At 33.8% G+C, this 121,389-nt stretch overlaps 8 protein-coding genes and 1 long non-coding RNA gene across 12 annotated transcripts; 6 read left to right on the top strand and 3 right to left on the bottom strand.

The window, feature by feature from the left end:
- Positions 1–8,844: 8,844 nt before the first annotated feature.
- LOC114758224 (uncharacterized) lies at positions 8,845–12,024 on the top strand. The gene is made up of 3 exons (XM_028947250.1): positions 8,845–8,919; positions 10,837–10,931; positions 11,040–12,024. Exons 1-3 carry the CDS (start codon positions 8,845–8,847, stop codon positions 12,022–12,024), a joined length of 1,155 nt encoding a protein of 384 aa, XP_028803083.1.
- Positions 12,025–12,333: 309 nt separating this feature from the next.
- LOC114758223 (uncharacterized) lies at positions 12,334–12,960 on the top strand. The gene has a single exon (XM_028947249.1). The coding sequence runs from the start codon at positions 12,334–12,336 to the stop codon at positions 12,958–12,960; it is 627 nt and encodes a 208-aa protein (XP_028803082.1).
- A 12,742-nt stretch (positions 12,961–25,702) lies between these two features.
- On the top strand, positions 25,703–31,209 carry LOC114758220 (uncharacterized). The gene is made up of 10 exons (XM_028947247.1): positions 25,703–25,814; positions 26,757–27,031; positions 27,266–27,299; positions 27,945–28,555; positions 28,640–28,688; positions 28,763–28,888; positions 29,742–29,846; positions 29,952–30,043; positions 30,133–30,286; positions 30,729–31,209. Exons 2-10 carry the CDS (start codon positions 26,862–26,864, stop codon positions 30,972–30,974), a joined length of 1,587 nt encoding a protein of 528 aa, XP_028803080.1. The 5' UTR covers positions 25,703–25,814; positions 26,757–26,861; the 3' UTR covers positions 30,975–31,209.
- Positions 31,210–32,157: 948 nt separating this feature from the next.
- On the top strand, positions 32,158–58,105 carry LOC114758233 (uncharacterized). Its single transcript, XR_003741757.1, has 3 exons — positions 32,158–32,736; positions 40,209–40,214; positions 58,094–58,105. It is a non-coding gene; the product is annotated as an uncharacterized LOC114758233 (long non-coding RNA).
- LOC114758232 (protein WHAT'S THIS FACTOR 9, mitochondrial) lies at positions 32,809–34,677 on the bottom strand. Of its 2 annotated transcripts, none has more exons than XM_028947269.1 (2): positions 34,297–34,677; positions 32,809–34,095 (listed from the first exon to the last, which is right to left on the bottom strand). In XM_028947269.1, exon 2 carries the CDS (start codon positions 34,040–34,042, stop codon positions 32,873–32,875), a length of 1,170 nt encoding a protein of 389 aa, XP_028803102.1. In that variant the 5' UTR covers positions 34,043–34,095; positions 34,297–34,677; the 3' UTR covers positions 32,809–32,872. The 2 variants fall into 2 exon arrangements, with proteins under 2 accessions (XP_028803102.1, XP_028803103.1); XM_028947270.1 differs by having other exon boundaries at positions 34,357–34,677.
- LOC114758231 (peptide chain release factor PrfB1, chloroplastic) lies at positions 37,386–45,817 on the bottom strand. 3 transcript variants are annotated; one of them, XM_028947267.1, is made up of 8 exons: positions 45,609–45,817; positions 44,328–44,527; positions 44,042–44,104; positions 43,221–43,411; positions 39,716–39,919; positions 38,988–39,203; positions 38,436–38,622; positions 37,386–37,961 (listed from the first exon to the last, which is right to left on the bottom strand). In XM_028947267.1, exons 2-8 carry the CDS (start codon positions 44,491–44,493, stop codon positions 37,660–37,662), a joined length of 1,329 nt encoding a protein of 442 aa, XP_028803100.1. In that variant the 5' UTR covers positions 44,494–44,527; positions 45,609–45,817; the 3' UTR covers positions 37,386–37,659. The 3 variants fall into 3 exon arrangements, with proteins under 3 accessions (XP_028803100.1, XP_028803099.1, XP_028803101.1); XM_028947266.1 differs by having other exon boundaries at positions 43,191–43,411; positions 45,609–45,816; XM_028947268.1 differs by lacking the exon at positions 39,716–39,919 and having other exon boundaries at positions 43,191–43,411.
- Positions 58,106–66,485: 8,380 nt separating the features above from the next.
- On the top strand, positions 66,486–70,698 carry LOC114758219 (GDSL esterase/lipase At2g04570). Its single transcript, XM_028947246.1, has 3 exons — positions 66,486–66,916; positions 68,147–68,636; positions 70,205–70,698. The coding sequence occupies exons 1-3, from the start codon at positions 66,512–66,514 to the stop codon at positions 70,402–70,404; spliced, it is 1,095 nt and encodes a 364-aa protein (XP_028803079.1). The 5' UTR covers positions 66,486–66,511; the 3' UTR covers positions 70,405–70,698.
- Positions 70,699–97,666: 26,968 nt separating this feature from the next.
- LOC114758217 (protein disulfide isomerase-like 2-3) lies at positions 97,667–104,828 on the bottom strand. Its single transcript, XM_028947243.1, has 9 exons — positions 104,609–104,828; positions 103,226–103,384; positions 102,471–102,584; positions 101,149–101,306; positions 100,878–100,977; positions 99,453–99,629; positions 99,222–99,367; positions 98,225–98,371; positions 97,667–98,139 (listed from the first exon to the last, which is right to left on the bottom strand). The coding sequence occupies exons 1-9, from the start codon at positions 104,753–104,755 to the stop codon at positions 97,962–97,964; spliced, it is 1,326 nt and encodes a 441-aa protein (XP_028803076.1). The 5' UTR covers positions 104,756–104,828; the 3' UTR covers positions 97,667–97,961.
- Positions 104,829–108,962: 4,134 nt separating this feature from the next.
- LOC114758222 (polygalacturonase-like) lies at positions 108,963–110,502 on the top strand. Its single transcript, XM_028947248.1, has 4 exons — positions 108,963–109,088; positions 109,246–109,560; positions 109,655–110,173; positions 110,284–110,502. The coding sequence occupies exons 1-4, from the start codon at positions 108,963–108,965 to the stop codon at positions 110,500–110,502; spliced, it is 1,179 nt and encodes a 392-aa protein (XP_028803081.1).
- Positions 110,503–121,389: the final 10,887 nt, after the last annotated feature.

The following is a 121,389-nucleotide window of genomic DNA, read 5'->3' as shown; positions in this document are numbered from 1 at the left end:
ACTTCTAGGAAACCATAGTGTCAAGGACAAATAGCTTATTCTTTTATAATTTAAGGCCGACTATCTCTTTTATAAATAATATTTGTCGTTCAATTTCTTTTTCAAAATTCTATATTCACATATTTTTATTTGTTTCCCATCAATGCAGGATATGCAAATTAGTTATATAGGAGATTCATGTGCCTTTCTATATTTGTGAGTTGAGTTGGAAAATTTATAATCTATCGTGTGTTTTTGGCTCAAATTTATTAAGGGACTTAGTAACTGTTACCCCCCCCCCCCCCCCAAAAAAAATTTAAACCTCTTCATAATTTTTCATCTACTAGTCCTCTCTTACGTACGTACGTAATTACATATGCCAACTGACAGAAGCAATGAATTCTACCAGAAGAAAATACAACCGTTAAAACAAATGACGCACCTGTTATGTCTCTTTTTTGTTTCAGAAAAAGGAAAAATTACTCCAGGATCCCCAAAAGGAGTTATGTAATTTTTGTTTTTGGTAAAAGACAAAATGGTTTATCATAAAAAGATGAGTTAGAGTACAAAGTAAGAAATAAGACAAAAATGCTAACTACATAAAGAAAAGAACAAATTCTTATGGCAAGTCCTCGAAACGGGGAAATTTTGCTTCATGTAAAAGATATCATGCTGTAATGTTATCGAAGGAGAGGAGCCAATTTGCTTGGAGACACGTACAGTCTTATTGACCATGATGAGTTTTAGAGCACTAGAGTTTGAGGAGATATTAAGTCGGTATATCTGTCAGAATCAGTTTCAGTGCTTATCATAATAATGAGTGTTATGATACTCATTGAATCTTAATTATTTAAATTTAATACGAAATGACCAAAATTTAACATTTAACATTTAATATTTTTGTTTTTAAAAATAATTTTTTTTAACAAATATATAATCCAAAATAGATGTAATATCTTAACTCTAAGTTTTTAAAAAAATAATTTTTATTTAAAAATCACTAGTTAACAATTTTAAATCTAAAGTATTAAAAATATATCTCAATAGCAATGAGTATCATGGTGCTCATTGAAACATTCGTTATTTCACCCTTTTTATTTTTTAGTTGCCCAGAGTATCTTCCCACCCGAACGGTGAGAGACTAATCTTTCGGAGTATTGTCAGGCGTCGTAGCGGGAATCCCCTCTCAACAGTGTTTGTTGCTCAAAATTAAGGAAATGATATTTCACCCTATTTAGTATGCATTCGGAAGTGCTACGCTTCAGGCGAATCATGGATTAAGCCCATGAATTGAAAACTTACATTTTTATTCTTGGGTTACTATTCATTTGGTAATTTTCAAATTTTTTTTGTCTAATTTTAAAAATTTATAACTAATTATTAAAAAAAAAAGCGTGTTGAGATGATTCAAGTCTCGCTTTAAAGCTCTTTTAATTCTCTACAGAAAAAAAAAAACTCATTGGGTCATTTACTTGCTCATTTAATATAAAAAAAATGTGAAGATGTACTATTTATTTAGTCAAATAGTACTTTGTAATTTTTCTGCTTTAATTTTGAGCAATCATAACTTCTAATGCAAATATTCATTTTAAGTGATTTATCGCTTGTTTTAAAGCTTATGATGTGTACTAGTTACTCATAAAATTTCAAGGGCAGAATTATTCATTTGCATCATTTTAACTTTTTCTCAAGTTCATGGCTTTATGTTGAAATGTTTATCCCCTTATTTGAAATTAACAACTCATAATTATTTCATTGCATACATACAACAATTCCAATATTTCATAAATCATTCTTATCCATCATCATACTTAATCTTAAATGTCATTTTCATTGTTCATCATTATATAACATTAATAGGCATGTTATTGAATACATCAACATAAGGAGTTACATAACATAACATAATACATTTATCAAATTCTTCTCTTCTTTCTTTTGATTCTCATCTTGCGTTCTTCTTCCATAAGCATAATATCTATTATGGTTATTTAAAGAAAGATGAGATTCGGGAGAATATTAGTAGCAAGCAATTATCACCCAAACATACATAGCATGGCTTAACATTTATAACATACTTGCAAACTTAACATTCTCACAACATAATGACATATTTGGAAACTGTAATGCATTAATCATAAACACATAAGCCTATGACATGTTTTAAATATTAACACATACACAATGGATGAGTTTATAAAGTCACATAAACATAACAAACATGTTATACATGTAAGTAAATACCAAGTATATAAGAATAGGGCAAAGTTTACTACCTTTAACTTGTCACATTCTTTCTCTTGCTCTTTTTGCAACATACCTTTAAGGTTGTTTAAAATTACATGAATGAGGTGTCAACCTCTTACTAGCCCCATGTAGACTCAAAGACTTCATTGTCCCCTTGAAGTTGGAGGAAATTACACTTGCCATGTGTCTCACTCTTTAGTTTCCAATGTGTCTTGGCTTAATTTGGAAGACAAGTCATATATCTCTTTATTCCTTTTTAATTTTACTCATTGATAATTATTAAAATTTCAATACTACCCCCTCATGAAAATGGCACCAAAAATGGAGAGAAAATAAGAAAATTTCGTCCAAAAATAAACCCTAGATTATTTCTCCAGTAATCTTGCAATATTGCACTGTATCCGGTATTTTTTCGGATCCTAATTTTCTGGTAGCACTGATGAGTTCCCACTCACTATAAATGGCTTCATATGATGTTATGATGACAAAAATTAGATGGAAACTACCTTTAGGGTTTTTTGTTCCTTAAAGGAAACATCAAATTACTCTATTCTATTATAACTTTAATCAAATATTTCCTAATGTTTTCTAGTCGAAAAATTCACCCATCTGCTTCATTAATCCACTTTTATCATGGGAAAATTTTCTAATTCTTCTTAGACCAAGACTTCACCTGTGAATATCTCTTATGAAGATTTTCCAGATACCCCTATTTCCTTCACATTTGGCTTTAAATATTTTTAAAGTCAATCTCTTTATTTTTAAGGGTTGGGAACAATTTTATAATCTTCTATAATCTTCATCTACCTGATTATTTGAGGCCTCCATATAATTGAAATAATTGACTTTGACTAATTTTTTTCTAATTAGAAAAAATCCCCATAATTAATTGTTTTTCTAAAAATCCCTTAGATTTACTCTTGGGGTATTTTTGTCATTTTTGACCTCAAATAGGTCTTTATACCTCATTTCCTGTGTTTTAAAAATTTACTAGGATTTCAGGTATATTTTCTATCAGTATCCTTTCATGTTCGAAACTTTTCAAAATTACGGTTTGATCCTTATTAGGGTTTAACCTCAATAATCATCTCATTGAAGTCTCTACCTAACTTCTAGCCGATAATCATCCTCATTTATCATACTTGGCCTCTGAGGTTTCACTACTTCCTCTACCTTACTCTATCCCTTGGTCATAGAAGACTTTCACTTTGTAATTTTGTCCTTGAGAATTTTTTTATCTGTTCAGAGAATTTTTGAAACTCCTGCAAAAAAAAGTCTGGTAGCTTATTTATTTTAAGCTATTTTTTGTACTTCTAAACTTAAAATTTGAGATATTATACTTATCACTATAATGAGTACTAAAACTAGTCCCCGTATCCATCTTAGTGCTACATGAACACGGGAAAGAATGGACAAAGGAGGATTGACGGTTTTTCTTATCCAGATGAATTGGTGCATTGGAGATCCTTTGAAACAGGTGATGCCATGACAATGTGAAATTCTGTCTCTTCGTTTAAAAAGGATTACAGCCCAGTCTTTGTCGAGTGACAAGCGGTTGACAAACTGGAAATTGGCACAGCTACTCTTTGACAAGATTGTAACTTGCTTGAGAATGCGAGATTTGCCCCACAACCGTAGGAGGAGGCCAATCTTTCCATCATGTAGTGCCAAGTTCCGCTTGAGTTTGATTGTGTTAAGCAAGATGATAATACCGTGAACTAAATCATCATGCCCATCTTTATGAAGCTGAGTAAGAGTGAGCTTGAACCCAAAAATAAAGTGATTAAATTTAAAATTATACATCCTTATAGAGAAGTAGCCAGACCATAGCGTCTTCACAGAAGGACAAGATGCATAAATGTTCAAGGGATTCCTCTAGAGAGCAACCAAAAAGACAGGGACCAAAAACGTTGCGAATTTGAGATAGTGCCGTCTCAAGATGTCTGGAGATGAAAGAGCTTTGTTTAATACTATCTCCAGTTTTTAATATAAGAACTAGTTGATTAGTTTGAGTAAACTAAAAAAAATTGTTAAGTCAGTTATTTATAATAAATATGAGTTGAATTTCCTAAAATATCCTTGTTAATCATATGATTAGCTAGAACTACCATTTGATGGAATCTTTAATATATGCAACTATTACAAAGACTTTTTTTTTAAAAAAAAGATAAATATAAGAAATAAAACGGAGTAGGGTCTTATATCTACAATTAAATTAAAAATCAAACTAGTTTTTTATATCAAAGACCAAAAACTATAAATATATTGAGGAAGTTGATACATGAAAGAACATGTATGTTAGCAGCAATTAAAACCAACTTAACAATTTGGCCTTCTAAGCAGTTGTTCTCATTTCAATTGATTGCAGAACCTACTGATAAATCATCGACTCTCTCTTCTAGGGGTCAACCCATGCTCCTGGATGCTACTTCTGTCCCTTAATATAAGAGCTAGTAAATTAATTTAAATAGATTAAAAAAATAGTTAAGTTAGTTATTTATAATAAATAAGTGTTATTTTTTTTAAAATATCATTGTTAATCTTTCTAATCTAGAAGATGTCATGAATTTGTCACCCAGCCATGAGCCCACGTGCAAAAATTTGTGATAAGGATAATCCACAAGGAATCTATTTTATGTCATGAGTCTACTTTAAGTTTGCCTTTATTAAAAGTGTGTTTGTCTTGTTGTAACAATTAAAGACATCTTTGCTTTTATGTCAAACGTGTCTAGAATCTTTGCTTTTGTATCTTTTTTGGGTATACTGACTCCTCATCCATGGTTTTAGCTTGCAAAAGGGTCAGAGCCTCTCATCAAAAGGAGGGGGTTCGCTTTGTTGCGGCTCCAGTTGTAGCAATAGAGGAGGCATCTCCACAGTATAATGAAGCTGAAAGAATCCTATCTATTGGGCCAGGAAAAAAAAAAGGCCTGCTTGTCATACTCTGTACCAATAGGGACAGTCTCAATGAATCAATCGTTTGGTGTCCTGCCCTCGGATCATGAGTAAGCCCAATCTCTTTCCTAAAAATTATATACCATACCATAGTACCCTCATTATTACAAGGACTACTTTAGAAAAAAATAATATGAGAGACAAAATAAATCGGGGTCTTATATTTAGGGCCAAAATAAGAATAGGAGGTAGTATTTGCCGAATCTCCAAAAAGAAAAAGAAAAAAGGAATAGCAATAAATTGAGACAAGGACAATTTCGTTTGTTGAGGAACATTAGGGAAAAATAAGAGCGGATTTGGCTGTATTAATCTCTTGTGCTGACAAAAAAACAATTGGTGTTTAAGGCCTCTCTGACTGCATCAAAATTCTGAGTTGACCTTTCAAATTAAAGAAGGAAAAAAAAAAAAAGAGCAATGGGCATATGATATTAAAAATGACGGTGGTCTTGCTGAATGTTCTCAACATATGCTCTAAATTCCAAAAAGATCTAACCATGCAGACTAATTCATTTTGCACCAAATCCCATCCCAGTATTTCTAATATCAATATGAAAACCATCAGGTCCTTTAGGCAGCCTAAACACGGCCTCTTTTACCCCAGTAGAAGAGATTGGAGTCATGAGGAGAGAGAGATCCTTATTTAAAACAAGCAAATTAAGATGAGTCGTGGCACGAACTGGATCAGCTTGTTGATACATGGAATTGAAATAACAAAAAGCTACCTTCATTAACTCTTGACCATCATTAGTCCATGTGTCATCATATTTTTCGAGGCATCTAACAAACAGTTTTTGTTGTTCTACTACTACCTCCGGTCCTAATTATAAGAGTTAATTGACTAATTTAAAGATATTAAAGATAGAAGTTAAGTTAGTTTTTTAATAATAAATAGGTGTTGTCTTTTCTAAAATATCCTTGCTAATCAAGTGTATTGGCTAGAACTACTATTATTAGAAGGACTATTTCGGGAAAAAAATGCATAAATATAATAGACAAAGTAGATTAAGGTTTTATATTTAATATCAAAATAAAAAGTCAAATAAGATTTTATATTAAAGATCGGAGGTAGTACTAGCCATAGAATTTTTTTTTTTTTAAGCCTTTAAGTAGATGGCCATGTAATTAGAAGAATTGGATTATGATCCCCAAGGCCATATCCAACCGAGCCTAAGCCTTGTCCATTCCTCTTCTATTATTAGACCAAGTAAATTCAGGATCATGCTGAGATAAGTTCAATAAAAGGAAGATATGTAATTACTAGGAAGTTTGATAACAAGCGACTGATAAGTTTAATGACAATAAAATTTATATTACTCTTTATTATTAAAATTTTTTAGTAATTATATTATTTTTTTGGAACTTCCCTGATTTTTTTTCCCCGAAAAAGAGTAGTGGTCGTGACACCAATCCCACTCAATAGGCATTTTTTTTTTATTTTTTTATTTTTTTTACAACGGGCAGTTTTTGAAATTGCATATACTGCGTGTACGTAACAATCATAATCCTATTCCTTTGGTTCGTAATATTAAGTCTGACTAACTAATTTGAATATATTTAAAATATTAGTTAAATTAGTTAATATGATTCTTTTTTAAAATACCCTAAGCATATTCTCTGATTCTCTCCCTTCCTCTTCTCCTTAATTATCATTAATGAAATATCATAAGGTTAAAAGAAAATTAATAAATATGTAAAATAGGTCTTACATATAGGACTAAAACAACTCTCTAATTAAGTCATGCATTAATAATTGGAAGAGTACCTCCAATTATATTTAGGACTGGAAGAAGTATAAGGATATGGCAAAACCAACTTAGACATTATGGTTAATTTAATACCTCAAGTTTGCCTTATTTCTATTACTTGCTCTACAAATGAGAAGAGACAAGATCTATAGTACTTTTTTTTGAGGGTTTTAATACTTTAAAATATTTTGTGATGTAATTTTATTTTTAATATAGTATTAAAAATGAATCAATCTCACTTCTAAATTAACAACTTACAAACAGGTTGCTTCCCCCTGGTTTTTCTATTTTTTGGCATAAAAGCTTTCTCCATTAAATCCATACCATTTCATGCTTCAAATATTCTGTTCGCAGGAAAGCAAGTGAGAAAAGAAGGCCAGAGGAATCAAAACAACCCTGCAAACATAAATGAAATTTCTCAATAGATAAATGGGGACGACTATTAAGTCAAGAAAACAAAGCATTACGACTTTTTTTTGTTTTTTTTGTTTTTTTCAAAGTCGAAAAAATACTGAATGTGACTCCGAGGTTTCTGTAACATTAAGGTTGATAATAATGTAACCAAATCGAAGACAGTAGTGAAGCATTAACAAACACTCACCATTCCCATTGGGGAAAAAAAAAAAAAAAGAAACACTCACAGGGGAAAAAAAAAACCAAAAGAAAAACACCATATTTAATAGGGGAGATCGATTTTAAAACAAAGAAGAAAGGCTAATTAAAATATATAGGGCATGTTTGTTTACCTATTCTGAAAACAGTCTGTTTTTTTTTTAATTAAAAAAACATGTTTCGAAACTTATTTTTAATAAATTGTTTTTTTTAAAAAAAACAATGATTTGTTTTTAGAAACTGAAAACACAAAACAATTTTGAGATGTTTTCTGCTTTTGTTTTCTATTTTAAGAAATCTGAAATTCACCCCCCCAACTTTTCCGCTCGCTCGACGCCTCTTGGAGGGTTGAAGTGCTCGCTGATGATGTTTTACCCTCGCGCTTGCTGTTCCTGTAAGATATTTTAATTATATATTTTCTATTATATTATATTATTTTGTTTTAATTAAAATATCTAGAGTATGGCCCGTTAGTCAGTTAGGCCCAGTCCAGGTAGGATGCTAGACTCAGTGCCTTTTAGTCATTCTTGACCTTGATGGTGGGTTAAGTTTTTGACGGTTAACTGAGTGAGTATCTGTGAAAACCTAATACATGACTCTTAAGGTTCCCTGACTGGTGGCGGCTCTTTCTCATTCCATCACTGTGTCCACCTCCCAGTCAGAAGAGATCCTGATATTTTTTCTACTAACAACATCTGAATAATTTCAGTTATTCTAATCCAGATCAAGGCCAGAAGCATTGTGGATTGTTTCTTCAGACTATCTAGCATGGCAAGAGGTATTTATAAGTCTTCCGCTGCTATTCTGATAATTGCAGAATTCTATATGACTATTTGGATAAATATATGTGTTCATATGAATTGTTCTAACATGTGGTATCAAGCTAGGTTTTAGATCTTCCTATGCCTGCTATTTTCTATATATATGTGATGCTTTATGGTATTTTAATTTTATACTTGAAAATTAATTTGAGAAAAGCCAAGCTTCATATACGTTTTATTGATTTTGATAGTTGATTCGATTAATTTTCAATCCAAATATCTCTAATTGAAGTGCCTTTTGAAATCGGACTCAAATTTGATTTCGCAATTCACGTGTTGCGGACAATATGCGACTAATTGTTTTAAAGTAATGAATTATTTGGTTTCATTCAGTTTCATATTTGAATTTCGATTTTTCTCTTCTGTAAAATTGCTTGTGAATTTAAGATTTTGTTCCTCAAATAGCAAAATCATTGTTTTACATTGTCTGCCACGTTTTTCTATTTGTTTCTACCATTAAAACTGCCGGGAAAAAAAATGGCGTCAGAATGGCCGTAAAAAGTTGCCTGGAAATTAGAAGCTCCGGCTACTTGGCTGCTAGTTGCGAAGGGGAGTTGGGTCAGGTAGGTTAACCCGGATCCTTGGGAAGCACCCAAAATAGTGTGGTTTTGTGCCCATGAAGGAGCCTCTCCTGCCCCATTTAAACGGCATTCTCTTCAGTCCGCAGTAAAACACATCGTTTCAGTAATTCCTGAAGGTGGGCTGAGCGCAAATGGGATTGTCATTTTGGGCTTTATATTTGCATTTTGTTTTCCTACTTTCTTTTTTTAAGAAAAGTTTCTAGATTTTTAGGTTGCAATCTGGGCTTCACAGTTTTGGGTTTGGAATTTTTCAAACTGGCCTCATTAATTTAAGCTTTTAAACTTTTGTTTTCTGGTTTTAATTTTTTCCAGAATGGGCCTTCTTGATTTTGGGCCACCCAAGTTTTCGTTAAAAAAAAAAACTCGTTGATATTCTGTGTCAATTTTTGGGACATTCTGATTTAATTTCTGAACCAAATTTGGGCTGTGGAAATTACTTCCAATTTCTTAAAAAAAAATTGTTTTAATTTCTGGAAAATTGGGACATGGGTCTCAGCCAATTTAATTTGTTTCCGGTTCCAATTTTTCCACGCTTTTGGTTAATATCCAAAAATATATGGGAAAATGACATTCAAGTCCCATGGAGAACAAAATACATCAAATAGGTCCCCTGAAATCTGATAATTTTTTTGAAGTCCCAAAGGGACTTAGATGCAATTTTCAGAATCCACTAATTACTATTTTGCCCTGCCCCTGCCATCAGAAAAAAAAGACGGGAGAATGAACTTTTGTGAGGATTTCCCGCGCAATAAGCTTGAGGGAGAAGACATTGGGAAAGAGAGAATGAGCCATTGATGATGAAATATCTTCTCCATTACCATTATTGAACTCCAAAGTGCTTCCATGTGAATCTTCACAAATCTTCAGGTGTGAAACTTTCTTTTCTCTCCTCTCCTACCTTTCTTGACAGATTCTGGATTTGTTTGGGAAGGGGAAATCAAAAAATCGTTTTTGCCTTTGGTATTTCAAAGCTTTTGTTTTTGGTTTAGGATTTAGAAGTTAATGAATGGAAAAGCTGTGTTTTTGGTTGGTGTGTGTTGTGATTTAAGTTGGGTGTGTAGAATGATAATGGGTGCTCTGTTTTTGGGTGGTTTTCCTCTGTTCTGACGTTAGTTTAGTGGCAAAGGAAGAAAAAGATGAAGGTTAGTGAGGGTAGAAACCCTTAGCACGAAATGGGACTGTGTTGTCAATCAGGCCGCGATTGTTGTCAATGTGTGCCACTACACTTGTCAATGTAGCTCCTTAAGTTGTCAATGACAGTTGCGTGCTTCTTGATGCAGGTTTAAGTTACTGATGGTATTTCAAAGCTTTTGTTTTTGGTTTATGATTCAGAAGTTAATGAATGGAAAAGCTGTGTTTTTGGTTGGTGTGTGTTGTGATTTAAGTTGGGTGTGTAGAATGATAATGGGTGCTCTGTTTTTGGGTGGTTTTCCTCTGTTCTGACGTTAGTTTAGTGGCAAAGGAAGAACAAGATGAAGGTTAGTGAGGGTAGAAACCCTTAGCACGAAATGGGACTGTGTTGTCAATCAAGCCGCGATTGTTGTCAATGTGTGCCGCTACACTTGTCAATGTAGCTCCTTAAGTTGTCAATGACAGTTGCGTGCTTCTTGATGCAGGTTTAAGTTACTGATGGCGAGTACATCTGGAAAATATCTATTTTGCTTTGTTCACATAGGGGGAAAGTTTATAAATGCTGGAGAAGATAATATGAGATATGTGGGAGGTAGTGTAAGAACAACCAATGTAAAGGAGGGCACAAGTTATAAAGAATGGAAGGAAATTATATCATCAATTGCTGGAAAAGAAAGCAACTCATTTCTTCTAAAATTCTCAGTTGTGTTTGATAAAAAAACTTTTGTGGAGTTGGTAGATGATGATGGGGTGGAACATTTGATAAAGTTCAATGAAGAAAGTGGTTATGTGTATGTCGAAGAAAATGAAAATGAGGACCACATAGAAGCAACAAGGGATAATACAATGGAGGAGCAAGATGTGTAAGTATAGTTGAACAAAATTGTTATTGTGATTTCTTAGTATGTCAGTTGTTACTGTATTGCTACCAACTTGTTAATGCATGCACCCTGACTTGTCATTTTCTGCAGGATTGATCAATCATTTGGAGGTGTCAATGAATTGTCTATGTCTCCACCTACCTTATTTGATGTGATTGGAGAGCCACAATCAATTCCTGGTACTGTTGAAATGATCCCAACACCTACACCACAAATAAATTCGACAAAATGGAAGGATTTGATTATTGGAGAAGGACAAATATTTCCAAATGCCACTACTCTCCGAAAAACATTATACAAGTACAGCTTATGCCAGAAGTTTTCGTACCTTTTCATTAAGAATAATCAGCAAAAGATCATTGTGAAGTGCAAGGTTGATGGTTGTCCATGGTATATGGGTGCATATTCAATGGGAGCACATCAAGATACTGAGTTTTTAACTATCAGAACGTACAAAAGTGAACACATTCATCATGCACAGGACAACTTAATTGTACCTCACTCAGGAAGGTCAAATTTAGCTGCTTCAATTGTGATTGATGACTTGAGGTGCAATGTTGACAAGAGTCCTAATGAAATTAGAAAGGACTTGTATAAAGAATATGGAGTGCAATTGAACTATACTCAAGCATATAGGGTTAGGAAGAGAGCACTAATGGAATTACTTGGTCGAGTAGAAGATTCTTATAAGGTAATCCCTTGGATGTGTGAGAGACTAATGAAAATTGATCCTAACACAGTTGCAAGATGGGAAGGCTCAGATAGCAATCGATTTGAGAGGCTATTCATTGCATATGGATGCTCAATTAAAGGCTTTGTGGAAGGTTGCAGACCAATTATTTATATAAATGGATGTCATTTGAGTGGTCCTTACAAAGGAACTTTATTATCAGCTTGTGCATTTGATGCAGACAATGAGTTGTTTCCTTTAGCATATGGTATTGTTAGCGGAGAAACAAATGATGAGTGGACTTGGTATCTACAGAATCTGAAAGAGATAACCAGATTAGCACAAGTGACAATTGTCTCAGATCAGAGTAATGCTATTATCGGTGCTGTCAGGACAGTATTATAGTGCAGACATGCTTTTTGCTATCGACATGTGAAAGAAAATTATAGTGCGCAGTATGTGAAAATCAATAGAGGTGTGAGACGGACCTCAGAAAATAACAAGGAGAATGCACTTAATTTACTTGATGGAATTGCATATGCAAGGCATGATAATGAGTTTAATGTTGCAATGGGAAATTTAAGATTGTTTTGTCCTCAATTGGCACAATGGGTTGAATCTCATGGGGATGTGGATAGATGAGCGCAAAGTAAATTTCCTTTTAAGAGATGGGATAACATCACCAATAATCTTGCTGAGTCTTTTAATGCATGGATGTTGAAAGAAAGGAAGCACGCCTTGCCGGTTTTGATACAAGAGCATCAAGAGAAGTTGGCCAAGAAGATGGTTGCTAGCAAAATGGGGATGAAAAGCTGGAAAAATGGTGTAGGACCCAATATTGAATCAAAGTTGTCGGAACAAATAGCAAGAGGTGCGTATATGGAGGCAACATATTATGGTGATGACCATATTTCGGTGCAGACAATACGTGAGGGACGCATCATCTATGTTGCTGTTGATCTGATTTCTCACAGATGCACATGTTTGGCATGGCAAATGAGTGGAATACCTTGTCCACATGCTTGTGCGGCAATCAAACTAGTTCACCGTAGTGTGTATGATTATGTAGATGATTGTTACAAATTGTCCACACAGGAGAAAATATATGCAAATAGCATGAGGCCAATTGCAACACATGATTGCCCACAGCCTGATACACCTACTGTGAGTCATATGCTAACCCAAACATTCTTGCATCCACCGATAACCAAAAGGCCTCCAGGAAGGCCAAGGATTAATAGGATAGAATCTCAGTTCCAAAATAAGAAGGTTTATCATCGTGGAAGATGCAAAGAGCCTAGACACACTGCCAAGACATGCAAGAACCCAAATCCCAGCTGAGAACATATTGAAGTCAGCTATTTTTTGTATATGGATGTGAAGGGAATATTTTGTAAATGGGTGTGAAGGAAATTTTTTATAAATGGATACACACCACTGGTTAGTTTCATTATTACATGCAACCCCTATGTTTTTTTTGGGATGGGTTGTGAAATAGGTGTAGTTTCATGTATATGAAGGTGTAAATGAAAGTTGGCTATGAATTGGCATATTACATTGTACTGTCATTTTAGTTGTCATTACCTGCACCCTGAGTTGTCACTAGACCTGTAATGACTTGTCAATCATTGCACTACGACTTGTCAATGAATTTGCTGATGTAAGTTGTCAACAACATGAATTCAAGTAACATAACCTTTTTTACCATGAAATGATATTTACAATCACTCTGTCATATTATATTTTGGTTGTATGGTCATATATAATCATTATTAATGAAGTGTCAAAAACTTACCTCTCCCTTGTCCCCTGTTAGTGGTGGCTTTGTGACTTGTCAATGACAACACTATGACATGTCAATGGAGCACTGTGGCTTGTCAATGACAACACTGTCCCTTGTCAATGGTTTATCCGGTGACTTGTCAATGGAGCTCTGTGACTTGTCAATACAGCACTGTGACTTGTTAATGGCAACACTGTCCCTTGTCAATGGTTTATATGACTTGTCAATGGAGCTCTATGACTTGTCAATACAGCACTGTGACTTGTTAATGGCAACACTGTCCCTTGTCAATGGTCGCTGTCAGGAGAGCACTGTGACTTGTTAATGGCAACACTGTCTCTTGTCAATGGTTGCACTATGACTTGTCAATGGGGCATTGTGACTTGTCAATGGAGCACTGTGACTTGTTTGTGAGAACACTGTCCCTTGTCAATGGTCGCTGTCAAGAGAGCATTGTGACTTGTCAATGGAGTACCTTGACTTGTTAATGGTTGCACTATGACTTGTCAATAGGGCACCATGACTTGTCAATGGGGCACTGTGACTTGTCAATGGAGCATTGTGACTTGTTTGTGAGAACATTGTCCCTTGTCAATGGTCGCTGTCAAAGAGCATTGTGACTTGTCAATGGAGTACTGTGACTTGTTAATGGTTGCACTGTGACTTGTCAATAGGCCACCATGACTTGTCAATGGGGCACTGTGACTTGTCAATGGAGCACTGTGACTTGTTTGTGAGAGCACTGTCCCTTGTCAATGGTCGCTGTCAAGAGAGCATTGTGACTTGTCAATGGAGTACCGTGACTTGTCAATGGGGCACTGTGACTTGTCAATGGGACACTATGACTTGTCAATGGAGCACTGTGACTTATTATGAAATTCTCATATCATTTGTCATTAACTCCTGTTATATTAGTTGTTATTTTGGATAACTAACGTTGTTAATTTAAACGCAAGGTAACCAACCATAATATCTCTGCACATATAAAATAGAAATATAATTAAAAATGTAATAAAACCCTAACAAATTAGTATTACAATATGTGATGACAAAGGTAATAATATTATAAACATAACCTGATCAGTTTGTTAACAAAATGACCTGTTTGCTAATCATCTTAACAACACATATCATGGGCTAAGAGAACAAAAAATTCATAGACTACTCTATCTCCTCTTCTTGGTCTTGTTGTAGTCCGATAGCATCGACATCACTTCACTCCCATGTTCATTATTTGGATGGGTTACCAACCACCACAAACAGCCAACCTTCAACTCTTGTAGTTCATCATTAGAGTATCGTGGCATTGTATATCCTGCATCATCCCGAACGGTGCCATCCCACTTTTGTAGCCAAGAGATAACATGAATTCCACATGAATCACTACCAAGTAAATTGAATATGTTAGCACCTTGCAATTGTTATTGTGAACAAAAACAACATAACACAATCGAACAGAACATCTACACTTACGTATCATTCTGCACATAGACTTTAGCCCATTTCACTTCGTTGTCAATTTTGTCCTCATTGACAAACAATTCTAGCTTAACAGCACGTAGCATCGAATGGAAATAGTTCATCTGGAAAAAAAACACACACACGCACATAATGAACATCCAGTGACAAGGGACAGAACATCCAGTGACAACTAACAGAGCATGTAGTGACAAGGGACAGAGCATCCAGTGACAACTACCAGAGCATGCAATGACAACTACCACAGCATCTAGTGACAACTAATAGAGCATCCCGTGACAACTAGCACAGCATCCAATGACAACTACCACAGCATGTAGTGACAAGGGACAGAGCATCCAGTGACAACTAGCATAGCATCCAGTGACAACTAACAGAGTATCTGGTGACAACTAACAGGGCATCCAGTGGCAACTAATATATCATCCAGTGACAAGTAACAGATCATTCAGTGACAACTAACAACTAATATATCATCCAGTGACAAGTAACAAATCATCCAGTGACAACGAGCACAACATCCAGTGACAACTACCAGAGCATGCAATGACAACTAGCACAGCATCCAGTGACAACTACCACAGCATGTAGTGACAAGGGACAGAGCATCCAGTGACAACTAGCATGGCATCCAGTGACAAGTAACAGATCATCCGGTGACAACTAGTACAGCATCAGTGACAACTACCAGAGCATGCAATGACAACTATGCAGACTGCTACTAACAATTATAATAGTCATTGACAAGTATAAAAGCTGTAAATAACTACTCACAGTTTGTGTTGCCATGAACTGTTTGGGGTCGAAATGCCTTTTATTTGTCCTCTTTTTCTTCTTCTTTGCGTCATGTTGTTGCTCACCCCCCTTCTTCTTTGCTTCTTCTTCCTCGGCTTGTAATCTCATGAATGTGATGCTATCAACCAACGAGTCAAGGGCGTGGAAGGTCATGGTCTTTGTCTCAAAAACATAACAAAACCAATGATCTTCAAATAGAGTAGGACCAAAAATGAAATCGCAATCCCCGATATTGTATCCAATATATTCAGGTAATATTTCTCTTTCATGGTCCTCCCATTTCCACCTTAAAGGATTCACCACCATTTTCTGTATGAAATCTGCAGAAAATATATGGCGGTTAACTCGCCCATCTTTTTCCTTTTGATCTCCAACGAATGTCTTCGCCACCATAGTCATAAACTGAAATTGCAAATACAAACAAATTACAACTCCTTAGCATGCAATAACTCATTCTGATATTAACTATGTACGTGTGACTCACCCTGTCATTTATCCATCTTCTACGTTGGAGACATTGCAACTCACCACGGGTTAGGAAGTATCCATACATCGATACAAAGTATCTAACACAAATGAAACAATTATGAAGTTAGTAAATTCAGTAAATTTTGTAACATAATACAAAATTGGTCACCAAAACATAATACTTACTGCTCTTGCTCCTCTTGATTACACCTTGCTGTACACATGTCAAATAAAGCTTGCCTGTCATCAATTGTCTCTTTTTCCCAGCCTTGCTTTTAAATTCCAGAAATGGAGACCTAAGAGCTTTCCCCTTACTTATCACCCTTGTAGATTTCCTCACATGTTCGCTCCCTTCCCCTTGGGTGGCCTCATCCACTTTTTTGTCCTCTTCATCTTCTTCTTCTTCTCTTTTATTTTCTTCTTCATCTTCTTTGTCCTCATTTCCCTTCTTTTTCCTCTTCATCCTCTTCTTTTTCCTTGTCATGTGATTCTTGTCCACCCATCTCCTTTTCTGATTGAGCTTCTTGCTCTTCTTCTTCATTTCTATCATCTTGTGATTCAGATTTTTCTTCTTCATTTCTGTGATCTTCTTCCTCATCCTCTGAATCACTTCCTTTCTCAACTTTTTCCTCTTCTGCTTCAGATTCTTCTTCCTCATCTTTGTCCTCTTCACTTACATTGCCACTACCCTCCCTTAGTCTTGACTGAAGGGCCATCATTTCCTCCCCCAGCATAGACACTAATCGAGTATATGTCTTTTTGATCTCCTATACAAATAAAATTCAGAACAGTAAGCAACAGTAGAAAAAAAAACAAAAAAACAAAAAATTAATCATTAAGCCTACAAGTCCACATACCGGGTGAGTTAAATTTTCAGGATCAAATTTGGTGGATTGCTTTGCCGGATGCAAGAGTCCTCAATTGCTTTCCTTCTCCTCCTTAACTCTTTGCTGCACTTTCTTTTCATCCCAATATGCAACAGCATGCTTTACATGTGCAACTTTTGTTTCTCCCAGTGGAAAATTTTGTAGACAATATAACTGCATGTGACATGAATGATAAGTTAACAGCAGCCATTGACAACATTCAGACCATCAAATGACAACAGAAATATACAAATTATTATAGAACTTACCATTAGGAAGTATAGACAACTTGGCACATTCTTCTTCTTCTCAGTCAACTTGCTTTTTTCTAATTGTTTCTTGTACACTCCTATCCCCTTATATAGTTCATGCAACACATAAGAGGACCAATCAAACTTATCCAATCTATTCTTTGTTGATAGTATTACCTTCAACAAATAATCACCGACACAGATACTTGCATTAGGACATAACAATGTTCCCAATGCATACATGACAAACAACACCTCAAAATTTTCATCTTGGTTCTCCTCAGTCAACAATGATGCTATCTTCTTGTATGGAATATTGCCATACACAATCCTCCACTGCTTGAACACTTCATCTTCATTATTCACAACTACTTTAATCTCTTCTCCGTCAAATGGTAGCCCTAGAAATTCATGCACATCTTTTGCCCTCATTTCCCTTCTCTTCCCTCTTATGGAAATGTTTTTTGATGCAAGATCAAATGCAGACATAAACTCTCCACACAATTCTCTTTGAATTGTGTGGCAACAGACTTCAACCAACTTGTCAAACCCTATTTTTTTCAGCCTATTCATTAGTTCCTTCCTTTCTTTGATGTGCTTGCAAACTTGCATGAATTGTTTTGGTGCACATCTTGTATAGAAAGGAACAATATACTTCTTGGACTTGGTGGGAGGTCTTTATGCCTTAGCCCTTTCATAATATTCCTCTCTTTGTTGTTCTGATAATTTATCCCACGCCTTTCTTACTTGTGCATTCCCTGCTTCAAGTGATTTGTACTTCTTTGAGCTTTTCTTATAGAATTCCTCCGTAAACAAGGCATAACCGGAGAAATTACTGCTTCTTTGTGCATCCTTCCCCATCTTCTTATCCTGCAAAACAAGACCAGTGCATTGAACTTCAATTCTTCTTAAATTCCTAGTAAACTTTTGCAGAGATGCGGAGCTTCATAGATATCAAAAAGAAAATTGATTCAAAAGCAGTACGATAAATATACAAACTAATCCATTCAGACCACATCATTCATTTACTATGACATTTATGATCAATATATAGACTTTCTGGCAATTCTGCTCAAATCCTGAACCCCAACTCTTTCAGACCACAACAAACTTCTCAAACTAGTTCCAGAAAGATATACCAAAAGAGGGGTTTTTCCAGGTTTCTCAGTATGTCAACAAATGAAAGGCTTAATTAGTGATAAAAAGATTCAATTTTTCACAATAAATGAAAGGCTGCATCATGCATAATTCAGACGCAATCATCAATATGATAATAGAAATCCCAAAAGGGAAAGTAGTAACAATTACAGACCAAACAATCTTGACAAATACTTTGAACTCCAAACAAGGCACATCAATTATTCAGCCTCAAATTTGATTCTTCCATATTATCATATTCTAGTTATTTACCATTTACGCATTTCATAGCTCATCTCATCATGTATCATTCTTCTTACAAGCCTTCTTGGAAGTGCTTTTAGAAGGCTAATGCCTCATCATGTATCATTCTTCTAAACATGCTCCAATACGCATACCATCTTATGGTCAAGGGAAAAAAAAACATTGGCCAAGCATAATCAAAAGCATCCCGCCGTATTTGATGCAAATATTCAGCAATGATCAAACGCAACAACAAACAAGCTCTGCTTTTCTCATTCATATGCTTTTACCTTCTTCAGTGTCGACAATGCCTCTGTCTGCGAAAACAAATTGTGAGAATAGGAGCTCTGCTTCAGACGCCGATCAACGGAGCCACCAGGATGACTCCTCTTCGCTTGAAACGCAAATGACCGCAGCCACAACGACGACCTTCACTTCGCTTCTGATGCTGATCAACGAAGCCACCACGACGAGCTCGACTTCGCTTCAAATGCAGATGAACAGAGCCACAACGACGACCTCCACTTCGCTTCAAACGCTGATCAACAGAGCCACTAGGACGAGCTCCACTTCGCTTCAAACACCAGGACGACCTCCACTTTGCTTTAAACACCAATGAACGAAGACGCCAGCACTTCTCTCCACTTCGCTTCTAACACCAGGACTTTGCTCCGCTTCACTTCCCTTCGCTCCACCAAAACAGAGCAACCGCGACAGGCTTTCAAGGACTTTGGTCACGATTTTCGGTGGGTTGTGAGTAGATTTGAAGCAGCACGGTGGGTTGTGGCCGGATTCTCAGCATGAAGGATTTCAGACAGGATGAAGGCACTAGACGTTTTCTTCGGTCAAACAACAAACAGGGTTTCAAGTTTTTAGTCTCAGTAATTTTGAATGGGAAATCATGAGTAAGGGCAAATAAGTCATTTGAAGATTCTCAAAATTGCATCTGAGTCCCTTTGGCACTTCAAAAAAAATTATCAGATTTCAGGGAACCTATTTGATGTATTTTGTTCTCCATGGGACCTCAATGTCATTTTCCCAAAATATATCTAGGCCTTTTACATATGTCAAAACTCTGAAAAATAAATTGTGGGCCTTTATGGTATTAGTGCTGTTTGGAATGGTTTGTGTGATTTTTTAGAAATTATTTGAACTAAATAAATGTTGTGAGTTCTCTGATTTATTATTTGGGGCTCTTTTTGGGTCTGAACATTTTTTGCTTGTTTCTGAAACTTTGATTTTTGGGCTCTATTTTGTGTTTTGTTATATGAGCCAATTTTGTTTTATTTCCAGAAACAGTTTTTGGCTAAATAAAGTATTATTTAAATTGGTTTTTATTTATTTAGCCATAAGGTTTATCTATAATCTATTTCATGCACCATTTAAATTGTTTAAATAAAAGAGAAATCAATTTAGCTATTTTAACATACTGTGAAATTTTGCAAAATTCCTTTTGTCCACTATTTAATTGTTTAAACATTTGTTTTAGGCAATCATATATTTGTTTGAGTTTTGCAAAATTATATTTGATTTGAAATATGCTGAATTTGATTTATTAAACAATTTTTGGGTGCATAAAATAGTGGGAGAATTTAATTTTAGTTATTTAGTTGCTTATGTTGCTTGAATTAATTGGTCAAGTTCTCCATTATGTTGTGCATATATGAGATTTAAATGCACATAGTTAATAATTGTGATTAGCATGCAAAGTTGATAAAGAGTAGCCACAGCATCCTTTTACATAGCGCATGGATAGATAATCACATACAGTTTTTAAAATATCAACTATAATCAATGAGTAATTATAATTTGATCACATAAATGGTTTAGTTGATTAAATTATTTAGTTGGAATGCTCATTGATATTGTGTGTGTATATGGAATTTAATTGTACATATATGACATTAGTGATTAGCATATATATTTGTTCAAGGAGTAGCCACAGCATCCACATGTTGTATGCATATTTAATCACATGTGGATTTAAAATATCAATTTTGGTTAAATGCACAATCAATACACACAATGATTTGATGTCTTTGTGATGCAAATGTAGAGTTGAGGAGTAGCCACAACATCCTTACATGTACATGTATTTGTCTTAATAGACAAATCATCACATAAAGATTTAAAGACATCACTTGTAATTAAATATGTAGTTATGGTTAATCTTTGCCCACAGGTAGATAATTATAATTACATATTTAATTAGGGTGGGATAGAAACGGCCTTATGATTCCTAAGTAGCCCATAGGTATTAGAAATCTAAATGCGTTCTAGTTTCACCAATTAGATAACATAAATTTGTGCTATGCTGAAGTCTTTACCCACAGGTAGACTTCAGTGATACAAAATTTATGATTATATGATTTATGTTGGTAAATGTACGCTTAAACGTAATGGTTAAATGCCTCGTAAAGTGTTGTTGTAAGCATGATTAAAAGTTAATTCTTTATTTTGTAGCATTATTGTTATCTTTTGAGTTAGGGACAATTATTGAGCCTAGAAGAAGATAAATGTGACTTCTTCAACTAAATTGAACTTGACATCAAGAAAGTTCTAGTGCTTATTAATACTAGCATGCAAAATGATATAGTATTATGAGACTAAATTGTCTTAATACAATGATCTCAATTAAGAGCTGGTTATGGGTACATAATGAATGGAACAAAAGTCAAGAAATGGGCTGAAGGATGAATTTGAGAAATTCTCATAAAGAGTCATTGCATTGTATGTGGACTATAAAGTGATTCTCCATAAAGTGTATTGGCACAAATAATCTCCATTACTGTTGGTGAAAAAGATTCTTAATTTATTATCCCATTAGTATGAGCTATATATGTTTTCATAAATACATGCAAGATTAAGTATTTATTGAAAATGTATATATTAAATGATTGGCTCAAATTTGAATAAGAATGAGATTTTGAATAAGGGTTATTTAGTCACCAACTTCAAGACCATAAAGTGATATGCATATATAAGAATTATATGTTAACAAGGAAAGGTCTGATTGGAGATAATGATGGATAAATTATTGCCATTGGTGCATTTAAAATCTCATTTTGTTTGTACTAATCATGAGAAGAATTTCTTCAAGTTGTGTGGTACATAATAGTTTCAAAGATTTTCATGAAAGGGTCAAAAGGTTTATGAAGAATGAGATTTAATGATCTCTTAAACCTTATTGATTCCAATCTATATATAGTTTACATTAAGAAATACGTAAACCATCGCACCACTTTAAGAAAGCTTGAAGAGTTATGATTAGTAAGAGATTACATGTACTATTATTTATTTTAAGTTTGTGTTCTAGTAAATGGAATTACATATTTTTCCTATAAGTGGCCTCTCACAATGTCTGATCACTATTTGCCTTATAATTGTGTAATGTACAAGGAAAAATTGGGTGGTTAATCTGACAAATAGATTAATGCAGTGAGATCAATAAGGGAGATAGATGGTGAGTACATCAGTGATGGACAGTAACCTAGTCTATATATTAAGTTTCTTCATATAAGAAATCACTAGGTGATGTTGTTGAGAGAAAAATATAATATTACTAGACATATTGAGCAGTAAGGTTTACAATTTGTTTTTCCTCTTCAGGTACACACTCAAGACAATTATGTATATACTAAATGAGATTCCAACCTAATTTGTATTTAAATTCTTTTGAAAATCTAAAGAGTTGGAAGCTTAACTTATTATATATACTTGTAGAAAAATTGTCTTATGAAAGAAAAAGTGTAGAAGGAAAATATTTCTTGAGACTTATATTGCATATTTTGATGAAAATGCATAAAAGTCTCAAGCATCCAAATGTTTTATCCATCATATTTTAGTGTAGTATTTGGAGGAATGCCAAATTCATTATTATTGCCATGATTAGTGGGAGTGATCAAACTAATCAAGAATGATCACATATAAAGAACAACCTCTAATTACGGTAGAACATTGGTTTGGCATGACACTCATCTTGTTAAGGTGAATGTAAAACCATCATGAAGTTCTTAGATTCACAATTGATCATGTTTGAAATTAAGAGTATCAACATTAGGAATTCCGTCAATTATACAAGGAGTATTTGAAAATATATAAGGGATATCTCAAAATTGATGGGTGATACTCTTTTTCTGCAACTTCAATCTCATTAACAGATTGAGTTAAGATCAATAGTGATTGAAATTTGGTAATTCGCTGTAACTACATGATGTACATAAAAGTATTCAGCTAGAACATAAATATAAATATGGAGTATGACCTTAATTTCATATTTCAAGAAATGAAATAAATTCCAAAAAAGGCATTGCTTCATAATAGATATGTGAGATTTCAAGGCAAACAATAACGTTTAAATATTTGTATAGTTACTAGTATGCAACATTAAGTAATACAAAAGAATATTGTTTGCCAAAGATTCTCTATGGAGAAAAGGAACTTATTATAGTGAGATATTACCTCCTATATTAATGAATAGTTTCCACTATATCTTCATGGTGCCAATGTCTATATTGATTTGGAATATTGTTAGAATCTTTCCAATTTTTGATACAAGGAGAGATACATGAATTAGTAAAAGAGGTCAAATAGTTTATACAAGGAGAATTTAGTCCATGAGCAAGTCTCAAAATAGTGATGACTAATATATCATGGTATACTCACATGCATGATCAAGTTGAGAATATCATGGTTTTGTTTGCATCACTTGATTAGTGGGAGTTGGGTCATCTATAATTTGCATATAGATGATCCATATATTGTTCATATTTATGACTCAAGGTGTTACAAATGAGAGGATGGTCATTGTTCAAGAGTTGTGATATTATTGGTTAAGGTGCTGTATTCTTTTAGAATACATAAATGTATTATTCTCAAGGCATTTGAGATTATAATAAGTAACATATAATCACAAGTACTTGAACATTTATGAATAGATGACATTTGTCATGTGTAACATACCTGATACGAGGATATGATCAGATTGTCCATATGTCTCTAATATGATCATCATGCAAAGGAGATGATGAGCATTTCTTCTAAGTCAATTGCTAGGATATTGCCTTGTTTGAATGTGCACAAAATGGGCAATGTCATTACAATGAATATTAGTAGGAGTTACAAGCAAATTAATACTTGAATGATAATTGAAAAGCTGCAATGGTGAAGTACATTATTACTAAATGTACATTAGGTATCATGCTTCACATATATGAGTCAATTTCCTTGAATGATTGAGATCGTTCAATTTAGTTGGATGAGTTAGCAACAAATTGTTAACATTGTGATGCATATCCATGCTTAATGAACAAGTTGCATCATGAAGGAGTGCAAGATTGCTAAACAATCATTGATTGTTTCCTTTCATCATGAAGTGTCTCTTGTAATCATTCATAGAGGCAAGTTGTAAGACTGTTGATTAATGAATTTCATCATAGGATTTTAAATTATTGAATTAATTTCAAATTCATCAAAGGTGTTTATTATATGACCATGGATTTAATTGGTCATAAAACACATAAAGCGTAAATCCTTTGAGTAAAAAGCATGCTATTAAAAATGTCAAAAGATCAATATCTTATCAGAGATGGATCATATGTAGTGATCTAGATGAGGTGTTATCAAGTGATGAAATTCAAATTTTGGTTTGTTGTCTCAAGTTTGGTACCTGAATTATGTGAGATTAACAAACATTCAAGTTGGAACCAAATAAACATTTAAGGTTTATTCATAAAGTTATAACCCATTAAGTAAGGATGCTATTTGTAATACATGGAAGAAAATACTCGATTAAAGGGACTTATCGCCATGATTCTAATAGTATTGCCTTGATTAACCTTGACATGTCAACTGACATATTATGAACGGGCCAAGTGGGAGAATGTAAGATATTTTAATTATATATTTTATATTATATTATATTATTTTGTTTTAATTAAAATATCCAGAGTATGGCCCGTTAGTCAGTTAGGCCCAGTCCAGGTAGGATGCTAGATTCAGTGCCTTTTAGTCATTCTTGACCTTGATGGTGGGTTAAGTTTTTGACGGTTAACTGAGTGAGCATCTGTGAAAACCTAATACATGATTCTTGAGGTTCCCTGACTGGTGGTGGCTCTTTCTCATTCCATCACTGTGCCCACCTCCCAGTCAGAAGAGATCTTGATATCTTTTCTACTAACAACATCTGAATAATTTCAGTTATTCTAATCTAGATCAAGGCCAGAAGCATTGTGGATTGTTTCTTCAGACTATCTAGCATGGCGAGAGGTATTTATAAGTCTTCCGCTGCTATTCTGATGATTGTAGAATTCTATATGACTATTTGGATAAATATATGTGTTCATATGAATTGTTCTAACAGTTCCATCATCCTCCGGTCTTAGTTCTCAATACTTGCCTTCTTCTTTGCTCAGTGTTTACCGTCTTCTCCACCTGGTGCTTGTTCTTTCCTTTAAATTTGCATTAAGTTTTAATTCTTTTAAATTTATAAAGTATTATATTTTTATTCTCTCAATCTTAACTGTATTAAAAAAAAAATATTGACTTAACAAATTTAAAGGGAACTTTATAGTTAAATGCTAACAAAGTGTGCTTATAACCATTTTATTATTTTAAAACTAAAATAAACCTGTAGATTATTAGGTTTTTTTTTTACTTCAAATAATAAAAATAATTTTAAGTACGTTTTATGGCATTTAATTATAGATTCACTATTTAAATTTGCTCCGTTAGCATTTTCTGTTTATGGGAAATGAAGAGGTTAAACTCAAGGTACTAAAAATATACTATATAAATTTAAGAGATTATATTGGAATATGATAACGTATATTTTTATATTTTTTTAGTTCTAAATATAAAATATATTTTATAGTATAAACTAAATTATAAAATAGGTTTTATATTTAAGAAAGAATATAGTTAATTGAATCCATAAAGAAGGTAAGGTGAATTATTATTTAAAAAAAAAAAAAAAGTTTAACCGGCACCCAATAGTGTAGTTTTGAGTGTGGATCCGCCTAGAAGACGAGCAACAGTTTTGGGCGTGAGCGGGACGAGTCTCACTTTTGATTCCCTGCTCTTTGGATCCTTACCCGACTCTCAGCAAGACTGAAGATTTATGTGAAGCAGGAGGGATTCCAAGCGAAAGACGCATCCCTCAGCCTCTACTTTGATGTATGATCTTTTTTAGTCTTTTAATTCTTTGTTTCTCGGGAGTACGAAAGAGAGAAAACTTGAAGAAACTTTCTGTAATATCACAAGTTAATAGACAATGCTCCAATTTAGTCTACTTCTGTAAAGGGATTCTGCCTTTTGATACATTTAATCAAACGTTTAAAAGAGGGAGTTCCTTCTCTTGGCCTGTATGTCTTTCTTCTCTGAAATAAAAGTCTCATTCATCTGAAAAACCTCCTTAAATCCATAGCGTGCGAGAGTCAGGAATTTGCAAGGTGATGCCGTTAGGTTGTCCTTTATGTGTGAGTAATGGAAAGTTGATCACTTTAGTAATTTATCCAGTGATGATTCTTGACAGCTTGAGCCGATTGCAGTGAAGTTGAATATTTGACTTTGTGATCCCTCAAACTCAAACTGGGACACTCCGTCTGGCTTTTCTGTATGTTCATAGCATTGGAACAGTAAGCTGTAATCAGCTTAAAAGTTTCTGCAAATGTTTGGCGAATTTGAACCAAAACTACCATGTTCAAGTTATTCTATATAGAGCATGACTATAGTCTTAGAGCTCGAAGTTACATTTACATAAATGTATATATACATCTATTGTCAGTGACGTTCTGAACTCTACTTCACCATTGTACAAAGAAGATAAACCTTTTTTTTTTTGGGATAAATCGTAGAAGAATTTGATTCTAATAGTTAAATCTTATTAGTTTCCTTTCAGAAAAGCATATTATTCTAATTTTATAATTTTTATTTTTATGTTTTAATATTTAATTTATTAATTGTTTATAAGAATTTAGCAAATATTTAAAATTATATATATTTTCAAAGAAAAAAACATTAATATTTAGGAAGTGTCCCCTCTTGGTACCTAGTAGATGTTTTCATGGTAGCAACTGGCATGAGACTCAGACATTTTTATACTCTGGTTTGCAACAGGTAAAATGTCCCAATCTCCTCACTGGTATTGATGAACCTGAGATAGCCAGTGTTGCCATCAATAGGTTGCCCCAGCATACAAGACACTCTGATTTTCCTGCTTCTATGAAGATTGAAGATCCTGAGAGTTTTCTAAGTTCAGCTGAAAGTGGCAGAAAAGACACTCCCCAGTCAAATTTATTTACTCTGAAGGTAAAAAGGGAGATCCCTGATGACAATGATGATGATTTAGATCATATTGTGTTGAAAGAACGTCAAAGGATGCTGCTAGCAAGGTACTTAATGTCCATTAATAATATACCCGTCATCTTTAAGTTTCTTTAAGTTAGTGTTCATACCCCTGCAAAAAGTTGTTCAATTTTGGTTTCTAATATTTTGAAGCAAAGCAGCTAAGTTTATTGCTATGATATATCCGCATTTTATCATAACAAATCAAAGCAAACCAGATAATTAACAAACATAAAGAGCCTGCTCTTGTGTTGAAAATGAATTTTCCCCCTACATTGCAGGAAGAATGCAGCAAGGCCAGACCGTCTTCTTGAGGTAGACTATTGTCCTTTGCTTTTGATCAGTTGGATCAGTTCTTTATTAGAAAAGTTAGTTATTACAGGTTCTTCTGATTTAACATCACTTCTTGATGATTAGAATTATGTTATTTGGATGTTGCAAACCATGTGGAACCCAGGTTCAAGTGTCAAGCCTCTTGAGACTTGTCAGTTAAATAAATCATTTTCCAAAGGTCTCTTTTCCTTTTGCTTTTTGGTGTCTTTTCTTTTGAGCATTCGGTTTTGCTTTCTTTGTCAAATTTATTTAGTAGTGTATACTTGCTCTATAATAGTCAAGCCGATATTGAACATCAGAGGGATTTGGTAGCAAACTAGATGTATGGTCTTCGAAGTATGTGGCTTGAAATTGGAGAAATTTGAATTTTATTTAGGCTGTAAAAGGAACAACCAGCAATTTAAGCAATTCAGTTTTAGTGTTTTAAAATATTCATATTCTTTTACATTACATGTCTTCTTTCTCCTTTGAAATTGGAACTGATATATGGGTGCTTAGCTTTCCTTGTGAAGGCTAAGTCTTGTTAATTGCTAAGCATGTATATTTGTCACATGATGTTGTGACGAAAGATGAAACCAAATATATATTTTCATGGCTTGATAAAAATTGCTGCTTAATATGCAACAGGATGTTGGTGGAGAGTTATTGGGAGACTTTTTCGAACACACCAATGGAAGGGTAAAAGAATGGATTCAATATGTTGATCAAAAAATTGTAGCAGCTAGCAGTCTATGTAAGGACATTCTAGGAGGCAATACTTCATCGTTTGAGTCTCTCTCTAGGACTACAGCAGAATCAATAAGTTCAATGAATCTTCAAGAAGGTGACCATATGCCTAAATCTGCAGAGATGGTCATGCAATCCAATCTATATGAGGAAAAAGGTGTTTTACCAGCAATGAATGATGGTCAGGATAGTTCAACCAAAGTCAAGGATGAACCTTGTGATAACACCGAGTCCCACAATCTCAAGGCTGAGGGACTGAGTAACTTTTCATTCAACTTCGTGAATGTAAAAAGTGAACAGGAGCTCCCAAACATATATGACAATGACCTAATAGAACATGTTTGCTTACGTGATCGGCTAAAGTTTGTAATGTCAGGAGAGGGTTTTTGTGCAAATTCTTCGACAAGCTATACATCTTTGAAGGATACTAGGCCTTCCACCCTTGAAAAGAACTCTGTCTTTGAATCTCCAGAATCTTTCAGGCTTCCACGGAAAAGAAAGAAAACAGCAACGTAATATACACACTTCTGTTATATGAATTGTATATGGTTTGTTTTATTTCCGTTAATGTTTATTCCAGCATTATAATATTTCAGGGACTCTATACAAACCGCATTAGAGGAGGATGCTCCTGGGCTCTTGCAGGTATTGTATTCTTGTTCATATGCAGTCAATGTGATAGTTGGTTTTTCGAGTGTGAAGAAAATGCTGTTTTGCAGGTGCTAATTGACAAGGGCGTGTTAGTAGATGAAATTAAGCTTTATGGAGGGGTGGAGAGTGGTGAAGCTTTGGATGAATCATTTTGTGAGGATAGCTTTGCAGAGTTTGAGGAGGTTATATCAAAGGTAAACAGGGTAACTTAGTTTTAAAATTCCATCAGTGCTTTGTCATTCAACGACCCAGGAAAATGAAAATGTTAGTGAATTGTGGTTTATTAACTGATGGCGTTCTCATATTCATATCTCAATGTCAATTATAAATAGATGTCTTTTTGGTGAGAAGCATAACGGAAGTGTTAAGAGATGGTTATTAGCATGATTTTATGAGATATATTTTTGAGACAGATTTTATAGAAATTATTCTCTTGAAAATTAGGATATCTTTGTTAATCGTTTGGTTTTGTTAAGAAAACGGCTTCAATTTCTTTGAACACGGAGTTGCTTTCCTTATATGCCACCATAAAAAAGAAAAGAAAAGAAAAGAAAACAACAACAAAAGAAAAGAACACTAATTTCTACACTAAACAACAGCTGATGGGAATTATATTTTCTGTATGTTAGCAGTGAGAAGGAAAGGAAAGGAAAGGATATCCGAGTTTGTTGTCATATTTTGTTATTTATTGTTTAATGGAAAATGCGACAACTTGTTTTCCCTTTACTTGCTTGAGCCGTGGGAATAAGAAGAAAGGAAGTCTTTATTCCAGATGATTCAAATCTTTAATGGTTTTTGCAGGCCGATGTACCATCTATATTTATTTATCTTTAAATAATCAAGTCTTCTACTCTAGATTTCTGCAGCTATGCCGTAGCCATAATGTATTAGGTTAATATCTACCATTGGAACTACTTTATTGATCATAATCGGCTTCAGCAGAACTTTTAATTAAGTAGTATTTTTTGACCTCTTATTGTTATTGGTGGCACATCTTAATTGATTTGCATTTTTTTTTTGGCACCCCAAAAAAATATCCGGAGACAGCTTTTCACCCAGCGCAATTCTTTCATAAAATTTCCACCTATTCGTGCTAGGAAGGATTCAAGAGCAAGTTACTGTTTACCTTGTCTTATCTCACTTGTGGAGCAGGTATTAGAGCCGTTGCACCCTTGTGTTGTTAAATTGACCATCTTCTTAGAGTATCTATGCTGGCTTTTACTTTTTACCATATATTCATATATATTAATGATACAGACACGGTACTTGCAATTTCGACAATGGCCTGTTGAGTGGGGTTGGTGCCGTGACCTCCAATCATTTATTTTTGTATTTGAGAGACATAACAGGTGCTTCATTCATGTTAGAGATAAATATTTTAAGGTATGTATTTTCTTATTATACTCTTGATGCTAACATTGAGTCTTATTCAATGCAGGATAGTGCTTGAACGCCCTGAATATGGTTTTGCAACCTACTTCTTTGAGCTAGTAGAATCCTTGCCCATTGCCTGGCAAATCAGACGACTGGTGACTGCTATGAGACTGACTTGCTGTGGCAGGATTTCCCTTATCGAGAACAAAGCTTTGAAGGTAACAACATGCTTCATCTTTGATATGCTTTCAGATAACTTGTTAATAGATTTATCTTCTCAACTATGAATATTAAAGTGTTCTAAAAGTTGCCTTCAGGTGCCAAAAAAAAGGTGTTCTAAAAGTTGCCCAAGTGACGTGCCGTCAAACAGGAAGTTTATTATTCTAGAAGATGCTGTGCGTTAAGATATTCTTGGAAATTGGGATACATCAACCTTATTATTGTTTTTTTTTTTTTTTCCAAACAAAGAAGTTTCTTATTGTTTGTTTGCAAGTAAAGGGAAGACTTTGGATGCCATATCAGATTATGGGTGACACTTGTTTGGCTGTCACAATGGCTTTTGCAACTAATTTCTTAGATTTCATGCATGAATAAATGTTATTGCTGCTTTCTACCCTGAACCATTTCTACTGTGCTCAATTATTGTTGTCTGTGTTACAGATTGGAGAAGATTTGACGGAGGGTGAGGCACAGGTGCTAATGGAATATGGTTGGACCCCGAATAGTGGACTGGGAACAATGCTCAACTACTGTGATAGAGTTGTGCATGATAGAAAATATGAGGACAGTTCAGAGTGGCGGTCAAAAATTGGGAAATTGCTTATGGATGGTTATAATGGTGGAACCATAGTGGCACCCTGCATCCCTAAAAGAGCTTCAGAATTCAGTTGTGCTCAAAGCTCATAAAGTTTTCAGAGTATCTGACATTAGATTCCTATATGTAGAAAGTTTTTGTATATTTTTCATGTACTTGTATATGCATGCGGCTTGCTCGGTTAGCTTTTCTAGGTATCTTCTCCTTTCTCTTATTTATGCATGTACACCTTATATTTATCTGCTTTTCCATTTGTAAACTGCAAATTTGATAGAGTTAATGACAGTATCAACCAACCTGGTAGAGCTTTCATTTCGTTAGTTTTCATTTCATGTTGAACTCAAAATTTCACTCTTTCAACAATTTTCAACATATTCTCGTTTCTTATATCCGCTTTACCGATTTATTGATTGCTTTGAGTTCCAAGTTTTCATACCATGGGACTTGGACTCATTGGGTTTGGAATTTCAAAATTGCCATTCTCTATCTTTCCTGATTGATTCCTGTTTTTTAGTTTTCTTTTAATGGTAACAATAGAGCAAAGTTATTGGGTCTAATAGTGCCAACAAAGTCAAATTAAAGGCTTTAATTTAGAGAGGAAAACACACAAATACCTTATCAAAAATTGAGAAAAAAATATATGTACATGCCAAATGATGTTCTCATGACATTTTTAACAACATTAACCCATATACGTCATATGGGCAAAGTTTTACCCCAGTTAATAGTCGTGAAGATACATCAAAACCACCTCTCTTTAAATTCTTGAAAAGACATCTTTATAACTACTACTCCTTCCAGTCTTTTTTATAAAATTCAAATAGTGTTGGCAAAAAAAAAAAGGGAAAACCATATTGAAGATACCTATACTTTCTCTCAATTTTTAATTTAGTACCTATGTGTTTTTTTCCCTTTAATTAAACATTTAATTTTATCTTTTTAGCAACATTAGCTCTTATAACTTTGTTCTATTGATATTTTTAGTCTCTACATAAGGATTAATGATGTTAATAGAGGAAAAATAAAGATTTAGTTAAGAACAAAAAACACATAGGTACCAAATTGAAAATTGAAAAAAAGTATAAATACCTCCAATATGGTTTTCCCAAAAAAAAAATCCAAATAGGCTATTTGTATAGCTTAAAAAATCTGTTAATATCAATTAAAAGTAATAAATATCTAAAAATTTAATTTTTTTTAACATACCTTTATTTAGTAAGCAAGGGAGAAATAGTGCCAAAAAATGGAAGAGAATATCTGGAAAAAAGGTTACGCAATTATTTAGGGGTAACATTAATAAAAATATATTTTCTGTCTACACAACTCCAAACTGTACTAAAAAAATTTAGATATTATAAAAGGTACTGGAGGGAATATATTTGAGCCGCTTCTCTAATAGTTTCTTGAACAAGATGATATTTTATAAAGATCTCAGTCAGCAAGTCCTTGCCACTGGTGGACTAGACATAATGCTAACTACCTCTAATTAGATTTCCAAAACCCCATCAATTAACGGCATCAAATATAAACTTTCGCAGGGATTGCAAAGATGCCTTTGTCAATCATATTCATAAAACACACCGAACTCTGCCTCATACTCAGTTGTGCTGACTAAATTTCGTCACTGGAAATCTTTTCTTACATATTCCACTAAATTAGCAGCTGCATCTTTCCTTTGTGAAAAGCCCTGCTCCTATCCAGCAAACCTTCTTCAACATGCTTGTAGGTTCCTCTCTAATCATTACAAGGAGATGTTTCTGCACAAGTTCTGGACCATTCTCACTAGAAATCCTTTCTTACATATTCCACTAAATTAGTGCGTGCGGCCAAAACATCTAAGGGTATTATAAACCTGTTATTGCCTCAAACTATTTTGGCAGTCATAGTCTCTTTGAGAAGCTAGTTACTGAGGGTTGCCTCCACATAGCTATTTATAGCAGGCTGAGGTCTCATTCATTAATAGAATTAACCAAACAAATCACTTCACCAACTAAGAAGTAATTGCATCTTTTTTGTATAAACCCCTGCTCCTGTCCAGCAACCCCTTCTTTAACATGCTTGCGAGTTCCTCTCTGATCATTACAAGAGGATGTTTCTGCACAAGTTCTGGACCATTGTAGGCCTCTTTAAGAATAACTGTTTGAGTGTTGCCCTTCTTAGAAATATAAAAAATACCAGGATGACGCTCAAATACTTTAGTGAACTTCTGAGGTAATCCCAAGCATTTTCGGAGGTTACTAAAATTCTTGCGCTCAGTTTTTTTATGAACCGTAAGGTGAAGGAGCTCATGAAAAACTCCAACTATCCTCTTCTCAGATACATCTGTACGAGGATCCAAATGAGAGGCATCAAGGTAAGGAGAAGTATAGGGAAGTTTCTGCCACTCATTCAACCACTCCATGCATTTCCTTTTCAGCCCAAAACCCCTGGCAAAACTAATTGGAAATGCAAATGATCCATTTTTAATGTCATCCTCCTTTTGTTGGATAGAAGCATTCTTCTGTAACTCCGAGACAGCAAGCAAATCATCATAATATAACAACTTCAAGCCCATGCGATCATCAGGGAGGCGAACAAAGGAGAACCTTTCAGGGTGGTTTGGAACAAAAGAATGCTCATAATCATATGGTAACCCCAAATCCCATTTTAACTGGTCAATGGTTTGTAGTGGAAGGATCCTGTCTTTCGTGAGCATAAGCAATTTGCAAAGCCTATCCCTGAATTCCAGCTGATTTTGCTGAAAGATGTTAACTTTCTCTTGATGGACGTTCAGTGCTTCAGGACTTAAGCTGAAAGATGGGACACGAGAACCTCCACTATCAAAAATGTAGGATTCAATAAATATATTAGGATAACTCCGGATAAACGAGGAGAGCTTCAGATCTTGGGGAAGACCAAGCTGTCCACGATAGCGATTTAAATGGTAAATGGGAAGACATCCAAAAGAAGAAATAAGCGAAACAAGAGTCTCTGCTGCCTTGAGACCTCTATGACTAGTAACAACGGAATCCAATGCCCTGTCATTTACCCATTTCAACTTTACATTTACCAGACTAAACTTCTGCTGACAAATGAATCCTTGCTGATGCCCATGGATGAAGCCACGGATTCTTGCAACATTAAATAACCAACATTGTATGACATTAACTCTGGGTAACATGGTTAAGGGACAATGACATCTTCCATCAGAATCCACACTTTTCCGGAATGCTACTGCCATATCAAAAATAAAGAACCATCAATGCCAAAGAGAAAAGTTGCACCAAGTCTTTGTAGAAAGAAATATTTTTGCAAGGAAAAAACACAAGGGATGAGAACACAACATCTTTGGTCTCCTACAGAAACAATAGAAATATAAGGGAAAAGGATAATTGAAACACGCAAATCAAAACGTCTTGGAATATAATCATATACCTCCACATGGCTGAAAGAGAAACCTGACTGAAAAAGTGGGGAAACATTTAGTAGAATTACCAAAGTAAATTCAAAAATGCTGTTCTGGACTTAGGCTTCAGCCTCCCAAGAATGAAACCGAACAGAAGAGAGAATGCCGTTGAAGATACCTCTCCCAATCACGTTCCGCACTCTGTTCAATTGCGCGACCCTGTCTTCTGTACAAAGAAACAGTCGCGTCCTCTGGTCCAAATCCCAATCGCATTTCAGGACCACCAGTTGCGCTTCTGCCTCCAGCTATTGCTTCTTCGCTGGTCTTGTGCGCATGTCTTCTGGTTCAAAGGGTGCTGCTCAGATGGAGAAGATGATCCCCAGTGAAGAACACCACTGGCTCTCTCCCAACGCGCCTCGGGCCTTCGATGAAGATGATGGATGATGCAGAAAACGACGTCGCAGGCTGATGGAAAGGGAAAAATGGGAAAACAATTAAACAAATGGTAGTATGTCTAAAAGCTAGGAATTTACATTAAAATCCCTCATTTAATGCACTGATTTGCTGATTTGTTCTTTTAAAAGTTATAAAAATCTCATAAAATGATATTAACAACTCTCCAAATACACTCAAAATATATTTAGAACAAGGAGTTCGTAAAGAAAATTTAAAAAGAAAATCCTATCAAAATATTATTAGTGGTTTGGTTGGCATAATCAGACTGCTTATGAGCTTGTTTGGAACAACTTATAAGTAGTTTTTTAAACGTAATTTACGAAATACGAAGTAAATATGTGAGAGAAGTTTTGTCTCAACTTGTATGAAAGTACTTATAAGCACTTTTGTAATGTTGATCCAAACAAGCTTTATGTGGTTGGGTCGTTTTGAGAAGAAGCTCACTCTTAGAAGTTGTACTTGTAATTCAAGCCTTAAAATACTGGAAACTGGTTTGATTTTTAATTTAGTCTTAAATATAAGATTTTAATTTAATTTATTTTTTATATTTATCTATTTTTTAAAAATAGTACTTATAATAGTTGTACATGTTAAAGATTTCATCGAGTTTTAGTTCTAACAAATACACATGATTAGCAAAAGTATTCTAGGAAAAAAACTTATTTATTACAAATAACTAACTTAACAAACTTCTTTAATTTTCTCAAACTAGTCAACTTGCTCTTATATTAAGAATCAGAGGTAGTATTACTAAATATCTTTTAATGTTAGTAAAATAATTTTTATTATTTTCTGCCTCCTAATAATTAAGCCAATGCTTTTTTCTAAACAAATTAAAAATATATATTAAATGCTTTATAATTTTTTTTCTTGATATAGAATCATTCATAATTAAATGTTATATACTATAAATAATTTTATTCTTTTCTTATCAAAGATTTTAAAATATTAATTTATTACTTATTGTACCTATAATTTGACATATTTGTGGTGTTTTTATACTTTAATATTATATTTCTTCTTCATTTATTATTATAAATGTATATAATATTATTTTTTAATTTAATTATTACATGAACGGTGTTGATATTTTTGGTTCCACATCCAATTGCAGCTTTTAAAACATTAAAATTATGTATTGCTATTGTGCCTCTGCCAATGGATGCCCTATAGTACAATTTGACCCCAAAAAAAAAAAACTATGCTATTATCCTTGAGAAGGAGACTGCGATTGATAGAGCACCATATATGTGAAGAGAGTGACGTGAGCATGTATACACATAGAGGAAAGATATGAAACAATAGGAAAAAAAGTCTGGAGAAAAATTTCTTTGGGACAATTACAATGAAGTGCCAATTAAAAAAAAAAAACTACCAATAAGTCTTAGTGATAGGTTAGAAATTGTCATTTTCTACTTTGATACTTGTCATTACAGGCTATTTAAGTTGTTATTGAGACTTTTTGGTAATTATGTTTGTTTTTTGGGACTTGATTACAATTTTTTCGATTTTCTTTTTTTTTACTTGAATCAGAACAAAGAAGAGACTCCATAACACTGGATAAAGGGTCAAGGAATAAAGCAATTCAGAAATACTAAATCTGTAAGTTCAATCCCAATGAAGCTTGGGGGAGGACAAAAGGAAGATGCACTTACTTGCATGGGATGAGCTTTGTTTGGAGAAAAAGTATTTTTTTATCTTAGTAAAAGCTGAAAGAATTGTGAATAAAAAAAACTTTAGATTTAGAGTATTCAAATTAAACTAAAACGGTTCAAATCAATGTAGGCTTGAGTGTGATAGAATCGGTTATCACAACCCAATTTCAAAGACCACTTGGAGGACCCTACTTAAACCACTTAGACATATAGCCTGACAATTATCCATCCAACTAAGTTTTGGAATGCATCTTGGTTGGCTTTAATTAGGAATCGTGAGTCCCTTTTGGGTGAAGGTGGTAAGAAGCATATATGGGAACGATACTAGGAAGGATTTTCTTCCCACCATAAACCCTAGGAAAGCGGGATCCAATGCTTGGAGAGGAATAAAGACAACTAAAATAATAATGTCAATGGAGGCTTGCAGGAGTTTCAATATCAAAATGGAGAAAAAAGAAGAAGCATGAGATGGAAATAGGAACGAAGTGGCTCCTTCTCCATTAAGTCAGCTTGCCTTGCACTGAGCATGGGAAGACCTTTAGAAACACAAAATTCCTAAACGACGCAAGACCTTTGTTTGGCTATTAAGACACAAACGACTTATTACGAATAAATGCAAATGGAGGAAAGGCCTCCAGCAAAATGGTTGCTGCAACAGGTGAAAGATACCATTGAAGATGAACTTTATGCCATTGGGGAATGTGAGGAAGTTAGGAAATTCTCACCACATTATTACAACGAGTTCTTTACAGGTGACCTTCAAGCGTGGTTAAAGCTCAATGTGAAAAAAGAAATGGGAGTGAGCGAGCATGGTTGGAAGGGCCTATTCATAATTCTTTGCTGGTTGACATGACAAAAACGAAATGACATCACTCACAACAAAGCCAACATAAATATGAGTTGCATTTTGATGACAAGAATACAATCCAATTATGAATTGCATGTTACAGAAAATATTACAACATCGCGATTATAAATTTACCAGATTACTCACTGCAAATTTAACATTTGTGACATTTAAATAAGATTATATTTTTATAAATATAATACAAATATTTAAAGTCTTAGTCTGTTCTTTTTTTGTTTAATACAATTAAACATGTGCACATAAACATGTCAACGCTAGACTTGAACACCTCATCCAAGCGGGTGGCATTGCCATTAGCACAACTAGCCATTTACTTCATTTAATATACACATACATACATACACAGATGTGTGTGTGTGTGTGGTACATGTCTGATCCCGTGTGAGACAATGCAATCAAGCCATACTTCAATTCTATTGGCCAGTTGCGGACGATGACATACTGTACTTGTGTTTGAGGTAAGACTTGATGAAGTGCTCCAACTCGCCGTCCATAACTGAAGAAATATCAGAGGTTTCATATCCCGTCCTAACATCTTTGACCAGTTTGTACGGATGGAATACATAGTTTCGTATTTGTTGTCCCCACTCAGCCTTCACTGCGTCTCCTCGAATCTGCTTAATTTCCGACGCTCGTTGCTCCTCAGCAATCACTAACAGCTTGGCTTTTAAACGGCTTAATGCCTTGATCTTGTTAGCTAGTTGGGATCTCTCTTCTGCACAGTGGTCCCCCAAAAAAGGAAGAAGAAGAAGAATTAGACTCAGCAATTGAGATCGAACCAAATTGAATTGAATTTAAACAATGAAGAGCATATAAGATACTATGGTCCTTGATATAAAAGATATATAACTAATTTGAGGATATTGAAAAAATTAGTTAAGAAAATTATCTATAACAAATGTGTATTGACTTCCATAAACTACTTTCTTTAATCATCTACGTTGAAATTATTCCTTGATAGAAACTCCTCAATATCTATAATCAATAGAGATATTTTAGAAAAAAAAATTATAAATTTGGGAGATAAAGTGGATTGAGGTCCAACCTCATAACTAACTCTTATATTAAAGACTAAGGAGAGTAATTCATTCTTTTTCTAGATAAAAGTCATGCAGCAACCAATTTATTAACAAAACAAGATTAAATAACTTCAACGGGAACACATAAATAACAAAGGATGTAAAAGAACCTGTGCAGCGAACTGTAACACCAGTTGGGATGTGCGTAATCCGAACTGCAGTTTCAACCTTATTTACATTCTGACCTCCTTTTCCACCCGCTCTTGAGAAACTGATTTCCAGGTCCTCCTCAGGAATCTCAACATCCATAGATTCTTCAGGAAGAAGAGGCATGACTTCAACACCAGAAAAGCTTGTCTGTTTACATATTACATTAGGATCTAAAGTGGAACTTTTGATGTTATCCAATGAGATGCACTCATAGGCATTGAATAACAAGGACACGCATGCAATTCTCAAGAACTCGCGACAGATCAAAATGTCAATAAAATAACAGTGATTGAGGGGCAACTATTCTGCTGCTTCAGAAAAAGGGGGAAACGCACTGAACACTTTGGGGGGGAAAGGAAGAAAAACAAACGGGATGCTTTATTTATTTATTTTATGTGGACGGGGTGGATGACACCCATTGAACACTCAGCGGTTAGCAGTAAGAAAATGGAGACACCAAAAGTTCCAGATCTGACAATCTGACTTGAGATATAAGCGGGGCTATTTGTTACCTGACGAAGGCCTTTAGCATTGAAAGGAGATTGTCGAACAATACGATGTGTCCCTTTTTCCCCAGATATATACCCATAAGCATAACGACCTTCAACTTCAAGGGTAGCAGATTTAATCCCCGCTTCTTCTCCGGAGGATTTCTCAACCACTCTGGTCTTGTATTTCTGTTTTTCTCCCCATCTTATGTACATTCTAAGAAGCATGTCAGCCCAATCCTGCACTAGTCATTTTTGTACAATAGCTGAGCTGAACACTCAGAGTAACCACAGCATGTACTAATATTCCAAGCAATAAGTTAACGGAAAATGAAACGAGACAATTAACTTCCACCATGTAGTTTGGAAAATCAAAATCTGTAAATGAAGCCCTCTACTTGACTATTATCAATATCTGGTTCTCAATCTTAAATGCTCTGACAATCTCGCACGTTAATATTGGGGAATTCCTATCTAGGTACAGTTACATATGACAGGATTATTTGCCTAAAATCAATATTGGCGAACAGATTTTCCTAAAAGCCTAGAGAGGTGAGCGAGGTCAAGTCATCAGTGAAGTGGTACGTATATATTCTGACTGCCTACGAACCAAGAGGAATAAATCTTATTCTAGCTTTTTTTAAACCTTTTTATTTTTTTTATTTGGGGTTTTTTTTGGGGGCGGGGGGTGGAGAATTTACCACTACTGGCCTTCAATAGTTCAGTCACTGCTATGGAGGGTATATGATTACCTGTGCATCTGTGCCACCAGCACCAGCAGTAATGGAGATAACTGCTCCTTCTTTGTCATAAGGACCAGAAAGAAGTTGAGTCAACTCAAATTGATCTAGTGCTTTATTTAGTTCTTTGATAATATTGGCAGCTTCCTCAAGAAGTCCTCTATCAATGGAGTTCATCTCCTCAATCAGCTTAACTATTGTTTCTGCATCCTCAACCTACAGTCATTTTGACATATATTCAATTTACAATCTAATGTACTCAGAAGTTAAGAAGAGAGAAGGAGAGAGAAGAATAGGAGAAAGAGAGAGCAGAGGAAATAGAAGGAGAATTCAGATTCCCCCCCCCCCCCGGGTAAATATGGAAAAATATGATAGGTACCATCCTATACCCTTTACTTATATTGACCTAATATAATGGTCATTAGCAAACATAACAAAATATAACTAATATTACTAATTCCGACTTCTTTTTATATTTACATAACAATAATCCCTCCCCAAAAAGACCCTTGTCCTCAAGGGTTTGGAATTTAAACTCAGGAAACTGCTTCTGGAACTGATATAGGAATCCAAGATACTTCTTCGCCCGGTAGCCCTTTCCATCGCACTAGAACTTCTGTGATCATTGTACCTTTACATCTCCCAACTCTCTTACTGAGGAATGCTTCTGGCTCGAAGTTGGCATTGCTGGTCATTCTATAGGTAAATGGCGTTTTCTTGATCAAGTAATCTGGACAAATTTTCCATGAAAAACAGGATGAATTAATTCTTGAGGTGATTTCACTTATAGGCCGTTGGACCAACCTTCTCCTTCACTTGATAAAGCCCAGACCATCAGGATGCTAATTTCTGTGAGCTCCTCGTAGCAGCAGAAATGTGTCTATAGGGTTAAAACTTCAGAAATTCCCTCTTCAAAATATCTACCTGTTCTTTATGAGTTAGCTTTTTATTTCATCCAGTTGGCTGCCCTGTGAAGTGGAAGTTTAAGAATAGCGAACATTTCTTCCCTTGCTGAAGAAATTCGGTCCACAGCCTCTACAATGGCTTCTTTAGGCAGATAAGGAATATCTCGTGGGGGGTTTTTGGCCATATAATAACTCATAAGAAGTCTTCTTGGTTGCCGTATGAAAGTTGCATTGTACCACTATTCAGCTTGCAATAGCCACCTCAAGTATCTCTCTAAGCATCCATAGATGAACCACCAACAGACCCCAACGTAGCTAGCTTCTTCAACGTTTTGACCTCAAACACCTTCTAAAGATTGATTTGTTACAAACAAGCTAGGCTTCGCGTGTCTTGAAGAGAGATGGAATCGCACAGGCCTAGCGAACTCCTCTTGAAGGTTTGTGATATACAATTGGACTAAGTATTCTTCCATCATATGGAGTTTGCAAGTGATAACACCAAACTAATTGTTATATTCACCCAAATATCCTGTTTATATGAAGGTCCAAAACATGCATTGACAGCTTCCAAATACTTGTCCTATGTAATCTGCTCGCCCTTCCTTGAACCAAACGATTGGTGCTTCTGAAATGCTTTCTCATCCAGGACGATGCTAGGTATAGTCATCACCTTTAAATTTTCGAGTGTTTCATCAAGCTAAAGATAGCATTCACTTCAAGGCCTTACTGATATGCTCTTGTCCAGATTAATCCATAGTTCAAGAGCATCCTCCACTAGGTGGGCCCTTGGTCTCACCTGCCTGATGCAATGCTTGAGAAAATATTGAATAAAAGTGCAGGAAGGAGGACAGATTTTGGTGCAGTGGAAGGATCTATATGATAAGGAAGTCTCTTGGATTCCTCTGTTTGATTTTCATAAGACGTATCCCTCTTTTGTTGTAAAGGACCTATGAGGTCATTGATATATAATAATTATAATTCAATAATTTTGGTCAGTTAATATGTTAGTCATAAGTGAGTTATGGCTATATAAGGGAATAACTATGGGTGTAAGGAGCTGAATTGACAGTTCATTAACCAAAGTCTATTATTTTTGCCTTTATTCGTTTATTTCCTTGCACCTGTTCCTCTTCTCTACTTGCTTTCCTATCATACTCCAACATTGGAAAGAAACAGGGATCAATAAAATTGATTCACACCAATTTATGGGAGAATACATTGAAGTAAACGCAGGGATTTAACAGCCTGATTCTGAGGCAGCTAATGGACAAGTGATGAAGATAATGGTGGAGAAATAGAAGGCAGATTGCTAGTTGGCATGCAATATAGATTGTTGGGATTGAGGGGCTGGAGCCATGGTGAATCATTTCTTGTGTGTTACTAGCCTCTCATGGTAGCATATATTTTCCTTTGTTTCACTTATCCCCAACATTGTAATTTGTTTTTTGGCCAAAAAAAAAAACGGTAATTTGTTAGTTCTATTCTTCTGTTTCCCGCCATATTGAGCAAAACATTTACTCATTGTAGGAGTTGGATGGCTCGATCTATTGAGGCTGAAAAAAATAATCTGAGCAGGTTTTATCATTATACTTATGGTAATATGACTAACAGAAATAAATTAAATAACAACTTTTTGAATGGTTTGTAATGTAGAGTTCAGCAAAATAGATTCGTCGTTACTATAAACTGAAATTCTTACTTGTCCACCCATCAATAAATTTGGATCCTTCCTTAATGTGTTAATTGTTTGAGTCAATAAAAAAAGAATGGAAAAGGATAAAATAAAAGGAATTTGAAATTTTAATGAAAAATGAAGATGCCACAACCATAGGAAACAGAAATTAATGTCAAGAAAACCACCATTGGGATCATTTATGGGAATCCCTACTCCAAGGGGTACATTACAATGATTTTGAACTAATCATTGTAATTAAGCCTCAGCACTTGACATCTCGTTACTTAAATATACCCAACTATTCTTAAGAAGCTCTAATCAGACTTGCGCCACTAAGCTTACCTTAAAGTTATTAAAAATCCAACATTTGAGTACTAACTTCCAAATTTCATACAACAAAATTAAACTTTACATATTCTAGACTCGTATCACAAACTTAACCTTGAAGTTACCAACTCTAAACATCTGAGTCTAAACAACTCCTACACTCCAAACCTACAAATGTAAACACAACATAACATAAGAATATGTTTGATGACTCCCTTAGTTGCAACATCATTTGCAATTAAAATCCATCTTTTTTCTATATTATTTGAAATAACTAACCATATTAAGGGTCTTACATGAAACAATTAATTACACAATCATCAATTTCAAATAATCAATCGTTTGGGTTCAAGTTAACCGGGGGGGGGGGGGGAGTAATTTTATATGACCACAGATTGAAAGCCCCACATAAAATAATTAATTATTGAACACGAAATAATCCTGTGTGGACATCAATTTTAAACAATCAATTGTTTGGGCTAAAACTTATTTTATATGACAGAAGAGGAGGAACAAGGACTACAAAAGCTGAGGAGAAGGTTAAAAATGGTAGAAAATTGTTAAAACAATTATATCTAACCTGGGTTTTAAACTCAGCGAGAACTCTTATCTTATCTTTCACATCAGTCAAGGTCAAAAGAACCTCTTGAGCTTTGGCTCGATCATCCCATAAGGAGGTATCAGCTGCTTTCAACTCCAAATCAGCAAGTTCTTGTTCTAATCGCAATATACCAACAGATTCTCTAGTCTCTTCAACACGTCTTGACAAAATTTCTACATCCCTCCTCAAGGAATAAAAATCTGGTAATAATGATTACATATGAGCCATGTTGCAACAACAAACAATCAATTCACAAGTGTTTTAGCAACATTTTCCCTGATTAAATAAATGAATACATTACCCAAAAAAAAAAAGTGCAACATGGTCACTGAGTAAAGGAGAAACAGGATTTGTAAAGTGAACTTTAAATTGAAAGAGTACCACAAAATTATGCGGATGTTCTAAATTCGATAATTTGAAAAGGGAAACAATAATAAGGAAAAGGGGTAAAAACAGATAGAAAAATGAGATGGCATTATTATGTTTGTGTCATCCTTTGAATGTTTCCCAACAAATTCAACAGAAAAAATGGATACAGTTGAAAATGACCAAATAAAGCAAGAAATGAACCTGACAAGAACACGATAGGTGACAATGAAAGTAGGTAGAGTGGAAAAGACTCTATGCATCATCAATAAGAAAATAGAAGGAAATAAATGGAGTACCAACCAGCATCTACTTCTCAATCTCCCACCTCTGCCCCCAGTAACATCTTGAATTTAAATGCTAATACCACTATACTATCATCACATTTCCATCAAAGTAGACTAAATAGATATTCCTAGTTTAATTATTAACTAAGCACATCAATTGAATGAAAGATGATTGACCTTGTAGTGCCCACTCTCTGTCCACCTCAAGGTTCAACTGGTTATCTGGTGACGCAAATAATACTTGTAGAAGTCCAGAAAATAAACCAGTGAGAAATAACAATTAGGGGGGTTAGATAACACTGGGAGCAAACCAACGTGAAAGAAATTCAATGAAACTCAGTCAGTTGAAAAGAATAAAATAACTAATGAAGGCAGATCAACAAGGGAAGATACCCCCATTCTTTCAAAATGCTCTAGGGGGGAAAAACAAACGGACAATGTACATAATTTCCTATTCACTTACCAGAATGGTGGGAGAGATTGGTGCAGACTGAGAAAGAGAGTGGCGAAAAATGTTTTGAAATTAAAATATTAGGCTGGCAGCGCATCTGAAGGGGTTGTCTACAGCTCAAACTGTTTGTGATAAACACTGTAGCAGAGCTGCAGAGAGGGTACGAGAGAATCTCCATGACAAAGGCCAATTCTTATGATGCACTTGGCTTGCTGCATAATATTATTTCTTATATGCTTAGAATGAAATTTTGGCGGCAAAATCATGAATATATATACATAACAAAAATTAACAGAAATTAGAATATCACATATAAATAACCTGAAGTGCCTGTAATAATGAACAAAAGATAAGAACAACCACAAAAAAGAATCTTCATTAACCTTCCTAACATGGCGATAAAAAACAAGAGTTTCACTCCCCATAAAGTGAAGTTTATTGATCTTTTATCACAACAATACAGAACAGAATCTGCGTTAACCTTCCTAACATGGAATTAATCTTATTTAAAGCAGATAAAAGCCAGGAATGAAGAATTCAACAAAGTCAACATGCCCCATTAAGTTTAACTCTTGCATTGGAATAACAACAACAAACTCATAGATTTCTTCCCTAGTACTGTTAATAAAATCTAAAAACAAATTGAGTACAATAAACCAGTCTTATTTGTCCAGATCGCAGAAAATGAGTGCCTTGACCAGTCCACAAAAATAATAAAGTCACAGAGACAGTTTCACCAAAATAACTAAATGAAGTCACAAAGAGTTGCATTATCAATCTAGATTCTAAAATCATCGATACATCAGCCATAATAAATAGGCAATAAATCTTATTCAATTTATGCATGTGCCTTTATTCACGGGAAACATGCTGCAATACTAAAGGCAATGGCATCTGGAAGTAGCACTGAAGCACTCAAATAAATTAGTATGGGATTTATACTCAAGCGTAACTGTTATTCCTTCTTTGACTATTAACTGTATGCACAGTTGATGATAATAAATCATACAAACTACAGTAGCACTCTGTTGGTTCGTGTTGTATAGAATTCAACTTTCACTCCTAAAAGAACCTACCACAATTTTATATATCAAACAACATCATAATCATAATTGATTAAACCATGAAATTCATAAACCCAAAAGAAATTTCCACAAGCACTTGGAATACAACATTTGGGCATTCAAATTTCAAAAGCCAAGAAATGTTCCCCATATTCTGAAAACATTCGGCACGCATACATATATGACAGCATTCTGAAAAACAGTGGAAGGATAAGAGATTTTAACATACCCCCACGCAACCGACTCACGAGAGAAGAAGGAAGAGGCACGACTTTCGTACGCACGGCAGCAAAGATAAGGAGAAGAAGAGAAAAGGTGAAGCTCAAGTGTGTGCACAATCGCCAGCGATGCAAATACTCTCGCGGTTCAAGTAGGCATACGACGAGGACCCACGAGCAGCTCGAAGAAGAGAAGCGGAAGAATATGAGCAAGAAACGAAACCGACGCGCGCAGGGAAAAGGCGCTTAGCCGTTAGTCCCCATTGGATTCGTTCGGCTTTACTGCTCACGTCCGTTGCCACTCCATTGCTTTAAAACGATGCGTTTTAGCCTCTTCAGAGTTTAGACAGAGAGTCAGAAACTGGCAAGAGACCAAGAACTTTTCAATCATAATTTATAAAATATGATATTAATATATAAGAAAAATTTTATCTCAATTTATGTAAAATATACTTACAAGTTATTAGTATAGCCGATAATATGAATTGAGCTTACAGGCTCAACTTGCCAAAATAAGAGACCATTTGGATGCAGTCTTTTTTGGCTTGCACCTGCCAACTTATAACCCTCCAGGGGCTAATACAGCACCAACTTGTGGGTTATCTCTTCTTTTTTTTTTTTAATTTCAATAAGAAATTTTTTTATTATTTTCACTCAATTTATATATAGGTTTGTATTTTGTCAATTCTAACACTACAAGAAAATGTTGAATTAGCAGCGGAACATTTCTAGCGGTTCAACAAAACCGCTAGAAATTCGAAACATTTCTAGCGGTTCAACAAAACCGCTAGAAATTCGAAACATTTCTAGCAGTTCTTATAAAAACCGCTGCAAATTACAGACGGTTTGACCATTGCCCGCACATTTCTAGCGGTTACCACCTAACCGCTAGAAATTTAGAGCTAGAAAATTCCCCGGGTTTTGGCGGGAACTTGGCGCCAAATTGTTGGGAATTTCTAGCGGTTCGGTCCAAAACCGCTAGAAATTTCTAGCGGTTTTGTGGTAAACCGCTAGAAATTCTCGGTCTATATAACCCCCCCACTCTTACTTCTTCAATCGTTCTGGAAGCGAAGCTCTGCTGAATTTTCTCCACAAATATATTCGAGTTCTGATTCAGCTGCAGATCCTTATTTTCAGGTAAAAATAGTAATTTATTGATAAATAATTTTTATTTTATGTTTTATTTTATTTAATTTATTATGTTGTAGCTTATAAATAATTTTTCTTTTTATTTTATTTATAAATAATTACTATTTGTTGTTATTAGGATGACTCGTCGGCACGGGAAAGACCCAGTTGATCCTGAGAGAGCTGGACCCAGTGAGGTTCATCATGATGCTGGTGAGCTATTCCCCAGCATTCATGACTACGATCTCAGCGAGGAGGATATCCTCAGTTTTATGGAGCAGGATGATGTTGAGCGGATTGAGGAGGCTCATTTTACTGGGGATGAGCAACCCCATGCTGATGCTGATGCTGCTGACGAGGAGGAGGAGGAGGAGCAGGATCAGGGGAATGAGTATCCCCAGGCTGCGCAGCGTCCTGCTCCGAGACGTCAGGCTGGTTATGAGGTGGAATTTGTCGGTAAGTATTTATTTAACTTTTTAAAATTTTGATCAGTATTTAATTTATATAGAAATTGTATTAATTTATTGATATATAATTTATTTCTTAATTAAATTTTGTAGACACTGAGGGGAACAGGTCCTATCGGAGGCTGACAGCCAGAGAGCTGTCTATGATGACGAGCGGACGAGTGGTTGTGCCGCTCAATGTGTTGGGCCAACCGACGAAGAAAGGTGGCCAATTGTACAACAAGTACGTGCGCCTCCTTGGTCAGCAGTGGACGCTATTCCCCATCTACGTGCAGGACTAGAAGAAGATCACCTCAGACAAGAAGCAGCAAGGCTGGGAAATGATGAAGGTAATATAAAATTGTTATTTATAATTTTTTTAATTTAAATAAATGATTATATATTTTGTTTTCAAATAATTTAATTGTTTGATTATAATTTTTTATTTATTTAATTTGTTTGTTATTTATAATATTTTTAAAAGTAGTTAAATGAATATATATTTTTTATTTAAATTATTTAAAAGTAGTTAAATGAAAATAATTTGTTATTGATTTCATTAATTTATTACTTATAATAATTTTAAATTTAGTTGAGTAAAAATTTTTTCATTTAAATTACTTAATTGTTTAATTATTATTTGTTTTTGATTAATTTATATTTTATTTATAATATTCTTAAATTAGTTAAAAACTAATTATTTGTTTTTGATTATTGAAATTGCTTAATTATTTGTTTATAATTTGTTATTTAGTTAATTTATTATTTTAATCATAAAGTAAATTTATTCTGGGGGAGGAGTTGAGGGCTGACACGATCAAGAGGCTTGGGATGGCATGGAAGAACAGGAGGGCCGACCTGTGGAGGGAGAAGAAAAGTGACGGGACGAGGCCCCTCCAGGAGATACTGGCAGATGTACCTGGTGGAGTCCCAGACCAAGACTAGTCCAGTTACGTCTATTTTAGGATGACGGCTGACCAGATGGTATGATAATATTGTATTAATTATAATTTCTTTATTTTTTATCCAACTTGACTCATTTAATTTAATTTTTTTACATTTTGCTTCAGGCTCTTTCTAGGAGAAATGCTGGGAGCGTCAGGCATCAGACGATACGTCATAGGGCTGGATCCAGGAGCTTTGCGATCACTTATGACGAGATTGTGAGTACTTGAAATAAATTTATTAAATATGTATATGTATTTAATTTGTAACTAATTATTTCTTTGATTTCATTTACAGAGGGAAAAGATACGGCAGGAGCGGGGATACACGGCCACTTATGGCGAGATGTGGCCGATGGTGTATAGACCTCGAGACGGGCGTGCGTCGGATGAGGTTGAGGAGATAGCGGTAAGTAATAAATTAAATATTAATATAATATCACAGTGTAGATATCATTATATTATAATTAACTTCTTTATATTAATTTTGGTAGGCACGGATGACTCAGGTCGATTCCGAGTTGCGTGAGTCTCAGGGGTCTGCCTTGGATCCCACCGCCTCACTTTTAGCGGGTCGTGGCCGGCCGCAGCACCCTGGTCGAGTTAGCGGGCTTGGACTTGGACCTACACCGACTAGGTTGCCCCGCTCAAGTGGCGCTGGCCCTTCATATACTGCTGGGAGCTCTCATGCGAGTGCGAAGCGGCCGGGTTCCTCATCCTCAGAGGAATTGCGAGAGGAGCTCAGACAAGAGTTCGAGGCCAGGATGGAGGCCAGGATCGTGGAGCGTGATCGTCAGCTGCAGGAGCGTGATCGTCAGCTCCAACGCAGCTTGACCAGCTCTTGGCAGCTGCTACGGCTCTGCGTCATGTGGTGGTCAGTATAGCTCCAAACATCTCGGTTCCTGACATCCCCGACCTACACCTGCCACCAGTCCCGCCCCTACCCCCCCATCCGCCAGTCCAGTCCCAGCAGGTTGAGCGGCCTGCCCACCCCCAGCCGGAGGATCCAGCAGAGGATGATCACGATGATGCTGCTTCTGCCCCCCACCCATGATTTATCTTGCTTTCATTGTATGGGATTTTATTAGAATCTTGATTTTACGGTTTTATATACTATTTAGATATTTATTTAAATTTTATATTTATTTGTTTACTTTATTTATTTATTTCTATAATTTTATTTATGTCAAGTATTAATTAATATTGAAATATTTATTTATTTATTACAACATCAACATTACAATTTATTAAACACGTTAAACATGTTAATTAATCAAAATAATTCTATAATCATTTATTAATTTAATAAATATTTATTTTGTAATGTTATTAATTTATTGCGCAGTATTTATATTTAATATTTAAAAATAATATTATTTGTAGCGGTTCTAAAACCGTTAGAAAATTCAACCAAATTTCATTACATCGTGAAACTTTCTAGCGGTTATGATAAACCGCTAGAAAATTCACTTGGTAATTTTCTAGCGGTTTTGTAACCGCTAGAAAATTCAAAACGTTGGAGACAAATTCCCGTTAAAACCGCTAGAAATTTCTATCGGTTTGTAACCGATATTTTGAATTTCTAGCGGTTAATAACCGCTGGAAATGAAACTTTCCGTTAAAACCGCTACAAATTTGTAGCGGTTTTGTAACCGCTACAAAAAAATGACCGTTCCACCAGCCTCCTTTATAAGCTGAAGCACTCCAACTGAATTCCATTTTAACTTCTCTTTGAGCTTCCTGTGTCATATTTTCACGAAATTTGAGCATTATTAGTGATGGATAGGTCGTGGATCAACTTGCACCGGTCGACTCCGCAATACTTGGCTGGTCTAAACTATTTCTTGGATTTTGCTTTCGCCAATGCTGCCGTAAATGGTAAGATTCAGTGTCCCTGTCCTAAATGTAATTTCAAAAAGTGGCATCCCAAAGATATTGTTAGGGAACATTTAATCTTTAAGCCTTTTCCGCGAGAGTACGTATTTTGGCAACTACATGGGGAACGGCTAGATATGGGTGCTGAGTCAGTTCCAGTAGTTTCACGGATGGGAGTTCGAGTGGATGAAGCCGATGCCGTGAATGATGCTGTGCGTGATGCTTTGGTGTTCACGAAAGCTCGAATCCCAACGAAGATGAAGTAGAGGGACCTCAACCGGAGTTTCTAAGAAACGAAACTGCTCGGGAATTTTTTGACCTCATGACCGAAGCTGACAAGCCTCTTTATTCTGGGTGCACAAAGTATTCGAAGTTGTCATTCTTGGTGAGGCTGTATCACATCAAATGCTTGTGCGGTATGACTGACAAGGCGATGTCTATGTTGCTGGAATTACTGGGAGATGCTTTCCCCCAAGCTGAATTCCCTCCATCTTTTTACGAAGCAAAAAAGATTATTAACAAGCTTGGCTTGAACTATAAGAAGATAGATGCATGCCCAAACGACTGTATGCTATACTGGGGAGATGATGCCAACAAAGAGATTTGTACGAGATGCAAGACGTCACGCTATAAGTCGGTACGGAAGGGCAAGAAGCAAAAGAAGAAACCAGCCAAAATTCTCAGGTACAAATTATTACAGCGTGTTACTTGTTCCGTCTCTAAATATTCGATATTTGAAATTCTTAAAACAATTGATTATGTCATCAATTTTTTTAAATTGAATCAATATTTAGCATTTAAATATTCGGTATTTTAAATTTTTAATATATTATTTTCTTAGATACTTTCCTTTGAAACCACGGTTGCAAAGAATGTATATGTCATCAAAAATGGCTCAGCACATGAGGTGGCACGCGACTGAGGAAAATCTAGATGGTAGGTTAAGGCACCCACGAGACTCGGAGGCGTGGAAAGCATTTGATGCGAAATTTCCAGACTTTGCCAATGATCCTAGAAATGTACGTCTTGCATTGGCAACCGATGGTTTTAATCCCTTCGGAAACATGAGCACAAGTTACAGTATCTGGCCGGTGGTGTTAATTCCATACAATCTACCACCTTGGATGTGCATGAAGCAGAGCTCCTTTTTGCTTTCCATGATCATTCCTGGCAAGAAAGCACCAGGAAATGATATTGACGTATACCTGCAACCGTTGATACACGAATTGATCGACCTATGGACGAATGGTGTTGAGGCATATGACTCACATGACAAGCAACTATTCAATCTCCGTGCAGCCTTGATGTGGACAATAAGTGATTTTCCCGGTTTGGGAACTTTGTCTGGCTGGAATGTGCATACTGGGTTGGCCTGTCCTGAGTGCAATTTTGATTCTGTGCCATGTCGCCTTCCACACAGTCGCAAGTGGTGTTTCATAGGACATCGACGGTTCCTTGATTCCAAGCACAGACTTAGATTGCAACGGATTCGCTTTGATGGGAAACAGGAGAAGAGAGATCCTCCTGTTACTTTGTCTGGTATGGATATTTTGCGGCAGTTAGAAGATGTTCATGTCGAGTTTGGTAAGAGTGTGGATCCCGAACGATTGGGACGACGATCTCGTGGGACATCTGATACGCAACCTATGCAATGGCGGAAGAGAAGCATATTTTTCACTCTTCCTTATTGGGAATCTAATTTGCTACGACACAGTTTGGATGTTATGCACATTGAAAAAAATGTGTGCGATAATGTGCTATATACGTTGCTCAATGAAGCTGGAAAGTCCAAAGACCATCTCGCAGCTAGAAAAGATTTACGGGCCTGGGGAATTCGTGAAGAGGCTTGGCCTGATGAAAACGACAAGTTTCAACCAGCTAAATTCACCTTGACAAAGCAGAACAAGGATATCTTCCTCTCGACGTTGAAGAACATAAAAGTACCAGATGGATATTCTAGCAACATCTCAAGGTGTATCGATCTGCAGGCTCGAAAGGTTACTGGGTTGAAAAGTCATGACTCTCATGTTCTTATGCAACAGTTACTTCCATTGGCCTTGAAAAACACACTTCCTTCTGATGTATCGGTGGTTTTGGTAGAATTATGTTCATTTTTCAAGAAGTTGTGTGCGAAGGTCTTGGTAGCGGAAGAGCTTGATCAGCTGCAAAATAAAATTATTCTTACACTTTGTCACTTGGAGATGATATTTCCTCCATCATTCTTTACTGTTATGGTTCACTTGACTGTCCACCTTGTTCGAGAAGCAAAGGTTGCTGGCCCAGTTCACTATCGATGGATGTACCCTATAGAGAGGTACTAGATTATCTTTTATTCCCGCCTCTTTAAATTTCACATTGTTCTTTCATTTACTCGTAATTATTAATGCAATTTTAACTTACAGGTACTTGGGAAAATTAAAATCATATGTTAGGAATAAGGCATGGCCTGAGGGGTCAATAGCAGAAGGTTATTCCGGAGATGAGGTCCTAACTTTCTGTTCGAGGTACTTTGATGACATGGAGACATCTTTTAACCGCCCGCGTCGCGTAGATGATTCTCCTCCTGGTCCTTCCACGTCAACTTTATTTCCTCCTGTTGGGAAACCAGTTGGAGGATATGAATTCTTCAGACTCACTCCTACAGAGAAACTCCAGGCACACAGACACGTTTTGATAAATTGCAGCCAAGTTGAACCCTTCATGCAGTAAGTATATATATCATATAAGCTCACTAGCTTTTACACTTTATATTTGTTTCTTACTGACTCTTCTAACAAATTACACTTTACTATAGTGAGTTTAGGAGTTATCTCAGGCGTCAGCTACGGGGCCGTGCGCGTTCTGCTGACATTGATAAAAGAGTCCACAAAGAGTTTCCCAGTTGGTTTACACGTCGAATACGTAATGACAACAGCCCATACACAGATGAATTCAAAGCTCTTTCTCTCGGTCCGTTAGACCATGCACGAAGGTTTACCGCGTACAATGTCAACGGCTTCAAGTTCTGTACGGTTGGACGTGATCAGGGATTGCTCACACAAAACTCTGGAGTTTGCGGGACATTCGGAACGAGATGTTATGCTAGCAGTAGTGATGGCGATATGCGCTTTGGAGCGTCACTTACTATGGAAAGCTAATTGACATTATTGAGTTGAGTTACCAGCTTTTCACCGTGACACTGTTCAAGTGCTCCTGGGCAAATACGACAACTTCACGGGGACTCGCTACTGACCATTTGGGCATCACCTCAGTTAATTTCTCTAGACTTATTCATACGGGGGCATCTGAAGATGATGAGCCATATATCCTTGCTTCTGAGGCACACCAAATTTACTATGTCGAGGACGAGAAACATAAAGACTGGAATATGGTCGTTCACCTCAAGCCACGGGATCTTTATGATATGGGTGATGGTGACATTATTTACGACAGTGAACCCTTCCAACCCTCGAATTTTGAAGACTTCTTTCCTCAAGGAGATGATAATTTGCCAATTATCAGGTACACGTCTTTTCTTAAATTATTTAAATAATTAACTACTAATTACTAATTTTTTCCAAATACATTATAAATTTAACAAATTTTTTTAAAATGTGTCCTTTCAGGCCGGATGATGATGGAGAATAGCAGCATCCAAAATAAATTATTTAAAAAATTTTCCGCCCATAAATACATATGTATAAATTAAAATTCGTACAGTTTTTTTAAAAATAAAAAAAATTTCATTTGTAGCGGTTACATAAACCGCTACAAATTTATTTTACAAAATTGTAATTTGTAGCGGTTATTAACCGCTACAAATACATATCTATAAATTAAAATTCGTTCAGATTTTAAAAAATAAAAAAACTAAATTTGTAGCGGTTAATAACCGCTACAAATATAACCGCTACAAAATACTAGCGCTTATATATACGTTAGAAAATGAATAACAGCTACAAAATGCAATAAAACGCTACAAAAACACCGCTACAAATGTGTCGCTGATCTCTATAAATACCATATCTTCTCTACATTCATTTACTCCATCTCTTTTCTTTCCTCTCCTGTTCTTCTTCATAATTCTCTCTTTTTTTCTTACTATCTCATATGGTGGTTTTTTTCTCTTTACTGTATGGTAAGTGAATTTTATTTTATAATTCATTGTATCTTTTATTTGTTTTTATTTAAAATTTACTAACATATTTATTTCTCCTTTTCTTTCAGATTTTTCTTCTCCACACTTGTCATGCCCTCCTCAACTGATTCAAATACTCATCAACCTAACACTATAGGTTCAATATTACAAAATATATCATCTTCAATTCAACTATCTTATTAAATATTCAATTAAATTATCTTATTAAATTAAATTCACTTCTTTTGACACATTCATAATTTAATTACATATTGTTTATTACAAAATATAAATATATAAAATGTAACATATAACTAATTATACAAATTAACAAAAATTCTTCAACATAATTTATTTAATGGTTTTTAAAATTATAATATGAAAAACCATAAAAAAATTTTTCTGGCACGGTAAACATTTCTAGCGGTTCCGAACCGCTAGAAATATTTCGTCAAATTTAAATTTTGCGCCAAAAGTTCTAGCGGTTCAAACCGCTAGAAATTTTTTTGGCCGCCATTCCTAAAATTCAATTGGCGGGAAAATTTAATTTTCCAAACATTTCTAGCGGTTCTATGACCGCTAGAAATTTCCGCGCGCTACTGAAATTATTTAATTCCCGGCAAAATAGATTTGGTTTAGCATGTTTCTAGCGGTTATAAAACCGCTAGAAATTTTTTTCCGGGAACATTTTCTAGCGGTTTTATAACCGCTAGGAATGTTTCTCCTTCAGATATTTTCTAGCGGTTAGAAACCGCTAGAAAGTTTCTATCGTTTTGACCAAGATGTGTAGCGGTTGTAATAACCGCTAGAAATTTTTTCTTGCACCTGTTTTTCTAGCGGTTTCCTTAACCGCTACAAATTTGATTTGTTGCGGTTAAAACCGCTAGAAATGTATCACTCTAACCGCTACAATTGACATATTTTTTTGTAGTGTAAATTTGACTTCTCTTTTTTTTTTGTTTTATCATTTTCATACTAATAAAATAGTTATTAAACATGAATTATATGTCTATACTTGAGGTTTTGAGACTAATTTAATTATATAATTATATAAAAATATAAGTATAAAAAGAATTTAATCTATAAAACTTTGTAATTTAATTTAAAATTTTAAAAATAATGTGTAAAAAAAAAATGGAGGTTGGTTGGTTCCACTCTTTGGTGGGGTAGGCTGGCTAAATGTAATCCTGCTAAGAAACAGTCCTTTTAAAATTGGCCCGCATGGGCTCCAAACTCATAATAAGATGGCTCGTAATTAGTAAGCTAGCTCGTATTACCATATCTACTTATAGATAATTTTAAACATGATTCCAACAGGATCTAAACGCCCTGACAGGATGCGTTCGGCCAACAAAAAGAACAAATTAATGAGTTGCTTGTAGATTTTTTGCTAATGGGCTCCTCACCATTTTTTTCAAATTATACTCCTCCGGTCCTTAATATAATATCTATTTAACTAATTTGATTAGATTAAGGAAGTTAGGTAAGTTAGTTAATTATAAGAAAAGTGACACATTTTTCCTAAAATACCATAATCATCTTTTTTAATATCCTCTTTCCCTCTTCTACTTGATTATAGTTGAGGGAATATCCATAGGGGTAATTTAGAGAAAAATGATAAATATGAGAAATGGATCTTATATTTAGGACCAAAACCAACTCAAGAATTGGGTCCTATATTAAGGACCGGAGGAGTAACTATCAATTCCGGTGCTCATGATATGATAACAACAGGTAACGCAGATGCTAGATGCTCACCTAGTGACATATAAGTCGCAGTAAAATACAAGCCTTAAAACGAAACTTTTTTAAATAAAATTTAGTTATCCTCAGCATTAGGGAAAATTTTCGCATGTAAGTAAATGGTGCTTGAATTTGGAAATTCTCGAATAGTCACTTATACAAAGAAAATTTTCTTTCAGCCAGACATGACCAAATAAGAAAATAGTAATTTGATAGGACGATCATATTATCCTTATGAATTAGAAAACCTCTTGTGAAAATGACACTTCTTTAATTTTTTGAAAAACCTACCATTAACAACAATACCAAACTTGTCAATAATGTTAAATAACTTGTTAATCGTGTTATAGGAGTTGAATTTTTTTATTTATTATATACTAACTAATCTCTCAAAGTATAAAAAGCTCTTAGATCATGTGGTTAATGGCATTATAAGAGTTATTAATATTGTTACATGACTTCTTAAGCATGTTACTGAAATTTTAAAAATAACATTTCTTTGATTTCCTAAAAAACATATTGTTAACAGTAATACCAAACTTGTTAATAATGTTAAATAACTTTTTAACTGTGTTATAAGAATTGAAAATTTTTCCATTTATTATGCACTAACTAATCTCTCTAAGTGTAAAAAGCTTTCACATGATGTGGTTAATAGTGTTATAAGAGTTGTTAATAATATTACATGATTTGTTAACTGTGATACTGAAGTTATAAAAAAACCCTTTCGTTAATTCATGAGGGCAATATGGTCATTCCATCAAATTAGAAAATCCCCATTTGATTATATACGACTGAAAGGAAATTTTTCTTATTCAAATGATTATTTGGGGATTTACAAATTCAACAATCACTTTATGTCATTTTTTCAAAATGATATTAGGAAAGTCCATTCATATATATAAAAAAGAATTCATTTACCCATTAGAGAAGTTTATTTGCAAAATAGAAAACTTCATTTGCACATTATCCCCTTACCTCGGCATTTTAAGCATTCTCCCTACACCTTTATTTACTTTAAAGTACTATGTCAGGTGCTTAATATAAAAACTTCTTAACTAATTTGAGTAGATTAAGAAAATTAACTAAATCAGTTATTATCTTTTCTAAAATATCTTGCTAACCAAATGTATTAGTTAGAACTACTATTTAATAAAATATTTAACATGTGCAATTACTATAAAGATTACCTTGAGAAAAATAGATAAATATGAGAGATAAAATGAATTAGAATCTTATTTAGGAGTAAATTTAATATCAAGCTAATTCTTATATTAAGGAGATGAGGTAATATCTAATATCCCTTCCAAATTTTAGGCATCATGATCATATTAATATCAGTCAAATCCCACTAGATCCTATTTATAGGATAGAAAGAGAAATTTTTCATATGAATATACAACTTTACCTTTCATTTATTGTTGTATTGACTTTGTTCCCATGAAATATATCGTATATTAAATAGAAATAAAGTTGAAAAGTTTGTTGAATTTTAAATAAGAGTTAATGAAGTTTAAAGTTCTTATTGGTTTGTGTGAAACATATTGAAAGTGACTTATAAATAGAATTAGAGATAATTAATACCAGTCAACTCCAAAAAATTTTAAATTTTACTATACCTCTAGAGACCAAAATTTTATAAATAAAAGGACAAGAATTCTCTTTTGTTTTTTTGTTTTTGTAAATCGTCAAATATGAAGTTTTGTTCTCTTAACAAAAGAGATTTGCAAAGGCATTTCTCTTGAATGTTTGGAAAATATTATCTTTTAAGAGGACATGAAGAATCCCAACTTCGACATGTTTTGCCAGAAGAACTCCAGTTTGAACTTTATTGAATGATTGCTTCACTCCAACGAGAAGTTTCTCAACTTGCTCTTGGAGAAATTAATCAATTAAACATTGGCTACATTAGACAAGATAAGTGACTAACAAACACTTCTCAAATCCATGATGAGAGAAAATACTAAGTTCAAAGCAGCTTGTGAGCACTCTTATCTCAATATCAAATCTAAGGATAAGAAGAATTGTGATTGTACTTCTAGAAAGAAGCCTCAATACAGGAAATATAAATTTCCTCAAAAGTACAAGAAAAAGCCTTTTAGATACTTTAAGAAGAGACAATCTCATAGGATCATGGTCGGATTTTTTTTTATACACAAGATCCTCATATGAGGCAAGTGTAAAGCATATTTGAATCCTCGAGATAGATAGAATAAGCTTTCAAAAAGAGAAAAAGTTTGGAGAGATGTTATGGAAAACATATTTTCAATCATAAGAAGTAATTTCAATTCTCGATGCCCCCTTAGAAGACCAAAGGCTCGTTTACATAGACTTTCAAACTAAGTAGAAGACAAATTTGAATTATTATATCCAATAATATAATCTTACTATATAAAAATAAAGATTCCAAACAAAAATAAAAGCACACAAAGTTAAAGTGACAACTGATAAAAGTAAAAGCACACCTCACACTTATACTTAAAGCAAACATAAAGTAGATGGCATGGCAGAAATGATGATGAAGAAATCTTTGCTAGGTCAATAGTGTTCGTAGATAGGCTCGTGATCTATGCTGAGATCAGTGTAGTCTTCATCATAACCAATGTATTTAGAGTAGTCACTTTTGTATTGCTTATCAGTCTTGTATTCTTCTTCTAGAACTTGATCATGTGGTAACTTTAGCTGAGAAAATTGGAGACCTTCTAGTTAGGTAGGTTGGAAGATGTCTTGGCTTGGCTGGGACTGTGAACTTACTTGATTTAGATCCTGAGATTTTCCTTTGAGAACTGGAGGCGTGATTGTAACACCTTACTTTTATACCCAATAGCACATCAAATGGAAACATTTGAGATCACATTTGTTTGCGGCAATATTAGAAAATCAAGTTTTTAAAAATTTTGTTCACGGGCTACTATTCATAGCAACCCTTTAAAATTTTGATCAACTTTAGAAAATCATAACTAATTATAAAAAAAATCAAAATGTATTGCTTTTAAGTTCTATTTGAAGCTTTATTAATTATTTGTATGGAAAAAAAAAACTCAGTGGTCTCATTACCTCCCCATTCGAATCTAATTTTAAGCCACAATGATACTATTTATTTGGTTATTTTCTAATTTTTTAGAATTTATGCCTAACTTTAGAAAAGCATTACTTTTTGTATAAAACTTTAATTTTAATAAATTACCACCCATTTTAAAACTTAAAATGATATCTGACAATTTGCCAAATTTCATGATCCCACTCCACTATTTACCCATATTTACATGGTGACTAAATTAGACCATTATTATGTCATTTTTATCACTTATTATGCCATTTCTTGAGAATTCTTGCTTTTCTCAAATCATAAAATCATGACTCAAACATAATGATATATTAAAAAAAATAGCTATGTTTTGAACCACTATATAGCTATTAGATTATTCATACATAACTTTTACAAATTATACAAAGCAAGCCTCAAGAGCATAATTTTTCATCAAGGGAGTCCTCATGTCAACTCCATTTTCTTTCATTTACTTCTTGATAAGTCAACCCTTAGATGGTATAATTTAAACATGGAAAGGGGTGAGATTTCAAAAAAAAAATCTCAATAGCAATAAATCATAAGAATTATGCTAAACATGTAATGTTATCTCATGCTATACAATTATCATGCACATCTCATGCATAACTATTATCAATAGCATGACATGGAAAGGGAGCATGCTATCATACCACTCTACAACTCAATTATGCATATTGCCAAGAAATCAAATACAAGGAGTTCAATTCAACACATTATATCAATTTAACATAAAAATTGAAAGTTCTTGCTACCTTCTTAAAGCCTCAACTCTTACCTCCCTTCCTTGCTCTTGGAGCGCTTCTCTTGCTAATGCCTAATCCCTATCAAGCATTCAAGAAGGAATTCTCAATCACAATCCAAATCAACATATTCATACTTAATTCTCTTTAACTTCACATTAACTTTTAACTTTTGAGCTTGGTTTTGTAATCTTTCTAAATTTAATTTTACATGCTATTCTTACATAATTTTGTTTGTAGAATTCATTTCCAAGCTCAAATTAAACAAAATCCAACTCCTTCTCTTTAAACTTAGCTTGGCCGAACACGTTAGGTTTTTAGGACAAAACTTCTATTTTCAATTCTAATGCTTCCAACCTTACTTTCCCATCTTTACTCCACATAATTTTTCATTATAAACTCATTGAAAGCATCCAAGTCATCAAAATCCAACCTTAGAAAGAACCCAAGGTCTGGTCGAAATTCACCCCATGTTAGGAGAAGTTGGATTTCTTGCAAATTTATCACGAAACCACTTGATTCTTGTTTCTTTTAAGCCTTTAAATATTATTCTAACATCAATTTCATCTTATTCTTACTTAGTCAAGTTGGTGCAATAGCATACCCTAGGGTTTCAAGCTACCAAAATCCAACAAAATCTATAACCAAGCTCAACAACAAGGGTAATGAAAACTATATCAAAAACCATAAACATACCTTGTTTTGGAGCTTGATCTTGCTTGGTTTTCCTTGCTCTTTATCTTCTCCTCCTTCCTCTTCAATTCGATCTCTTCCTCTCCTTTCTCTATATTGGCCGAAACTTGGCCTAAATGGAGAGGGAAGGTATTTATAGAAATTTTGCTCAAATCCTAGCTTTTGATCTTTTATGTGTGGCTCAATTTTAGACATTCATTTAATCTATTTGCATTGTGCCCCTTGTCATCTTGATTCTTGACATCTAGCCCTCTTAGGTGTCCTCTTTATTGAATATAAATGCCACCTCGATAGGAGACAACATCTCACATGTGATCATAAGTAATACTTTATTACATAATCCCATTCTTCCAAACTTAACCCTCAACAAAGTGTATTATTCCACTCATGTCCCTTCATTATTTTGGCATTAAACTAGAGAGGAAATTAATAGGAAATTCGTACAAAATACAATCCCTAGGTATTCCTCCATCGATTTTGCCATTTTACATCATATCAGGTACTTTTTAGGGTCCTAACTTACCTGGTAACCTTGGGATATGTTCTGGAACCCTTTTTCCATCACTATTAACTTCACATGGCATTATATAACATTTCTAGAGAAGAAGTGATGCTCTTCCCTTGTTCTTTCATTAAAATAATTAATAATATCTATTTTGGAGTAAACTTGACCAAATTCTTTCTATCGCTTCACAACTCTGAGAATCTCTCTCTAGGTACTGATATTATTTATTCATCACGAGAAATTTTTCTAATTTTTCTTAAGTCAAAAGTCAACCCATAAACTGTTTATTTTAACTTTCCCTTGATAATGTATAAATAAGCTTTCAATTTTATTAAAGCCAACATCTTTATTTTCTGGAAACAATTATTTTTAAAACCTATGATAATTTCTCAAGTATTATTACTAATTTTTATCCAATCATCTAAGGCTCTTCAGAGTTTAAATAATTCAATTTCTGCTAATATTCATAATTAGACAAACCCAAGGAATTCCATAAATTCCTTCTAGGGGTATTTTCATTATTTTTACAATTTTTTATTTTCTGCAATTTTCTAAAATTTTTGGGCGTACTTTCCATTACTATTCTTTTTGGCCCAAAACTTTTTAAATTTACGATTAGGTCCTTGCTCGGATTTAACCTCCAGAATCCTCTTACTGAGGTTTCTAACATAAACTCTAGCCCTTTATCACCTCAATTCCTCATATTCGACCCCCTGAGACTTTAATGGAGTTTCTATCTTCCTCTTTTTTAAATCTCAAAAAAATTTTGCTTTACGATTTAACCCCTAAGAATCTCTTTGTCCCTCTAAGGAATATCTGGGATTCTTACCAAAAGGATTCTAGTAGCTTTTTTGTCTCAGACTACTTTTTGTACTTCAAAGCCTAAAATTTTGGGATGTTACAATAATGGCTTGTAAGACAAAGTTTCTTTGGAATTCTTGTAACGTGAGGGTTGATGGACTAGGAGAACTAGGAGAAAAAGGTCTAAGAGGGAGACCTGGAGAATCTTCACCAGTATCTAGTTTATTAAGTGCAGTTAAAGTTTGTCTTAATTTCTTTATTATCTGACTCATATTTAGGCCATACAACAGAAGTGTTCCAGAAATTCAAATAGTTGTTTGTATAAAGACTTCTATCAATGTCTCTTTCATAATACCCAAAATTGCAAAAAAAACCAAAAAAACTTTTCTTGCTTTGATGTTAGCGCGTTCCACGCATTATATTCATTAGGAAGATTATAAAGTTTTCCTCTCCAGTAGGATAGAGGAGCAAACATTTGAAAAGAGTAACAAGATGAGAATTTTGGTTCCTAGAATCACAAAGGTAATGATAAATGGATAAGGCTAGGAAGGCTATGGCACAGGTATGGATGGTTGAAATAGTCTAGAGATATCATAACAGTTCCTCTGGAATGTGTCCTTTAATAATAGGGATGGTAAGGTAAGGAGCGTCTAGGCCAAAGTACTGGGGCTAAGGATGGATTTGGGTGTTGACAAACAGAAGTTGGAGCCAATAGAACAAAGTTCCTTTGGCAAGGTTGTGAACATCAATAGGTGCTTTAGGTCATGATCCTAAAGGGAAAATGGTGACTCTGACTCTATAAGGCATTTTTAGATGATGTGTAGTGATCGTTAGGAGAAGAATGCTAAGGGCTTTTTTGCGTGTGAGAAATTGAACTTTGGGTGGTCTAGAAAGATAATCAACAAGTGTGTTATGGTGTCATTTGATGTGTCTTACTGTGAATTTATAGCGGGAGTATTTGTCTTTCCACCTGAGCAGCTATGCATATGGATATGTCTTTATTTTTTTTAAAAAAGCATGGAGGGAAATGAAGTATTATCCATCTCAACAATAAAGTTGAAAGGATTAAGGTGAAAATTGAATTTTTCAGTTCCTCTTTTTTTCTTGCCAAAATTTTTTTATAGGTAGTGTGATGATGTTTTTCTAATTCTTTGAATATTCCGCTTGCATATCCACAATAGTATGTTTTTCCAATCAACTTCTTCAGGAAGGACTGCACCCCAATAATGATCACTTGCATTTATCTGCAAGATTCTTTGTCCATTTCCTAAAATTTTGAGTGGTGGTGGATTTTGTGTTATCTCTTTGAACTTTTTTACTACAGTAATTTGGTCTTTACCCCATGGGATATGGTTCGTTTTGAGGAGTTTGGACAAGTGACTTGTGTGTCTGGTCACATTAGGAATAAAGATATAGACACAATTAACTATGCACAATAACTGCTGAATCTACTTTATTGACAAGTTGTAATTTGAAAAGTTGAGTAATTTTTGTATAATGTGTGGGCCAAGTTGATAGAATCTATTATAAAATATTGTTGAAACTCAATTTGGGCTTGGGTTATAAGGCCTTTTTTAGAAGAAAGCATTCTCCCTTGTTAGTCCACAATATCAGCAAATTGGGCTAGAGCTGGGAAAACGGGTCGAGCCCGTTAAGCTAGCCCGTTTAGGTCCAAAAATTATGAGGGCTTGGCTTGAAATGTTTTTTCTAAAATAGAAAATAGGCCCTACAGGGCTCACCCTGTAGAGTCGAGGGTTTAAAAGGGCCAGTCCTGCAGCTATTTATGCCATTTTATAATTTTTTTTTGAACAGTTTATTGTCTAATTCTAATATTATTAATTTTTTACATTGTTAATGATATTTCAAATATTTAGTTGTTATTATTATTTTAAAATTAAATTTCACAGAATTATTTGATTTATTTAGTTTTAGCTAATAATTTGTCTAATTAAATTTTTAAAAAATGGGTTAATTTAGACTTTAATAATGATTTGATTTATATTATATATGTTGATTTTTTTAAACTATATAAATTTGATAAGAGAGTATTTTTATACTTATATAACTTGTGATTCTATGATTTAAATTAGAAATTTATGAGTTTCAGCAATAATATTTCTCAAACTAAAATAAAATAATAGTTAGACTGTAAAATTTAAAAGTAAAATTTCTATAAAGAAGAAAAACTTGATATTTTTGTTACGGAAAAAAAGTATATTTATGAAGAAGAGTAATTGATTATAGTGATGATGAAGTTTTAAAAGATTAATGATAGTGTTTGTTTATTGCACATTTACACTATAGATAAAACTTTTGGATGTTGTTATCTTGTTAATGAATGTTTTATATGTTTTTAAATGTTGATGGATATTTATATATAATGATATTTTGTATTTATGACTTAATTTTATTCATATTTATGTCTTTTATTAACAATTTTATTGGTTTATTTTTATTTTTTTGATAAAAAATATGAGAAATATAAAAATAACAATTTTTTCCTTAAACGGGCTGAAAGCTTGTAGGCCAGCCTTAAGTCTGTTAGCTTAAAAGCCAGATCTAACAAATTAGGATATTTTTAAAATTTTAGCCCTATAAAGCCGGCCTGTATTTCCACCTCTAAATTGGGCTAATAATTTTTTTGTGAATCCTCATCTTCAGGAAACAAAAGAATATCATCAATATAAACCAAACCACTGTCAAGGATGAGTTCAAATATTTTTGTCATAGTTTTCTAAAATAACGATAGAATAACTTTTAGTCCGAATGGCATATCTGTCTATTGATACTAAGCATGAGAGATACAAAATGCATTTGTGTCTGTCTTTAAGATGTATGTCTAGTTGTCAGAAGTTTGCTTTAAGATCCAATTTTGGAAATAACTTTATCTTGCTCACATTAAACAATTGAATTTGGAATTATGAATTTCCGTATTTTTCTTGAAAATAATCAGAAGCGCTCGTTCTTTGCTGTGCGGGATTCAGCTTCTCTCCTCCATTTAACTCTCCATAGCCTAGAGGCCAAGTCGCGGGCGGTGCGAAAAAAGGGCAAAATGACTTAACGAGGACAGAGGCGCTGAAATGGGAGAAAGGCTAATTATTTTAACAATAGATTAATATCAATTGTATGCATTTTATCAAATCACAAAATATCTGTGTTTCAAAAAAAATAAAATAAAACAAATAAATTAATTGAGTAAAATAATTGGGATAAGTTGCATACATTCATCATGTTGAAATATTGTTTTGGTAATATTTTGTATCCTAAAATAATTATTTGTATACTCAAAATCCTAAAATAATTTTTTCAGTAATAATCTTTATCTTAAAATAATCTTTTAGGACATTCATTGTTTTAAAATATTTTTCTAGACGTACCCAGTTTTCTAAATTTAGTGTCCTTATTACTACTGAGAAAATACTTTAAGGTAAAATTGTACCAGAAGTTACTTAAAAATACTGAGTGCTATTGAAAAAATATTTTAAAATGTTAAATACATTAAAAAATACATTAAGATACTGATTATTATTTGAAATATACTTCATGGTACAAAATGGGGCCTCCTGAAATATTTTCTCAATGGGAGCACATTTAAACTTAAGATTTTGGGTGTTCCTAGAAAATATTTTAGAGTATTGAATATTTTAAAAAATTATTTTAGGCTACAGATTGTTATTGAGTGCACAGATAATTACTTTAGGGGTATGAAGTATCACTAAAATAATATTTCAAGATCTTAAATATTCATTATCGCAATTATTTTACTCACTGAATTTATTTGTTTTATTTTAATTGTTTATTAAAACAGAAATATTTTGTGATTTGATAAAATGCATAACATTGATATTAATTTATTGTCAAAATAATTAGCTTTCTCCCGTTTCAGCGCCTCTGGTCCTCGCTTTGCCCAAACTTCGCATGGCGCACGGCCTACTCTCCAGGCAGCGGAGAGAAAGGCAGAGGAGAGAAGCTAAATCCGTGATACGGTAGATATGCGTATGGGGAAGTGTGACAACTTGTAATATTTTCAGATTTGACGTACTGGAGATTGTGAGTATTATTATTTAAAATTTTAATAATGTTGAAATTATTAAATTATATACATAAAATATATCTTATAAAGCTTATATTCTCCTCAATCATTTTATATTTATACGTGTTTCCAATTATATCATCCAAACATCAAATAAGTTTTAACTTGTTAAATTGACACTTTTTTTAATAAAAATCAATACAAACATAAATTATGTTACACACCGTCTGATTTTTATCTGAAGTTTGTAAAAATCATATGAAATAAAAATCATTTATCCTAAAGCAATGGAGACTGAAGAGAGGCAAAAGTCAAACAGTAGCATAAAGGGGAAAGGTAACTAAGCAAAGGGGGGCAGCTCAAAAAAAAAAAAAAACTAAGCAAAGGGGGGAAAAAACTAGCAGAAGTCTATGTTTGATACCCTTCTCATCAATGTATCGTACGTCCTTGCTCCAAAATTTCTTCACCAAATTAATTATGGAAGTCAAATCCTACACCTTTCCTCTACACTACAGTTCCACTTTTAGCTAAGGCCACATATATGAATCTTCCAGCCCTGCCCATATCTCACGCAAAATCCTAATAAAACTTAAATTTTGCACCTCACAAAAAGGCCTCAGTATAATTTATGGCCAACGATCAGTCCTATTAGATCACAGTGTTTTTAGCTAAGCAATTAATATTCCCAACAACTTCTCCGTCCAAAACCTCAAAAGATCAAACTTTCATTAAATATTCCAAACCAATATTTATTAGTATATATCACAGGCCTTTCTATCTCTCTTGTTAACCATCGCTACTCTGCTCTCGCACCACACAATGGAAGGCCAAAGAAGCAAAGTAGTGTTGGCACGCGGCTTCTTGTCTTACTGCTTCTTCCTTTTTTGTGTTCAGTTGCTTTCTCTGGCCACCGGAAGTATCGGCGGTAAGGTTCCGGCTATCATCGTGTTCGGAGACTCCTCGGTGGACGCCGGCAATAACAACTTCATCCCCACCGTTGCTCGGAGCAATTTCGAGCCGTATGGTCGGGACTTTCAGGGTGGGAACCCGACAGGGAGGTTCTGTAATGGAAGAATACCCACAGATTTCATATCTGAAGCTTTTAGAATCAAACCAAGCATACCTGCGTATTTGGATCCAAAATATAATATATCAGATTTTGCTTCTGGAGTTACCTTTGCTTCTGCTGCAACGGGTTATGATAATGCAACTTCAGATGTGCTGGTAATATGTTTTAGCCTACACACACACACACATGCAAGATGGTGGTTCTTTTTTCTTTTTTCAATTGTTAACTATATAAGAGACTCCTTCGATTTTGATTTGTCAAAAAGAAAATTATTTTTTTTCCTATGATGTCATTCGACTTTTCATATATTTTTTCTATCTAGAAATTTTTCTTTAACTTAATATTTATTGTTGAATAAGAATTTTTTGTAATTAAATTTATTTTATTTTTTTGTTTTTTGATAAAAAATTCATTTTTGTCTTGGTTCAAAAAATATTTTAATTGTTAATATCACAATACAATTAAATAAAGTTAGGAAAATTTATTTTTGGTATATTTTTAATTTATTTTTTCTAATTTAAAAAACTATAATTCAGGTATAATAGTTTAAACATTTTTTAATTTAGTCCCTATTTTATTAGTCAATATTCTATTACATATTGAAATAACCGTTGCATCATCATTATTATTTTTTGACCAAGACTTCTACATATCAACAATTTTGATTACTCTTATTGCAATAAATCAAAAAATTTCCACATAAATCCTCATAAAATTTTAACTCCAGCGACAAAAGTGAACATTTTGTAGACTAGGAGTGTTCAACAACAAAGCTTTTTAAAAGAGTTATTTAGGTATGTTTAGCATATTTTTGAGTCATCCAACATCTTAAATATTTTTTTAAATATTTTTTATAGTTACATTTAACACCTTAAAATATTTTTTTTAATATAGGAGTTAGATGACTAAATTATAGTTATATTTAACACCCTAAGATATACTATTTTTTTTAATATAGGAGTTAATAACTAAATTATAAATATTAAGAAAATTAATTAAATTAGTTATTTATTTTTAAATTTTTTTTATTAATATATGTATTAGAATCGAAACATTTTAAAATGTGTAATCACTTAAAAAATAAATAAATATAAAAAATAAAGTAATTTAATTATTTATACTTAAAACAAATTGAATCTTCAAATAATTTTTATATTTAAAACAGGAAGTAATATTATAGTGCCCATTTGCGCTCCAAATACTAGTGTGCTAGGCACATCTAGAAAAATCCTAGAAAAATATTTTAGGATTGACTAAATCATAACCCTGTAGGGCCCAGCAGATTAAGCATTTAAGTTTAGCACCGAAATTATAGCTATAGGTACCATCGAATACGTATTCGCGGGACAATAACATGATGCCCCCCATATCTGCAATAATTGCAGTCCGTGATACCATTATGGAAGCAGCTAGAATTCTACAAGGCATACCAGAAGAACCTCAGAGCCTACCTCGGAGAAAGGGCGGCCAGCCGGACGATCAGCGAAGCACTCCACATAATGAGCCTCGGAACAAACGACTTCCTGGAGAACTACTACACCATGCCGCGTCGGTCATCGGAGTACACGCCGCAACAGTACGAGGACTTTCTGGTTGGGATCGCAGGCACCTTCGTCCGGCAACTGTACGGCCTCGGCGCGAGGAAGATATCACTCGGAGGCCTGCCGCCGATGGGGTGCTTGCCGTTGGAGAGGACGACGAATGTTGGTGGCGGGAACGAGTGTGTGAAAAGGTACAATGACGTAGCCCTAGAGTTCAACGGAAAGCTCAAGGATTTGACCGCCTCGCTGAACAAGGAGCTTCCTGGGATCAGATTGGTGTTTTCGAATCCATATTATATGATGCTGCATATCATCAGAAAACCTGCTCAGTATGGTAAGTCCCAAATAAGACATGCTCCATATATATTGCTCTCGTCGTAAATATAAAATATAAATTAGTTAGAGAGTTTGATTTGGTTTTGTATAGGCTAAAATACATAAAATCTCTTTGAATTTTGGGTTACTTGCATATCATTGTTTAGGAAATTTAAATTAAGAATTATGATATTTTATGTTTTAACTATCAACTCTTCTACTGTTAAAATTAACGGCTTTTGTCATATTAAAATTTATAGACACATGTTTTCAAATGACACAATGTATAATAAAATGAAAAATACTTACGTCATGTTTCTTATATTTATTATTTTAAAATTTTTAATTATATATAGTCATGTGTTTTATTTTTTTTCATCTGAATTTATAGTTAAATGATAATATTTTGAAAATAGGACGTATATCTATGAGTAATTGGAAAACTTGATATAATAGATATAATAAATCTGATTTCATTAAGTATTATCCTGATAAAAAATATAAAAATTTTGACACGGCAAAAACGGTTAACTTTAATAATAATTTTAATGGTAGGGGAGTACATAGTTGAAACATTAAAACATTAGGGTTCTAAACCCTAATCTACCTTTTTTTTTAATTAAAAAGTTTTAGTTTCCAATGCCCATAATCAAATGGGTATTTAAAGAAACATACTCCTCTGGTCTTTAATATAATATAAGACCTATTTAACTAATTTGATTATATTAAGAAAGTTAGGTAAATTAGTTAATTATAAGAAATATGATATGTTTTTCCTAAAACATTGTAATTATCTTCATTAATATTTTCCCTCCCTCTTTTACTTCATTATAGTTGAGGGAGTATCCATAGGGTAACTTAGAAAAACTTAATAAATATAAGAAATAAATCTTATATTTATGATCAAAATCAACATAATAATTAGATCTTATATTAAAGATCAGAGGAGTGCATTTCTTATAAATAAAAAATTTAAATTCTGTTATTATAACTCCTTTCATTTAGGATGAGAGTAATTTAATTACTTACTAATCTCTTTACTACGTATATATTGAGCACTATAATCTTGTTAATGGGGAGACTGTGCCAATAAAAGATAATAATTTTGGAAAGGATTTTGAGTTTTTGACACATACGTCACACTCACTCACCCAGTCCTACATCCCATGGGGTCAATACACGTGTACACCAGCACATCAAAAAGCTTTGCCCAAAAATGTAAGGTTAAGAATTATTTTTGTCTTGAAAGTACTGCGAAGTAGCTTTTGGTAAATATTTATCATTTTTTTGGCTTAATTTTACTTCGGACATATTAAAAAATAAGTAATGTTACTATTTTAAAAAAAAAAACATGAACGATCAATATTATTTTTTTTAATGGAAAGAGTAAAATTGCTCCTATTTTACCATTTGCAGGGTGACATATTGAACAAAAAAATTCGGATACCCACAATTTTTTTGTGAAAATTTTCAGAACAAAAATTTTTCTTAACCCAAAAATTTATATATATATATATATATATGTTTTTGGCTAAGATTGGTTTATTGTTTAATTTATTTAATTCCTGAAAAAACATTTCGCAACAGGGTTTGAATCCACCTCAGTGGCATGTTGTGCGACTGGAATGTTTGAAATGGGATATGCATGCAGCAGAGGGAGCATGTTCAGCTGCACAGATGCTTCCAAATATGTCTTTTGGGACTCTTTCCATCCTTCTGAGAAAACCAATGCTCTCATAGCCGACCACGTTGTGAAGACTGTTTTAGCTGAGTTTTTAAAATACTAATAATTATAATCATAATCATAATAATAATAATAATATCTACTGTTCTTTGTTGTGTCAGTATATATATACATATTGCTGGTTAAAAAAAAAGAAGTATATGTATACATACATGTCCAGGTTCAGATGTGGCTTCAGATGTGGCTGTAAAATAAAATTATAGACGTTAATGTATATGACTATAAAATGTTCCGATGATGTTTAAGATGGAAAAAATAAGCCGAACATTCTGTACTGAGTGTTGTAATATTGTTTTCCTTGATGTGAATGATAGTGTGTGTGTGTTTTTTTTTTTAACTGTTGTAGTATACTATATAGCCATGTTTTCCTTTATACAAGGATTTGTATTCTTATTGCTTCCAAATTAATTTTTAGTATGAAAAAGAATATATTTTTATCTTTATACCCCTGCTCAATTATTTTAGTTTTATCCATATATATCTTATAATTTATAAAATTTTCAGTTGAGTCTATACCATTAAAATTAATTTCAACATATTTTATTTTACGTAATTAATTATACATAATATTTTAGACTTATGATGCTAAAACAAAATATAACTAATGGAGGTTAGGTTTAGTGAGAGGGTTTAACTCCTCACAATGTGTTAAACCAAGATTCAAGTTTGTATTGAAAGAGATGTCTGTATTTAGTGCTAACTGTGTCTCAAATAGAATTAGTTCCAATAAACATATACTTACAAGCAATTGAAAAACAGAGAGATTAATATGGATAAAATATAACCAAAATAAAAGTATGGATAATGTGCTATGCCACATTCATTAAAATCATGTGCTAATAATTAAGGGGGAGGGAGGGGAAAAATAAGTAGAGCATTCTATACTGAGTTGTAGTCCTGTTGTTCCTTCGTCTCATTCATAGAAATTTCAAATCTGTGCTTACTTGGATTATTAGTGAATCAGAAAAAAAAAAAATTCAATTCTCCTTCGTAGAATCAATCAGATGATATGATTGAAATGAAAATTCCTCTAGATCCTACGGAGTCAAACTTTTATGGGTTTCCTCCAACATTGTTTCCACATCACCTATGGAATTTCGGGACCTCCTTTGAAAAATAAATCTTTCATATAAACAACTGCTTTTCATTTGGAAGCTCATGCATAAAACTCTTCCTTCAACTGATATACTTAAAGAGCATCGCCTCAACTCTTCAGGGTTATGCATATGTTTAGCTATAACTTGGGAGAGACTTTAGATCATCTTTTCATCTCTTGCTCCCCCCTTTTTTTGAGCTATCTAGTTTGGATGTCTTTCTATTAGAATATCTACTCCTTTTGAGGAATTTCAAATTTGGTTCATTTCATTTATGGTTTGAATTATTTCATTCATGGACTAATATGCTTACTTAATACTATCTAGAGGAAAGAAACAAAATGCTTCATGAAGAGAAAAGGGATCATACTATTGCTGTGACCCAAGAAATCAAGAATACCAATTCTTTTTCAAATTGTGCATTTGATAATCTTAGATCCTCTTGCTCTGCTAAGCAGAGTCCCCTTTGTGAACATTTTCGTCTAAGCTTGAACAAATATGGTTGGGATGTGCTGCTATTCAAATACATAACAATGAGGAAATACTACAACTATGCTATTATTTGCTGCGAGGGGACATCCCTCAAGAAGTTCTTGTGGCAAAATCAAGCCTCTACATTTTCTACTTTTCATTGTAAATGTTTATGGACTGTTCTTTTATGGATCTATAATTTTAACCTACAAATCCCTACAGACAAGCCTTCTTTTTAAGTTCATCATGTTGAAAAGTGATTTCTTTATATTCCTCTCAATGATGTTTCTCTCCTTAACATCACTTGGCAAGAAATAGTTGCTTTTACTAATAATTTTTCATCCTTTAGTATTGATATTATTTCCAAATTGTGTTTTCTTGATTTTAATTCTGTTAAAGTAAAATTGTTCAGTATTTTTCACTTGTAAGTACCCTTATTATAAATGCATTTTCTCTTTGGCTAAAATTATCAAATGATATGATGGAACTTTTGTCACACCTGATACTAATACTTTCTTAAAACTTAATAGCTTACTTAATACCAACCAAAAGAAGTGCAAGAGCACAACAGTTTCTAAAACTAATAGACAATTTCTATGAAAACGTACACTTATTCTTGTATAAGATTACAAAATACTTGTCTGATTTTATGACTTATTTAACTAATTTGATTAGATTAAAAAGTTAGTTAAATTAGTTAATTATACTTTACTATATTCCTTTTTTTGAGAAACAACTACCACCTATAGTTTATGCCTACTTGTAAAAGACATTTAGATGATGTCTCAAATTTTCACTTTTAATTTCCTATTTTGTCTCCATTTAATTACTCATTTTAATATTAATATATTTATTATCACGCTACCCCTAAAGCATCATTCCCTCTTTTACTCAAATTCTCCCTCCACTACACATCATCTTCTTTCCATAATCCATAAACAGCTTCCTATAATCAATGAAAAAAAAATAGTGTTCCACTAAAGCTGATCAATGTTATGCGGATTCAATAAGGCTTATCACCTGAACAATTGTTCAAGTGCTGTATTCTTGCTTAATATGGTTTCATGGCCTGCGTGCAAGTCGTTGTTGAATGACATCTATGAGACATTTGCAACTAATCATGTGGTTTTGAAAATTCAAATTCAAATTCTACCTATGTCTCATGTTTTGTTAGACAAAGTCGGATATAAAAAGGTTAGTATAGCAAAATAGGGATACTATATTTGTTTTGGCCTTTTTTTTACACCGTGTTGCATATTGCTTTCATTGCTTTCTCTTGTATTTCCATTAAGATAAATCATATCTATCTTTTGGGGGGGTCCAGTTAGCCTTGGAGATCTAACGTATAGAAGGAGTAAGGGTTACATATTGGTAAAGGTTGACAGGGTTTTATTCTTGGAGAAAAGGCTATTTAGGAATAGTTACAGGTGAGCTTTCAGGATACTAGCCTCTGTCAACCTTTTGCTATTTGATGAAGTGGTTTGTGTTGTTATGATTGTATGTAAATTTTTTTTGTCCCTCACAAATTTTGTTTGCTTTGCTAGTTTTATTCTTCTAACACCAATGAATAGGGTACTCAAATGTTAGCAGCCATGGGAGATGATAGAGTCTTGGAATGTTTGGCTGGAAGGTTTAGACAAGGTCAAGCTTACAGGATTGCATATTTCTTTGTTAGGATGGATGGACGACAAGTCAGGTTTACATATCATATTTGCTTTGTGGAAAAGATGAGACTCATAGATGCCTAGGAGATCCTTCTGGAACATGGCTTATTTGTCTCATTTGTGGTGGCTATTGGGTGTGGATTTAATTGACTATGGGGTTTAGTTGGTAAGCTAACATTGTGACACAATTAAATAGCATTGTAATTTATGAAGGATTGATTTAAACTTTTTGGTTTTCTTTCTAATGGTTTTCAAACATGTCTGGATTTGTGAATGAATTTTGTAGACCTTGAGTGATTGAAGTAAATAGTGAATACTACAATGAGGTCACATTGTTTGTTTGACATAAGCAATCCAAGAGAGAAGGTATCATCTTCTTGTGCCATTATCATAGTCAATGAGTATCGAATAATGATATGCTGCTATACTTCATTTGTGGTTTTGAAGCTTCTCTGTAGGTATGTGATTACATGTACATTGCATAGAGAGTGTGTGAAGGCAATGCTTCGAGCATATCAAGTTGTATGTAATGAAGAGAGTATGTTTGTAGTTATACAATATGTTATGGATTTTTCCTTCTTTTTACCTGGTGAGTCTATATTACAAGTATGATTAGCTTGTAGCTTTTTTGTTTATGTACTTTTATTCTAACAATTTAATTTTTCTTTTATGAGGTTCTCATTTAACTTCATTTGCCCAAGCAACAAGCGATCTTTTAAATCCTACTATGGTTGTCCCCAAACTTACGAAAGAGGCTTTTGTCTTTTGCCTGCGAGAATGACGTTGAATTAGTGTGTGGAAAATATAGGCTTAGCTATTGTCAATCCTATGTTATAATATTAATTAAGTACTTAATATTGTGGTTGTTAATCCTATTTTATAATATTATAATATTAATTAATATTGTGGTGTATAGTTCTATTTTATGATAACGAAGTGAAATGTTTTGGCACTTGTGTTAACATGAAAACTATTCGTGTTATATTTAATTTATACATGATAATACCAATTGCCTACAAAAAGATCATGTGTGGGTATGCTCATGAAATTAACTAAACTGGAATGATGCCTTAGTGTAGCTAGTGAAGAGGATAAAGCCTAATTAGCCTTTTCTTCTTCTTTTTTTCCTTCCATATTTTGTGCATGTGACAATATCCATGTTTATGCTTCCTTATGTTAAGTTCAATTGAAAGCATCCATCAAAAAATTGCTCAACATATATAATAAAGTCACACACAAAAATTGAAATTTTGAGTTATTTACAATGAAGGAAGGCTGAGGCGAGTTATAAACAAACTATCTTTATTAAAATACCATGACAACTGACCTATAAGAGGTCAATACTTACTATCTCAATACAGATGGAAATTACTAGAAAAGACATAGATTAATATATATTTATCACTTATAAGGGATGCATTAAAATATTAAACATATAGACTAGACAAATTAGGAATATTATAGAACTGAAAGAAGTACCTATATTTTTATAACCAATAGTAATAAATAATTAACTTGTACCAAAATGCAACTAGTACTTACTATGTGTTCCTAATAGATAAGTCAATCTAGATTTATTATGAACCCTAAATCTTTACCCAACTATTAAGACGAAGGTAAGCTAAGGCCAAACCAAAACATCTCATCTTTGATCTTAGTTGTTGTCATCTTCTCCTTGGCTATCTATTACAATTTGAGGCTGGAAAAATACATTTGTTTTTTGATCTCAATCACTAGGTTCCTTTGCTTGGGTATGTTAGGCATGATAACGCCAAACCAATAAATTTCTTCTTCAATTTTAGTCGTTGGCATCTTTGTCTCTTGTATGTCTGTTAGGTTGAGTACAAGCCAATACAATTCTTCCTTGAGTTCTGTCATTGGTATCATCTCCTCTGGTCTATCTTGTGTTGTGCTTTGAATTTTAGTAACGATAAGAAAATATTGAGCAATGTTGTTGCTTCATATTGGAAAGATTTTTGTGTAGGAGGTTGTTAACATATTGTCTATCAACAAAGCATGATTAATACAATCTGGTATTTGAATGTGAAGGGAATTCTTATGCATGAGTATTGTGTGCAAGGACAAGTTTATGTTATCTATATTGTAGCATTTTGAGAGATCACATTCTATGTTATGGAAGCCTTTGTTCCTAATAATCCCATAGATGTATTTGAACAATATGTTTCATTTGTTGAACTACTCAATGGTGCCAACTTTTGCCATTCCTCCCTCTATAATCTTCTTCGTAAGGTTGAGATTTGCCACGTTAACTTGTGTTCTTATTTCCAAAGGGCTGCAAGTGATCTGGACGAACCTAATTCCATAATTTCTCTAGGTCTCAAATAGATTAGACAATAAGTTCTCTTGAAATGCTCTAAATAGGGGAATGATCACGAATCGATGAGATTAGTGACCACTATTTTACTTACAAACTATGCATATCAGAAAGAGGAAGGACTAAGTCCTATGTAAAGAGATCCAAAAATGAAATGTGGTGGGTTATGCATATTGTGGTATGGTATGAAAAATTGAGATGTATGTCTTGTTTAGTTGATGTTGTGCAGTCAGTATCTTTTTTTTTTGGGACTGATATATGTTATGATGTTTAGTAATAATGCTCTAACTGTGGTCATTAATTATTCTTTTTGTATGTTTATAGTACTTTTTTTATTGTAGATTATGTCGATACTTTCTCAGTGACTGTACTATTTGTATGCTTACTAACTTTTTATGGTATTTCTTTAACTTTCTTCTCAAGAAAGTTTTTATCATTTATATTTATTTAGTTGTGTATGTAGTTTTCATGCACTTAATCATTTTTTATGTTTTTATTACTTATTTGGTAACTCTATTGAGTTGACAACCTCTTTATTTTAACCTCTAGAAAATATTTTATTTCTTACAAGTAGTTGGTGGGTGACATATTTTTTTTGAATACTTTATATTTTACACCAAACAATTGCAAGATTTTTTTATGAAAGATCTTTAATGAAAACCCATGGATTGCTTTTAATTCAACTGTCTAGAGTATGACTGATACGAATGTACTTGATAGGTATGTTTATGTTATGTACATGTGAGGATATATATGGTTTCGAAATTATGATTTTAGTTTAAATGAGTATTATGTTTCATATTACATATGTTTTACTATCCGATATAAATCGTTAGTTACTCCTTTTGCTCAATCCTCAATTCAACAAATCGCCGTAAAGTTCTTTCATTGTATGTGTTACTTATTTCTTGTATCTATTGAGTTCACAAGTTATTTATGGAAATCTTGTGATAATATTTTAATTTATTTGAGTAGGGAGTGGTTGTTTATTTTTTTTGAACCATTAGAAGAAGATCATCTAAAACTACTCATCTCAGAATTTTTTACTCTAATTTATAAACGTTCAATACGAATAATATTTCGTTTAATGTTTGAGTTACCCCTTATGCTTAGTGCTTAACTCTGTAAACCCTTTTTATAATTTTTTTTTCCTTTATAGGTTACTTATTTACTATATCAATTGACTTGACATGCTGCTTGTCCTAAGATGAAAGTAGTATTTTAGCTATCATAATAGGGAGTTAATCTTTGTTCTTTTTACACCATTTGAAGCTACTCATCTCAACATATTAGTTGTATAGCCTCTTGCTTGTAAGCAAATCTTATGTGAAGGATCTTCACTAATAACTATTTTTGGCTTGCTCATTTTTCTACACAAAATACGGTTGATTTAAACTTACTACACAACTAAGCTTATATTATTTGCATATAAAGATATATGTGGTTTTAAAATATGATTTAATTTTAAACGAGAATTGAGTTCATATTATATCTTTAAATTGGACCTTTACATTGATTTATATTTTTCTAAAACAAATAAGGTTTCATTTAATGCTTTAGTTACCCTTTATACTTAGTGCTCAACTTACTACACAACTGAGCTTATATTGTATACATATGAAGATATATATGGTTTCAAATTATGATTTCTGTTTAAATAAGCATTGAGTTTATATGATATACATTGTGTATATATCTATAAGTTTGTCCTTTACTCTCAGTTATAAATTTTCAATACGATTTTATATAATGCGAGTTACCCCTTGTGCTTAGTGCTGAACTTAGTAAACTACTAGAAAATTGTTTTACTTTATGTGTTACTTAATTACTGTATCTATTGAGTGACATCTTGCGCAGCACGAGATGAAAGTAGTATTTTAACTTGATGTAAGCAGGGAGTGGGTGTTTATTCTGAATCATTCAAAGCTACTCATCTTAACATATATTCCATATACCTTCTTGCTTATAACAATATTTTCTTTGACATCTAGCTAAGTATAACCTACTTCTATGCCTATGAATACCAGCAGAAATTATTTTGAAGCTGTCCTAATAGGTAGATCATTATGTTTGTCACGTCACTGCTCTCTTTATTGGTGAGTCCATTATGTTTCATATTTTAGCATGATGATATATTTCTTGCCTATTTTATCTTGTCAAAAAACAACTATTTTTCATTGCTATTTGAGTGGTTGATTTCTTCGTTTATTTTTTACATATTGCGGTCATGTATAACTTTACCTTACTTCTTTACTCTATTATGACCATTAAAGTACTTTCAATTTTTTTAGTTTTAGTATCATTATATTTTCCCGCCCATATTATTCGGCCAAAAAAAAAGTATTTCTGATTGAATTTGAATGGTTTATTTTCCTGCTTGCCTTTTATATGCCATGCTTATGTATAAATGTAACTTGCTTCTTTCCTGTATACTCACTATTAAAGCACTTTTAATTTCAATTTTAAGAGTCTTTTGATCTTCAAGCTTACATTTTCATCACACTTTCTCACTTTATATTCAAAACACTAAGTATATCACTTCTAAGAGATTTGAATGATGTGTTACACCTCCTTGATTAACTTATTATATAACAATTAGAGCCATTCAAAACCATTATATAAGTCTTAAGTATGAAAAAATTTTAAAATTTTAACTTAGGTTCCGAGTTACTATTCACTATTCACTAAAGTTTTTACCAATTTTGAAAATTCATAACTAATTATAGAAAAATCAAAATGAGATGGTTCCAAGTTGTATAGAAAGCTCTTGACATGCTCTTTAGAAGAAAAATATGCATTGGTATCCAAATCTCATGTATCAGTCCCAGATTTCGTTCAAAGTAGTACTGTTTATTTTGTCATTTTTTAATTTTTCAAAATTTGTACCCAACTTTGGAAGGACATAAATTTATGTACAAAACTCCAAATCTAATAAATTACCACTTGTTTTAAACCTAAAAATGAGATCTGTTGCTCAAAATTATGTTGGTCAAACTTTGCTCCCGAAAAGTCAAATTTTGTCCCTTTATTATACCATTCTTGCTTTTTCTTTTCCTTTTCCTTTCATCTAGCTTTTTCTTTTCCTTTTCCTTTCATCTAGCTTTTTCCAATCACGTGAATGTACTCACACATAATTTTTGGCCAATTACTCACATATACTTATCCTTAATCATTGACATAATAATTCAACATAGTTTACAATAATACATAACATATAATTACAAAACATTATATCAATAACCATAAACTCTCTCATCTTCTTGGTCAATCCCTTTTCTTTCTCCTTGCCTTTAGTGACACCACTTGTGATTTCTATTACTGTTTATATATTGAGGGGAGTGATATTTCATTGAAATCTCAATAGCAATGAATTACAATCATTGTGTAAATCAAGCAAGTGTAACGTGACATGTTATAAAATTTCAAGACATTCTTAAGTCACATAAAATCATATTTTGCATCATGCCAAAAGAGGAACATTAACACTGAACAATAAAACAAGAAAATGACTTATAACACAACAAAATAAATTAGGTAGCAGCAGCAACAGATGGCCTCAACTAGCCATCCTCATCCCCTATCTGCTCACCCTTGGTTTGCATTATCATCATCAAGCGGATCTTTAGCTATGTCTTTATCTTTATTAACACCCCTACCAAAATCCTTAGCTTTATCTTCCTCCTCATTCAATTCTTCTTTAGCCTCAGCCTCGATACTTGTGTTTTTAATATCAGGCACTTCAATTTCTAGCTTTGAGCTATTTGAGCCAATAGCTCCTCCATGCACCTCTCTCTACGCCTCTTGTGGTGTATCTCTCTGTCTAATTTCTCATGGAGGAGGTTCAAACTCTGAGTGATGGGGTCAGAGCTAGTGCTGGCTCTAGCTTCTTGTTCCCTCTTGTACTCTTCATGGAATTGCTTAGCATATATTTCTTCAATTATATGCTATTGTTCGTGTTCTGAAACTATGGTGGGGTAGTTGAATTTGGAGGCTAGCTTGAATTTCATATCCTTATCTTTCCATTCCACTCCTTCTTGGGTCAGCAGATCCGAAATCAAGTAAGGCATGATTAAATTGGTGTTGTGTGTCTGACTGGCATCCCATATGGCGCTGAAAATTAGCTTCTCTATACACATATCAGCTTTTATCATGAGGAGATACATAGGAAGGGCTAGGTTTTGTGGGGCTTCACTCAGATGGCTGGTCGGCATAATGTTTCTGATAACAATATGCAACCATATCCTGGCCTTATATGTCATATCGTTTCTCATAATATAGGCCTGACCCCTTTTGGGTCTTGTCCATTTGTTCTCCTCTGATCTGGTAAGTGCGGATGAGATCTCATCTAGAGAAATCTGGTTTTGGTTGCTTAAGTGCCATCGATATTTGCACTCTTTGACTGAGGGCAGCTAGTAGAATTCCTTATTCACTGTAGCAATGAAGATAGATTTATACTGAATGAGCATCTCATCACTTAAGTTAGCAAGCACCTTAATATAAAACTTCTAAACTAGTTTTTTATTCTCCATGGTTTTTGTCCAATCAGCTTTAAGAGGTTTACCCTCCTTGCCTTCTTATAAAACCCAAATTTACTCGTGCACAGAAATTCTCGCTCCTAATGCAACCCTCTTTTGTTGATTAATTCCTTGATGGCGGGTTTGGGGGATGTAGCACAAGCTTTCTTTTTTGAGGCCATTTTTTAGGTTTTCCTGTATAAAGGGAATGAAGCACACCACACACAAATTACGCAAACAAACACCACAAACACAAAACAAAAGAGAAAGACAACTAAGCTATCCTAGGAAAAGAAAAGCTCTCCCCCAAAATTAGATCAAAGATTAAAATCTAAAGTCACTGGAAGCTATGTATTGCTCAAGCAATCCCAAAGACACACTTTTGCTATTACTAAACTCCAATCCACCTTTAGTTCATGCTTATCTTGAAACTCAAATCTACTTCCACAATTTTAATCCAAATAACTATTAAGAGTTGCATAAAATTTTGAAAACGATTTTTAGAAAGAGATCTCTATCAGAAAATGATTTCAGAACCCAAATAAGTGAGTCAACTTAGCATCAAATGACAAAGGGTCTAGCAACTCATTTTCAAAATATAGGACTCAAAGGCACATTTTCAACAACCCATAATTCTCGAGAAATCCCGTTGGAGCTAGTATTATGCATAGGTGCCAAATTTCTATTAGCTTCGGAGAATTGATCAACCAAACAAAGCATTCAAAAGCTTTGACAAAAGCACAAAATTTTTTTCAACAATTTTAGAGACTTAAAAACCATAATGTTTGCCTCCATATTGGTGGCTAAACAAATTTTTATAAATAGATTAAGCACCTTTGCTTCAAATGAGTCCAACATCAACAATGATCTCATAACCCAATGGATCTCTAAATGCTTATCCATAGCACAATAATTTCAAAGATTTTTTCAAAAACAAAATACAACCCCTAGGTAATATTAATTTTCAATATCACTTTAGTAGATTAAAAGTTCCTCAAAGACTACTATGATGTCAACTTTCCTCAGTTTAACCCTACTCCTAACAACAATGTACCTCTAACAAAACTAAACTATGCTATTAAAAAATAAAGCTAGAGAAAGGGAGGAAATAGAATACCTCAACTAACTTAAAAGAAGAAAGAGGGGGCAACATTGAGGATTTACAAGAGTCTTGCAAAACTGAGAGGGAGATGCACGGATATCAGAGGATGCCAGCATTGGCGATACTAGAGGGGGAGAAATCGACGAGAGAGGAAGAGAAGGATAGTTTGTGATGGGGAGAAGCCGAGTGAGTCGATGGTGGGAGAGCACTAATAAATTGAAACTAAGGGGGAGAATGGGTGAGTTGGGTAGGAGAAGGAGGGAAAATGCAAATTAAAAGAGTAAAAAGACAAAAAGGTTAGGGTTTTAAAATTATGAGGAATGAACTTGACCCAAAAATCAGCTAGACACATAGGGGTAGAGTGGGAAACATATAAAAAAAATAAGGGTAACAACAGGAAACCAAAAATATAGAGATTAAGAGTACGACATACCCACTACGGCACATTAAGATTCAAGTAGTGATGCCTTTGGTAGAACTAGATAGGCAAAAGTGAAAAAGCAAACACTGTGTCTCATGTAATCAAAGGCCACGATGCCTTAGACAGAGGCGTGAAGGGGCTTAACAGAAGTGAGCACCATGGGGCATGTAGACACACACCGTGGTGCTTATTATAGAAAAGAAACCAACAGTAAAACTAATATTTGTCATGGCATATTGGTGTATCGGCTGTGATGCCTATTATAGAGACAACACTCTTCATAAAAGAAGATATCACGACGCCTTATGAAATATGCAGTGGTGCTTATTACAAAACCTACCTAAATACCCCTGAAACAACTAAAGACACTTACAACCTAACTAAACCCACAACCCTAAACTAGCAAAACAAAAGAAACAAGACCACACAAAAGCACAATAATAAAAACCAACAAGACATAAACAAAAAATCAAAGACAATTGAACAATCAAGCCTTAGGTCAGCACAATTTCCAGAGTAATCACAGTAATCAACAAAAGCCACAATATTATTCAAATTCATATCAGAGGCACTTAATTATCTAGAAATAATAATAAGGGCGCAGTTAAGGCTTAAGGACTAGAGTTTAACTTCATTGAGGTTAGGGTGAGGTGTACTTCCCTAGATGTAATGTTTAGAATGTAGCCATTCTACTTTTTAAGGATCCATTGATTTAGGGAGAAGCCTTCGTGCCTATAAAAACCAAGATCAAACATAAAACTACCAAAACAAAATCAAAAGCCATAAAAACGTAAAAGAAATGTTCAAAGCTTGGGTTACCTCCCAATTAGCGCTTGGTTTATAGCTTTCAGCCTGACTCTTCATCTAATTAAGGGTCTTTTGATAAGGGGAAGGTGACAGTTTGATGATCAACTGGGCCACCCCAATAGTGCTTCAACCTTTGACCATTAATTTGAAACTTTTCTCCATCTTTTCCTTCTAGCTCTATAACTCCATGACCATGAATTCTCACAATGATGAATGGGCTAAACCATCTAGACTTTAGCTTCCCTAAAAAGAGTCTTAGCTTTGAATTGTACAATAGAACTTATTGACCCAGCTAAAAGGTTCTAGCAAGGATTTTCTTGTCATGAAGCCTCTTGGTCTTTTCTCTATAGATTTTTGAACTTTCATAGGCATTGAACTAGAATTCCTCAAGTTCATTTAGCTGTAAGAGTCAATTCTCATGAACAGCTTTTGCATCAAAGTTTAGTCGTTTGATAGCCCAATACACACTATGTTCTAACTCAATAGGGAGATAGCATGCTTTGCCAAAGACCATTCTGTATGGTGACATACCAATAGGCATTTTGTATGCCGTTTGGTATGCCAACAATGCATCATCAAGCTTAGCAGACCAGTCTTTTCTTATGTGTCCCATAGTCTTCTCCAATAACTTCTTGATTTCTTGGTTGGAGATCTCCACTTGGCTATTGGTTTGAGATTGATAAGCCAAAACAACCTTATGCTTCACACCATATTTCTTCAATAGAGCTCTAAATTGATTACTGCAAAAATGGCTTCCTCCATCACTAATTATTGCCCTTGGGGTTCCAAACTGGGTGAAAATGTTCTTCTTGAAGAATTTGACAACAACCTTGGCATCATTAGTTGGGAAGGCAATGGCTTCAACCCACTACTAACAAAATGTATTGATTGTTGAAGAACTCAAGGGTATTTCATTCCTTCTAGGTATACTACCTACTCGTTGGCATCTTTGAACAAAGTGGGCTAGAAGAATCCGAATTGTAAGACCTTTGCAATAGTTTTGTTACCCCTAAAGTGACCTCCATACTTAAATGAGTGGCAATATCTCAAAATTTCTTCTTACTTACATTCTAAAATACATCTTGTCAACAATTGGTCAGCACACTAACAAAACAAGAATGATTATTCCTAATGTTAAAATTTAATATCATGTAGGAACTTCCTCCTTTGATGATAGTTCAAATCTTAAGGAATGATGCCACAAACAATGAAATTGACAATATATGCATACCAAGACTTCTCAGTGTGGGTTATAGCAAAGAAATGCTCATCAGGGAAGGTCTCATTAATCACTCTGTCAGATTCTGATTGAGCATCAGTACTCAATCATGAGAGATGGTCAGCTACTTGATTCTCAGTACCTTTTTGATCAACAATCTCGAGGTCAAATTCTTGTAGAAGAAGTACCCATCAAATCAGCTATGCTTTAGACTCATTTTTGGTGAACAGGTACTTGAGTGCTGCATGATCAGTGTAAACAATTACCTTGGCTCCCATTAGGTAAGAGCAAAACTTGTTGAAGGCAAAAACCACTACAAGCAGCTCTTTTTTGGTAGTGGTATAGTTCTTTTAAGCATTATCAAGTGTTCTACTTGCATAGTAGATATGATGGAAAACCTTATCTTCCTTTTGATTGAGAATAGCTCCCACTACATAATCACTAGCATTACACATCAAAATAAATGGCAAACTCCAATTAGGAGCTATTATAGTAGGAGCAATGACAAGCCTTTTCTTTAACTCTTCAAATACTTTAAAACAGAAATAAGCAAACTTGAATTCCATATCCTTCTTAAGTAAAGCACATAGTGGCTTGGTGATTTTGGAAAGGTCCTTGATTAATTGGTGATAAAAGCCAGTATGCCCTAGGAAGCTTCCACACCCTTAACATTTGTCAATAGGAGAAGTTGTTCAATCATTGAAATCTTTGCTCAGTTAACCTCCAATCCCTTCTTGGACACTCGATGACCTAACATAATGCCCTTTTTCACCATAAAGTGGCACCTTTTCCAGTTAAGAACAATGTTGGTTTCTTCACACTGCTTTAAAGCATTTGCCAGATTGATTAGACACCTATCAAATGAATCACCAAAAATTGTGAAGTCATCCATGAAGACTTTCATAATGTGCTTAATCATATTAGCAAAAATGGCTATCATCTAATATTGAAAAGTAGCAGGTGCATTACACAATCCAAATAGCATATGTTTGAAAGCTCCCATAGGGACCAGTGAAGGTTGTCTTCTCTTGATCTTCTAGGGCAATAGTAATCTGATTATAGCCACAATACCCATCAAGAGAGGAAAAGAATTCCCTTCCAATGAGCTTATCCAACATTTGATTAATAAACAGAAGAGGAAAGTGATCTTTCCTAGTTGTAGTATTCAACTTCTGGTAGTCCATACATACTCTCCATCCAATGATAGTGTGAGTAGGAATTAGCTTATCACGGCTATTAGCCACTATAATCATACCGCCTTTTTTAGGGACATACTAGATTGGATTCACCTAAGAGCTATCAAAGCATGAAGCCACTTGAGAATTTTCTTCTTTACCACTTCCTTCATAATGGGGTTGAGCCTTCTTTGATGTTTAATAGAGGTTTTACACTTTTCTTCCAACAAAATCTTATGTATACAAGTGGAGGGACTAATACCTTTAATATCAGTAATTGTCCATCCAATAGCCTTTTTATGAACCTTCAAGACTTCCACTAATTGCTTTTCTTGTTGAACATTAAGATCAGAAGGAGTAATCACTGGTAGGGTGTTGTTGGAGCCTAAGTAAAAATATTGCAAACAAGAAGGTAAAGCCTTGAGTTTAAGAGTTAGAGGCTCTTCAAGAGATGTCTTCAAAGTTAGTCTATCTAGGGACAATGGGTCTAAAGTTTCAAAGTGTGCCCGCCCCTTAGAGTAAGAAGACGAAGCATTCATTAATGCTAATACCTCTGCTACTTTTGTATCCTATGTTTGAAGACTCTAAAATGTAGCTCCGAGAGGGTCCTTAAGCATTGACTTGTTAAAGTCATCTTATACAATTTGATCAATGAAGTCTATAAAGGAACACTACTCATATTGGCTCGGGGCTTTCATTAAGTGATACATATTGAATGTCACATGTTCATCATTAACTCTTAGAGTTAACTCTCTTTTTTCAACATCAATAAGGATTCTAACAGTTGCCAAGAATGGTCTCCCAAGGAGCAAAGGCATTTATTTATTAGCTTCAAAATCAAGAACAATAAAGTCAGCAGGGAACATGAATTTGTCAACCTTTACCAATACATCTTCAATAATCCCCCAAGGATAGGACATGCTTCTATCAGCTAGTTACAATGTAACAGTGGTAGGTCTAGCTTTACCCAACTCTAACTTGTTGAAAACAGGGAGTGGCATCAAATTTACACTAGCTCTAAGATCGCATAAAGCTTGTCCCAAGAACTTGTTTCCAATATAACAAGAAATAGAGAAATGCCAGGATTCTTCAGCTTCGAAGGAATTTGCTTAATGACATCAGTAAAAGTCTTGGTCACAACTACAATTTCATACTCAATAAACCTCTTCTTTGAAAGGACATCCTTCATGAATTTAGTATACTTTGGCATTTGTTCCAGGGCTTCCACTAAAGGTATGTTAATGTGCAGTTGTTTAAACGTCTCAAGGAATTTCTTGAATGGGCCATCCTTTTGTTGTTTCTTAAGTCTTTGAGGAAAAGGCGGTGGTGACACATATTTGGGAGGAGAAGTATGAGTCTTCCTCTTCTTTTCCTCCGCGATATCAAAAGTCACATGCTTGCCTTTCACCACATCTGCTATGTCCTCTTCAGCTTGATTTCTCTTCTTGTTGTCATTCTTAATAATGAATTCTTCATTCCCTTCTTCACCATTGTCAAGATCAATTACCACATCATTTTTAATTTCCTTGTCAACTCCACTGGGACTAGGAATATCAGGTAGGATCTTCCCACTTCTCAAAGTGACTGCTTTACAATCTTCTTTACCATCCCTCTTAGGATTAGGAACAGTGTCACTTGGAAGGCTATTTTGAGTAAGATCATTCATCTGTGAAGCCAACTAACCATTTGAACTTCAAGATTCTTAAAAGCAGTTTTATCAAGAGAGAAGGTGGCCTTGTTCTCGGCCCTTATGGACTCTTGACTTGCCAACAACTAAGTGAAAATTTTCTCAATTTTGGATTCTGCTTGTTGATGATGATGCTAATGTTGTTGTTGTTGTTATTGTTGTTGACAATGAAAACTAGGAGGCATCATTTGTTTAGCACCAGAAGATGATGCTTAATGTGGATTCAAAATTGGCCTATTCTGCCATGAGAGAATTGGATGATTTCTCAAGTTCGGATTGTAAGTTTAAGAATGTGAACATCCTTGTGGCCTTCGTTGGACATTGTTCACATAATTGATGGTCTCCAAACTATAAAGATACTAATTAGAATGATGTTCCTTACTATAATGATCACAAGTGTACATAGGGGCTTGAAGTACATGAACTCCCATTACATTTCCCTTCTTGGTTAGTATTTCCAAGTTGTCAAATCTAGATCACTTCAAGCTGTGATGCAATATCTCTAGATGAAGAAGAACAAGGCTCTTGATATCTCCTAGAACCTTACATCCTCTTGTTATATTGTTAAATATTGCTAGAGGTCACATCTTCATACAATTGATACAACTCGTTGGCCTTTGTCACACCTTACTTTTAGACTATATTTTATCCCAATTAGAACCATTTGGAACCATCTCTTATGGCCTTGGCTAGAAAAATTCAAACTTTAAAATTTCATAAATTTGGGTTACTATTTATTGTAACTCTAACCAAGGCCAAATTTTGGAAAATCACAACTAATTCTAAAAAAAATAGAAATGAGGTGATTCTATGTAAAGCTCTTAACATGATCTTTAAAGGAAAAATACCCACCGGCATCCAATCTTTACCAATCAATCCCAAATTTAACGTAAAGTGGTACTGGTCATATGGTCATTTTTTAAATTTTTTAGAATTTATGCTTAACTTTGGATAGGCATAAATTTTTATACAAAAATTCAAATTCAATAAAATACCAGTTGTTTCAAAGGTAAAAATATGAACTATAAGCTTGCCAAGTTTCAACCCAAATCTCAACCAATTGCTCAGAGTTTTGTTGGTGCGAAAATGAGGTATAATTAGGATTATATTATCCATTTTTCATACATTTTCTTAGTTTTTCTCCTCGTTTAATCCCATAGGACCATTCCATACACATATTACAGATTCAAGCATGATTCCTTAACTAATATTCATACGCATATCAACTTTGTTCATTAAAATAATATTCCAACATAATCCACAACAATCCATAACAATTTATACTTACAAAACATTGTTCCAAGAGGCAAAATAATCAACTATCTCCTAACACTACTACAAAATGTGAAATACTTGACACATCATACTTGACAATTATAAAAAGAAATTGTCAAATAAGAGTAAAATTTGACGGTTTTATAGGAATCATCAAATATGTGAGGAATTCTTGACGGTTCCTTTTAGAACCGTTAAATATTTTCTAAGAATACTTTATGGTTCTTCATGGAACTGTCAAGTATATTTGACAAATATTTGACAGTTCCTCTATAACCATCAAGTTTAATAATACTTGACGATTTTTAAATACAATCATCAAATATTTGTTTTACATATTTGACAATTATACTGAAAAACTATCAAGTATTGTGTTTTAAAATCCCTAATCTGTTTCATTTTGCTCAAACTTGATTTAAAATTTCAAGCACCATTTTCTTTCACATGCTCTACTCAGACCTCCCAATACTCTAATCTGCCATCTTCACATCATTTTTGAACTTTTCCTGTTGTTTTTGTGGTTTCTCCTCTATTATCATCGCCCTCTGTGGTCCTCCTCTATCATCATTGCCTTCTGTGGTCTGTTTCTTCTCTTTTGCAATCGGTGAGCATTATCACATTTTGTTCGTGGCCTGTTCTCTAGATTTTATTACTCCAGGTTGGTCGTGTTCTTCTTTAAAATCACTAATTTGATTTTGTGGTTTCTTCTACCTTGTTGCATTTTTCCTGATGTTAGCAACGTATAGCGGTCAAATAAGATCATTTTCTTCTCAAGACATTTAACCTTTTTTCATCATGTGGGAATTAGAATTAATTCCTATTTATCTACTTTTATTCGTGTGGGTTGGAAAGAAATATTTGTATTCAGCTACAAACTTTATTTTATATACTACAGGAAGTTAGTTTTCATCTTGTGATTGTAGGATGAATTGGAAAAAAAATTTGGTTTGTTCATAAGTGAGTTTTTTCAACTCGCACGAGTTGTTGGTTTATGGGTTGAATGGGATCATTGCTCTGTATTTAAGTCTTTTGATTTCTATTCTATTTGAAAGTATTGCTTATTTTCGGTCTGTGGAAGCTTAATGTGGGCTTTGTAGAGGATTGCTTGTTATATGTTAGTACCTAAAAGTATAACTAGTTAGATTAAAATTGCCTTGCTGGCTATATGCGAGGATTTAATAACAATTAGTGTAAAATGAAATCATTTGGGTCATATGTTTTCTATTTTTGCCGTGGATCCTTTGCTTTTGTAATTGAAATCAACTTGAGGGCCTTATGTTTTATATTTTTCCAAATTATTGAATGTTAGTTAATTCAGATGTCGTTATTGAAATTGCCTTACTGTTGATTTACTCTTTAATACTTTATTTGAAGTCAAATAGAGGGCATAAATCCCAGGAATTGCTTAATTTTAAGCTATTATGCTATCAATTTTTTTCCACATAGAATAGCACATTAGTAGTAGTAGAATATTTTTCAAATTGAAGTCAAAGTAAATTTTTGTTGAATTACTAGTTGTTGACAATCAGAATTACTAGTTGTTAACAAGTAGAATTAAAGAGGAATAAATGTGATTAATAGTGCCTCATGTATTGACTTCCTATTTTTGTTTAATTCTCACAATATCTTTGATTCGCTAATCACATTTTTTTTAAATGATTCATCTTAGTTAGGGACCATGGGCAAGGAATGGATGTCTGCTAATCGTCTATCAAAGGAATATTGAGATGGGGTAGAAGATTTTATTAAGTTTGCGGTTGAGTACGCTGATGATCATAATAGGATTATTTTCCCCTGTCTTAAGTGTTGCCTTCTGAAGTGGGTTTCGCTATCCGATTGTGAGAGCCACTTAATTATCAATGGAATCGATCAAAGTTATAAGTACTGGACAAAGCACGGAAAGACAAGAGATGCGAGTAATAGTAGTCAAGGGCATAGTGAAAGCTGTGGATCGTTTAATTTTGACACAATTACATGTGAAGCTGACCATTATATGACCAATACAATTGAACAGGAACTTGATGATTGTCCTAAAATATTTGACAGGTTGAAGTGTGATGCTAAGACACCTCTATATGAAAGTTGTACCGATTTTACAAAATTGTGCGCACTGTTGAAACTGTATAAGTTGAAGGCAAGAAATGGGTGGAGTGATATAAGCTTCATAAACTGCTTTTACTTGTTAAGCAAATGCTATCGAAAGAAAATGAGCTTCCAAGCGAAATGTATGACACAAAAGAAGTGTTACGCTCTGTTAGCCTCAGCTATGAGAAGATACATACTTTCCCCAGTGGTTGCATTTTGTTTAGGAACGAGTATAAGTTACTAACTGAGTGTCCTAAGTGTAATACATCACGCTACCAAGAGAATGGGAAGACCATGAAGAAGGCATAATGGTATTTTCCCATTGTGTCAAGATTCAGGTGCTTGTATAGTAATGTAGAAGATGTGAGAAATTTAAGTGGCATGCAGATGAAAGGATTAAAGATGGCATGCTTCAGCATCCTGCTAATTCTCGAGAATGGAAGAAGTTTGATATTAATTATTCTGAATTTGGGGAAGAAGATAGAAATCTACACCTTGCATTAGCCACTGACGAGATAAACCTGTATGGGATGCAAAGCAGCACCCATAACACATGGCTAGTGATTTTGTTTATATATAACCTTCCTCTATGGCTATGCATGAAACACAAGTATTTAATGATGTCTATGATAATCTCTAGACCAAAGCAATTAGGAAATGACATAGATATATATCTAGCTCCATTAATTGAAGACTTGAAAGTATTGTGAGAGAATAAAGTTAAAGTATATGATGCATATAAGGAAGAAACATTCAAGTTGAGAGCTATGTTGTTTGGCACAATTAACGACTTCCATTCGTATGGTAATCTCTTAGGGTATAGCATTAAAGGGTAAGTTAGTTATCCTATTTGTGAAGAGAGCATAGATTCCATAAGGTTGAAGCATAGAATGAAAAATTCATATATGGGAAATCGTAGATGGTTGCATCCTGATCATCCTTATCGGCGATTTAAAAAAAAAATTTCAATGGGAATTCAGAAGAAGGCAAGGCACCTACACCATTGACTAGAGAGGATGTATTTCAAAAGGTCAAAGATATAGATTGTGAATTTGGAAAACCTTTCGTGAGGCATGTTGGGACAAGTGGGTGGAAGAAGAGGTTTATTTTCTTTATGTTGCTGTATTGGATGACCTAGAATGTGAGACATTTTCTTGATGCTATGTATATTGAGAAAAACATATGTGAAACTCTGTTCGGTACATTACTCCATATTCTCGGGAAGACTAAAGATGGCATAAATACAAGGTTAGACATGGTTGAGATGGGGATAAGAGAGGAATTGGCACCAGAGGATAAGAGAACTCGTACATTTCTTCATCTGTAGCTGACACGCTTTCTAGAAAAGAGAAAAGTAGCTTTTGTGAGTTTCTTGCTGCAGTAAAAGTTCCAAAAGGTTACTCTTCTAACATTAGTAACCTTGTTTCAATGAAGGATTTGAAGTTAAAAGGTTTAAAATCTCATGATTGTCATGTGTTGATAGAAAACTTTATTCCAGTGGCAATGCATGCTATTTTACCTGATAAGGTGCGAGTTACGATCACAAAGTTATGTTTTTTCTTTAAGTCTCTTTACAGCAAAGTAATTAATCCCAGTAAATTGCTAAGATTTCAAACTCAAATCATAGTTATGTTATGCGAACTTGAAATGTATTTTCCTTTGACTTTTTTTAACATCATGGTCCATCTAATCGTCTACTTAGTTAGAGAGGTCCAATTGTGTGGCCCAATTCCTTGCCTTGATCCATGGATGAGTCATTCCCTATTTGGGACATAAATTAACATAGGAGGAATGAGATTTCTATGAAATCTCAGTAGCATTTGAATTGCAATTATCATGCAAATCATGCAAGTTACAATGTGACATGTTATAGAACTTTAAGACTTCTTCAAGTCACATAAAATCATACTGAGTCTCATACTAGGAGAGGAACATCAACACTTCCACATTAAATTATTCAATGCATTTGGCCAAAACATAAATCAAGGTTATTCAACCAACCAAAATCACAACACAAGTTTCTTAATCCAAGCAACAACAAATCACATTAAACAAGAAAGATAAACAATCAAATTATAATTCAATGCTACTTTTTATCACTTGATTAACTTGGTCTCCTTAAGGGATAATGATCCTCCTTAACTCCTCCTCACAAAGCCTATTAAATCAAGCATAAACATAGCCACAGTAACTCTTAAACAACACGACACAAAACTTTAACTTTAACTTAACATTTTCTCCCCTTTTTATTTGATTTTTAATAAAATGATTCCTCCTTTAGAATCAATAACCTCATGATTCATTCTTACACAATTTTTTGTGAGGAATCCAAATATGAAATCAGGTTTTTGAAAATTAAACTCCTTTCCCTTGAAATCACCATGGCCGAATAGGGGTATATAACTTTCAAGAATTCCATTTTTGATTTCAATCATTTTAAACATTTCCCAACAATATATCTCTACACAAAAATACATTCTAAACTATTGGAATCATCAAATCAAGCTAAAATGAATAGTGCTAGGCCGAAATGAACCCCTAGAACCCTGACTTGGTTTTCTTCCAAAAATCAATCCATACACTACTTATACATGCTTATTCCACTTGATATTTAAGGTTTCTATCCTTACCTAAACCTTCCATGGTCCGCTGAAATTTTGGTAGCATTTTTCTTAATTTTTCATATCAAAAACTCAACCAAAACTACCTTAAAGCTTAGGGAGAAGAGGGTTTTAGCATACCTTAATGTTTTCTTGGTGTAAGTTAGATGATTCCTTGCCTAAAACACTTGAGAATTTTAGCCAAATGGAGCTGGAGCTACAGTGGCAGAGTCTCCCCTTGTTTTTCCAATTTTCCAACATTTTTTTTGTATTTTAGGAGGAGGTATTTATAGAAAATTAGAATTAGCCCCTCTCTTGTTGGCCGAAAATGGGACACCTCAAGGGGGTTATGTGGCAGCCATTTAGAGCAAAATAAATCAGATTAATCCAAGTGGAAATTCTAAACTTTTCCACACAATTATCCCTTAATTTTATATTTTATTTAATTAATTATGTGGAGTAGCAAGCAAGCAACAAATTGGGCCCAACGTGGGCCCCACAAATGATTTGGTTTGGTCCAAAAAGATGGCCCACAATCCAAAATAAAATTCTAAACCAATTTAAAATTTTATCGATTTACTATTCACTAGTAACATTCCATATTTTTTCATACCTCCAAAAATTCATTTCTCTTCATGATAATTCACCTTTTAATATGAGAACATGATCTAAAAATTTTTAGAATTTTTTTTGCCACCTCTAGGTATTTATTTTGAATTTTCTCTGATTAGGCCTTTATCGGTGTCACTGTGAGAAAATAAATTCCCTAAAATTTATTCCTAAGCTTCCAAGGCCTAAAACCAGTTTTATAAATTCAAATAAATATTTAGATGATTTATCCATTTTTTTCCAAATTTATTGAGGCCTCTAGCTAATTAAAATAATTATTTTCCTTCAGAAAATTCTGTAATTATTTATTTTCACCATAATTTCACTTTTTGGTCCTCAATCAAGTTTTCAAAACCTCTAATTTACACTTTTCTCATTTTTTGAGAATTTTCTAGAATTTTTTCAAATTTCCCAGTTTTGCCTTTGATAAATCGATAATTACGGAAATGCCAGCCCGGACCTTATCGAGGTTTCATATCAAAAGTTGTTTTATCTCCTCGTTTAGTTCCTACATTGACCCTCATGCTAATTTTTAATTCCCTATATCCAGATGAAATTTTTTAAGATGTGACATTTTACATACCTCGTAATGATCCAATCTCATTAGGTTCAACAATCCTAATTTGTATTTCACATAAAGTATGTTTATGTATGGAAAATATTGATGTTTATATTAGTGGTTGGTCATCTTTTGCAGATATCCATATCCCTCTATCTGAAAAAGAGAATGCTGCTGTGAAAGAGGTTAATAATCTATTTCATGCAAATAGGACAAGTCTACATGAATTTTCTTTATTACCATTACCAACAGAAACCCCAATAATTGATGTTCACAACCATCTTATACTGCAAGAATTGAGTTATGATGGACAAGCCTCATTAGAGAAGGCTAATACACTTTCCTAGAGTTTGAATGACGAGCAATGACTCATATATGATATCATTTTGTTTGCAGTAAATCTATCGCATGATGGGTGTTTCTTTGTGTATGGGTATGGTGGAATAGGCAAACATTTCCTTGGAATGCATTGATAACAACATTGTGTGCAAATGATGAAATGAAATTGTATTTCCAGTTGCATCAAGTGGAATAACAGCAACATTATTACCATTTGGCAGAACAACATATTTAAGGTTTGCAATCCCTGTTCAAATCACTGAGTCATTTGTATGTGAGATAAAGTAAAACTCAGCGCTAGCAAATCTAATCAAGTCCACAAAGTCAATTATTTGGAATAAATCACCAATGGTTTAGAGGTATTGGATCAAAGCATTGGATGGAACGTTTAATGATATTATGCATTCTAATGTATCATTTGGTGATAAATGCATCATCATAAGTGGTGATTTTCATCAAATTTTTTAGTCATACTAAAAGGTACAAGAGCTATGATTGTTAATGCTTTAATTAATTCATCACAGTTATGGAATCATTAGGAATTTTGAAGTTAGTGAAGAACATGTTATTGACTTCAATTACCATTCCCAAGAAAAGTTAGAATAGTTTTCAAATTGGTTGCTAAATATTGGAGATAAAAAATTAGGGGAATCAAATGATGATGTTGCAAAGGTCAAAATCCCTAAAGAGTTGTTGCTCACAAATTATAACAACTCAGTTTATGCGATTGTGGATAGTACATACACAAATCTCCTTCATGATTTAGCATCTAATGAGTTCTTCAATAACAGAGCAATCTTGGCCCCAACAATTGAAATAGTTGATCAAATAAATCACTACAAGTGTTCTTTGCTACCATTAGAATAATTTGAGTTTCTCATTTGTGATTTTATGTGCAAATCTGGTCAAGAAAGTGATACAATGGACAATCTCTATACCACAGAATTCTTAAATAGTATTCCATGCTTTGGAGTGCCACCATACAAGTTACACTTGAAAGTAAGAGTACCAATTAAACTGTTACAAAACATAGATCAAGGTTCAAGTTTATGTATGGGACATGCCTTCTAATATCTCATCTGGGACAAAGCGTGATTAAAGCCATAACGTTGAATGGGTCAAAACCTACCAAAAGGTTCTAATTCATTAGATGGATATGAATCCTTCTGAAAGTCGTTGGTCATTTATAGGAAACAATTTCCAATAAAGTTACCATTTGCAATAACAATCAACAAAAGTCAAGGGCAATGGTTAAGGCATGTTGGTCTATATTTACCAGCCCATTTTCACTCATAGACAGCTATATGTTACACTATCCAAAGTAAGAAGTATGGATGGTCTGAAGTTATTATTGATGATAAAGATGGTTGCTTGAAGAGAACTACAACAATGTTGTGTACAAGAAAATATTTACAAATGTAGATAGTACAAATGTTTAGTCCATAGTAAAGTATTGATTGTCATCAATGCTATTGCAGGTAATTATATGCTTCCCATGCAATAGAATTTAGTTCAGATACAATAATAGAACAAGAACCCAACTTTTTTGTATAGTCACATATCCAACTTCCATCCTCTCCTCTCAAAACACCACCACACCTAGCCTGACTAGAGCTTCCCTTCGCTGCTCCAGTAAAATTCATTTTGACCCAACCCACCGGAGGAAACATCCACTTAATAAGCCTCTCTTCTCGAGCAGTATTGCAACAATTTTGTTCACAAGGGTTGTACACTCCCACACATATTTTCTTATAATTAAATCAGGTTATGACATACTTTTCTTAAAACACTCTTATTTAGGACAGCCTATGACTTCAAGCACTTGCCCATACTTGTCTAGTTTTTTCAAATGAAAGTTAAATCTATTAATTTTTTTCATGTAAAATGATTATATTCAAAAGACAACGCTTAAATTTGTTGTTTTTTTTTTTCACGCAAGACAAGTATATTCCAAGATATAACGCTTCCCACCACTTTGTTGTAAAATAAGAACCCACCACTTTGTTGAGAAGTATTAATAGGAGGTAATTTAGGAAGGAAAAGTGATAAATATGAGAGACATGGAGTTATTTACATAATTAACTCGAGTCATCATACACAATACAAACTATAACAAAACAAAATATAGATATCACAACCAAAATTCATTGTCATAATTAAATAATACGTTATAAAGATTTTGAAGTGAATCTAGAGGGCAATTATGTTACCTTGTATGAGATTAAGTAAAGGAATGCCCAAAAGAAAAGATTCAGACGCAGCAGGCTACAATATTTCTTTTCTAGCCCATTCCGGCATATTGAAGGTGGAAACACAAACGTATCATTGAAGAAGGCAAATTAGGCTATAGTCTTGCATATTTAGACCCAAATGCATAGTTTAATGTAGCATGACAGGTCATAAGTGTGAATAGTTTTTTGAAGTGCCATAATAGGCTTGAAAGATGCTTACTTGGGGTTGCAGGAAGCATTACTTAAATTAAGATCAATCCAAGTAGAGGCTATTTATTTTATTTCATATTTTTCTATTTGTTTTGTAATTTTTATTTTTTTAGTAAGACCATGAGTAGTGTTTTAAAAGTCAGACTAGGTGTCGAATAGGAAAGACTAGCAGTTTAGGGTTCTCAGGGTCCAAGCGTTTCAACTGAGGATGTAATAATTAAAATTAAATAACAATTTAATAAAGAATAATTTTGTGCGTATATATATAAGAGAAACAAGTCCATAATAAGTCTAATTGTTAGCGCAATAACATCACAACATCTAAGTTTTCAATATAATAACACCATATAGCTACAAGTTGATGGAAAATATACTGGACTTTTTGAGGGTGCCAATTTTTATAAATCTCTACAGACTTCTATTAATTTTTGTCCAGTATTTTTAATGATGCTCAAAAAACTTTCTTATTTTCTAAAAACTCTTTCGTCTCAAATCACGTGTCAGTTCCAATCTAACACAACCATAAAAACAGTTTTCAGTCCAAACCAAGCCTTTAACGAGTCCAATCAATAGTTCGACCATTTTCGTGATTAAACCGTGTTGAATTGAAGTGAAGCCATCATTAAGGCAAAGCCTAGACTAAGACAGGAAACCAAAACAATTTTAAAAAATCGAATGGTCCTTTGGACTCATTGCAAAAATATTAAAAAAATAAAATCTTATTATATTTTCAAACTAAATTATCATATGGCGTCATTTAGCTGAAAACTTCATGTTATAGTGTCGTTATGTTGAGAATTAGACTTATGAATTTATTTCTTATATATACTATTATATTTTTTGCAAAATTTTTATTTAATTATTACGTCATAGATACGGCTGTCAATCCAACTGGTTAGACCACGGGAGGTGTAAACCACTTACCTTGTAAGCACACGCAGCAGCAACAGGAAACAGTCATAATCAGATAAACACATGATGCTCCTCACAAGTCACAAACCCTCCCTTTTTTAACAAGGACCATTGAATCAGAGTACCGAAAAGTGAACACAGTCATCAAATAAATACGTTTCGTTCCCTGTCTGGCCATTCAATCATATGAAAACAAGGACTCTTGCAGATGCTGGCATGTTTCCTCCTGTGGCTTCAAAATCGCCTAGGACCTCAAGTTTTACCTTCCCATATTATCTCTTTATTCACCTATCACAACTCATCCTTGCTAGAAGCAGTATCTTCCCCCATCAGTTCTTCAAGAGAGAACTCATCTTCCTCAATTATTTCTCCATCCTTCCCATCCCATGGCTCTGTCTTCACAATGGCAGGTGAGCCTCCCAAGGGCAAATTGCCCTTGCCGCCCTGTCCGGCTTCTCTCACAAATTCACTGAAAGCAAATTGCGAAGTGTTCATGCACTTTTGTGCATTTCTCTATAAAAGTATTCAGTATTTCTATCGAATGACAAACTTACACAATGTGTTCGGGCTCAAAAGCACTCTTGAGCGGAGCATATACGGCTTTCTTGAGGTTAAGAGCCACAAGAGCAGGATAACCATAGCCTCCAACACCCACATGCTTCTCAAGATCTGGCTGCTTGCCTGCTGCTGTCCAAACATAGCTGTAGGCAAAAGGAAACATCACAAGTCATGACCAAAGTTGCTGATGTATCCAATTATAGAAATCTAGCGGATTATTTAGGGTACTTGATATTCAGCCAAAAGGGTACACAAATGCCTATCAGTTATGGAAGGCACAAACCAAATATCCAATCAACAATGGATTCCAGGCCAATTGAAATTAGATATACAAATTGATCAAGGAGGGATAGGCTTTCCGATACCCAATACCCATGTGTTACAATAAAATAAATATACAGTTAAATTCATTACAACTTTTTATGCTAAATTAATACCATCATGCACTGCTTAAAAGGTCAACAACGGTATCGGATATATTTCATATCATTATCTGATACCAAATGCTAACCTTCAACATGAAAACAACATAGTTTTTCTACTTCGGGCATTTTATTTTTTGGTTACATTTAAAGGCGTTCTAGATATCGGTTATTTCAGGTGTGGGAGTTTGAAGTCTAAAATTCTTTCAGAAGAGAAAGGGTGTGCTGGATACATGTTTTGGATTTTGATATTAAAAAAATGACCTGGCATCCACCTATCTCCATTTCCCCAAAGCTTTTGCAACATTTAATCAATATAAACGGTTAAAAACTTATTGGGAGTTCCACTATTCACAAGTCAAAAATAGTGACAACCTTGTATGGCTCTGTGCAACGTTGATTTTATTATTTCAATATTAACATGGTTTAAATGTTAAAAAAAATAACCTCAATTTTTGAGAAACTTTACAAGGGAAAATATCTACTTTGACAAAAGAATAAATTGAGATCAGAAAAGAGGAAAGCAATATTAAAGGAAAAGAATAAGTAAAAATGATTCATATCTACTTGCCTGTAAGGGCTCCTTTTAAACTTCTCAGCAACTGACAACAATTGTTGAAGGTAACGGTTTCTCCCCTCAGCCTTGGAATCCAAAATATCAGGAAGAAAAGCAACAAAACAGATTGCAGCGGAACCACATTTCTCTTCCAACACATCCTATAGAAAAAGCTTATGTAAAGAACTCTATAACTACGTCAAACTAACCAATGACCGGGTACAATTGGAAGGGGTAAAATCTTACCGGACCCGTCAGCTCAGTCACTTCAGGTGGTGCAACATTCGTTTCCAACTGCTCCAGTGCAAATGATTCAATAGCTGAGGCAGTCCTTGCCCCTTCATATGGAATTGGAGTATCTTTGTCAGCACCAAATACCAATATAGTTGGAAATCCTTGAACGTTGAACCTGCTCATCAAAGACTGGTAACAACAGTACCATCAGAATTTTGAGGGGAAAAAAATTAAGAAAAACATATCTAGTTAAAACCATCTAATGTAATCTCTTCTGTTTTTTTCTTTTTCTTTTTCTTTTTTGTTTTTTTTTTTAGATAGCTAAACAAAATGATAGTATTAACAATGAAAAAGTCACATGGCAGAAAAGGAAGGAGAAATACACGAACTTAAAACAAAAAAGGAGGGCTCAACTACTGTAACAGAAATATTAGAAAAAAAAGAAATCATAGAGAGAATGTCAATTCAAAAAGTGCTTGACAGAGGGCTTTCCAGAGAGTTGAGATTGATGGATTGTTTCTTGACCCATATTATTTCATCTGGTTTAATCTAACTTGAAAAATAAAAATAAAATTGTATTATGTAAAACAGAAATAGGCAGAAAAATGGGAAGCTGTCAGAGTTAAATGATGATATTAGAATCATATAATGCTACAGACATTGAATCTTGACGTGAAACAAACATCTTGACACCGCAAACTTTAAAAACATAGAACACAAGACATGGCACAGAAATATTACAGAAACCACTGGAGTCATAAAGTAACAGTACAATCATGTAAATTGTGATGTCCCGAGAGGAAATGTCAGAAATATATGAAAATTAGAGTATCAGATTAGAACTTATAGTGCATCAGCTGAAGCCTTTGGTTTTATCCAATAGTGACAAGTCAACTCCAAGAGAACAATTTAAGCAGTTTGAAGATATGCCATTCAGTAGGACGGAATTACCAAAGTAAAAACAAGAACAGTAAGGAGACTCTTGATGGACATATAGAGCCTTCAGGTAGGACTCATGCTAGGACGGCCAAGCCCCCTGAGACTTATAAATAGAAAGAAGGGTAACAAGCCAAAGAAGCCCAGGGTAATAACCTGGAAGCTGAAGGGAAAATAATGGAGAATCATAAGAAGGTTACCTTGGCAGGAGTGCCAGCATAGCAGAGAATTAGAACAGAGGGCAGGGGACATGGTAGGGTACAGAAGATGTAAGAGAGTGCATGAAGAGGTCTGGTCTATCAAAAATGCCTTACCCATATAAAATTACACATTGCCTTGCATTTCAAATTGAGGTTGACTGAGGACACACAATTGAAGTTGCAGGTCCGAATTTTTATAAAAAAAAAAAGAAAAGAGCAAACAAAACAAAAATAGACCAAAATAAAATGGTCAATAAACGTTTTGGTCAAGGCTAGTTTTATTAATGACTTAAGAGCATACCTTTTCTGCATCACAGTCAACATGACCCAGTTTCACCTTCCCTTGTAAGTTATTAGCAGCTTTTTTCCATTCAGGAGCCAACTTTTTACAATGGCCACACCTTCAAGAAATAAAAGAGAAAAAAAATTTATGGATGAAGCTGAAAATATGACAGTAGAAGTGCTTTAAGCTCAGCCAGGTGATAGATATTTAAGATCCAAAAAATCACGGCTTATTTCTCAACTATAGGAAGTCACCGCCACACTACATTCAGACAATAGAATGCAATTACCAAGGAGCAAAGAATTCCACAATCCAAAGTTCTTTGCTTTTGAGAACCAGTTCATCGAAGTTGCGAGAGTTCAACTCTACAGAAGCACTGGATTCTGACTTTCCACCAGTTCCCCCTGTTGCCTTTCCATTCAAACGTTCCTTCAAAAGAGCCTTTATCTGTACATGTACACAGAAAATTAGCATGTAATAATAAGTTAATTATGCACAACTATCATTACCTCCATTGAAGGAAAGGCTCGGAAAGAATAAGTGGCATCCCAAGTAGCATCCTACCCGACATTCAACTTCAAGTGGCACCCGACGAGGGAGTGTAAAAGATCCAAGAGACTCCTAATGAAGTCATTCATTTTTAGTTTCTATGTAATTTTACTATTTAAAAGAGACATTTTGTATCTAATAAATTATTAGAAAGATTTGAAGTACCTTCAGATATTTTGAATTATCCAAATGTTCTTTCAAATCTATTACTAGCTTATCTTACTTTAAATTATGATATATTATTTTAGATATGTGAATTGACAAATAGGGATCTCAAATACATTACCTAGTCTCTTGTTATAATGATGCAATATTCTTAATTTAATTTAGGTAGATGACATTTTATCACTTATATGTTTAGATTTTTTTTTTTTTTTTAAAACCTTTAGGGCTTTTAGGATTTCTAGCTTGTTTCTATTTAAACTCAAGTAATGTACATTCATGATGATTTTGCTGAATAAACTCTTTATTCAAATTCGAATCATGAATGTACATTACTTGACTTTGAATAGAAAAACAAGACTCTAGACAAGCTAGAAAACCTAAAAGCCCTAAAGATTAAAAAACAATATTATAAAATATTCGATATAAATCATAAGATGTCACCTATCTATATTAAATCAAGAATATTGCAACACAATAAGAAGACATTAAATAGTATTCCTGAGATCTCTATTGGGCAACTCATATATCTAATAAACTACTAATAGATTTGAAAGATAATTGGGACAACTCAAAATATCTAAAAAATACTTCAAATCTTCCTAATAATCCAATAAGTACAAAATGTCTCTTTTAAATGAAATTACATCAAAAATAAAAATAAAATGACATTATTAGGAGCCCTCTTGAATAGGATCCCTTACACTTCTTCCTCAACGGCTGCCACATGGAAGTTGAATGCCAAGATGCCACTTGGCATGCCATCTATTCTTTTCGAGCCTCTCCCCTGGTGGGTCTTCTCCTACTTAACTAGTGGCATGTAAAGTGACAGCATTGCCTCTGGGTTCCTATCACTTGTAAAAGATTAGATTCCTATCACTTATAAAAGATTCTCATAACCTGTTGTAGAGCGAATTCAGCAATAGGTTTGACATCTCTAGCTCCTTGATAATCTACCGGTGGTTTTCCAGGTGTAAAGACCTTTATGGTGGGAAATCCCCTAATCCCATATTCCTATAATACATTGAAAGAAACAAGTTCAAATAAAAATGTTATAGAGAAAAATAATAAATCATGTACCTTACCACTGAAGGAAAATGTATGTAATGGCTTATGTATTTAATCATTTAAGCAGCAATGCATGTTATATTGGAGAAACGAACATTAAAAAAAAAAAACAAAATAACAAGTAAAAAATAAAACACCACATGATAATGTTTCATCTAAGTTGGCTAAACTATACTGAGAATAAATACAACAGAGATATTCTTTGTCATGTTCAGTTACAAAATGATAAAAAATATTAGGTATTTACTGACACAATATATTTAGTATTTATATCGTATGTTATTTGCATAATCAAATGAAACTAAGCAATGCAAGTTAGATCAAAACGTCCAAAGTGGCAAGGCCCATTTTATCTTATTCAAATGATCTATATCAAACTACCCAGTTCAAGCATTCAGCGATGATATATAACAATTCACATTTTCCATTATTCTTGGTCCTCCAAAGAAAGGTTTAGCATTAATAGTGAGTATAATAATATTTTCATATTAAAAGGAGGATGGTTGCTGAGGGATATATCAGTTTTAACAGACTCCATATGATACAAAACACAAAACGGGCCTATGAAGATTGGAACTATAAGCAACCTGAGCAAGGGCCTGGTGAGCATCAGCATCAAGTGCTGCAACAGTAGCTACACCCTTTAAGACAGAAGCAGCTTTCTCCCATGTAGGAGTTAGAGCCTTACAATGACCGCACCAAGGAGCAAAGAATTCAACAAGAACAACTCCATTTGAATTGAGGACCTGCAGCATTCAGATAGCACTCTTAACTTCAGTTGTATTACTAACTAGATTAAGCCAAAAGCTAAAGAAATATTACTCACACGAGGGATTCACACCGAAAATTTAAATTGAAAAGATAAAATCAGGAAATAAGAACAATGATTTTCTATACATAAAGCATTATATGAAAACAACAACTCCCTTTGAATTGAGGACCTGCAGCATTCAGTTAGCGCTCTTAAATTCAGTAGTACTACCTTAAGCGAAGAGCTACAGAAATATTACTCCCCAGAGGGATTCACAGAGAAAGTTTAAATTGAGAAGATCGAATAAGGAAATAAAAACAATGCTTTTTCTATACATGAAGCATTACATGAAAAGAGCTTCACCAACAGTGGAATAGTACGCTGGAATTAGGCAATGAATTACAAGGAAATAAAATATCTAAGTTAAATAAAATTCAATGAAAATGCTATAAAACGAAACACATGCATGGTGATTAGAAACGGGAGGAGGGAATGGGAAAAGAGAGAAGAGAAGAGGGAGAGACGACAAGTCTAACATCTAAAAATAAATATATACGCCCAAGATATTATCATATTCTAGGAAAGAAAAACACAACTTTAAAACATAGTCAAATCAATCAATCAATATACTAACAAAACACGAAATCCTATCCTAATCTTCATAAAACAAATCATCCTACTTATCTTAGGATCATAACAAGTTCATCCTAAATCCATATCCCATCAAAGTGAGTACAACATGAAACGTACTTTAACGCAAGTGCACGAGTATGATTAGTATATATATTGCATAGAGTTGTGGCTCCATAAATTTCTATAATACAGGCAAAATGGTGACTGAAGACGAAGAAACATGATGCGATAGTGTAAGGAACTTCACTGAAGCAAAATTAGAATGTATAGATTCAACTATGAAAAGTCGGATCCCAGAGTCCCAAAAACATGATGGTTAATCCTTAGAATAGATCTATAAACTCCGCACGGGCAACATTATTTAATAAAACAAAATGTAACTTCATCTGTAATTCGAACAAACAACCAACTTCAAAGATGAAAAGAAAAAGAAATACCCACACGGTTTTAAAAACAGAAGACGCAAAATTTCACTTGAACGCATCATATTTTCTAGCAGAGCAACAAATATAGTGGATCACAAATTGGGTAAAGAATAGAAACAATTTAAATGAGAAAACAAAGCAATTTTCACTTTCATTGTTACCTTGGACTTGAAGTTGGAGGGATTGAGCTGAACCACAGGTGATGACGGTCCGTAGAGTGCGTTAGAAGGAGTGAAGTTGATGAGCGTAAAAAATAAAAAGATTGACACAGCTGGAAAAAATGGCGATTCAAATTGGAGCTTTCTCATCGTCTTTCTCGGGAACTTGGCACGCCGAATCGTAGCAGAAGGCAACTCTATCGAGTCTCGTCGTCCAGAAGGGGAAAAACGCAGGGTCCTTCCACCAGTCGACCATGCGCGTCCCGGCAGCTACGTGGGCAGGCCAATAATAAATTGCCACATCAGCTTGCCACGTTTTAGCAGGTAGAATTTTCGAAGGGAAAAGGCCCTATAAAAAGAAGGTGGAAATTCTAATATTCCAATTCAGAGACCTAGGAGGTTAAAATTTCAGGAGAGAAAGTGATATCTGACTTGGTATTTTACATGAAAAAAATATATTTGTGTCAAAAGTTTATTAACAAGTTGTGAACTGCCAATGTTAAACAGCAAATAACAAGAAATATATTAGTAATGACAAGTTATTTATTAATGAGTTATAAATTAGCAATAACAAGTGTTGAACAAGTAATAACAAGAAATATACTGGTAATGAAAAATTTAATAGCTTTTATTTTTCAGAAAATCTCATACAAAAACATTTTAATTATTTGACTACATCTGCAAAATATTGAATCAGGCATCACTTCCTCTTATGGGATTTTAACTTCTTAAGTGCTTGAATTGAAATATTATAATTTTTTTTTGTCATTTTCTCATTTTGGAAAGAATATATTCAATGATCTCAATAGCAACTTTTAGATTTTTGGTAATAATATTTTATTTGATGTTAACAATACTGCGTTTGTAAATAATAATAAAAATTTATAGAGATCATTTACTTGATATCTAGTAATTTTTAGTTTTTTTTTTTTCATTTTTCTATAGAAATGAGGATTACAGTTCAACATACTCAAATATTTTTCCAGAAACATTTATCATCCTAAATTATCCTATTTTTATTCATTCAGCTTTCAAAATAGGTTCAACATTTTAAAATAATTTTTTGAACCAAACCACATCTAATATTTTAAAATATTTTGTGGTTCAATTTTACTCTTAAAATATTTTTTAGGAGCAATTTTAATTTCAATTTTAACTATCAAAAGATCGTTTTTTTTTTTTTGCCAGCTTCAAAAGATCCGTTAAGTAAAGATATTTATGTACTGAAAATAATTAAAGATTAGGTTGACAACATGAAAGATAAGTCTAGAAAATATTTATTATGATTATTGAAAAAAATTGTAAAACTATTATTAAAAATTTTAAGGATGACTACTAAAATATGAAAGATAACTAACTAGTGGTATATGAAAAAGTGTGATAAAAAGTAAAATTGCATTACAAATAGAATATTAGACGCATTTAAAAAAATACTTCAAAATACTAGATAAACTAAAATATATTTTATGACATTGAGCACATCCGAAAGAAATATTTTGCAGTGTTGGATGCACTTTTATCCTGAGAATAATAATAATAATAATAATAATAATATTTTTACATATTAAAGATTTTACTTTTTAAAAAAGAAAAGGCAATTGTAATAATTTTCACCAAAAAAAAATGTTACACTCAGTAATCCATCAAGTGAAAAAGTTCAGCAAGAAAAAATAAACAAGCAAGAAACAAGAAATAACCAAACAACACATAAATACAAGACCCCGGGGGGGGGGGGGAACTAGGCCAATGCGAATGAGGACAATTCTTATAATACTCACAGCCTCATCTCTTTGAATTGGTAGGGACAGGAAGCAACCGAACCAACATCTGTTTGCCCAGGGACACACCATAATCAAATGCTCAATGGTTTCAACCTCATTATTGCTGCAAATTGGACATAAATCATCCTGAGCACATTTTCTTTTCATAAGCGTCTTTAGTTGATAGAGCATCATTAAGCATTCTCCATAAAAAATGCTTAATTATTTTTGGGGGGGGGGCTCATGAAGACTCCAAATGCTTAATTTAAAATCCTGCACCATTAATCACTAGGATTCTGCAACATCCTCCAAGCAGTCTTCATTAACAAAGCCTTACTTTTGAAAGCTTTGGAACTTCTAAATCCCATATCACCGGATTTCTTATCATTTGACATCAAGATCCCAACATTTCCAATGAATTCTTCTACCATCATCGCGCTCATTCTATCCCCACCAAAATTCAAAGATCAAGCCATCAATCTCCTCACAACCCTTCTTGGGGGAAAAAAAAAATTGACATTGGATAAACTAGAATTAAGTTAGCAACAACCTTAATCAACACCTCTTTCCCAGTAAATGTCAAGAGTTTTTAATTTGCTTCCATCCTTGTAGTTTCAAACATATCTTACTTTCTATTTTTTTTGTCATATGACATCCTACTTTTCACAAAAGCAAGTGCAGAGGTTTTAGATGTGCCGCAAACCAGTGGGAGGCTTGAATATTCCCCAAGCTCACTGGCAGGTTTCACACCCAACTCACTTAGCTTGCTCTCAACCACTTATATGGCTTCTAGTGCAGAGTTAGTAGAAAAGAAAAACAGGATTTTTCCAAATTCATCTACTTACCTGATATAGCATTGTAAATGTTCAGTATCTTCTTAAGAATCATATAATTTTCCCTCTGTGCTCTCATAAAACGCATAACCTGCCAAAGAAAAACAAAAACAATGAGAGAGCATGGGCCCTCCTCTATATAGTCCCATACCCACCAAATCACTATTTCTTACATGAACTAGCACCATCATTGAGAGGACATCTGCTGCAATGATAAAGAGATAAGGGGAGGGAGGATTCCCTTGTTTAAGTCCTCTCTTTGGCTTGATATTTGCCACTTTCATGCCTGACACTTGAAGCTTAAACTCAACTGAAATAATGCACTCTATAGTCCACCTCACCCATTAACTACAAAATCCCATCTTTAACATCACACCATTAAGAAAATCCAGTCAACTTGGTCATAATCCTTACTTAAATCAATTTTCAGTGCCAAATCACATCTCGTATCCCCTTTTCCTCTTTAGATATTGAAAAGCTTCATGCCTTATAAATCTTAAATTAGTCTTTCAGCCTCAGAGATACATTTGCTTATCAATCCCCTCATCCTGCAGGTCATGATCTTTACGATATTCTTATACAAGACATTGCAAAAGTCTCATTGGGGGAACTAATTAACAGATTCAAGTTTGTCAATTTTTGGCATTAATACAATCCGACTTAAGTTCATTTTCTTGAGATTTAAGCGACCTTTAAAATTTATGGGATTTTTCTCGATTTTTAGGCAAACTTTTCATAATTATCCTTTTGGCTCAAAAATTTTCGAACTTATGCATTTGGTCCAACTGGACTCTTTCATTTCCCCCATGCTTTAACAGACGACTCTGAACTCTAGTAACTCATTCAGCTCATAAATGTCTGAAATTCTCTTGTTTAACAAGTACTTGGAGTGCCGGATATGACACCAAGCGGTTACCACTACGATTTTAGGACAAGTAATAAAATCATATAAATCTCAACTTCTTCTCTAACTTTAGCAGGAAAATATTGATAGAAAATTAAGGCCACGAGTTATCTTTTTCATTTTTCCAATCCATCAATTCAAGATTATAAAGAACATTAGTTTCGACAGCCAGCGCATTCATTAAATGTATTTTAACATTTATAAATGTAGTCACCATAAATATATAAACTTATAAAATTTTTATAATGAATTTTTCAAGAATAAGATTCTCAACTTAATGTTTAAATAAATTAAATGTTCAAAAAACTGGTCAAAAATATATATGTTTAAAACAGTATAATTTATTATGTTATTTTTTTTTGTGAATTATGTTATATTTTTTATTACGTAAATAATCTTATTTATTTTGTTCTTGTTTTAGGTGATAATCCAGGCATGCGAGGGGGCAATTGTATAGTAAAGCTATATATTAGTAATGGAAAAATAAGAATTTCTTCTTCTTTTTTCCCCACCTTTCCCCAAAGCTTTTAGAATCATTTAGAAAGGGAATATGCTGTTTTTAAGATATTCAAAAGTAAAGGTCAATTTAATTGACAAGCGGTTCTTTGGAGATCTTTTCTAACTCTTCGCCCCTACAAATGCGCTCTCTCATTCATAGTCTTAATGGTCATAGTCTTTCCAAGTTAGTGGTGTTTAATCAGTTTAACCTTTTTTACTATTTATGGCATTAAATTCTGCGATTATAAATACTAAACCACCAAATCAGTTTCCATCATAGGAAAAAAAAAGAAAAAAAAAAAGAAACAACGTTTACAATAAAGAATTAGGAGAAGTTATAACACAAAAGGGAAACAATCACAATGTACAAGAAACTGAGTTTTACAATATGTTCCTTGTTCTTATTTCTGGGTTTCACCATTATAGCTCAAGCAAAAGACTTCGATATTTCTGCCTATGGTGGAAGCCCTAACGGGGACATAACTGAGGTAATGCTATGCTATATTATATTCAAGCCGTATGTAAATTAGCGCTGTCAATTGTATTTTTTCTAGTAGTGCTAAATTTATATAAGCTAGGATAAAACATCAATAATATTTCTTGTTCTTTTAATAACATGTTTGTATATTTTTGTTGTTGTTGAAGGCTCTCACAAAAGCATGGACCGATGCATGTGCAGCCACTGAGGCTAGCAAAGTATTAGTTGGTGCCGGGACTTACAATATGAATGCAGTTGACCTTAAAGGGCCATGTCAGGCTCCAACCATTGAGATGCAAGTTAATGGTGTGATTCAAGCACCAGCAGATCCTGCTGCATTAAAAGGGGTAGACCAATGGGTTAAGATAGGATATGTGAATGCTTTCACATTATCTGGTACTGGAACTTTTGATGGCCAAGGTCCAGCTGCTTGGAAAGCAAATGATTGTGCAAAAAATCCGAATTGCAATTGGCCTACCATGGTAAGTAATGTCAAAACAATATCTTCCCTTGTCTAAAATCATATTATTCTCGATAATGCTTGGAACTAATAAGAGTTTCTTGTGATTTGAACAGAACTTTGGATTCAATTTCATTAATAATTCTTATGTTAGGGGCGTGACTTCGAAAGATAGCAAAAACTTCCATGTTAATGTCCTTTCATGTAACAATTTCAACTTTGATGGGTTTAACGTTAGTGCACCTGGAGATAGTCCAAACACTGATGGAATCCACATTGGAAGATCAAATGGAGTGAGTGTTGCAAACACCAATATCGCTACCGGAGATGATTGTGTTTCGTTAGGTGATGGTAACACAAATGTCACCGTGGTAAATGTGACCTGTGGACCTGGTCATGGCATTAGCGTTGGAAGTCTTGGAAGATATAATAATGAACAACCTGTTTCAAACGTTAATGTTAAAAACTGTACAGTATCTAACACAATGAACGGTGTGAGGATCAAGACATGGCCTGGTACTCCAGGAGATATTACTATTACTGATATGCATTTTCAAGACATCATCATGAATAATGTCCAAAACCCTATCCTAATAGACCAAGAATATTGTCCATCAAATCAGTGTGACAAATCGGTACGTAAGTCTTAACTCTTTAATTTCAATTCCCTTTATTCATTATATTATCAATGACTTGTATGACTTTTTTTGTGATCTAACTATGGTATTCGTCTTCAATTGATTAGACTCCATCAAAGATAAAGATAAGCAACGTGAGTTTCGAGAACATTAGTGGCACATCTCAAACTCAAGAAGGAGTAGTTCTAACATGTAGTAGTGGAGTACCATGCTCTAATGTTACACTTAGTAACATTAATCTCACATTCAATGGAGCTGCGGTAACTGCAAAATGTGCCAATGTCCAACCAACAATTACAGGGACTGCACCAGCTTGTGCAGCTTAAGAATTGAACACCATTATAAAGGTTTTCCATTTTTGTTTCTCCGATTCTGTTGGATTGCATAATTCATCCCCACATGTACGGTGGATGGTAGCTAGATTTTTTCCCTCTTCCCTTGAATAAGAGATCATGTATGTATGTCTAATGAACTCTTTATATACAATTAAGTTGCAATAATACAATGATTTATATATATTTTTCAATTGTAAAGTAAATCATCATCAATCTCATTATTAGAAATTCTTTCTTAAGTTATCTCTTTTTGAACTTGTCAGTAAGAATGTAAGTCATACTTTATAAAAATTCGATACGCCGGTTGTATTGTCTCACTAAACTTTCAATATTTTTTCTTGTGTCAAATTGCTTCTTTCTTCCTCCATCACTCTCAAATAAATTTTTATTAAAATATGATTTATGAGATGTTTGAAAAACCTATTTCCATCCGTGTTATTAACATATCTCAACATTTTAGCTAGTTCATAAATTATTTAATATAACATCTTGAATTTTGAATAAAAATTAAATAAGTTAGTTTGGGTCAAAAGTTGAAAAACATAGTAATTTCAAGAACAAAAATAATAAAAAAAATATCAGGAAAAAGTATAATCATGGGAAAAGTGTCCTGAAATTAGAGAAAAATCTCAGATTTAACAAGTATTTTGAGGCATAGTAAAATTATTATAAAGAGGGCTCAAACCAATTAATTTGGCTAAAAAATTATTTTTGGGTGAAATTTTAAGGAGATTAATAGGCATATAATTATTAAAATTATGTCAAGGCCTGAAAAAATTAAGAAAAGATTATGGATTGTTAATTAGGAATTTAGGAAGTTTATGAAAAGGTTTAATTCCTCAAAATTAGATTAAATAATTTTAAAGATAAATTTTAAAAATTAAAGGCCCATTTTCTCATAAATTAAACGTAAAATAGTTAGAGGTTATTGTTTAGCTTGAAAATTTTGGGAAAATTATTTCATAAGGTAATGTAGCTCATACAGAGGCTGAAAAGTCGCCTTCTACAATTTTCAAAATTCATGAATAATTCGAATCAGGGTTCATGAAACTCGAGTTATGTTTCTCTATATTTTTTTTAACAATGCTTTGAATTTTTATGAAATGATCTAAAATGTTTTCATGGTTAATTGAATCTTTTGGAATTTCAGTGTAAATGTATTTTAAATTATAAGATCAAAAGAAAATAGATTTTACGGAGGAGAAAGCAACAAATTCATCACTATTAGAAGTTGCTTTTTATCAAAAGCATTTGATGCGGGAACACAACGGTTATTTGCCATGCCCCTTTCGAATAGATTGGCTTCTCTAGAGGTTACCTTAAACCCACTTAATTGTGCAAAAGAGCTTGTTTCATTTATTACTCAGTGAAAAGTCACCGTAGTGTTCATACCCATTGTTCTGTTTTTTTTTTTTTTTGATACAAAGGAAAGTAATAAAAGAGAGAAAAACCAAAAAACTACCCAATGCCTTCAGAGGCTAAAAAAGGTCAGGACACTATCAGGGTCTAGGGTCAGGAAACCCGGGTTATCATTGAGAGCTTTTTTGGCCAAAGCATCCGCCACTAGATTGTCATCACTAGCAATTAACTGACATTCAACTTTCCAGTCCCATGACAACATCATCTTCACCCCTTCTATAAGAGACCAATCCTCATGCGTATCAGGAGTAGCAACCTTCAATAGTTGGATGGCATCATAAGAATTAAATCTTAGAACCACATCTCTGAATCCATTATCCCAAGCATGTTTCAAACCAAAAAGACAAGCCCATAGTTCGGTGGAAAGGGCATCACCCGTGTTCAAATGAGAAGAGAAGCCTTCAATAATATTTTTGTTTTTATCCAGCAAAACTCCTCCACTTGTTGCAGCAGTATTCTTGTGCGAAAAAGCACTTTCGACATCAACATAAATTCTGGCTTCCATATCTAGATTAGAAGATACTTGTAGAGCCACCCTATTCTTCTCCAAGTTAATGCCATTTAGTTTGTGAGAAGCATTGGCCATGCAGTTCAGAATAGCAGTAGCATGGTTGAGAATACTGTTCATTTCACCAGTGCCATTCTTATGGACAAAAACATTCCTATTTCGTCATATAAGCTAGCATATAACAATGAACAGCCCCTTCCAATAGCCATACTGTCCCTTCAAATTAAATCTCATGAAAACAAAACCATTCATGTATGGAAGCCACAAAGAAGCCTTGCTTATGTTTTGGCTCAATAATCGACTCCCAAAACATTTTACTTGTTGGACAGTCTCTGAGGGCATGAAGAATGCTTTCAGACATGCCATTTCAGTGATCACACACTTCGTTTTGATGAAGATGTCGCCTATATTTTTCTTCATTAGTGATGAGCCGTTCATGGAGCATCAACCAAGCAAAGGTTTTTCACCTTTGGGGAATTCTGAGTTTCCAAACATCTTTCCAAATACCAGTAGGAATAAGCTTAGTAGCATTGAGGCTCCTGTATGCGGAATTAACGGAGAACACACTACTTTTCTCCCATTTCCAATGAGCGCGCTCAAATCCATGGCAATCAGTAATCACTTGTATACCATCTTTCACTTTGTTCCAAACCTGTTTAATGCCACTTCAGGTGTTGGAACTAGGCTTCTTAATATTTATCTGGGGCATAAGGTCATTGCCACAACCATACTTCTCTCTAATTACTTTAGCCTAGAGTGAGTTCCGGTCATTTACTAAGCCCCAACCAAGTTTCATCATGAACGCTTTATTTTGTTGACAGATATACCTCATACCAAGCCCACTAAGGCATTTATCCCTGCATACTTTATCCCAGGAGATTAGGTGCATATGTCTTTTCTCATCAGAGGATAAGAAAGCTCGAGAGTGTTTCTCTATTTTTTCACATATAGGAGCGGGCAAATTCACCGTTTACGTAGTATAGGACGGGATAGCAGAGATGACCGATTTAATTAGCGTGTCACATCCTGCAAGAGAAGTTCTAGAAACCTACCAATTGTTTAGTCTATTCCGTACCTTGTCAATGAGGAATTTGTAAGTGTCTGAGTTAACTCTATCATGGTGTAAAGGACCACCTAAGTACTTTCCCAGGTTGGTAGTACTTGAGAAGCCAAGAGCCTCACTCATTTGGGACGTTCTTGTATGGTTGATATTTGATGAGAAGTAAACCTTGGTTTTATTGGCATTTACTTGATATCCAAATGCTGAATAGAATGCTTCTAAGCAGTTTTTCACATCAACTTGGTCTATAGTAGCTTCTGCAAATAACATTAAATCATCAGTGCAAAATAAATGGGAAATAGGAGGGTCATTCTTACCTAATTTTATAGGTCTCCATCTTTTAGAGAGTACTTCTTCTTGAATAATGTGGGCAAGCTTCTCCATACAAATGACGAATAGGTATGGGGACATCATGTCTCCTTGTCTCAAGCCACGTGAAGGAAAGAATTCTTTTGCTCAACTATCTTCCCAGGGGATTTGCATTAAGGGAGAAGAGATACAAGCTTGAATCACATTTTGCAAGGTAGAAAGGATCCCTATCTCCTAAAGACATTTGATGACAAACTCCTAACAGGTTCTATCGTAGGCTTTTTCTAGATCAATTTTTATTGTCATAAAACCCTTTTTTCCTTTCATATTGTGCATTGAGTGTATCACTTCTTGTGCCACAATAATGTTATCAACACTATTTCATCCCAGGACAAAGCTACACTAGTTTGGGGAGATTAGCTCAGAATTTTTATTGCCATACTCATTGTTCTTTAGTGTTAAGTACTTACTCTATTTTGTGGATGCTTGGAGAACACTTTCATTCATTGTTTGAGTTGACTCAAGATTGTGAAATCTTGAATGGGGTTTTTCCTTTACAAAAAGTAAGGGGGAATAAGTGTTTGTATTTATAATTGTGGATATTATTGAGGCATCAAGAGCCTGAATATCAATCTTATGGATAATAGTAGAAACTCTTAGAAAGTTTTATGAGAACTAGACATATATTAAGTGAATTGGATTTAACCAGTATAAATTTGATGTGTCATATTTCCTCTACCCCTTTACCTAACATTGGTGATATATATTTACTTCTTTCCTACTTGTTTGTTATTTTCACATTATTTTTTTTATATCCTTAAATTTTACAATCACCCAATTCATCTTCTTTTGAATGAGTTCGATCTATGCTAACACTTTTGTGCCTCACTAAAATTTATGAGAAAATAGTACACATTTCAAGCTTTAAAACAAGTAAGTGTATTGAAAGTTATGAATGTGTATGTTGGGAGGTATGAATTTTTGAAGTTCAAGCAAAAAATATTGAAAATCCAATTTGACCAAATGAAGAATAATTATTTGCATGACTTCCTAGATTTATCGGACAAGGAATTGAATCAAAGTTTATATTTTTCCTGGGTAGATTACATTGAGATATTTAAATCGAGACTTGAATTGCACTCTGTTTTTATTTTTTTAAAAAGTAGTCATGATTTTTCTAAATTTTTAAAAAAATAAAGATGTTACCAAATGGCCTAGAAACAAATTTGTAAGTATTTGATATGTTCAATACTTCTAGAATTTGAAATGGTCAAAGAAATTTCAAAAATGGTTTCTATTGCTATAATTTTAAATAAGAAAAGTGAGATGTGACAATCCTATGTTCATTAGCTGACATCAAACCAACCAATACCAATAATTCAATCTAAGCTGATGAAACAAAGAGAGAAACTTAAACAAAATATTGCATTGTTACGACATTATCTTGAAATATGCATATCATGATTTAGTCTATAGCCATTTTTCCTAAAAATAATTTTTTAATAATTATTATGAATTTAAAATATAGATAAGTTTTTAAAGTCAAGAAGACAACTGCATATGCCATAATATATAATTGTTATGTCTTTTATATTACTTTGTATTTTATATTAACTAGATATATGATCTTTAATTTTATTTACTTAATTATAGAATGATATTTCGCCTAATCTAACTTTCTAGCTAGTTCCAATTCTACATGTACTCATAAGATTTTAGAAGAGGAAATTAAATTTATAATAATAATAATAATTAATTATTATATTTCATTTCATTTTTTTTTGACCTGAAGGTGCTTCTTTTATAAAGATAAACGAGAAAAGTCAGTCAACCAGGACATGCAAACTAACAAGTTCCAAAGAAAATACAATCAAACCGAAAGACAACAAAGCTGGTCATGAACTAGACAAAATAAAAAAGGTAGGAAACCGAAACTAAAGGAGACTTTAGCCAATGCCTTCTCTGTCACATCCCTGAGAGCAAGGAGAAGCATCTCCATAGGAGGCACTTGATCCGGCAATGTCGCGTGAGAGTAGAGCCATAAAAGAAGGTGTTGGTGATTGAACCCACCCTGGAGGGTACAACTTCTATCGTAGTGATGCTGCTAAAAAGTAAGCAGCTGAGTTCCCTTCCCTGTAAGTGAAGGAAAAGGAAAGATCCAAATGCGAATTTGGAAGTTTCAGTGTTTCCTTGAGTAGATGCTATCCACTCTAGTTGTAGTAGCTGGCCAAAGAAGTAGCTAGGCATTTTTTCAAGTTCCAATTATCAGTTTCAGTGATCACTTTATATAGGTTGAGTTCTTGGCATAGTAATAAAGCTTAGTGAACAACTAGTAGTTTAGTGTTGAAAGGTGAGTCTACAGCTACTAAATCGCCAAAACCCCAGAGGAAGCTTCCTTTATCATCCCTACAGACTATTCCAACAGCTGCCAAATCTTTGCTGTTGACAAAAGACCTATCGCAGTTGAGTTTTAGGTAACTAGGTAGAGGGGGTATCCATTTCTTCATTTGATTTGATGTTGTGGGTACCAATAGAGAGGCATCTATTGCTAAAGTAGTCAGGAATTCATTCACACCTTTATTATAAGCTTTGTGAAGGACTAAGGATGGGTTTAGGGTTTTGAAGTTAAAGGTAACCTTATTCCTTTCTTTCCAAATGAGCCAAAGGATCCAGACAATTAGTGATATATCAAAATCTAGTAAATAGTTATCTGAGCATAATAGGTTACAGAACCAGGAATCAAATGAAATAATAGAGCTTTGGTCTACCCGAAGGGATAGAGAGCACCCAAACCAACAAATACTTCTAACCTAAAGACAAAAAAAGAATAGATGCTTCATAGTCTCGGGTTCTATGAGGCAAATAGGATAGAGAGGGTTCAAAGCACAGTGTCTGTTAAAAAGAGCACATTTTATGGGGACCGCTTTTGTGCAACAATGCCAAATGAACTGTATAATTCTTGGAGTAGCTTTATTTTCTAAAGTTTGTTCTAGAAGTTTTTGGGTATCATCTTGGAAGTAGTTGGTCTTTGACTTGCACATCTGTAGCCCTCCATTTCATGTTTGTAGCCCAATTTGACAGTAAAAATTCCATTCTTGGCAGCTGTCCACACCAACTTATCTTTTTGGTCAAAATAGTCAACTCTAATCCTGTTAATGAGGCAAATTAACTCTTGGGGAATTTCATTTGCAAGTGCAGACAAGTTCCAGTTACCATCAACAACTAACGAATCCATCGTGTAGTTGGGGCTAGTGTCTAGATTAAGGTGTTCACATAGAAATTTACCTAAGAAACCAGGTATTCAATAGTCTGACCACACATTGATTGACTTGCCATCTCTTAGGAGCCATAAGCTGTTTTTCTCTATCAAGGTACGCCCCTTTATAATGCTTGACCAGATCCAGAAGGCTTTGGGGCCTTTGTCTGCAGCTGTGAAGGTATTACGAGGGAAATAGATGCCCTTTAGCACTTTGTAGCATAGAGATTCCTCTCTTTCAACATTGTGGAAGAAAAATATCTTCACTAAAAAAATTGACTTCTAATAGCAAAAACTATAATTACATAGCAGCACTCCATTACCATTGATGATATTTGATCAACCGACACCGCCTGCTGCCACATCACTTACTTATGTATTGATATGAAAGTAGAGAATTTGCGTCTTTTTCTATATATTTATATAGTTTAATGAAATATCTCGAACTTCTGGTGGGGAAATAGTGAAACAAATGATAATATCCATTGGAAAGCATGGTCCCACATGAAACTGCCTAAAACTAAGGGTAGCATGGGCTTTCGGGATTTTGAAGCCCTAAATAACTCACTTCTAGCCAAGACAGCCTTGCTTAAGGGATATGAAGTGTCTTGTACACGATCCAACTATGGTTGAGGATATTTTATTTACATATTTTGTTTCAAGTGAGATGAAAATGTGGGTTGTATAACTAAGAAGGGGAGAAGAACAAGGATATTTTTTTCTTCGCTATATATCATTGCAAAAACATAAAGTAGCTTTTTTTTTTGGGCATCCTTAAACAAAAGTTAAATTTGGGAATCCTCAGTAATTACCAAGTTTGAAGAGATTTTTTTTTTGTAGTATTTTGTATACCATGGGACTTTGGTATCATTTTCCCTTTATTTTATTTAATATTATCTACAAAATGGAAAAGATGTGAGTGTTATGAATTAAAAAGTAAAATAAACAAGAAAGATAGGAAATGAGTGTAGAGACGCAAGAGAGTATATCTTTTTATTTTAAAGTACTGAATACATAATGCATGCCAATATTTATAAGCAAAATTTTGCAACTTCAACTTTAAAAGATTCTACATATTCCCTAATAATAGGAGATGATTGTCGGATAGTAAAAATTATGGAGAAAGATGGACATCTATAAAAGATATTATATTCATAACACTTCTCTTTGGATGTCCATAACTAAATATGTGCCTCATTAACAAACTTCCACTAAGAAAAGCCCCATGGGACAAAAGCCCATTAGAAGAAAAAGAGTGCAACATTTACTGATACACTTTATAGTGCTACCTCATTAAAAATCTTGCTAAGAAAACCCTGTATAGATTGAAGCAAAATTTACTAATACACTTTGATATACCTTTCTTTTGGTTAAGTAATACATGCAGTATTATTCTCATACAGGATTGTTGGGATTATTTTACCTAGAGATAAACCACATGTAGTTCGTATGTAATGTATTAATGACCTTAACCACACGCATTCTTGATTTGTCTCATATATTGCTAGAATTTTTGCATGGTTAGATGAAAAGGATGATATTGTTTACTTTATAGATCGCCATGACATTGCTATGCCATCATGAATAGATAGTCTACTTGTGATTTACCAACATGCAAGTTAGAAAAAAATCCAACATATGCATAGCCAACAAGGTCATTCTTGGGTATATTTGAGTAGAGTAATCTCATGTCCATGGTACCCTTAAGGTAACAAAGGGCCGTGTATGCTTAACACTACTCTAATGCCTTTGTGTTGGTGATTAACTATATCTTGTTAATAAGTTGACAACAAATGATATATCAAGTCACATATAGTTTACAAGATACATTATTACTCTAATTACACTAAAATATTGTACTTTTAGACCAAGTAGTCCTTCATCACCCTTTTCACCAAACTCTCGAGGTCAAAATGGGTTCTTATCCACCTCCAACAACTTTACAACCACCAAAGTATATAATGAATGTGATTTATTCATTAAAAAAATTTTTAGGACCTTCTTTGTATAAGCTTCTTAATTTACACATATTTTATTTTTTTAAGTACTAAATTTGTAATCCAATGCAAAAAAATTTTCTTCCCAGATCCTTCATTTTAAGTTCTTTCTTAAGACAATTTAAGGCCTTTTCAAATTCTTCAAGAGTTCTAATAACATTTATGTTATCAAGATAAATGGCAATTATAGCAAACTCATTTCCTAATCTTTTCATAAAGGTGCATGGGCATATTGTATAATTTTTATACCATTCCTTTAATATATACTCACTAAGTTGATTATACCACATGCACCCTGATTGCTTCAATCCTATTGTATGCTTTGGGCAACTTGAATCGTTTAAAGAGTTTCATATAAATGTCATTGCCAAGTAAGCCATACAAGTAGGCTATAACAACATCTATCAGATGCAGATTAAGCCTTTTATTTATGCCAGACTAATTAAGTATTGAAAGATAGTTGCATCTACCACTAGTAAGTTATTTCTTTAAAATCAATACCAAGTATTTATGTAAACCCTTAGGCAATGAGTCATGCCTTATATCTAATGACTTCACCTTTTTCATTTTGCTTTCACACAAAAACCAATTTGTATCTAACTAGTTATACATGTTCAAGTGTAAGGACTACAAACCCAAAAACTATTCACTTTTCCAATGATTTTAATTTTGCCTCAATTGTGTCTTTTTTATTTTGGGCAATCTTTTCTTTGTTTGCATTTGGTTCATGATCTTCATTATCATTCATTACATCAAGCACTACATTATAAGTAAAAATATCGTTGATGTTGACTTCATTTTGGTCCCATCTTATTCCATTCATAACATAATTTATTAAGATCTTATTATTTTCACATATTTTAGGTACTTAAGTCTCTTTAGGAATTGAGACATTAGCATTATCTAATGATTCTTTTGGAGTTGCTAATAACATTTCTTAATTATCCTCGACTTGACCATCTATATTCTTAGCTCCGTTTTTCTTTTAAGGATTTTTATCTTTAGAGTTGATGGGCCTACCTCACTTTATACTTGCTTTAGATTTATTCACAATAGGTTGTCCAGAAGGGACATCAATTTTGATAGGAGTATTAACAATTGGAATATGTGACTTTGTTACTCTCTTCGAGTCAGTAAATGCATCAAGCAATTTATTAGCCAAACTTTGTAAATGAATTATCTTTTAAATTTCTAGTTCACATTCTTTTGTGTGAGCATTAGGATGAGATAATGATAATTCCTTCCAACTAATTTTTTTTTTCCAACTGCTTATTTTATCCTCTTAATGTTGGCAAAACTAGTTCATCAAAGTGATAATCGACAAATGGAGCCATAAATAAATCTCCTGTTGATAGTTCTAGATATTTTATTGTAGAAGGAGATCCATGCCCAAGATATATTCCCATCATTCTTTGAAAACCAATCTTGGTGCTATGTGGTGGAGTAATTAGAACATATACTGCACATCCAAAGATCCTTAGATGAGAAACATTAGGTTCCTAACCAAAAACCATTTATAAAAGGAAGGACTTGAGATAATTTGTTAACTTGATACAAATTAACATTACCGCATCAAATTGTATGTCCCTAACTAGAAATTGGGAGATTTAATCTCGTAAATAATGCTCTTGCAATTAATTGTAAACATTTAATCAATAATTCTGCAAGTCCATTTTGTGTATAACATGAGCTGTAGGATGTTTACCATCAATTCTATAACATTCCAAATTTTAGACCTAAAAGTGCAAGAAATAACCTGAAATGGGTAAGCTATCAGACTTTTTTGGCAGGAATCTCAAAAATTCTCTAAAAGGATAGAAGGATTCTCATAGACTAAATTGCAAAGTAAAAGTTCTCTAGGACCAAGGGACAAGAAAGTTGAAGCCAAATATGATAAATGAGAATGAATATGGGTTAAAAGTTATATTAAAGACCTCAATAAGATAATTCCTGAGGTTAAACCCTAATAGAGACCAAATCATAATTTTGAACAGTTTCAGGCTGAAAAAGATAAAGATGGAAAATATGTCCAAAATTCCTGAAAAGTCTTGAAAAATGGAAAATGAGGTGTTAAGGCCAATTTAAGGTTAAAAATGATGAAAATACTCCCAAAATGAATTTTAAGGAATTTCTTGAAATTTGGCTAACTATGAGTTATTTAGTCAAACCCAATTATTTAAAACATGAAGAGGCCTCAAATAATTGGATAAAAATAGGAATTAATTATTTGAGGAATTATATGAGTTTATGAAATTTGTTTGATTCCCAAAAGATGAGAAGGTTGGCTTTAAAAATATTTAAAGCATAATTATGCCAATCCGGGGTATTA

This window comes from Neltuma alba, unplaced genomic scaffold, assembly GCF_004799145.2.
Source record: "Neltuma alba isolate B1F8T4 unplaced genomic scaffold, ASM479914v2 tig00010682_pilon, whole genome shotgun sequence".
In the NCBI taxonomy this organism is placed as follows: Eukaryota; Viridiplantae; Streptophyta; class Magnoliopsida; order Fabales; family Fabaceae; genus Neltuma; species Neltuma alba.
The sequence above is the reverse complement of the archived record's forward strand: the minus strand, read 5'-3'. Positions and strand labels throughout refer to the sequence as shown.

Bases quoted from the DNA above. Each gene is read 5' to 3' on its own strand.
- LOC114758224 (XM_028947250.1), top strand. From the start codon at position 8,845: ATGGCCGTAAAAAGTTGCCTGGAAATTAGAAGCTCCGGCTACTTGGCT. The intron at 8,920-10,836 runs GTAGGTTAACCC...CATTTGATAAAG, and splicing joins GCGAAGGGGAGTTGGGTCAG to TTCAATGAAGAAAGTGGTTA. The intron at 10,932-11,039 runs GTAAGTATAGTT...CATTTTCTGCAG, and splicing joins ACAATGGAGGAGCAAGATGT to GATTGATCAATCATTTGGAG.
- LOC114758223 (XM_028947249.1), top strand. From the start codon at position 12,334: ATGTTGAAAGAAAGGAAGCACGCCTTGCCGGTTTTGATACAAGAGCAT.
- LOC114758220 (XM_028947247.1), top strand. From the start codon at position 26,862: ATGAAGATTGAAGATCCTGAGAGTTTTCTAAGTTCAGCTGAAAGTGGC. The intron at 27,032-27,265 runs GTACTTAATGTC...CCTACATTGCAG, and splicing joins CAAAGGATGCTGCTAGCAAG to GAAGAATGCAGCAAGGCCAG. The intron at 28,689-28,762 runs GTATTGTATTCT...GCTGTTTTGCAG, and splicing joins ATGCTCCTGGGCTCTTGCAG to GTGCTAATTGACAAGGGCGT.
- LOC114758232 (XM_028947269.1), bottom strand. From the start codon at position 34,042: ATGTTACCCAGAGTTAATGTCATACAATGTTGGTTATTTAATGTTGCA.
- LOC114758231 (XM_028947266.1), bottom strand. From the start codon at position 44,493: ATGGAGATTCTCTCGTACCCTCTCTGCAGCTCTGCTACAGTGTTTATC. The intron at 44,105-44,327 runs GTAAGTGAATAG...GACTTCTACAAG, and splicing joins CAATCTCTCCCACCATTCTG to TATTATTTGCGTCACCAGAT. The intron at 43,412-44,041 runs GTCAATCATCTT...CATTATTACCAG, and splicing joins CAGAGAGTGGGCACTACAAG to ATTTTTATTCCTTGAGGAGG.
- LOC114758219 (XM_028947246.1), top strand. From the start codon at position 66,512: ATGGAAGGCCAAAGAAGCAAAGTAGTGTTGGCACGCGGCTTCTTGTCT. The intron at 66,917-68,146 runs GTAATATGTTTT...CAATAATTGCAG, and splicing joins ATGCAACTTCAGATGTGCTG to TCCGTGATACCATTATGGAA. The intron at 68,637-70,204 runs GTAAGTCCCAAA...ATTTCGCAACAG, and splicing joins CAGAAAACCTGCTCAGTATG to GGTTTGAATCCACCTCAGTG.
- LOC114758217 (XM_028947243.1), bottom strand. From the start codon at position 104,755: ATGAGAAAGCTCCAATTTGAATCGCCATTTTTTCCAGCTGTGTCAATC. The intron at 102,585-103,225 runs GTTGCTTATAGT...AATGTATTATAG, and splicing joins CTCACCAGGCCCTTGCTCAG to GAATATGGGATTAGGGGATT. The intron at 98,372-99,221 runs GCAAGTAGATAT...TTTTGCCTACAG, and splicing joins TTTAAAAGGAGCCCTTACAG to CTATGTTTGGACAGCAGCAG.
- LOC114758222 (XM_028947248.1), top strand. From the start codon at position 108,963: ATGTACAAGAAACTGAGTTTTACAATATGTTCCTTGTTCTTATTTCTG. The intron at 109,561-109,654 runs GTAAGTAATGTC...TGATTTGAACAG, and splicing joins ATTGCAATTGGCCTACCATG to AACTTTGGATTCAATTTCAT. The intron at 110,174-110,283 runs GTACGTAAGTCT...TCAATTGATTAG, and splicing joins CAAATCAGTGTGACAAATCG to ACTCCATCAAAGATAAAGAT.